The 144,179-nt window shown below is 36.2% G+C and overlaps 9 protein-coding genes and 1 pseudogene across 9 annotated transcripts; 7 read left to right on the top strand and 3 right to left on the bottom strand.

Annotated features, from left to right (window-relative positions):
- Positions 1–10,268: 10,268 nt before the first annotated feature.
- Positions 10,269–11,245, top strand: LOC118703215 (olfactory receptor 4K2). Its single transcript, XM_036410000.1, has one exon. The coding sequence runs from the start codon at positions 10,292–10,294 to the stop codon at positions 11,243–11,245; it is 954 nt and encodes a 317-aa protein (XP_036265893.1). The 5' UTR covers positions 10,269–10,291.
- A 16,005-nt stretch (positions 11,246–27,250) lies between these two features.
- On the top strand, positions 27,251–28,386 carry LOC118703151 (olfactory receptor 4K1). Its single transcript, XM_036409883.2, has one exon. The coding sequence runs from the start codon at positions 27,303–27,305 to the stop codon at positions 28,233–28,235; it is 933 nt and encodes a 310-aa protein (XP_036265776.1). The 5' UTR covers positions 27,251–27,302; the 3' UTR covers positions 28,236–28,386.
- An 11,890-nt stretch (positions 28,387–40,276) lies between these two features.
- On the top strand, positions 40,277–41,230 carry LOC118730257 (olfactory receptor 4Q2). The gene has a single exon (XM_036458461.1). It carries the CDS (start codon positions 40,277–40,279, stop codon positions 41,228–41,230), a length of 954 nt encoding a protein of 317 aa, XP_036314354.1.
- A 2,760-nt stretch (positions 41,231–43,990) lies between these two features.
- On the bottom strand, positions 43,991–44,745 carry LOC118703091 (annotated as a pseudogene).
- A 12,583-nt stretch (positions 44,746–57,328) lies between these two features.
- On the top strand, positions 57,329–58,267 carry LOC118703023 (olfactory receptor 4L1). The gene has a single exon (XM_036409662.1). The coding sequence runs from the start codon at positions 57,329–57,331 to the stop codon at positions 58,265–58,267; it is 939 nt and encodes a 312-aa protein (XP_036265555.1).
- A 12,152-nt stretch (positions 58,268–70,419) lies between these two features.
- LOC118702947 (olfactory receptor 4N5) lies at positions 70,420–71,437 on the top strand. Its single transcript, XM_036409554.2, has one exon. The coding sequence runs from the start codon at positions 70,511–70,513 to the stop codon at positions 71,435–71,437; it is 927 nt and encodes a 308-aa protein (XP_036265447.1). The 5' UTR covers positions 70,420–70,510.
- Positions 71,438–78,608: 7,171 nt separating this feature from the next.
- LOC118702886 (olfactory receptor 4K1-like) lies at positions 78,609–79,520 on the top strand. The gene is given in 1 exon segment (XM_036409448.2): positions 78,609–79,520. A coding segment is annotated over 1 exon segment (912 nt).
- A 2,050-nt stretch (positions 79,521–81,570) lies between these two features.
- On the bottom strand, positions 81,571–82,509 carry LOC118702830 (olfactory receptor 4F15-like). The gene has a single exon (XM_036409324.1). The coding sequence runs from the start codon at positions 82,507–82,509 to the stop codon at positions 81,571–81,573; it is 939 nt and encodes a 312-aa protein (XP_036265217.1).
- Positions 82,510–117,530: 35,021 nt separating this feature from the next.
- Positions 117,531–118,490, top strand: LOC118702785 (olfactory receptor 4F6-like). The gene has a single exon (XM_036409189.1). It carries the CDS (start codon positions 117,561–117,563, stop codon positions 118,488–118,490), a length of 930 nt encoding a protein of 309 aa, XP_036265082.1. The 5' UTR covers positions 117,531–117,560.
- A 14,295-nt stretch (positions 118,491–132,785) lies between these two features.
- Positions 132,786–133,841, bottom strand: LOC118702729 (olfactory receptor 4F3/4F16/4F29). Its single transcript, XM_036409060.2, has one exon. The coding sequence runs from the start codon at positions 133,828–133,830 to the stop codon at positions 132,892–132,894; it is 939 nt and encodes a 312-aa protein (XP_036264953.1). The 5' UTR covers positions 133,831–133,841; the 3' UTR covers positions 132,786–132,891.
- Positions 133,842–144,179: the final 10,338 nt, after the last annotated feature.

Below are 144,179 nucleotides of genomic sequence, written 5' to 3'. Positions count from 1 at the left end.
GTGCAAGCTGGACTGAGGGAAACCCCCCCTCCCCTCGTACAAGAATTTTGTGCATTGAATCTAATAAGATATAATGCTTACCCTCAAAGAAATTATACGATATTACACCAAATAAGAAGAAAGCTAATAAAATGCAGTATCAAAATTAACATGATATAAGTTTGTAATAATAAGAAGACTTGGAAAACACATATCCAAATGTGCCTGCAGAAGTCAAAGAAATATTCTTAAAGTGCTGATCTGAGTCTGATACTGGAAAGGCCAAGTTGGGGGGAAATATGCCAGAGGACAGGAACAGCAGAGAATGATAAAAATACTAGTGAACTCAGGATTTTCATGTTGTTTTCTATTTCTAGAGAACAAGATGCAAAATCAGTAGTAGTGGAAAGAGAGACTGTGTTGAAAGTGGCCAGAGGGTTAGATGCTACAATAGATATTTATTGCAGAAGTAATGGGGAAGCACTGAGAAGCTGAGGGCAGACTGTAAGCAACAGGCCAACTTTTACCCAGTTCCTGTTGTGAGAACTTTTTATAGCCTTCTCAGAAAAAAACATTTGATAAAATCCAACACCCATTTATGATAAACAAAACAAAACAAAACAAAAACTCGTCTTTGATGGAAGTTTTTTCTTGTTTATTTTTTCTATGGTGGATAAAATATGATAAACATATAGCTGCACTTTATATCAGAGCTACAGAAGAAAGTTATCCCAATTCTTATCTCTTTCCAATCTCTCCTATATAACCTTTAATTTGCTTACTTGACCAGCATACTGAAGCTTAGAGAGCTGACTTGCTACTATTAGCCCAGCAATTTCTGGGAATAGGAGTCCTTTTTGCATTTTCTCTTCTTTTTCCATCATCTTGCACATTGAAGCTGTTTCCAGAATCCCTGCTCCTTCAGAACCCTAAAATTACCTTATTGGTTTATTGATGCTTGTTCCCCTGATGGCATGTGGATTAATTTTTATTGGAGGATGACATGGAAGTTGGTGGAAGCCTTTACATTAAGGTGACTGAGAATACCTGGGGTGGGAGGAGCAGCAGGAAGGATTACAGAAGAGACCGAGACATCCTGGGTTAGGCAAATTCCACTTAACACTTGTCTCTCCAAGCACAAAGTATTCTGATTTGATACTGGGTTTGACATTGCTCATTACACTGTTGATGAAGATCATATATGTATTTTTCTCAAGTATTTATTTCTAAAATCTTATATTGTGACATGCTTCATTTCTCCAGATTTCAGAAAAAGAATACCAATGTGACTGGGGAATATACAACAACATATTACAATGTGTAGTAGCTAGGACACGAATATCAGGATTCTGCTTACTTCCTCAGCCTCCTTTTCTCCCCTTGGAACACTGATTTTCCTTTCCCAACAATGTGCTGGGCTTGATTCTGTTGGGGCCTTTGCACATGCTATTTTATCTGCTTAAATTCTGTCAGCAATACTGTGGGAAGTGAAAGTGTAGAATTTTTGTATGCAATGAAGTGACGTTGTTATCAGCTCAAAATTGAATGTTATAATAATAAGTGTTTTGTTTTGTTTTTTTTCAGGACTCATGGAGACTACAACCAAAAAAATCTAAAGCAGATACAAGAAACGATAAAGAGAAGAGGATCAAGGCATGACACTGCAAATAATCCTCAATCAAAAAGAAAGTTAGCAAATGAAGAAGAGAAGAACACAATAACTACAGACAGTTTCAGTTAGGCTAATGACTCTTGGAGGTGAAGGCACAGTATCACAAAATTATGTTCAGCATCCTGAAATTGTTTTCTAAGCTTATCTTTTTTTAAATTAATTTATTTTATTGATTATGGCCTCACATAATTGTTCTTATCCCCCCATTCCCATCCCATACCTCTCCCTACATATGCCCCCACCCCTGTTGTCCAAGGCCACTGGCTAGACCCATATGCATGCAAACAAGTCCTTTGGTTGATTTCTTCCCCTTATCCTCCCCCCCCCCCCCCCTTTCCCTCTGAGGTTTGAAAGTCTGATCGCTGCTTCTCTTTCTCTGGGTCTGTTTTTGATCCTCAGTTTATGTTGTTCATTATTTCCTCTCGATTGTGAGATCATGTGATCCAAGAAATACCCTTGTAAGAACCTAAACTGCGACAAGCCATAATGGTTATGCTGAGAGGCAAATGAATCAGTCTCTAGTGAGTTCCTTTCTGAGTCAACAGTTCTTTTAAATCCCAATTTCAATGTCAAATAGCTCCTTATGTGTACATGTCAGCCATGATATTTCAGATCTGGTTGGTGGGAAAATGGTGGTAATGTAGGTCCGCTAATCTCTGGTTTGGTCCTGGGCATCCTTCAGCCACAAGCAGCTGCTGTCTGCTGGTATGCTGAGGCGTCGTCAGGATCTTCCATCTCTGAATTGTGTCTCTTCTGTCTTCATGGCTGGAGTGCTTCTGTCTATTCCCCTCTGTTACAGGATTCTAGATGGTCTCAGAGTTGTTTTCTGAAAATATACAAACATAGTCTCGACCAACAGTTAATAAAGGGATATTTTCTTTAAATTTGATTTGGGATTCTTTTTCATTTTTTCCCCCCAAATAATTTTCCCCTGGCTTGTTTTGACACCAGGTGTGTATTTTCATGGGTATCTTGCTATTAGCGTTTCGAATGAAGGTTAATTTTCTAAAGTACAAATTTTTTATATGTAAATTATTCTCAGGATATTTTTCCTTACATGATATTCTTCCACTGTCACCCCCTTTTTATTTTAAATAATAGGAGACTTTTGGAAATTTTATAATGTAGTCTTGATAGCTTTTACACTTTAAATTATTTACGCTACACTATGACTGCTTTAGGTTGTGCAATTTTACCATTGGACACTCTGCCAATAAGAATTTTTGTTAACACTTTAGGAACAGCTTTTTGTACAGTACAGTTTTTCTAGAATATTCATTTATTTCCATTAGCCACATTAATTTCCTCTGAGAAATTGGCTACTATTCATCTGTCAAACTCAACACTCTAGCAACAATCTTATTTACCATGTGTGTATTAGTGGAATTGATTATTTCTCTTCTTGAGAAGGGCCTGAGCAGTCCTACTACTAGGCTGGACTTGGATATTAAAAACCCACTTGCCCACACCATGGGTATAAGACCTCTCAAATAAGTCTTGTTTCAGTGAGAGGGCAGCTGCTGTCAGCCAAGTCTCTGTCTGTTACCTGGGTCCCACTTTGAGCTGTGCATGGGAAGCGAAGCAGCCATGGGGGTAGGAGACTTCCCTCAGAATGGGAGAAGGTTCAGGCACCTGCCATGTTGCAGGGGGTGGTGGTAAGGGTCTGTGTCCCACCTCTGTTGACCCCCAAGTTCTCTCCTGATGGCCCCTCTGTGACTGTGCCTGTCTTAGGTTGTTCCTTCCCTGAGGAATCTTACCCATCTCTGGCTAACCAGCCATCCTCCAGGGCCAAGCAGGGTGATGTGAGGTTTAATTCTGTCTCCTTGGTAGCCTATGCCCCCATGGGCTCCACACCCAGCACCTGCCTCGGGATCCCCTCACCTGCTGGCGAGGCCTGGGTGTTGATCTCATATTTTTGGGAACCCATGTTTCTTCTCCAGAGAGGGCCCAACTCCCCGCACTGGGTGGGCGAGAGATCCATGGTACCAGCCACCATGGTGTTTCAGCCTCGGCATGAATTGAAAGGTCATTCAATAGTTGTGGGCCAGGTAAAGAGGTTCATTTTTGGCCAGAAGGGCAAGATGGGCCAATATAGAATGCTCGGTGCCTTCCCAGGGGGCCCTCTGCATAGTGGGAGGGATGAAGTCCTTTCATGTGGTTTTAAATTGCTGCCAGACATTCAAAGGATTGGTTTGTATGTTTGTTTGGGTAAGCTTATCTTCAACAGTCAACTGTTGGGACTCAGTGTTAGACTTCTTTTCTATGGCAATCTAGCTATAATAATAAAAATGTAATATGCAAATTGACTGAACAACCAAATAGCAGACTGACCATCCGGATGACCTTCTGGAAGATCATGCTATGACACCCACTGGCACCAGGCCAGTCAAAGCAAGTATGATGTGATTGGTCAGGGTTCACTGCAGAGGGAGGCTCAGGCCACCAATTGGCAGGCTACAATGAATGGGCAGGGCCTCCCTCTGCAGGGGTGATTCATTGAGGAGCCCCAGCTAGGTGGGCAGGGTCTGCTTCTTTGAGGTGATTGATTACAAGGCTCTGGAACACCACCACCCCCTGCAAGTGCATTAATTTTGTGCACCAGGCCTCTACTTGAAAAATAAAAGAGAATATGCAGATGACTAAAGCCAAAAGAGATTATGAGGCAGAAAGGGAAAGGAACCTATCAATAGTATAGTCCTTTACTAAAATTTTCTTAGATTAGTGTTTATTCCAACTAGATTTTATCTTTGGGATTAATTTTCCACATTGCATTTCTTCTTTTTAAAAATAATTTTAATTAAATTCATTGGGGTGACACTGGTTAATAAGATTATATAGGTTTCTAGTACATATTTCTGTGATATTTGGTCTATATATCGCTATGTGTGCCCACCGCCCAAAGCCAAATAATCTTCCATCATGCATTCCTAATGCATGAAACCTTATTTTAGAGCACATGCTAATTTTTATTATGTTCATTAGATTCCATTTGTAAGTGAGATCTTGTGACATTTTATCTTTCGTTGACTGGCTTATTTCACTTAGCATAATACTCGCCAGGTCCCACCATGCTGTTGAAAGGGTAAGAAATCCTTCTTTTTTATAGCTACATAGTATTCAATGGTGTAAATATACCACAGCTTTTTTATCCACTTATCTACTGATGGACCCTTGGACTGTCCCCAGACCTTAGCTATTGTAAATAATGCTGCTATGAACAAAGGGTTGCATATATTATTTCTGATTGGTGTTTTAGGCTTCTTAGGATACATTCCTTGAAGTGGGATCTCTGGGTCAAATGGTAGTCCCTTTTTTATTTTTTTGAGTAAATTAAAATAATAGTGGCTGTACCACTCTGCATTCCCACCAGCAATGTACTCGCATTCCCTTTTCTCTACATCCTCACCAGCACTTTTTGTTTGTTGATTTGTTGATGGTAGCCGTTCTGGCATGTATGAAGTGACATGCCATTGTATTTTTAATTTGCATCTCTCTGATGATTAGTAAACTGAGAAATTTTCATATGTCTATTGGCCATCTGTATGTCCTCTTTTGAGAAGTTCCTATTCTGGACCTGTGCCCATTTTTTAATTGGGTTGTCTTCCATTTTTTGAGCTGTTTGAGTTATTTATATATCTTGGCATTTAACCCCTTATCAGGCTTATAATTGGAAACTATGTTCTCCCATACAGAGGGTTTCCATTTCATTTTCAGGATGGTTTCTTTTATTGTGCAGAAGCTTTTTAATTTGATGTTGTTCCAGTTGTTTATTTTTTTTTCTTTGTTTTTCTTGCCCTGGGAGATGTATTGGTGAAAATTTTGCTATGTGAGATGCCTAATATTTTCCTATGTTTTCTTATAGGATTTTTATGGGTTTGCAACTTATGTTGAAGACTTTTATCCATTTTGAGTTTATTCTTGTGTATGGTGTAAGTTGGTGATCTAGTTTTATTATTTTTTTCATGTTCCTGTCCAATTATCCCAACACCATTTATTGAATAAACTGTCTTGATTCCATTATATGTTCTTGCCTCCTTGTCAAATATCAATTGATCATAATGATATGGGTGATTTCTGGAGTTTCTATTCTGTTCCTTGATTGATTTACCTGTTCTTGAGCCAGTATCAGGCTATTTTGATTACAGTGGTTTGTAGTATAGTTTGATACCCAGTATTGTGATCCTATCAACTTAGTTTTTCTTTCTCAAGACTGCTATGGCTATTCAAGGTCTTTTTTGGTTCCATATAAATATTTGGAATATATATATAGATCTGTGAAATATGATGTTGGTATTTTAATAGGAATTGTTTTGAATCTATAGATTGCTTTGGGCAATATGGACATCTTAATTATGTTAATTCTTCTAATCAATAAACATGGTATATGCTTCCACTTGTTTATATCTTCCTCTACTTCTTTTTTCAATGTCCTGTACTTTTCCAAGTATAGGTCTTTTATCTCCTTGGTTAAGTTTATTCCAAGGAATCTTATTTTGTTGTTACTATTGCAATGGTTAATGGGATTGCTTTTCTGGATTCTCTTTCTGATAGTCCTTTATTGGTATATAAAAATGCCATTGATTTCTGGTTGTTAAGTTTGTATCCTACTACTTTGATGAATGTATTTATTAAATCTAGTAGTTTTTTTTGGTGGAGTCTTACCAGGACTGACCAGCAGACCCTGAGTGACAGATGAATAGATTACTCTGACACATGTTTCTGTGAAGGAGAGGCTAAGGGGCTAGTTGGCATTAGGCACCAAAAATAGCCTCAATTGCCTGCCCCATTAGCCTTTTATTGTAACAACAGCTTGAACTAGAATTAACCTCTAGATACAATCAGCAGGGTAAGTATCCTTGAGAAAGCACATGCTTCTACAAGGTCAAGTCTTAAAGATTAAACATAGAGATTCTAGCAAAACACCTGGGAGCTCGGACTTGTTTGGAAAAGTCATGGCAGGGGTTGCTTCTTCCTGCAAGGTTCCCCTAGAGGCCCCTGGCCTTTTGGAGAATCCTCCTTACAGACTTTTCAACCAAGTCCTATGCTTCTCTACAGAGTCTTTAGGGTTTTTTTATGTATAATATCATGTCATCTGCAAATGATGACATTTTTAATTCCTCCTTTCCAATTTAGATGCCTTTGATTTTTGCTTCCTGACGGATCACTGTGGCTAGGACTTCCAGTACTATGTTGAGTAAGAGTGGTGAAAGCAGACATCCCTGTCTTGATCCTGTTCTTTTAGTTTTTGCCCATTGAGTATGATGTTGGCTATACGTTTGTCATATATGGCCTTAATTGTGTTGAGGTATGATCCCTCTATTCCTGCTTTGCTGAGAGTTTTTATAAAAAATTGATGGTGGCTTTTGTCAAATGCTTTTTCTTGCATCTGTTGATATGATCGTGTGTTTTTTATCCTTTATTTTGTTAATGTGATGTATCACATTTACTGATTTGCATATATTGTACCAAACTGCATCCCTGGAATAAATCCCACAAATACCATTTAGTCATTTGGTAATATTTGTTGAGGATCTTGGCATCTATGTTCATCAGGGATATTGGCTTATTATTATCTTTATTTGTAGGTGTTCTTCTTTGAATGTTTCGTAAAACTCACCAGTGAAGCCATCCAGCTCAGGACTTTTGTTTGTTGGCAGTTTTTTTTGTTTTGTTTGTGTGTTTTTTTGTTTGTTGTTGTTGTTGTTATTGTTTGTGTGTGTGTGTGTGTGTGTGTGTGTGTGTGTGTGTTTTAAGTGAATGCTTTGATTTTATCAGTTACTATAGGCCTATTCAGGTTTTCTGATTCTTCCTGATTCAGTTTTAGAAGTTTGCATTTTTTGGAATTTGTCCATTTCATCCAGGTTATTCAGCTAGTTAGCATATAGTTGTTCATAGTATTTTCTTATAATCCCTTGAATTTCTATGGTGTCAATTGTTATTTTGCCTCTTTAATATTGTGTTTTATTTATATGGGTTCTCTCTCTTTGTTTCTTGATGAGTCTGGCTCAAGGTTTATCAATCTTGTTTATCTTTTCAAAGAACCAGCTCTTAGTTTCATTGATTTTTTGTATGGTTTTTTGGTGGTTTTTTTCTTTAAGTCTCTATGTTATTTATTTCCTCTCTAATATTTATATTTTTCTTCCTTCTATTTACTCTGGGCTTTCCTTATTGTTCTCTTTCTAATTCCTTAATTGTAGGATTAGATTCTTGTATAACTTTTTTCTTGAGACAGGCTTGTTTATGAACTTCCCTTTCAGGACTGCTTTTGCTGTGTCCTACAGATTTTGGGTTGTGGTATGTTCATTTTTATTTTTTCCTAGGAAGTTTTTTTTTATTTCTTCCTTGATCTCATTGGTAATCCATTTATTGCTTAATAACATGCTACTTAGCTTCCATGTGTTTGAATGCTTTTGAATTTTTTAATTGTAGTTGATTTCTAGTTTCATCCCATTGTGATCTGAGAAGATGTTTGATATGATTTAAATTTTCTTGAATTTGTTAAGCCTTATTTTATATTCTAACATATGGTCTATCTTTGAGAATGATCCATGTGCACTTGAGATGAATAAATATTCTACCACTTTTAGATGAAATGTTCTGTATATATCAATTAGATGCAACTGATCTGGTGTGTCATTTAAGATCATTGTTTCCTTGTTGATTTTTTTTGTCTGAGAGATATATTCAGTGATGTCAGTGGGATGTTAAACTTTCTGAAATTTTAATTTTATTAATTACATTCACATTACTAATACCTAAAGAGTTGAAGTGATCTCCTTATATCTTTATAAAAATAATATAGTGTCTTAACTTTTCTCTTCTCCCAACCATCTGTATCCTTACAAAATACTGATTTTACATCATCATAACCCTGCCTACAATCTTACAATGGGTCTTTGGTAGCCTTCACATCAAGTTATATTTTAGAGTGGCATTATTTTTCTTCTAACCTTCTAACGAATAACTTACTCATGCAAAGAACCCCGCTGTTTTATTATATATGTATTTCCCCCTGCCAATCAAAACTTTAGTTTTGTAGGTCAAGTTCATAACATTTGTCTTGCAAAAAAACACTTTTTTGATTAAGCATATTACACATTTTTCTTTATCTAAAATCCAGTTCACTCATTATCTCTGACAATTGTTCAAACATTTGATTGATGTCACAGTGTGTGTTTTTCACCAATTGTTTTATTTATAGGTATTCAGTGTCTTCTAAAAAACTATAAATTCCTTGAAGCAGAAGTGAATGTTTCTGGATTTTATTCTCCACTGCCTTTAGAACAAGGTTAGATAACCCAGATAAAACTTGTTTAATACTTCATAATGCTTCTTAAATTATGGTTTTCCAAATCTGTTCCCTGAATCTCTCACGTCCAGGTGAAAACAATCATTGTAAATTCCCATAAGACTCTTGATATATCTTTCTGTTGTGAAATAAATAATACCATCTTAGTTGTTTAATAAATCCCATTGCAGGACTATTTATTGGTCAATTCCCAAGTCTCTGGCACATCCATTTTATCTACAGCTGCTAAACAACAAATGATTCATCTAGGTCATTTATTTATATTTAAAATAGTCTCCTATTAGTGGTCTGTCAGAGTCTGGTTAACACTCTGAATAATTTGAAACGCTGATTCTGCTATAGATCTGGTAAGCAAAGATGTTTCACCAATGGTTTCTATTAAAATTTTTTATGTGCCTTCCCTTTTTACTTCCATTTCCTAACCCTCATCCCATGGAGCTAAGATCAATATATAGCTTGCATGTGTTGGTATATATGAAAGAAGAATTCAAATAGGTATGAGACTAAAGAGCTTATTCCTATAAAACTTATGCTATATTTTATAGGAGACAAGGTAAAATTTTAAGCCATAGAATTATAAATATTTGTAAGAGGAACAGATTTCTATTTTAACAAAAACTGAGAATAAAAAACATTAAATGCCATCCCCTGGGCTATATGGTTGGTTACATTGTAGTATAGTTGACAATAACAGTCTTCTGCTGGATAAATGTCAGCAAAACTATTTTTTTCTGTATTTCTGTTCTGTTTCAGCCAGGCAACTTCTGTATATATATTAACAATTTTTCTCTGGAAATTTATGAGTTCTTGGAACTATTTGAAGTCTTTCTGTAACGTTGCTTAATAGCCTACATAATTTGTATGTGAAATAATTTTTATATGTTCTTTTAATAAGGATATTGTTATGGATAAAATCTAAATAATTAAATGTGTGGGTTTAACACTTCATCAGCCCAGAGTAAGGGCTCACTTAATGTTAAGCTATTATCTTCAGGATTGTATAATCAAATGGATGAGCAAATATGTAGATAAGTAGATCAGTTCAAGATGATAATATCTCAATTTGATTGCCCATTAGTACCAGAAAAGAACGTGTTATTTTCAGCACCTATGACTTAAATGGTATCTCACTATGATCCCTGATACCCTATAATTATCTTTCAAATCAATATACCAAATGAGGTTGGAAATAATATTAAATATAAGTTTTCATAGAGGAAACAAAGCTATGAAAGTGATTTCTTGGAAATATGTATTTTGCTGCAATAGACTCATACTTTCTCTTGACTCCCCCCCCCCTCAATACAGGCTTCCACCTATCATTCAGGACAATGGATGTGGCTAATAAATCTACTGTTTCCGAATTTGTTTTGCTGGGACTCTCTGATTCCTGGGAACTACAGATGTTTTTCTTCGTGGTGTTTTCATTGTTTTATGTGGCATCAATGGTGGGTAATAGCCTCATAGTCATCACAGTTATAGCTGACTCTCATCTACACTCTCCTATGTACATCCTGCTTACCAACCTTTCCATCATTGATATGTCTCTTGCTTCCTTCGCCACCCCTAAGATGATTATAGACTATCTTACTGGACACAAAACCATCTCTTTTGATGGCTGCATCACTCAGATTTTTTTTCTGCACCTTTTTACTGGTACAGAGATCATTTTACTTATGGCTATGTCCTTTGATAGATATATTGCAATATGTAAGCCTCTCCGCTATGCTTCAATCCTAAGTCCCCAGGTATGTGTTGCCCTCGTGGTGGCTTCCTGGGTTGTGGGAGTCATGCATTCAATGAGTCAGGTCATATTTGCTCTCACTTTACCATTCTGTGGTCCCAATGATGTAGACAGCTTTTTCTGTGACCTTCCTGTGGTGTTCCAGTTGTCTTGTGTGGATACTTATGTCCTAGGCCTCTTTATGATCTCAACAAGTGGCATCATTGCCTTGTCCTGCTTCATTCTTTTATTTAATTCTTATGTTATTGTCCTGGTTACTATCAAGAATCATTCTTCAAAAGGGCCGTCTAAGGCTCTTTCTACCTGCACAGCTCATTTCATTGTTGTCTTCATGTTCTTTGGGCCATGCATCTTCATCTATATGTGGCCACTAAGCAGTTTTTTAGCAGATAAGATCTTATCTGTGTTTTATACCATCTTTACTCCCATTCTGAATCCAATAACATATACATTAAGAAACCAAGAAGTGAAGGCAGCCATGAGAAAATTGAAAAATAGACTTCTAAATTCCAACAAGGCAGCTCCTTTGCATTCTTTTTAGTTAACTTCTAGTTTGGTTATCTTTTAGTTTTAGCATCCAAGGCATTAAGTGCCACAGTTTTTGTATACACAGCACATATTGTGCTCTTACTTCTTATTAAACTATAATTGCCAAAATTTGTGAAAGTACAAGGTAAGTTCATATTTAAATATGAATGTTTAAAATACATTTTAAATTTTAGAAAAGCAATTTCTTCTAGAAGCAAAGAATATTTATAAAAATGCTAAGAGTGCTCTGGCCAAAGTGACCCAGTTAATTGGAGCATCATCCATACCCCAAAAAGTTCAATTCCCGGTGGCCATATACCTAGGTTTCACATTCTGTCCCTGGTTGTCTAAGTAACCAAATTTTATAAGAGGAAACCAATCAATGTTTCTCTCACACATCAATGTTCCTCTCTTTCTCTCTCTCTTTCTCTCCCTCTCTCTCTCCCTCTCTCTCTTATCTCTATCTTTCATCTCCCTTCCTTTCTCTAAAATCAATAAACACATCCTTATGTGAGGAATAAAAAATGCCAAGAGTGACTTTTTCAATTAGGAAATTCAAGATTAATACCTTGTTCACTGATAAAAGGAAAGAAAATGAAAAGAGGAAGTATAGATTAAAAGAAAACTAGGAGATAACATTTACATAACACTAACAACTGAGTTACTCAGAGAATTGAGTAAAATTAGTAAAATTTCTATAATTATAAGCCTTAGAAACTCAATACTGCCATAGGAGTAGCCTATGACAAATTGTGATTACCTGCATATATCTCTGAGTGTTACTACTTAACATTTAAATCATTTTGTGATCTCTTCTATCAAAGAAAGTCCTTGCTATATTTCATTAGAAATGTTGATGAGTTCCAAAGGAAATGCCATAAGTAGAGGAATCTGCACCCTCCCCTTTAGTTAGCAAAGAAATAAGCACAGCCACAGCTTCTTCTAATAATGCAGAATGCGTAAAGAGCCTGGAGAATTCAACAAATCAGAAAACATTATGAAATGAGTTTCAAAGCAGTACAATTTGCTTCATATGAAAACGATGGTTGCTTAATGTGTGGGAAGTTAAAGCTAAAATTAAATGAAGATGTACCATTTATGATAATAAGTAAAATTATGGGGAGCCTATACTTTCATTTAAAAGTATTATATTGCTTTACACTTTGGTTAAACCACATTTTCCTTTTAATATTTGGATGCAAAAATAAGAATTTTGTGTTTAGTAATACACCGTTATTGTAGTAAGCATGTTTCTATATACAATCAGGGTGTGTGTGTTTTTTTTTTGTTATTTTTGTTATTTTTGTTGTTTGTCTGTTATCATTTTAAATGCTAGGTTGAAGATTAGTACAAAGGTATTATTACCACCTTCTGTTCAGTACTAGAATTGCAAGCATTGAAGGTCAAATAATTCTGGATGACTTGTTTCACAGATTATCTTATTTGAATGATGGAAATCATTAAAGGATCAACTGTTTTTTAAATTTTGGTGAGTTATATTTATAAAATATGAGGTCCAGTATATTATCCAGCTCATCCACAAGAATGAGGATCTGTTGCAATCACAGTATTTGATAAATATCTAATTATTATTCTTTTCTGGCATTATTGAGTAAAAAGAGAAAATCAAGAAGTATATATGCACTAATTATCACTGATGAGAAAGAAGTTAAAAAAGAAATTCCTAACTTTTCATTTTAAACTATATGAGAAAAAATGTGTTTTTTCTTAATCAGTGTTTTTCTTTTCTTTATTAATGTGTTAAGCAAACAAGGGAACAACTTTATGGTTTAAAAGTTTTGACACTATGTTTCAAAATTAGTCATGTTTGACTGAACAGACTGTCATACCTCAGAGAGAAGTCAGGGGAGGGAGGTAAGGGATCAACCAAAGGAGTTGTATGCATGCATATTAGCATAACCAATGGACTTGGACACTGGGACAGTGGGGGCTTGTCCTGGAGGGTGGATGTGGCGAGGGGGGGGGGCATCAATCAGGGGGAAAGGAGACATATGTAATACTTTAAACAGTAAAAAATAAACTAATCATGTTGAAATTGTTGGGTAAAATGTCTACAGTATTAATTTGAGAATGAAATGTGTTTATATCTTCAAAATAAAAGTATAATTTTTTTAGAAATAGTGATGAGCCAATTTAGGTTGTGTGTGTGGACTTTATCTCAGTTTTAGTTACATGTGCAAAAGTGCTCAAGATCATGGAACTCATTTATGTAGAAATGTTTTCTTGGTGTGTTAAAAATGCCCCCAGTAATTATTTCATAAAATTTATTTGAAAAGGAAATATATTCTTTAATAAATTAAGGTGTATAGCTTTTTGTTCTTTTTTTCCAATATAAATCTGGAGTCTTTTTAAAGGGATATCATCAGTCTTCAGTGCTTGTGTGAAGATTTATAAAAGTGAAGGACATGTTTGCCAAAACCCTCAAAGGTGTGACTGTAAAGAAGACAATTCTGTGAAATAAGTCAGCAATGAGACTGAGTAGTTAGATTCATAGAGAGACGCTGTAGCTCAGAATGAAAAGGACCATGGCCAGTCTTTGGAGCATTTCCATTTATAAAGCAAACTACCTACCAACTTCGCCAATGGAGAGTCAACACACAAGACAGCACCACATCTATATTTATAAAAGCCTAAGCAAGGTTACAACTGAACTTATCAGAACAATAGGAACAACTGAAACAACCAGCTGGCCAATTGCTATGATGTGTACTAACCACCAGGAGGCAGACACTTAATGCAGGAGCTACCCCTGGGTGGTCAGTGTGCTCCCACAGCCAACCTCTCATGGCCAGCCAACCTACTTTGGTCCTTTCCCCATCCGGTAAACCTCCTGCAGTCCCTCTGCCTTATTTCTCTCCCTTCTGGCAGGCCCAGCACCTTTGGGAGTAGGCAAGATGGCCCTGATAACCAGCCAGGCCTAGGGACGCTACCCATGCACGAATTTCATGTACCAGTCCTTGCCTAAGTGACTATTACAACCAGTCAACCAAATGACTGGTCAACCAGTAGCTATGATGCGCACTGACCACCAGGGGGGCAGATGCTCAATATAGGAGCTGAACCCTGGTGGTCAGTGCACTCCCACAGCCAACCTCCTTTGGCCAGCCAACCTCCTGCAGTCCCTCCCTCCAGCAGGCCAGCCCCAATCAGGACTGGGTGAGATGGCCCCAATTCTGGCCAGGCCGAGGCACCCCATCTATGCATGAGCTTGTACATTGGGCCTCTATTTTTAAATAAACTTACCTAATCAGGAGCTATAGATTGATTATTTTATCACCAAGTCATCTCAACATGTTGTTGATCCTCTTATTAAGGATAAATGCAGTGACATGGCCATTGGCTACTTAAACTGCAGTCAAGATGGTGTTCTTTGCCATCAGGGCATCTAAAGGTAGAATAATGTTTTGCAAAACATGATGAACATACCAGGTAGAGGAAAGCTTTAAATGGTCTAAATTCCCAATAACACTATTGAAGGAGTATTGAGATACTAGGAATTTACAAAAAGACTATGTTAATAAGCAACTTCAGCTTTTAACAATAAAGGTGAACTTTTAAAATATCAGGTATAGATAAAAACAGATAAAATATAATTGTAATTTTGTGGTGGAATTATGTAAATAGAATGGAAATAAAAGCTACAAGTGATGTATACTTCCAAAAGTGTTTAAGGAAAAAAAATGCTGTTTCATACTTTCTTCTTTGCATTAGTTTCCCCCAGGATCATGGAATGGGCCCTCACAACCTTTCATTCATTCTTTTTACTCCTTTTCTTTTCTTAAAGAAGTTCCCTCATAATTTATAAGTTTTAGGCTTTGCAGAACCTCAACCCACCCGGAGTGTAGTAAAATCTTAGGTCCATGTATCTTTTTACCAGTACTACAGATTGTTAGTGGTGTGACCTTGGCAAGAGACTTAATGTCTCATAATCTGTAAAGGAAGATAATAATGATACTTATACCACAGAAAATCATATAAAGGACATAATGTTTAATAAATATCAATTGTTTTAATAGCATTCTGACCAACTCTGGACATCTTTGTTTAAGGGGTTTGATATTTACCTGAGCTAACAATTGGCATGTTTAATTTGAAAGGTAAATTTTTATTTTATAAATTTTAATTATTTTATCTGTATATATTTGCATAAAATTAAGCTGTATCAGGATTAATTTGGAAAATTAAAAGTAACTTCCACTAGAACACTACACTGGGTCATTTATTAATTCAAGCTTATAGAAACTTGTTTTTCCCACTGCTTATTATATTTATGAATGAAGAGAAATTTCAAATTGTCCTTTAATCAGTATATGTTTACCATGAGCAATTATTAAATTGATTTAATGAATTATTGATTTTGGAATGGATTTTCAATATAATTTTGGGCAGAATAAGAATGATGATGCTTGATCTTCCACATTATTGAAGCAAAGACAAAGGCATAGATAAGGTTATATTGTAGTTAGTGAGGTAGATAAATAAAATTTTGTATGATTGAACTGTCTTATGTGAATTATTTTTGTATATTGATAACAGCCTGAAATAATGTGATTAATGGAATCTGTTGTCAAACAAATAAGTTCTTGGTAGACGGTATCATTTGAAAATATTCAGGCTTTTTATAGAAGTTTTTTCAAATGTGAAAACTTACCAATGAAACCTTTCTTTTCAAATGAGCTTTTAGAAAAACAACAGTTAAAGCAAGGTTGACAAGAGAGCTGGAGTAACCCTCTTCTCTTCCCATTTATTTTCTTACTACAGGATGTCCCCCCTCAAAAAAAATGTATATACTACTGAAAGCTGATAGCTCAATTGATGTTTATTTCTTTTCAGATTTAACCCATTTAAATGAATAATTCTTTAAACTATACATTTTTGGAGAACACCCTATATTCTTGAAAATAGTCAGAAACATTTCACTTAGTTAGAAAGATCAAAATTGGAGTATCAGAAAAGTATTCTGGCAGAGAATAATGAGGATGGACCTATGTGAGTGGACATGAAGTGCATGAATACTTATATCTTACATCAGTGACCAATGGAGACCAAAAGCATGTCCTCCTTTTTACCAATGTTGGTCTCATAATTGCTATTTCTGCTACTAAACACTTGATCAGTAGAAGGAACTGATGCTGAGGACTTGATATGGTGCCATTCTCCAGAAAGACCGGATCCATTCAGTGCCAAGTCAATTACATCACACCCCTTCTTCCATGCAGTGGGTAGTGATGTATCCTTATTAAAAATGACTTCTCCAGAGATGGGTTTTCCTTCCATGCCTGCAGTCCCTATGCCAGGACATTACCCAGGGCTTACAGAGTGTTTGAATAACGGATATATAAAATTCCATGAAGATTGCTTCTGGATTGAGAGACAAAAGTATTTACAGTGAATAAGGTATTTATGGTGAAGAAATGTGACAACAGAAACACTATTATGGGATCTACATTTCTGGGAAGTTTCCAGCCACAAAGAACTATGGAATAGCCTATTAAAAATTTAGATAAGGCTCTAGGATTGGGATTACACCCAACTTGGTTAAAATGAAGAAGTCCAAGATGTAAAATATGCACTGAAGGAACCAACAATTCACTTGTAATGATGTGTTACCAGTAGCTGAAGTAGTCACGTTCAGGAAAAAAGGAATAGAAGATTGGCCCCTCGCTCCTTGGTTTCCACTGACATCACTTGTGGTTCTGGGCTTCCTGCCCCAGCCATCCCAGGCCATATTACCGTTTTGCATTTACTCTAGGGGTATGCAGAGCTTCTTGATTCTGTAACTTTCAGCCAGGACCTTTTCACTATTGCTTTAGCTTTGCTCTCTCTTCTTTTGTGATTTCAATTATATTAGTCTTGCCCCTGGTATTCCATATGTATCTCTAATGCATGTAAAGTATTAGTTATTTTGCCAATTTAACTAACAATAAAAGCGTGTTTATAAATTTCCCTTTTGTTTATTTTGCATTTACTTAAATAATAATAAATTGCTTTATTAATTGATGATTTTTTTCAATTAAATATATGGTGGTTTTCTCTGCTTTAAATGTATTCTACAATATGTGAAATGTATGCTTCTAATTAGACTCTCATCGGCAATAAATAAAAAGTATGTGAAATGTATGCTTCTAATTAGACTCTCATCGGCAATAAATAAAAAGTATGCTTCCCCTAAATCCACCCTAATTATTTAGAAATGTATTTATTTGTTTTTTGTTTTTTCAATTATGTTTGACATACAATGTTATATTAGTACAACATAATGATTACATATTTATATAACTTAGAACGTGATCACTCCAATAAGTCTAGTACGTACCTGACACCAGACAGAGTTATTATATTATAGACGATATTAGCTATGCACATTTTACATCTCCAGGACTATTTTATAACTGCCAATTTGTACTTCTTAATCCCTTCAACTTTTTCACCCAGTTCCCCAACCTCCCTTCAGTCTGCAAACCATCAATTTGTTCTTCTGTTTATTTTCATTTTTAGATTCCACGTATAAGCGAAATCATATGGTATTTGTCTTTCTCTGTCTGACAAATATTTCACTTAGCATAGTCCATCCAGGTTGTCACAAATGGCAATATTTCAGTTATTTTTTATGGCCAAATAATATTTCGTTGTATTATGTACCACTTCTTTATTTATCTATCGATAGATTGTTTCCATATCTTATCTATTATAAATTATGCTGCAATGAGCATAAGTATGCATATAACTTTGTGTTTTTTCTTTAAAAAAATCTTTATTGTTGAAAATATTACATACGTCCCCTTTTTGTTCCCATTGCCCCCTTATAGCCTCTCCCCACGCCAAACCCCAGATTTCCACCATCACATTGTCTGTGTCCATGGGTTACGTATATATGCATACAAGGTCTTTGGTTGATCTTTTCCCACCATCCACCTAACCTGGCCTTTCCTCTGAGATGCAACAGTCTGTTCCAAACTTCTATGTCTCTGGATCTATTTTGTTCAACAGTTTATTTTGTTCATTAGATTCCACATATGAGTGAGATCATGTGATACTTATCTTTCTCTGCTGGTTTATTTCACTTAGCATAATCTCTCCAGATCCTTCCAGACTGTCTCAAAGAGTAGAGATCCTTCTTTTTTTTCCCATCACCTTTATTATTTTATTTTATTATTTTATTTTATAAATCTTTATTGTTAAAAGTATTACATGTATCCCCTCACCCCCTAATTGTATTTTGAATTTCTTTAGATAAATATCCAGAAATGGAATTGCTTGGTCATACAGTAGTTCTATATTTACTTTTCTGATAAACCTCCCTTCTGTTTTATCAGTTTACAATTCCACCCATAGCAAATGAAAGTTCACTTTTTTCCACATCCTTGCCAACAGTTATTTCTTGATTTATTGATAACAGACATTCTTAAAGATATGAGATGATATCTCATTGTTGTTTTAATTTGCATTTCCCTATAGAATAGTTATATTGAGCATCTTTTCATATGCCTACTGGCCATCTCTATGCCCTCTTTGGAGAAATATCTATTCTGGTCCTCTGCCCATCTTCTTTAAAAATCAGATTGTGTGTGTGTGTGTGTGTGTGTGTGTGTGTGTGTGTGTGTTTTATTTTATATATTTTTAGTGTTGAGCTGTACAAATTTCTTATATATTTGTATGTTAATCTCTTATCAAATATATGATTGGTGAACATGTTCTCCCATTCAGTGAGTTGTCTCTTATTTTGTTGATGGTTCCTTTTGCTGGGAAAAAACTTTTTAGTTAAATATAGTCCCATTTGTTTATTTTTTTCTTTTGTTTCCCTTGCCCAAGAAGACATATTAAAAATATATATATTACTAAGAATGATTTGAAGAATTAACATCCTGTTTTCTTCTAGGAGTTTTATGGTTTTTAGTCTTACATTGAAGACTTTAATTCATTTAGTTAATTCTTGTGGGGTACTTTAATTTTTTTTCATATATCTGCCCAGTTTTTCCAACACCATTAATTGAAGACTGTCTTTATCCTGTTGTATATTGTTGCCTCCTTTGTCATAGATTAATCAACTGTATAGGTATGTGTTTATTTTTTAGCTTCTTTTGTTCTGTTGATCTGCTTTTATGCCAGTACCATGCTGCTTGTAGTATAGTTTGCTATCAGGTAGCATGATACTTTCAACTTTGCTCTTCTTTCTCAAGATTTCTTTGGCTATTTGAGGTCTTTTATGATTACATATAAGTTTTAGGATTATTTGTTCCAGTTCTGCAAAAGGTGACATTGGTGTTTTGATAGGGAATACATTGAATTTGTAGTTTGCTTAGAGTAGTATGGACATTTTAACAATGTTAATTCTTCCTATCATACTCAGTGGATTAAGTGGACCGAAGAGAGGGAGAGAGTGTGAGTGAGTGAGTAAAATGAGAGAGTGGGAGTGAGTGAAGGAATGTGTATATTTGGGGTGTGTGTGTGTGTGTGTGTGTGTGTGTGTGAATTAGGGACAGTTAGATTCTGCAGGATTCTCAAAAGTTTGCAGACATGGCTCTACTAGATGGGGAGCCCTTGCTACCACTGCAAGCACTCCCATGGTGACTGACTCTGGCACGGAAACTATACCACCTTGAAGAAGAGGCTGTGACTAGGAGCCCAGCCTCAACACCATCCTGACTGGCCTCAGACAGCATACCATACACTATAGCCATTTTGGCCAAAGACATACTACCTCATCTGAACACCCACAGACACCAGAAAACCAACCTTCCTAGCCACAGGCTCCTATGAGACCCAGAGTGTACTTCCCTCCTGCCGGCATCTGGGCTCTCAGAGTGCATGACCCTCCAGCCAAGCTCACTACTTCAGACACAGGTCCCATGTGACTTAGCGCCTGGATCCTTCAGTGAGAGCAAAAGTGGGGAGATAAAGAAACAATCCCAAAAGGGGAAAGAAAAAAAAGAAAGAAAGAAAGAAAAAGAAAAAGAAAGGAGGAATCACCAGAATAGGGACTAAATGAAATGGAGGGATGCAGTAAGTCAGAAAAATAATTCAGAGTAAGGGTCTGGTCAAGGGCATGTACATTGGTTGTGGGCACATCCCCGGTAGGGGGTGTGCAAGAGGCAGCTGGTCGATGTTTCTCTCTCATTGACGTTTCTACAATAGCTCTATCTCTCTCCCTTCCTCTCTGTAAAAAAATCAATAAAATATATTTTTAAAAAAGAAGAAGAAGAAGCCATAGGCAGCAAAATAGCAGACATATGTCATAGCAGTGTCTTTAGCAATACAGCTCCTTGGGCAATGGAAACTAAGGAGAAAATAAACAAATGGGACTACATTAAAATAAAAAGCTTCTGCACAGCAAAAGAAACCATCAATAAAACAACAAGAAAGCCCACTGTGTGATAGAAAATATTTGTCAATGTTATATATCTGATAAGGGTCTAATCTCTCCAAAATTTATAGGAAATGCATACATATTAACAAAAGAAAGACAAACAATCCAATAAAAAAAATGGACAAAAGACCTAAATAGACACTTTTTGAAAATGGACATAGAGAAGGCCAAGAGACATGAAAACATGCTCAAAATCACTAATCATCTGAGAGATGCAAATCAAAACAGCAATGAGGTGCAAGCTAACACCTGTCAGAATGGCCATCAACAAACAACAAGTGCTGGTGAGGATGTGGAGAAAAAGGACCCCCATGCAGTGCTGGTGGGTTGCAGACTGTGCAGCCACTGTGGAAAATAGTATGGAGTTTCCTTAAGAAATTAAAAATAAATGCCAATTTGACCCAGTAATCCCACTTATAGGAATATATCCCAAGAAATCAGAAACCGATCAGAAAAGATATAACACACCTAAGTTCAAAGCAGCACAATATACAATAGCTAAGACTTGGAAACAGCCTAAATACCCACCAGCAGATGAGTGGATTAAAAACTGTTGTACTTCTACACAATGGAATGCTATGCACAAAAGAAGGAACATTTATCATTTGCAACAGCATGAATGGAACTGGAGAGCATTATGTTAAGCGAAGTAACAGAGAAAGGTAAATGTCACATGATCTCACTCATATGTGGGATATAATGATTAACATAATTTGATGAACAAGAACAGATCCAGAGACAAATGGCATGGGAGGGGGTTTATAGAGCAACCAAAGGACTTGTATGCATACATATTAGCATAACCAGTGACACAGACACTGGGGCAGGGGAGCTTGCCCAGAGTAGGAATGGCTGGGGACGGGGGAAGGTCAAGCAGGAAAAAAGGAGACATACGCAAAACTTTAGATAATAAATTAAAACATATATATTCAAGTGTAAAATAAAATAAATACCTTAAAGTTTGAAGCAAACAACAACACAAAATGATGGTACATCTACACAATGGAATACTATGCTGCTGTAACAAAGAAAGAACTCTTACCATTCACAACAGAATGGATGGACCTGAAGAGCATTACGTTAAGTGAAATAAGTCAGTCAGACAAAGATAAATATCACATGATCTAACTCATTTGTGGAATATAATAAACAACATACACTGATGAATAAAAATAGACCCAGAGACAGAGAAGCATTGAACAGACCATCAGACCTCCAAGGGAAAGCAGCAAGGAGGTGAGATATCAACCAAAGGACTTGTATTCATGCATATATGCATAACCAATGGACACAGACACTAGGGCGGGAGGTGTGAGGTCATTTGCTAGGGGGTGGGAGTGCAGGGGAGAGGTCAATGGGGGGAAAGGAGACTTTAAACAATAAAGAATTAAAGAAAAGACAAAGACTGGCAATGAAAAATAAATAAACTGATGAACAAAATAGATCCAGAAACATGTAAGCATGGAACAGAATAACTAATTTCAGAGGGGAGGAAGGTGGGGAGGGTGGATGGATAGGAGGGGAATGACTAACCCAGGAACTTATATTCATATACTAATAGTATAAATAACCCATGGACACAGACAATACAGTGGCGAAGGCCTGTGAGAGGCTGATGCAGGGTGTAGGGAGTCAGTGGGGAAAAAACAAACAAGCAAGGGGACGTTTATAATACTTTCAACAATAAAAATAAAAATTTAAAAATATGCAATATCATTAATTCAGTTTAAGTCCCTTTTATACAATTCTTTACTCTTTCCTTTTTAAATAAATAAAAATATATTTTTATCACACTGTGCACTCCTCTGGATATTTAAAAACTTTTATTTAATAAATATGTCCATATTTCTTAGACTTATAAAAAATGTGCACAATATAATTTTGCCAATCTTCCATTTTTCCTTTGATATTATGTTTTAAATCTTACACACATATTCATATATAAAATTAATAATTTTAAACATGGAATGTATTCCATCAGTAAAATATTTTTCACTTTTAAAATTATAAATAAAATTTTTTTCAATATCTATCTCTTTCAAGCATATGCCATTGTTCTATGAATATTTATTATACTAGGAGATATACAAATATATAAGTGGTAGAGAATTTTATTTTCAATTTTCTTCTGTAAAGTTGACCATTTGAAAATTACATCTACATTACAGCCTTTGGAGATATAGAAAAAGTATTATATAAAATACAGTAGAAAAAACTGTTGACATATTTGAGGGGGAAATAGGAGATTTATCATGGAGAAAAAGTGAGAGCACCTTTAAAAATTTGAGGAATCATTACGTTAAAATGAGAATAAATTTATTCTATTAAACCACAGATGGCAGAACGTGTTGAGCACTCTAACTAGATTCATCAGATTTGTGAAGTAGTGGGTTCCTTATGATTGGCAGTAACCATCCTAAGGCTTTGATCATTTTGTAAGACCGTGGAATTATTTTAGTGACAAGAATATAGGTGCCAAAAAATTATTTCACTGACTGGGAAACTATGAAAATCAAATAATCTGTTGTTCTCATATGTACCAACAAATTGGTAAAACACACATACACACACACACACACACACACACACACACACACACACAACTTTTTTCCTGTCTATTTCTGGAAAAACTATTTTTAAAAATATAATTACTCTCACTGCAGTGAGACCTCAGATCTCTAAAGGGTGACTTCTCACTTCTCCAATAAAATCATTTTCTTGGAATGAGGATGGAAGACTTTATATTGCCTTCCCTTAGGACACTGTAATTTGATGGTAAGGGACAGCAGGACCAGAGTCCTCACTACCGCAGGGAAGAACCTGAAGGGCTTTTTTTCTGCACAGCTTAGTGCAGTGACCACGTTAAAATGCATCAAGAGTATACTTGGTATGAAATATTCTTGGTATGAAAACTCATAGCAGAAAGTGGGAAGCTTAGAAACAAATGAAGGAGACCAAATTTGGAGAAAATAAGGAAGAACTGAAAGACAGAGAAATTACTAAAAGTAACATAAATGTAAGTATTATATATGCATATGATGATATTGTTTGAACTAGATATGATGGGCAAATTGCCTCCTAGATGCAAAATCAGAAACCAGAAGATAGCAAAGGAGAAAGTATTCTTGTCTCAGTCAAATTGGAAACTCCATCTGGAAGAAGAGAATCTCTGTTCTCCGCTTCTCTGTCTGTGTGACTGTCCCACTGATTGGCTTAGGGCAGCCCTGATAGGATCAGTATCTGACAAAGACAGGGAAGTACACTATAGGATAGTCTCTTCCTTCTCTGCCCCTTTTATGCTTTCTAGTCAGGGAATACTTAGCCATCTGTTAAGCAAAGATTTGTTGACTATCAAAATTTGCCAGGAATGAAGAAGGGGCAGCTATACAAGGTAGTGCCATGGTCAACAAGGATATTCTTTATTGCCTTTTACTGTTATGCTTATTATAAGTCAAAGTTCTAAAAACAAAAGTATGCTTATTTATGGTTTTAGAGTTTTATTAACATGCTTAATAGAATATTAATATAATATCACTTTCTAAGTATTAAAGTTGGTTTTATACCAGGAGTAGGGAAATTCTCTTATGCTTTTTTTTTTTACAATTTAAAAACTTTTCTATATTGAGGTACACTAACAATAAAAATATAAAAAGTTAATGATTCATTAATGAAGAAGCTTCTGCATGCTCTGTGTATAGTCCAAGGAATTCTGAGTGACTTTAAAAAAAATACATATATTTCTGTAACATAACTGCCTCCTGTACTTTAAAGAATTTTTTTTTTAATCCTCACCTGAGGACATGCTTAGAGAGGAAGGGAGAAAAAGACAGGAGAGAGAGAGAGAGAGAGAGAGAGAGAGAGAGAGAGAGAGAGAGAGAGAGAGAGAGAGAGAGAGAGAAAGAGAGAGAGAGAGAGAGAGAGAGAGAGAGAGAGAGAGAGAGAGAGAGAGAGAGAGAGAGAGAGAATATGAATCAAACACAAATCCCCAGGATATGCCCTGACTGGGAAACAGGCAATCTTTCGATGCACAGGATGATTCTCAACCAACTGAGCAACTCCAGCAGCCAGGCACTGCCTCTGCACTTAGAAGTTTAGATGTAAAAATAGCTTTGAGGATAATTTAGTTCTATCTTCCAAGGACAACCATACAGCTAGTAAGTGGCCAATGCTATTTATCTTTACTAATGTATACTTACCTTAATTATGAAGAAAAAAACGAGATGTAGCATTAAATCTAGTCTGTTCTACTTGGATTAAGAAATCATAGACAATTAACATGGAGAATATATTCTACTTGTTTCCTATATTTTGAAAAATGAAGACTGATAAACCTTATCATTTATTAGATATAAAGGCCTGGTGCATGAAATTCATGCACTTGAGGGGTCCCTCAGCCCAGCCTGTGCCCTCTCGCAGTCTGGGAGCCCTTAGGCGATGTCTGACTGATGGCTTAGGCCCACCCACCAAGGCAAACATCTTTAGCACTGCCAAGGAGGCAGGAGAGGCTCCCACCATGGCCACTGGGCTCACCAGTTGTAAGCCTGGCTCAGAGCTTCTGGCTGAGTGGTGCTCCCCCTGTGGGAGTGACTAACCACCAAAGGTCAGCTCCTGCACTGAGCATCTGCCCCCCTGGAGGTCAGTGTACATCATAGCTTCTGGTCATTCCACTGTTTAGATTTGCATATTAGCCTTTTATTAGATAGGATGGTGGAAATAGAGTTAGTAGGAAATTTGAATATTTTCAGAAAATAGTTTTTCAAAGATAAGATGATCTATTAAAAATGTATAATACCACTAACTTTATCTAACATGCTGTTAACCATTAGTTTTCTTCTCCTTCTTTTCCTCTCCTTTTCTCTTACCCTCACTGCTTCCCCTCCCTCTCTCTCTGCTCCTCTCTTCAATATTATCCTATTCTATAATACATTACCTTAGTATTGGTAGGCTTTACACATGGATTAAATGCTATTAAAAGGTCCTCAGAGAGTCAAACTTTATTTTTTTAAAAAATATATTTTATTGGTTTTACACAGAGAGTAATTGAGAGGGACAGAGACCTAGAAACATCGATGAGAGAGAATCATCGATCAGCTGCCTCTTGCACACCCCCCACCGGGGATGTGCCCGCAACCAAGGCACATGCCCTTGACCAGAATCGAACCCGGGACCTTTCAGTCCGCAGGCCGACGCTCTATCCACTGAGCCAAACCGGTCCCGGCAAACTTTATATTTTTTAAAATTAAAAAATGTAGCTCTGTAGGGTCTTCCGTAGTCTTAAAAACGGGAATCTCTTTCTTCTCCAGTGTTTGGTTGCCTTTTTCTCTTCGCTGTCCATGAATCCACGATCAGACAAACCAACATTAGCCCAAATCTTCTACATGGAGATGAGAAGCTCATGCTGGGCAATTTTGCTGAGGTCACTTTATACCTTATTGAAGTATTTATATTCTTGAGTAACATAAGCTTCTGCATTCATTTTAAAACCAAGTATCAAAATTTAAGTGCCGAGAGGAAAGCTCTTAGAGGGTAGGATTTAGTGCTTCAACAACCAAGTTAAAATAACAAAAAAAAAACTTGAAAATAGTTTAAACATTTAACTGTTTAAATTACGAATACCTGTACACTTTTGGCTTTTAAATTTTAAATATGTATTATGTTAGTTATATCCAAATAACCTGGACCTAACAAACTATTGAAAAATACAGGGTGCATAACTTTAATCAGTATAAGGACAAGTAAATGATTATCATACACTGTTGGGTATGCAGGGCTAAAGCCAAAAGTGTTTTCTGAAACATTGGAGGTTAGAGTTCTTTTCTGGGAAGAAGTGGCCACCTGGTGTCCAATGTGTTAAGCAAAGTGTCAAAAAAACCATTCAAGAGGTAATTTACACACTACTTAACTTTTATGAAAACGCATCATGTAAAGGCTGTTCTGAAAGGTGTTGCAAATTTTTATAAATCTAGGTGCGTCCGGCTTGTTTAGAAAGAGACACCACTGCCCTTTCTTCCTAAGCAAATTGTTTCTATTAAGTTCTTAGAACTATCAAGCACTTTATGATTCATAATTTCAAGAACACTAATCCATTTAGCCTTGCATTCAAACCTAATTGCATCCACAAAGATCTACCATTCCCAGCTTCACTGTGATTGCTCCTCAGCATAACCTCTTCTCTAGACAGGCCACTCAACTATCATTCCCTGAGTATATCTTTCACAGTGTTACCTTTGCATCTTTGTTCTCCTTATTCCCCCACCAGAAATAGCCTTTTCTTCAGTTTTGGCTAGCAAATTCCATACTTTTAAAAAGTTTTAACTTAAAATAATACCTACTCCATGATGCCTCACTTTACCAATTTGGCATAATTTCTTTCATCTTGATATTTATGGTATTAACATATCACTTATATTTGCTAATTTCCAATTTTATATATTTTTAATGTGTGCAGCTTATGTTCCTAGTTTTGATAGGATTCATATCTAATCCTCTTTTTTCACACTATCCCTCTTTTCAAAGCAGATGGATGTTAAATATTAGTAATTTTTTTATATTACTTCTTTAAATTAAATTGACTTTTAATTGAAAACTGGCTGTTTCTTTTGTATTTATCTCAGGTATAGTCCTAATCATTGTGTGATATTTCCCTGATGTTTTTTAAATTAGGTAACTGTACATTGGCGATATGGCTCACATAAATGAATCAGTGGTGTCTGAGTTTGTGCTTCTGGGACTCTCTAATTCTTGGGATCTTCAGCTTTTCCTTTTCGCAGTCTTTTCTATGGTGTATGTGGCATCTGTGCTGGGCAACCTCCTGATTATTGTTATCATTTCCTCTGACTCCCATTTGAATTCTTCGATGTACTTCCTGCTCAGTAACCTTTCTTTCATTGATATCTGCCAATCTAACTTTGCAACCCCCAAGATGCTCGTGGACTTTTTTGTTGAGAACAAGACTATCTCCTTTGAGGGTTGCATGGCCCAGATATTTCTCCTTCATAGTTTTGTTGGGAGTGAGATGATGTTGCTTGTCGCTATGGCATCTGACAGATTTATAGCCATCTGTAAGCCCCTACGCTATAGCACAATTATGAATCGGAGACTGTGTATAATCTTTGTGTCTATTTCCTGGGCTGTGGGTATTCTTCATTCTGTGAGCCACTTGGCTTTTACAGTGGGTCTGCCGTTCTGTGGCCCAAATGAGGTAGACAGCTTCTTTTGTGACCTTCCCCTAGTGATAGAGCTGGCTTGCATGGATACTTATGAGATGGAAATTATGACGCTAACTAACAGTGGCCTGATATCATTGGGCTGTTTCCTGGCTTTAATGATTTCCTACGCCATCATTTTGATCACTGTCTGGCGCCGGTCCTCCGGTGGGTCATCCAAGGCACTTTCTACGCTAACAGCTCACATCATAGTGGTGATTCTTTTCTTCGGGCCTTGCATCTATTTCTATATATGGCCTTTTAGCAGACTTTCTGTGGATAAGTTCCTTTCTGTGTTCTACACTGTTTGTACGCCCATGTTGAACCCCATCATCTACTCTCTGAGGAATGAAGATGTTAAATCTGCCATCCGAAGGTTGAGAAATCGTCATTTGAACTGGAAAAACTAGAGATCACCCTGAAGGCATGTAATCCTGAATGAGAATGAAGAGCCTCCACTGGATCACAGCATCATGCCAATTACTTTTGCTAATGTCATGGGTTATTGAGATATAGAATTGGATTTTTGTCCTAAATGCAATGAAACCGCATAAAATCAGTTCTTGGTTTAATAGTATTTAAAGAGAATTTAAACCAATTTTTTTTTTTACAATTCTAAAGTACAAATTCTCTTAAAATATTTAATAATTCCTTTAGATATTTTATAAAAAATTTAGTCTAACCTACATAAAATGTTACTTATATTACTAAATTTGTGATTATTTTCAATTGCAGTGATTTTTGTACCTTGCAATCATAATGTTTAAGCAAATTGAGTTTCTGATATATTCATTCAATTTATTCACAACATTTTAAAATATATTAACATAGTAGAAGAAATATTATATTTTACAACATGGACTTTACCTCATTGACATACATTTACTAGCTCATCTTTTCCTTTGTATTGCATATTTGGTTATTTCTAATTTGGTTGTTAAACATTTGGTTATATATACTTTTCCCTACTACTACTCTGTTCCAATAAAAGATTTGTTTTCTAGATTTATATTCATCTGTACTCATTTTATAAAACTTTTTCTAGATATTTGTTGCTATCAGCAGTATATATATATTTAAAGTCTACTTATTTTATTTTTTTAAATATATTTTTTATTGATTTTATACAGAGAGGAAGGGAGAGAGATAGAGTTAGAAACATGGATGAGAGAGAGTCATCGATCAGCTGCCTCTTGCACACCCCCCACCGGGGATATACCCCCAACCAAGGTACATGCCCTTGACCGGAATCGAACCCGGGACCCTTCAGTCCCCAAGCTGACGCTCTATCCATTGAGCCAAACCGGTCCTGGCTAAAGTCTACATATTTTAAAGTAGAATAATTTGTTATAATAAATTTGGTTATCCATAGAAAATTGTAAATATCTTTCAAATTGATTGCAAATATGGCATATGTTGAATAATTAAATTCAGAGAAAATGTTAATTTTATATGTTTCTAAAACATACAAATGCACAAAGTGACAAAAGATTATTTGCAACTGAAGACCAAATCTGAAATCTATTTTTCACATTTCTTGGAAAACAGAAAGAAAAATTCATGTGCCTTTAATAATAAGGATTTTAAAATCTACTAATAATTGTTTTATTTGCTGGTCAAAAGTTTTATTACATATGTACTTCTTTCTGGATTTACATTATGAAAAAGGCCTTGTAACAGAAAGGCTAAATGTATTCTAACAATGAAAAAGAATTGCTCAACAGAAAATGGAAAGCCAAGTTCAGTACTCTCTATTCAGTTTTTAAGTATACTGTAAGACATACGTTAGTGGCTATGCGCATAGGTATTAATCTGCATACCAAGTCTTAGTGCAAGCTGGGTTTTAGATATAGACATACAGTCTGTTTGAACCATGATACCATTTAGTTTTCTTAGAACCTTGTCTTTTGATAAACTTCATTAGTATAATGTCAAACATGATAATGACCTTTTAAATTTGAATAACTTTTATATATTTTTATGCAGTGCCAAAAACATTTTAATTGTACAATAAAAAGTAAAGCAACCATGGTATTGTTGTTAGTATTTTTATTCCCTTTTAACTCTGTCTTGCTGGTAAAAATAGAGAGGTTGTAGTGCCCTTGCGAAATTGAGTCATTTCACTGCTCTGATCATCAAAATTCCATAATGAAGGAAAGGAGGAGTAGGAATAAGGGGGCAATGAAAGGAAGAGAGAGGAAAAGAACAGAAGAAATAGAAGGGAAATTAGAATTTATGAGGGGCTGTTTAATTTGGTCCAATTATTTGTCATGCCAGAGATATTCTTCAATTTTATAATTCTTAATTTACCATTGTTCTATTTGGGTTTTTACTGATCAGACATAGCCATAACCTATCACATTCAATTTGGCAAAAATCCAAAAATTATAAAGTAAAAAAAGTTCATATGTCTAACTACATAATTTTATTTTTGTGTGTTATGCATTTTTATTTTTAAATTAAATTTATTGGGGTGAGAGTGGTTGATAAAATTATGTAAGTATCAAGTGTACAATTCTGTAACATATCATATCTACATTGCATTGTGTGTTTACCACCCAAATCTAATCTTCCATCACTATATAATTTTCCACAGAGGTTTCTGTTTTGTTTTGTTATAAAGCCTATCACAAATAAAGTCAAAAGGAAAAATAGGTGAAAAGCAGTATTGTTCTTAGGACTAATATCTTTAATTTGTCAAGAGCTCTGACAAACAATAAGAAAATGACCAAAAAAAATCCAATAGAAAAATTAGCAAAGTATATGAAAAGGTAGTTTATTATTAATGTAATGTAAGTTACTCATCAATATATGAATAAAACTAACATATAAGAGAATGTAGGTATAAATGCATGAGATTCCCTTGTTCAGTTGTATGATTGAAAAAGATCTAAAAGTTTGATAGTTTACTGTGCTGATAAAGCTTTGATAAAACAGGAAACCTCAAACATTGTTATCAAAACTCTAAAATGATACAATATATGAAGGAAATTTTTCAATATCATCAACATTTTAAAAATATGAATTGGTTGTTATACTTACAGTACTTTATCTTACAGATATTCCCATGCATATATAAAATAAAATATGTGCGTGATATTTATTGAAAGTTTTGCTTTTAGGAACAAACTATGGAAAAACATAAATATACAAAACCTAAAGGTTTATTAATGTATACACCTGAACTATATTATTGGTACATCCATTTAATAGAATGCTGTGCAGCTATTAAAAATAATTAGGGATCATGTAAGGCTTTTATCAATTTACAAACAAAAAATGTGCTCCTGATTAAGGGAGGGCTAGAGAACACTTTATCAAGGAATTTTGGTTAGAAAGGGTTATTAGAGATCATTTAAGCCAGCCTCCTCATTCACTGAGGAAATTCAAGACCAGAAAATATAAATGCTCTGTCTAAACATTTCTGTGAACTAGTGACACAGGCAAGATTTACATACCTGGACCTTTCCTTCTAGCAAGTTGCAAAGTTATGGAATTATGGACCTGTGTCTGGGTTTCAGTTTTAGTGGGTGTTTCATGAATATGGAGACTTTAATGGGACTATTCGAGTTGAGGAGGTATTATAATTATTAAAATCAATAATTTTTTCTAACTATATTTAAACATTTCTGGAGAACAATTTTATTGTAATTTAATAATGGGTTACTCTAGATATGCATGCTTTGATATTTATGTAATATTATTTAAATATTTTTTTCTCTTTATAACATAATAAATTGTGTTTTGATTTTGTAGTCCAAGAAAATATACTCTCATAAGCTAATAGCTCTGGTCCAGGTGATGGTGTTTTCTTAAGTACTCTTGGGCAAAGAATAAATCATGATTGATCTTATTCCACTTAGTATGTATTCAATCACATCCTCTATATTAGGGGTGTCGAACTCAATCAGAGAAGGGGCCAAAATCTAAAATCCAGCCTAAATCGCGGGCGGAATGGTTTACTGAACAGTCATAAACTGTCATTGTGATGGAAACGCAGCGGAGTGCAGTGATGACAGCGCAGTGCGGGCCACATTGCAAGGCCTGGCGGGACGGATTTGGCCCTCAGGCCTTGTGTTTGACACATGTGCTCTATATTAAGCAAAACAATGCTTTTCTTCTGATTTCGAATTATCCTAAACTAATAATAGCCACTTTTTGAATATCTAATAAGTACCAATGACTTTCAGTTTTACATTTGACATTGGTCATAGTGGCATTGTATGGTGGGTACATAACTTATAGCCATTTTATAGATGATGAAACTGAGAGGCTTAGTGTAAGTCAATATTTTAATGCCCTTTCCTATTCATTACAACATCACAAGTGAAAACAGTCTCAGCAGCTGAGAACTTGTTCTGAGATTGACAAAATTAACAACCAGAAATGCATAAGCAAGAAAGAGTCTCTGAAAACTAAAATAAATATAAAGGTTAACAACTAAATCTCATATTCCATTGTCCAGAGTGTTAGGTATGGCTGGAATTTCCAGGTAAAAATACTATAAAAGAAAGAACTACAAAGATATATAGCAACAGGAAGTTATAGGGGGCTCCTTTGAAGTATTTGACTACATATTAATCAGTGCATATGTGTGAGGCAGTTATCTGAAACCAGGGAAAGAACCAGCAGGAAAGAGGGCCAAACAATCCTCTCACAGGCAAGGGAACGTTTATGTTTCCTCTCTCCAGAGTGGAGTTTTAGAAATGTTTGGGTTTTGTAGTGTTCAAAGAACTGCCATAGACTAAAAGCTAAGCTGGATCTTCACAAACAAAGCTAAGACAGAAGCCCGGAACACTTCAAATGGATCCCAAGTAACTTCACTGTTAATCCAATAACATTTACAGGAATGAGTAGAGAAGGGAAAAAGGAACTAACATTGCAACGTTCACCATGCATTCACAATAAAAAATTACAACATGCAAAGCAGCAAAAAGGTATGACCTATAAGCAGAAGATAATACAACCCAAAAAAGGAGACTGGGAAATAACATATGTAATAAAATTATCAAGCAAGTCTCTTGAAATAGCTAATAAATATGCTTCTTATGCTCAAGAAGGTAGGCAAAGATGGATGTTAGGTAAAAGATGAAAAAATACTTAAAGCTCTAAATAAAATTTCTAGAGAAAAAAATGGCAATGTCTGAAGGCAAAATTCACAGAAGAGATTAGCATAGATTGGATCCTGTATGTAATTTGTGTTTCCTTCTTTCTGGATGATTATAACATGTTCTTATTTTGCTGATATTCAGAAACTGGGTTATGATGTGCCTTGGTGTATTTCTTCTTTTTTAAAAAAAAATTGTATTGATATCAGAGAAGGGAGAGAAAGAGATTGAAACACCAGTGATGAGAAAGAATCATTGATCAGGTGCCTTCTGCACATCTCACAATGGGGATGGAGCCCACAACCTGGGCAATCGAACCATGACCTCCTGGTTCATAAATTGACTCTCAAACACTGAACCATGCCATCTGTATGGTGTGTTTCTCTTTAAATTCCTTGGATTGGGTTAGTTGAACTTCTGAATATATAATTTTTTTAATACTTGGAAAATTATAGCGTATTTAGCAGTATTGCTTAATAAAGTTTCATTTCCTCCAAGTTGATTTATGAGTCAATGAAATCCAATTAATATATTCAAGAAAATTGGCATGCTAATTATCCAACTTACACAGAAATGCAAAAAGATAATGGACTCTTGAAGGAAGACATACTACCATATATTGAGACTTTTAATGTTAATGTTGTATTAAAACTAGTATTTAGACCACATGTGTCAAACACAAGGCCCGCGGGCCAAATCCGTCCAGCCAGGCCTTGCAATGTGGCCCGCACCGCGCTGTCATCACTGCACTCCGCTGCGTTTCCATCACAATGACAGTTTATGACTGTTCAGTAAACCATTCGGCCCGCGATTTAGGCTGGATTTTAGATTTTGGCCCCTTCTCTGATTGAGTTCGACACCCCTAATTTAGACTGTACACTGATTGCCAGATTATTATGACCAACTGACATTTGTAGGCATATTAGCCATAAACTGCTATCTTCAGTTACCAAGATAAAACGTCTCCAATTCACATAGGAACCCAAGGATTGGGCAGTTGAACATTGGAAAAAAGTCATGTGGTCCAATGAATCACATTTCCAGTTGCATATTGCAGATGGCAAAGTGAGAACTCCATGGAAACAACATGAAAGCATGCACCCCACATGCATGAGTATAATCCTTAAAGCTGGTGGGGGCAGTGTTATTGTTTAGGGCATGTTTTCCTGGCATGATTTGGGCCCTTTAATTCATGTGGAACAATGTCTGAATAGCACAACATACCTAAGTATCATTGCTGATCAAGTTCATCATATCATATTGATGGCATATCCCAATGGAGATGGCTTCTTCCAACAAGACAATGTGCCATGTATTGTGCAGGAGTGGTTTCGAGAATATGAAGGAGACTTTACTTTGTTTAGGTGGCCCTCACAATCCCCAGATCAGGCAGCTGGTTCCACAACCATCAAATCTCACAGAACTGGATAATACTATTTATCAGGCATGGTGTCAGATTCCTCGCATCACCTTTCAACATTTTGTGGAGTCAATGCCAAGAAGAATCGCCACAGTATTGAAGGCAAAAGTTGGCCCAACAAAGTATTGATGGGGTGGTCATAATAATCTGGTCACTCAGTGTATATTAACATTTAGTGGGATTGGTAAAAGAAAATAGAAACATGCTAATGGAACATAATTGAGAATCCTGGAACAAAATGCATATATACAGTCATCTGGTTTATAAAAAGAGATGATAATCAGAGCAGGGGTAAAATGAGGGTGCTTGGTCAAGTGTATATTTACATTTTTTTAAAACTTGATTTTAACCTCACAGTTAACAAATATTAAGTCAGATTCTTATGTTTATACTAGAAGCTTGGTGCATGACATTCATGCATTTGGAGGGTGGGGAGATCCCTCAGCCTGGCCTGCGCCCTCTCACAGTCTGGGAGCCCACGAGGGATGTCTGACTGTCTTGGAGGTGAGAAAGGCTCCTGTCACTGCCGCTGCACTCGCCAGCCATGAGTCCAGCTTCTGGCTGAGTGGCATGCCCCCCAGTGGGAGCACAGTGGCCACTAAGGGGGCAGATCCTGCATTGAGCGCCTTCCCCCTGGTGGTCAGTGTGCATCAAAGTGACTGGTCATTCTACTGTTCGGCTGATTTGCAAATTAGCCTTTTATTATATAGAATTTTGTATCAATTGAAAAAATAAATATTTTAAACCATGGTGTAGGAGGATGTTTTTATGTTGCATACAGAACATGAAATCCTAGGCAAGGATTTTTAAAATAGGACGCAAATTACTTTTTAAAAAATTACTTTAAAATGACAAACTAGACTTTATTCAAATATATCATCAATAGTCACTAAAAGACATTAAGAGAGCAAAATACAAATCATAATTTGGAAAAAGGTATGTACTATGCATATTATCAACTATATCTAGAATATTTTTATAAACTGATTACAAGTTAATTTTTAAAAAGCAGACTAATAAAAAAAAATGGGTAAAAACTTGATTGGATACTTAACAGAATAAATGGAAGGAATCTAGACCTTGGGTAATAGGATTGGTTTTAGATAAGAGAGAATGAGTATACTCAGTACATGCCATATACTAAAAGTCCATATAAAGAAGAAAATTCAAATGCCCTGTTTTCTGCACTATTTCTTTTCCATTGTATAGGCTCATAATGGTTAAATATCTTCATTAAACAACTATACAAGAAAGAATCTAAGTTGGGGGAGAGTCTACTTTTGCTCACTTTTATGCAAATCTAGCATAAAAAATTTTAATTGAAAAAAGTGAAGTCCTATTTTGCCACCAGATTCTGGTATATGGACTGATTTAAATTGTTTTGTCTTAAAAGAAGGCATGAGGAGTAGGACATCTCTAAATCTTCATATTTCAAATATGTGGTCTTAGTTTAGGAGTTTTGGATGAATTCTGACTATTAAAATTAACATATTTTATTACAGAAAAATTTGTATGAGACATTTTGTACCTATGTGCTTCAAAAAAGCCACAATAAAATAGGTTGGAGAAATGAAACAAGAAAATGTCAACTGAAATGGGAAGCTAATATTAACAGGTAGCTTATATTTCTGCTATTACAACCTATATTTTCCAGTTTTAAATAAATAATTTATTTGTTTATGTCATTTAAGGAATAATTATGATAATCTGGAATAAAATAATAGACAATTTTACCTAATAGATTTTGCTGCATGTCAAGCCACCTCAAATTGTATTGTTTTAAAGCAACGCTGATTTTATATTTCTTCTCTGGCCTGGGCCAGCATACCGTCTCTCTGCTGACCTGCTTGATGAGCCTGGAAATTGGAAGATCAGTTATTTCACCCACATACCTGGTTGTTGGCAGATAGGCAATAGGAATTAGCTATCAGACTAGGCATCTCAGTTCTTTCCACATGGCCTGTCATCTGTCATCAGTTTGAATGATCTACATGTCCACCAATAGAGTATTTATCTCATTATAGCATACCCATTTTTAAAGATAATATGTATCGATTAAAAAATAATTAGAGCTGTGTGCAGTTCACGGAAGTGTGCCTACTAAGCTCTCTCCCTGTTTGTCTCTTCTGTCTTCTCTCTTTCTCTATTCTCTCTCTTTTTCCCCCTCTCTTCTCCCTTTCTTCCCACTCCCTCCTTGCTTCCCTATTCCCCCCCCCCCCCCCCCCCCCCCCCCCCCCCCCCCCGCCGCCAGTGGTATGGAGGTGGCAGTGGAAGAAAGGGGAGATTTTCATTCTTACTTTACATATTCCTATAATTTAAGAAAATAAAACAGTATAAGATCTAAAGTTGAAAATTCTGCCAAAACCGGTTTGGCTCAGTGGATAGAGCATCTGCCTGTGGACTGAAAGGTCCCAGGTTCAGTTCTGGTCAAGGGTATGTACCTTGGTTGCAGGCACATCCCCAGTGGGGGGTGTGCAAGAGGCAGCTGATCGATGATTCTCCCTCATCGATGTTTCTAACTCTCTATCCCTCTCTCTTCCTTTCTGCAAAAAATCAATAAAATATTTAAAAATAAATAAATAAATAATAAAGTTGAAAATTCTGATCAGAGAAGGCACTTGATATGGAGAAAGTGACACAAACAAAGGTGTTGGCAAGACAACTACAGCCAAACTTTCCTTAATGTTTCATTATCTTTCCCATCAACTTCAGTCCTGGGAACACTGGACTCTCAATGTAACCTAGCTGACATTATTGCAACTATCACATCTTTTATCTTTTTTCTGTAAATTGCCTCTTACCTTGATATTCCACAATCACACCAACACGTATGTATTTTTATGTTGTGTAATTTCTGTCAAAAGGTTGTAACTAACATTTTAAAATAATTCCCTTTGTGATTTGATTCTGAGTACCTGAGTTTCTAAATCCCTAAACATCAAACTTGCCTAATGATGGCCAGTGTATCCATGGGGTTCCAACTAATTTATTTATCTTCTGGGTTCTGTTATGTCTAGGATGGTTTCATAGTATTAGAGTGCCAGTATTCTGTGTTTGCAGGACTTAAGAACCTACACTCTACAGATAGAAGGTATGTAATTTGACTTAAAATTTATTCTACTGAAAGCCTTTCTTCATGCTCCTGTCATCTGTACTCACTTTCAGGACTAGCATTAAGTGTCATTGTGGTATTTTTCAGTGCAATATTATATTAATTATATAAATCAAAAAATGCATTTAGCATGATTTTTAAAATATCTGACTAGTGCCCTCCCTGGTCTGGTTCAGTGGATAGAGCATCAGCCTGCAGACTGAAGGGTTCCAGGTTTGATTCTGGTTAAGGGCACATGCCTGGGTTGTGGGCTTGATCCCCAATGTGAGGCATGCAGGAGGCAGCTTATCAATGATTCTCTCTCATCATTGATGTTTTCTAACTCTCTCTCCTTCTCCCTCTCTGAAATCAATAAAAATACATGGGGAAAATATATATATATTATATATATATTGACATATATATATAAAATATATATATATATGACTAGCTAAAGTTAACAGTATTTACCTTTAATATTGGGAGAATAATTATTTTTTTCATGTTTTCCATGTTTCCAAATTTCAGCAATAAACAGTCATTATTTTTGTAATCAGAAAAAAATTAAAATATGAAAAAAAATAAATAAATAAACAAATAAATAGTAAAATATATCTTGCAAAACAAGTCCATTGTTAAAACTTGCTTCTGATAAATCTGGGTTCGATGTTACCTAGACAGCAACTATTATCTAGATGTTATCTAGACAGCAACTATTATATTTGATGTTATCTAGACAGCAATTATTATTCTCAAAAAAATTACATGGATTATAATTAAGGGTAATTTTTACCTGAAACTTAGTAACTATAGGTAAATAATAACTACATTGAAGAAAGAGAACAAATTTTAAATATTCATTTTTCATGTAAAAATAAAATAGAAAGTCATAAGATAAGTGGGTATGCATAACCATGGAAATTCACAAAAAGTTTATATATTTATCATAAGTATAATTGAGTTTATTGCAGAAAATTAAAAACTATCAACAAGTAAAGATGTCCCAAATGTCAAAGTCAAAATTTATAAATATGTTATTGTCTTTAATTTTAAATTACTATATCTTAATACTTCAAATTTGCTTTGTATGTGTTAGAACTGTAAATTTGAGTCAATAGCAGCTCTCATGAGTCTTCAAAGGATTATCACCCATTTCATTTAATGCAATAATTTCTTTTAGCCATTGTTCATGTTAAGTGAGGCTTTTATTTTAAAAAATGAACCAACAAATATTTTTTACTTCAGAGAAATAATTTACTTTTACCTAATTTGATAGGATAGTCAAAAGAGTCACCTAAATGCATGAGTAATTATTTTATGATTCTATTTAGATCATTAAAAGCATAACCTATGCCCATATGTCCACAGCAGACTTAAAAAGAGAAATATATTGTAGTCCATAATAATCTGGACAGAAATGTGTTATAGATGATAATAAGCTGGACAGGCATTCAGGAAAGTTAGGTAAGGGTCAATGAATTAGCAATAAGCCCAAAGTGGAATGTAATCCTTCTTCCAGCCATTTGCACAGGGCAGAAACCTATAAGAGTTATCTTAATAGAAAAGAGTGCAGGGTAATTATTGTAGCCTGAACATCTACATAGTGTGATTTCTTATCCCAAATACAACCTCTACAGAGCTTATGCCTATTTAGTTGAATTTTAAATTCTACCTTCAAGTTTTATTTTTTTCCCTAGGTTTTTGGGTTAGGGTTGTAGGAAGAGATTAACCAAAGAATTTTTATGCATATCCCATAGACACAGACAATGATGTGGTGAAGGCCTAGGGTGTGTTAGGGGCTGAGCAGAGAGAGGTAAAGTGGGGAATATCTATAATATTTAAATTATGCCAATGTTGCCACGTGAGACTTGCAGTTACAATTTATGTTCTTTTGGAAGAGGTAGCATTTTATTTTCATAATTTGTTGGTTCATTTTTTAAAATAAAAGCCTCACTTAAAATTTTAATAATCTTAATCCTATATAATAAAAGATTAATATGCAAATTGACCAAAGGGCAGAATGACTGGTCACTATGATGCATTCTAACCATCAGGGGGCAGATGCTCAAAGCAGAAACTGCCCCCTGATGGTCAATGAGCTCCCACAGGGGAGTGTCAGTCAACCAGAAACCAGGCTCACAGACTGAGAGGGTGCAGGCTGGGCTGAAGGATCACCCCCAACTCCTCACCAACACCTCCCCCCGCCCCCCCGCCAAGTGCACAAATTCCATGCACTAGACTTCTAGTATATATTAATACATATGTACATATGTATGTATTACTATCTTTGCAAAATGTAACATATATTTAGAGACAATGTAAAAAAAGAGAAGTAAAATAGCAAATTATGGAAGAGAGATTCATCAAGCTGAAAGTAAATGCCTGGGACCAGGCAACTTCATGCTCTAAAATAGGGGTGTCGAACTCAAACAGAGAAGGGGCCAAAATCTAAAATCCAGTCTAAATCGCAGGCCGAATGGTTTACTGAACAGTCATAAACTGTCATTGTGATGGAAACGCAGCGGAGTGCAGTGATGACAGCGCAGTGCGGGCCACATTGCAAGGCCTGGCTGGACGGATTTGGCCCGCGGGCCTTGTGTTTGACACATGTGCTCTAAAATAATCTTGTCTGTCTCAAAGTTGGAGCTGGTTGGAGAATATATTTTTATATTAGCTAAGGAGAGAAGAATTTCTTCAAGCTAATCAAAATATTCTAGGGAAAACTGTCTCTTGAAAATGAAAAGTTTCTTGTATTTTGTGTAAAACATCTCATCCGTTTTTATTACTGATGTCCCTTGTTTAATTTCTTGCATCTAGGTGGGGCCAGGTCAAATGGATGAAAATCAAACAGAAGTGGTGAGAGAATTTGCCCTGGCAGGCTTCTCACAGAAACCATCTACTGAGGCAGGGCTATTTGTACTATTTCTCTTCTTCTATGTGTCCACATGGATAGGCAATGTCCTCATCATGGTCACAGTGGCCTCTGATAATAATTTAAATTCATCACCCATGTATTTTCTTCTTGGCAACCTCTCTTTCCTAGACCTTTGCTATTCAACAGTAACTACTCCTAAGCTTCTGGCTGACTTTCTTGACAATATAAAGCTCATTCCCTATGACCAATGCATTGCACAACTCTTTTTCCTGCATTTTGTAGGGGCAGCTGAGATGTTCCTGCTCACAGTCATGGCCTATGATCGCTATGTTGCAATTTGTCGCCCCCTGCACTATACCACAATCATGAGTAGAAGATTATGCTGTGTGTTGGTAGCTGCCTGCTGGATGGGAGGGTTTGTACACGCTACTGTCCAGACAATTCTTACTATCCATCTGCCCTTTTGTGGGCCAAACAAGGTAGACAACTTCTTTTGTGATGTTCCCCCTGTCATCAAACTTGCCTGTGCAGACACGTTTGTCATTGAATTACTAATGGTATCTAACAGTGGGTTGATCTCTACCAGCTCGTTTGTGGTGCTGATTTCTTCCTACACCATTATCCTTGTCAAGATTCGCTCCAAGGAGGGAAGGCAAAAGGCACTCTCCACCTGTGCCTCCCACCTCATGGTGGTAACACTCTTTTTTGGACCCTGTATTTTCATTTATGCTCGTCCCTTCTCCATCTTTTCTGCGGACAAAGTGGTGTCTGTGCTCTACAATGTTATTACCCCTATGCTGAATCCCCTCATCTACACACTTCGGAACAAAGAAGTCAAGTCAGCCATGTGGAAGCTGTGGGGTAGGAGTGGACTTTCTTGGAAAAATAAAGGACCTAAGAATTTGAAGTGAGTTCTGAAAGAGAAAAAAATCTGTATTTAATAGTACAAGGAATTATTAAAATAATTCATTTTGTATTAATGAGTTAGGAGAGATAGACTAGTTGTTCAGTTTTCTTTCATAATTCTTCTATTTATGGCTTTACAATTACATTAAACTCAGGAAAACTCCTTTTATGTTAAATTTTCCTATCTCCTGTTTCCTTTTCTTCCCCAAAGAAAATCTGTTTCTTGTTTTTATTAGGGTGTGTTCTTTCATTCTATCCATTTGATCTTTCATTTGATCCATTTATTTGATCAAATTTTATTCTATTCTTTTTTTCTATTCAGTTTGCTATTACACAGTAGTACAAACTATCCTTTCCAAATTCTCACTACTTTTTCTTTGCCTTGCCACAGTTTTTTCTTCTTGATTTTTAACCTTTTAAAAACTAGTTATCTGAATAAAACTAGATGAATTGAATAAGGAATTTATATACTTTTTTTTATTCCCACAAAATATTTAAAGGGTATCAGTTAAATGAATTAGGGTGAATCAAATTTATATGACTGCTGAACAATAAACTAATGGGACATATTAGTTAGTTTCGTCACTTCTCCATACTGCTAACAGCCATCTAGCAATATAATTGACAGATCAATTGCCTAATATTGATAGAATGGGTTCCAATACCCATCTGTGAGTTACAAGCCAATTGAATCTAGACAAATTACTGAGATAATTGGAACCATAATTTCCTTATCTATAGTATTCACTGAATGATGCCTACTCCTTGGTGCTCTTTTGGAGACTACAAATTACAATAGATATGAATATATCTAGTTTGTTGCCTAGCTCATAACAGAGCTTTACAATTATTTATTTATTTAAGTTTTTTTTAATGACAGAATATACAGATGGTGATATTCAATACTGGTTGATTTGCTTTAGTGAAACAACAGCATGGTCTATAAATAATTTGTGAAGGATGTCAGAAAGTGTTTAAAAATGAGCGATGATATTTCCCCTATATGAATTATTGAACATAGTTTATATTCTGTCACCATTATCATAAAAAAAAAATTCCTCATTGACATTGATTGTCCTCAGAGTTATAGTAGGACTAATTCATAAGCTTGTGTACTGCTTACTAAGATTTTATAATCAAGGATAATAAAATTAGCTGAAACCGGTTGGGCTCAATGGATAGAGCATCGGCTTGGGGACTGAAAGGTCCCAGGTTCAATTCCGGTCAAGGGCATGTACCTTGGTTGCGGGCATATCCCCAGTAGGGGGTGTGCAAGAGGCAGCTGATCAATGACTCTCTCTCTCATCAATGTTTCTAACTCTCTATCTCTCTCCCTTCCTCTCTGTACAAAATCAATAAAAAATATATATTAAAAAAAGGATAATAAATTAACAGTCAAGTTTATGACAAAGTAGACACAAATAAAATATGAATGCAAAATACAAATGTACTATAACTTATTTTCATTGCTTTAGCTTTTTATAGTCAGTGGATTATAGAAGCAATTTTAGCAACTAATTTAGGTGATGAAGTCAGAAGCCAATAATGTTATGTAAATTCATTGAAAACTGCAATTTTGTCTTTAATATCTTTACATTTCCAACACTTTTTTAAATGTCTAAAATAAAATAAATATATATTGAACAAATGAAGGAGGTTTTTATATATTCTCTGATCAATGTGATAATGATTAGGAAAGAGATATTTCGCAGATGTTTTCTTTTTTCCTGCTTGGAAAGGTAACTTGTAAATTTTTCATTGAGACTTAGAAAATATTTTGAGAGATATTACAGAAACAAGAGCAGATCAAAACACTTATATACCACACTGTTGTTAGTGAGTCAGATAAATATATCAATATAAAAGAGATAATTGAAATTTTTAATTCATAATAAGGCAACTATTACTCATGTGACTTCATCTATATTGACGTGACTACAGAATCAGAGAAGTCTATATTTGAATTCTCTCAATCAGTACTTTATTAACAATACTACCAACTCATAAGGCATTGAGGATCAAATTTCAGCAGAATTAAGGCAATAAATCATAAATACATAACCCATTTGGTTTTTCACTATAAATTAATATTGATGTTGAACATTTCCCACTAATCAATGATATATGATAAAAGTAATACTTAGGAATTTTGTAAAAATTATGCAACATTTTGGAGTAAAGGAAGAAGACAAAAGCCTGTAATATAAAACCATTATTCTTAGGAAATGTAAGATATATAGAAACATATATAACTATAAACTCTATGGGTTAAGTGAAATATGTGTTGAAATAGAAATGGAAATAAATACTCTCTAGAAATTCTGAAGAAAACATACATATTAAAAAAAAACATTACTTCTATATAGGTATTTAAAAATACTCAGAAATTGTTAATCAGACTAGCAATTTTAAATTGCTTTTTTTCTTATCCTTTTCAAAGGCTACTTTCATTTCTTTTCTTTTATTCCATGGTCGTCTTTAAAACCACAAATGTTCTTCATATAAAAACATTAGTACAGATAACTACACTTTCTATATAGAAAATGATTATATATACCTTCCCCCCAAAAAAAGAAAATTTTCCATTATATGGTTTTAATGAAGCTGCTTGAAATTCCAAACCACACATTTGGACTAATTTCTAAAACATACCATTCCACACTGCATCTTTTGGTTCAAAGTATAGATTATAGTCATCAGTACATGTTTCTGCATTCTTACACATTTGATAATACACATTATACAATAGATGGGGGAGTTATCACTTAATGTTCCATTGGTTCTTTGGCCTTTTCTCCAGGTTCGCCAGCTGGTTGAACAAGCTGTGCCTTTCTCTATAGCTTTTCTTAAAGACTTTCCAGGAATGGAGACATATTATCATCCTCATAAATTACAAACTCCAAATCTTTATTAACAATTCCAATGAAAACGTTCTTTGTAGTTAGGTCCTATTCTGCAGGAAATGTCTCTCTAAGTATGCAGACCATTCAAATTGCACTCCATAAACTCAAGCACATGTCTCTCCAAGTAAGTAGAGCTGATTGAGAATGGGCTCCAATGGACATAGTTCTGCAGTCAAAATAGTTAGCTGATGGACAGGTTTAGAAAGTACGAGGGCCCATATAATCATAACCATCAATAATTAGTTCAACACCATATCGTTTTCAGCCATATCTTTGTGTTGATATCTGGGACTTGCTTCACAAGATACAAAATGAGACACAGGTCTGTCAAATACAAAACTGGAATCCAAACATTCCTGGCACATAAAATTACATAACAGTCTATCATCAGCAGTAAGTTCTGCAATTGAGATACCAATATGGCTGTCACATTGGAGAAATTTTTGGAGCTGCAAACTCTGACTGAGCTCTCTTCAATGAAACCAATACTGCATGGATTTTTTATTTCAGACCAACTGTGGCTGAAACTTGTTTGACAGCTTTCATTGCACAGTCAATTTTATGAATCCTGTCCTGAGAGCTCCAGTGACATTATTGTCATACTAGTTGGGAAACATGGTTCTGACCCAACACGGGCCTGGCTGTTGCCTCCTATGAAGCTGCGAATCAAGGAGTACTGGCTACTTTCAACAGCAAATCATTTCAACAGAAAATCAAACTCTATGAGAAAAGAGAGGCAGTTTTATAATAAGAATACAAAGACACAAAGTTAAGAAATTTATCCAAGACAGTATTATTTATGACAACACAGCAAATGACTGATACATTTAAATCTTGAATCCAATATTTAGTGCATCTGTTCAAATAAAATATGAAATCTCAGATTTTAAAAATGCTCACGTCCTTTGGAAAGTGTATGGGTATTCTGGGTGCTGAACATGAGTGCCTGTGAGATGACAGAATCTGAAATATAGTAGGTCCTTGACAAACATTTGTTAATTGAATAAATAAGTGTATAAATAGTATTAGTTATATTTTTGAGGATAAAATGGCTGTGTCCAAAGTATATAAAGTAAATAATCATTTTACATTAATAAAATCTAAATTGCCCTAAAGCAGATGTTTATTTCCTTTTGAGCTCTTTATTTCCTTTTGAGTTTAGACTATATCCAAACTCTATAAAATCAAAACATAATATTATCACAGTAGTAAGCAAGTGAACTCTTGATTAACATATCTTGATCATGCAGAGTTCTATGTTAATTTAGTGTTTAAGCCTATTTGTGGAATTGCAGTCATAAAGGAAATCAGAAGTACCAAGGAGTGTGTTTTTCCCAATTGAAGACATTGCCCAAATAACTGATGTTTCATAATCAATGTTGAGGAACAATGCTTTCATTCCTTGACCATTAATTTAGTCAGTATAAAATATAACTTGATTCTGATTCTCTTTTCCGAATCCAAATGTTTTTTCAGGACATTTTTAAAAACTCAGCAAATTATTTCAATCTGTGGTATTCAAATACATTTCCTAATAAGATGATTCCCAAAGGGAGAAATCAAATCAGTAAAATATAGTGTTTGTTTAAAATCTACTGTGGGTGAAAATAAAAATAAAAAGTCTACTGTGAGTGAAAATAATTAATTTTATAATCTAATGCATAATAAATATTAACATTATAACTTCAGTTTACACCATAAAATATTTAGCCATAAAATATTTTCCCATATTAAAATTAACTTGTATAATTTATTATCTTTGTCATGTATTCATTTTTTAAATAAAATGATTAATCATAATGCATTCAAAAGAAAAAATATACTTCTTAAGTCAATGGGATCCTGAAATAGTGTTGTATTTGTCTGTTTTCTTCTCCTCTCAGGCTTTTAAAAGTAGGACAAAAATTCACAGGGGAGAGACAAAATGGCAGCTGAACAGCTGGACCTGTTCTGAGCCTAGTCCCAGAGCAGATAGAAGGAGGGCCTGTGTGTTGCTCGGGGAGTGTTAGTTGGCAAGCTAAGGGGTAGCAGAACTTTAAAAGAAGGTAAAGGTCTGCTGGACAGGATTTCCTGACCAAGTGGCCCACACTACAGCGGAGACCTCTCCCGGAGCTATGGGCTCAGAGGGAAAACTACTCCATTTTACAAAGAAAAGAGGATCTTATCTGAGGCCTGAAAAACCCACAACAGTGAAGACCATCGAACAGCTGTGATGCCCCAATTGGCACAAACACGTGGATTCAAGGGAGTTCTTCAATCACCCACAGAAAGGTCAGAGTTTGGCGGGGATAACGTGAGGGATCTGGGTGGTGGCAGCTGCAGTGGATGCATGGCCAGAGTGGCTCCAAAAGAGGCAGCGGCTACAGAGAGAATCGTGCGCTGCAAGACCCAGTACTGGGTTTGGCGTGATCTTCCCCCAAATCGGGACTTTTTTAAAATGCCAAGGGATGCGTGACAAATTGTTAAGAGTCGGGACTGTCCCACCAAAAGTGGAACATCTGGACACCTTGGCACAGACCCCCTTGCTTCTGAGTACTAGGGAAGGACTGCCCAGTTTGGCATATCCTGGGAGACTGCAGTGGGAAATTGCCTTCCTGGAAACGGGATCAGAGCTAGAAGAAACAATCTGGGAACTGAGTCAATCTGGGAGCCAGCACCCAGGCAGCTTTCCTCTAAAAAACATAGAGTCATAGAGAAAGACATCTAGAGCAGCCAAAAAGATGGGAAGTCAATCCAGAAACACTGCCACCTAGGGGCTGAATTACAAACTGACTTTTTTAAAATTACTTTTAATTAATAAAAAATAAATGGACACAAATAACTAAGAAATAGCCTACTTAAAATTAAGGACTAGCTTACAAAACTGAGGTGCAGTGGAATGCAGGGAGCTTCATTACTGTCTGGACCAAGAAACAGGCATGCCAAATAGAATAACAGAGGAAGTGAATGACCACTACTGCACATTTTTATGCTAGTTTTTCTATTTTTTTATTATATTTTCATTTTTTACATCTTTTATTTTATTTTCACTTTTTACATCTTTTACTTAAGAAAAAAAAATTTTCTTTTTTCCTCACTTGATTTTACCTTTTCAATTATTACATTTTTTAGTTTCAATCATCATTATTACTACTGCTATTTTGCACTTTTTGTTTCCTTTTTCTTTTTTTTGCTTTTTTTAATTGCCATTTTATTTTTTCTTTATTTTATATTGGGATTAGTCTTCTTCATTCTATTTTCAACCCTATTATATCAATAGCATCGTTCAATCCTATCTCAACTCAACCTTTACACTATCACTCTCTTACTAACCTTTCCCCTTTTCGTCTCCGTTTATCTTAACCCTTTCCTACTTTAGTTTCTCCCTATTCTTTCTGTATACCCCCTGCTAAAATTCTCACCCTACTTATATACCTAATTTCCAACCCCCTGCTCCAAGTGAATAAATACCACTCTCTTTGTTATATTAACTATTAAAAAAACAAAAACTGTTTTTATCTCTGTCCTTTTGTTGCTTGTGTGAATGTTGATTATATAGAATTTTTATGCTTTTTAGTGAGATTGATATGCTTATTCTTTTGTTGTTATTGTTGCTTAGTAATTTTCTAATTGCTTTGTTTTTATTTGTTTTTTACTTCTGTTTATCCTAGCCTTGCTTGATATTAGTGGGTGTTGTAGTTTGTATTAATCTCCAAGTATTGTTGCTGGCATTTGCTGGGATTGTGGTTGTTCTATTGGAATTTTCTCCAGATATATATATATAGTTTGTTCCCCTTTTCTCTCATAGTCTGCTTCTCTCTCTCTCTCTCTCTCTCTCTCTCTCTCTCTCTCTCTCTCTCTCTCTCTCTTCCCCTTTTCCCCTTTTTCCCAATTTCATTTCAAAAATACTTTTTTCTTCTTTTTTTTTCTTTTTTCTATCTCCTTATTTATCCCTCTTTTTTTTTTTTTTTTCTTCTATTCTTTCTCTCATATCCCCTAATTTGCCTTTCTCTAGTGGTCACCTTTATTAAAGGTTATTAAAATCACAAAAACATTCCTGTTCAGTACCTTTTGTGTTGTACCTGATAGTGTTGTATTTTGTGCCTTTAAATCAACACAGGAGAAAGAGAACTACATAACCAGACATCCTGAAAAGAGAGACCATGGGGAGACAAAGAAATAGCCCGCACATGAAAGAAAAGCAGGCATCACCAGTAAAAAGAAGAAAACGACTTAGAGGCAAGCAACCTACCAGAGCAAGAATTCAGAGTAATGATCATAAGATGGCTAAAAAGAAAGGAAGACAAATTTGACAATATGAGTAAGAACCAAGAGGAAATGAAGATAAACCAAGAACAAATGAAAAATGACATCGCTACTATGAAGAACTCAATAGAAAGCATCAAGAGTAGGCTAGAAGAAGCAGAGGACTGCATCAGTGAGCTAGAAGACAAGATGGGGAAAAAGTACCCAATTAGAGCAGCTTCTAGAAAAAAAAAAATTAAAAAGCAGGAGGAGAGCCTGTGGGAGCTTTGGAACAATACAAAACAAAACAATATTAGAATAATAGGGGTTCCAGAAGGAAAGAAAACTGAGGTAGACATGGAAAAATATTTCAAGAAATAATGACAGAAAACTTTCCTGAGATAGAGAAGAAAAAAAAAACACACAAATCCAAGATGCTCGCAGAGTCCCAAGCAAAATGAATGTCAAAAGACCAATGCCGAGACACATTTAATTAAATCGGCAAACACCAATGACAAAGTAAGAATCTTAAAGTCAGCAAGAGAGAAACAGAAAGTTACATATAAAGGAACCCCCATCAGACTAGCAAATGATTTCTGAACAGAAACTCATCAGACCAGAAAGGAATAGGATGAAATATACAAAGTCATGCAAAGGAAGGGTCTGAATCCAAGAATACTGTACCCAGCAAGGTTATCAATCAAAATTGAAGGTGAAATAAGGAGCTTCACAGACAAAAAGGACTAAGGGAATTTATCACCACCAAATCAGCAATGCAAGAAATGCTAAAGGGTCTGCTGTAAAAATAAAGAAATAGGAAGTGAAGAAGAAACACAGGGTTATAGAATAAAAATGGCATCAAATAAGTACCTATCAATAATAACTTTAAATGTAAATGGATTAAATGTTCCAATCAAAAGACATAGGGTAATGGATTGGATAAGAAAACAAGACCCATATATCTGCTATCTATTGATACAAGAAAACCATTTTAGAAAAAATACACATGCAGACTAAGGGTGAAGGAATGGAAAAAGGTTTTCCAGGTGAATGGAAATGGAAAAAAAAAAAGCTGGGGTAGAAATATTTATATCTGACAAATTAGATGGCAAAGTGAAGGACATAACAACAGATAATAAAGGCCACTTCATAATACTAAAGGGAGCAATCCAACAAGAAGAATAATCCTAATAAACATATATGCACCCAATACAGGAGCACCCAAATACATTAAAAAAAAAAAAAACTGCTGGAGGACATTAAGGGAAAGATTAATAGCAATACAATCATAGTAGGAGATGTTAATACCCCACTGTCACCTTTGGACAAATCATCTAAAAAAAAAAATCAGCAAAGAAATATCAATCCTAAATGATGTACTAGACCAGATGGAATTAATCAACATCTTCAGAACATTTAACCCAAAGCCACAGAATATACATTCTTCTCAAGTGCACATGGGTCATTTTCAAAGATAGACCACATGTTGGGATTCAAAAAGATAGAAATCATATCAAGCATCTTCTCAGATCATAGTGGCATAAAATTAGAAATCAACTACAATAAAAATAATCCAAAGAAATCAAACACATGGAGAATAAATAGCATGCTATTGAACAAGGACTGGGTTACCAGAGAAATCAAGGAAGAAATTTAAAACATCCTAGAAACAAATGACAATGAAAACACAACGATCCAAAATCTATGGGACAGAGCAAAATCTCTTTTGAGAGGTAAGTTCATATCTCTACAAGCCTATTGCAAAAAAAACAAGAAAAAATGGTAACAAATTATATCACTCTACAACTCAAAGAGTTAGAAAAAGAGCAACAAGAAAAGTCCAGTGTAAGCAGAAGGAAGGAAATAACAAAAATCAGAGCAGAGATAAATTACATAGAGACCAAAGAAATAATACATAAGATCAACAAAACCAAGAGCTGGTTCTTTTGAAAGGAACCTCTAGCCAGGCTAACCAAGAAACAAAGAGAGAGGACCCAAATAAACAAAATCAGAAATGAAAGAGTGAAATAACAGACCCCACTGAAATACAAAGGATTGTTACAAAATGCTACAAACAACTCAATTCCAACAAACTGGACAACCTGGAGGAAATGGACATATTCCTAGAAAAATACAAACTTCCAAAACTCTATCAAGAAGAATCTAAAAACCTCAATAGACCAGTGACTTGGGAAGAAATTGAAACAGTCATCAAAAAGCTTCCACCAAACAAAAACCCAGGCTTTTAGCTTCACAGGAGAGTTTTACCAAAGATTCGAGGAAGAACTAAAACCTATCTTCCTCAGACTATTCCAAAAAATTCAAGAGGAAGGAACACTTCCAAACTCCTTCTATGAAGCCAGCATCACCCTAATACCAAAACCAGATAAAGACAACACAATGAAAGAGAATTATAGGCCAATATTCCTCATGAACATAGATGCCAAAATCCTCAACAAAATTCTAGCAGATTGGCTCCAACAGTACATCACAAAGATCATACACCATGACCAAGTAGGATTTATTCCGGGAATGCAAGGATGGTACAATATTCGCAAATCAGTAAATGTGATACATTACATAAACAAATTGAAAGATAAAAATCATATAGTCATATCATTTGATCAGAAAAAGGATTTGATAAAATCTAACACCCTTTTCTGATAAAAGCTCTCAACACGGTGGGAGTACAAAGATCATACCTCAACATAATAAAGGCTATATATGATAAACCCACAGCCAACATTATACTCAATGAGCAAAACTAAAACCATTCCCTCTAAGAACAGGAACCAGACAGGGATGCCCACTCTCACCACTCCTGTTTGACATAGTACTGGAAGTACTAGCCATTGCAATTAGATAAGAAGAGGAAATAAAAGGCATCCAAATTGGAAAAGAAGAATCAAAGTTATCCTTATTTGCATATGACATGATATTGTACATAAAAAAAACAAAGACTCCATCAAAAAATTAATTGACTTAATAAATGAATTTGGCAAAATTAACTCCAAGAAATCTATGGCATTTCTATACACCAATAGTGAACTTACAGATACTGAGACTAAAAAAGCAACTCCATTTACCATCTCACCAAAAAACTAAGATACCTAGGAATAAACTTAACTAAGGAAGTAAAAGACCTATATGCAGAAAACTACATTACACTGAATAAAAGAGATAGAGGAAGATGTAAACAGATGGAAGAACATACCATGTTCATGGATTGGTAGAATCAACAATATCAAAAAGTCCATACTTTCTTAAGCAATTTATAAGTTCAATGCACTCCCCATTAAAATGCCAACTGCATTCTTCACAGATCTAGAAAGAACTCTCCAAAAATTCATCTGGAACAAACAAAACAAAACAAAACAAAAAACAAACAAAAAAACAAACAAACAAACAAAAAAAAAACCAGATAGCCACAGCAATCCTGAGAAAGAAGAATAAAATGGGAGGGATCTCAATACCAGATTTCAAACTGTATTACAAAGCCACTGTTCTAAAACAGCCGGGTACTGACACAAGAACAGACATATAGATCAATGGAATAGAATAGAGAATCCAGATATCGACCCAAAACTCTATACTCAATTAATATTTGGCAAAGAAGGTATGAACATACAATGGAGTCAAGACAGTCTCTTCAATAAACGGTGTTGGGAAAATTGGACAGACACTTGCAAAAAAATGAAACTAGATCACCAACTTACACCATACACAAAAATAAACTCAAAAAGAATACAAGTTTTAAGCAAAGATGAAAACCATAAAAATACTAGAGGCATCCACAGGTAGCAAAATCTCTGACATATGCCAAAAATTTTTTACTGATACTGCCCCTAGAGCAATGGAAGTTAAAGAGAAAATAAACAAATGGGACTACATCAAAATAAAAAGCTTTTTTACAGCAAAAGAAACCATCAACAAAACAACAAGAAAGCCCAATGTATGGGAGAACATATTTGCAAATGTTATCACTGATAAAGGTTTAATCTTCAACATCTACAGACAGCTTATACAACTAAATAAAAGGAAGATAAATGAGCCAATTAAAAAATGTGCAATGGACCTAAATGGAATCTTCTCAACAGAAGACAGAAGGAAGGCCAAGAGGCACATGAAAACATGCTCAAAGGCACTAATCATGCAAATCAAAACAACAATGCTGTATCAACAATGCAGTAACATCAACAAATCAACAAACGACAAGTGTTGGCAAGGTTGCAGAGAAAAAGGAACCCTTGTGCACTGCTGGTGGGAATGCAGACTGGTACAACCACTGTGGAGAACAGTATGGAGCTTCCTCAAAAAACTGAAAATGAGACTCCCATTTGACCCCATAATCCCACTCCTAGGAATATATCCCAAGAAACAAGAAGCACCAATCAGAAAGGAAATATGCACCCCTATGTTCATAGCAGCACAATTTACAATAGCTACGATTTGGAAACAGCCTAGGTGCCCATCTGCAGATGATTGGCTCAAAAAACTATGGTACATCTACACAATGGAATACTATGCTGCCATAAAAAGAAAGAATTCTTATCATTTGCAGCAACCTGGATGGAATTGGAGAACATCATGCTTAGTGAAATAAGCCAGTCAATGAAAGAGAAACACCACATGACCTCAATCATTTATGGATAATAAAGAACATTGTAAACTGATGAACAAAAAGATAGATATAGAGACAGTAAAGCAACAGTCAAATTACAGTGGGGAGGCTAGGGAGATATGGGGGAGATAAGAGATCAACCGAAGGACTTGTATGCATGGACTAAAAACTCTGGGGGTGGGGGAGAAGGCATGTATGGGGGGGGGGCAATGGAAAGATATGTACACATATAATACCTTAATAAATAAAAATAAAAATAAACACATAAACATACACACACACAAAAATCACAGGGCATTATTTACTCTTATGTTAGCTACCCTGTGCCAAATGTGTCATGTCTTACTGCCTATAAACTGATAGCTCTTCTTGTCTTGAACTATAATTAGGAAATGAAAATTTAACTTTTATATCATTTTTATTTTTATTTTTTATTTCAGAGAGGAAGGGAGAGGGAGAGAGAGATAGAAACATCAGTGATGAGAGAGAATCATTGATTGGCTATCTCCTGAATGCCCCACACTGGTGATTGAGCCTACAACCTGAGCATATGCCCTGACCAGGAATCGAACTGGGATCTTCTGGTTCATAGGTCCAGGCTTAATGACTGAGCCACGCTGGCGGGGCACTTGTGTATCATTTTTTAGACAAATAAGCTAATGAGAAAAATCTTGTTTTAGAAAAGGAAAGACAGTTGCAGAGTTCATTCCAAAGTGTATGTGTGGGGTTTAGTATATATGTATGTGTATATAAAGGATGGCCCAAAAAATGTATACACACTTTAATAGCTGATAGTTCAATTGATGTTTTTTCTTTTCATATTTAACCCATTAGGATTAATAATTATTCAAAGAGTGTATATGTGTTATTTTTTTAGCTCAATAATTATTTACCTGTAATATAATAATACAAATTATAAGAATATACTGTTAGAATACAAACTTTGAGCAGAATTATATTAAAGAAATATCTCTTGAATGAGTAAGAATATATAGTTTTATATAAAGCTGAAATTCAGTGAAAAGTCATACATCTGTTCCATACATCCTATTTTTAATGTTTGTTTATTTTATTATTGTTTTTTATTGTTGATAATCCCTCCCCCTTTGCCCACTCCCAATCAACATCCCCCTGCCTTCACCACACTGTTGTCTGTGTTCATGGGCTATGTATATAAGTTCTTTGGGTAATCTCTTCACCTTCTTTCGTCCAGTCCCTCCCAAACCCTCCCCTCTGATATAAGTTTATTTTGTTCATTAGATTCCACATATAAGTGAGATCATAAGGTATTTATCTTTCTCAGTCTGGCTTGTTTCACTTAGCAAAATAATCTCCAGGTCCATCCATGCTGTCAAAAGAGTAATAATTCCTTGATTTTTACAGCTCCATAATATTCCGTTAAATATATCACAGCCTTTGTTAAAATTCTTTATTGTTTATAGTATTACATATGTCTCCTTTTTCCCCCCTGACCAAGAGTTTATACTTGTACCATCTGCCTAATGCTCACCACATCCCTTTGGAGTAGTCCTGTCTCTAAGACTTGTGAGGGTTTCCTTAATTATGTGGATCTTGAATTTTTACTTACTAAATAAGGTGTGGAGAATAAATATTACTAATTTCATTCCTAGCTCTAATATTATTATCCAAAGTGAATCACAAATTGAGTAAAAATAATTATAATAAAATATGCAATTAATTATTCAAGAGAAAGAAATTTTTCTTCCCTAATAGAATTTTTTTCTAAACTGTGTGATGATTTCTTTCCTTCTATTTATATTGCCTTTGTATACTCATAATGTAAGAATAGGCATATGAGGTGTAGAACTAAAGAAATATTTTTAGAAAGTTTGCTTGAGAAAAGCAGAAGAGTGATAAGAGAAATGAATGCTGGGAAGGCCATCCCATAAATGAATGCCAGCTTTCCCTCCTAAGTAAAAGGACATAATAAAATATTTCTTAATTTATGCTTAATTGTATTAATTTTGTTGTTAATCCTCACCCGAGGATATTTTTTACATTAATATCTTCTTGATACCAGTCATTGTATTAATTGTTGTTTTTAATCCTCACCCGGAGATATTTTTTACATTTATTTTTAAGAGTGGAAAAGAGGAAGAGAGGGAGAGAGGAGAAGAGAAAGAGAGAGAGAAAGAGAAACATTGATGTGAGAGACAAATCAATTGGTTGCCTCCCCCTTTATCTTCCTATTGGGGCCAGCACCACACCTGCAACCCAGGTAGGTGCCCTTGACCAGGAATTGAACCCTTGACCTTTCGGTGCTTGGACCCACGCTCCAGCCACTGAGCCAAATTTTTCTGTTGTATCTTGGAGCATAAAATTCCATGTAGCAAAGGTATTCATTCCCAATTTATAACTGGCATATTCATTCCATCTAATAAATATCAACACTTGTCATTCTACAAAGTGCATCTAATTATTGCAATCACTGTCACAAGAGTCTCACAGCAAAATTTCTGCTCACGTACATGATAATAATGTAGCACAACCCTTCACAAAAGGCATGGTGTGGTGGCGGTCCTCTCTGTGCTCCTCCAGACCCAGTCTCTCAGCATCCACTCCGTGTACTCCTGAAGGTTGTCCTACTGGAACTACATCCATCACCTTCATCTTTATTTACCCTAATTTATAGGCACCATCTATTTCTTAAAGTATATAAGTAAGGAAAGTAATTGAAGGAATTAAGTTTGGATAATGGTGATAGGATAGTTTTGACAAGAGCCTGAGCAGAAATGAAAATAAGGTGAGAATTACAGGTCATTGGAGAAAAGAGAACAGACACTTCCTATGCATCTTCATACCTTAATTCAATCCCTTTTCTAAATGCACCATTCTTTCTTTTCACTGCTTTTAATTATTTTCTTCCTATAAATTCTCACACATTCTCTTAAGCTTGTCCTTTTTGTTTATTGACCATGAGAATTGTTTTTACTTTTAAAATGTTTTGAAGATAATAACTTAGAGCCATATCTGAAGTGTCACTTAGAATTGATCTCCATTATTTTAAAATTTGTACAAGTTACATATACCCTGTAATAAATTTAATAGTTTCTTGTATGATTTATTGCAATTTTTGTTTGATAATTATGTCTCTCTAGATTGTGAACTCTCTAGAGTCTACTATAGAGCATCAATTTATTCTGTATAAGAAAAAAATAATGCAGTTAATTACAACATACAGGGATTCCAATGTACTTATTGAATCATATCTTCTATGGAATTCAGATGGAACATATGAATTCAATAAATATTTACTAATATAATAACTTAACCATAAATACTTACTTCTTTAATTTGGGAGGCAATATGGGATATTAGTATGAGGGCAGGTTCGGCTATTAGACTGTCTGGGCTTGATACCAGCTTTGAGCCTTAGCAGGAGTAAGTCATTTAATACTTCTATGCCATAGTTTCCTAATATGTAAAAATTATGATAATAATCATATGTGGGATTGTTATGAGACTCAAATGTGTTAATGGATGTGAAAGAGAACAGATCTTAGCACACAATAATTACCTAATGTTAGTGATCAATTTTGACCACTCTAGATCTCATGAACAATGTCTAAAAAGTTGAGTAAAGACAATTTAGCATGATATATTACAACCTGGCAAAATCTATATGTTAGGATTGAATTATTTCATTATTTCTAAAATAATGCATATGTACACTTACACAAAATACACATACTCCTTACTGAAAACAAGTGCAAAAATATTTGCGGTTGAGCCCATGTTTCTCAGTATAGTACAAAACAGAAACCAAAAAGCAAAATTATTTTTAATGAATTCAAATACTTGTTTACATGTATAAATTCATTTCTAAAATTCTGTGTGTACACTTGTTTATTTTATAATGATAGAATAACCTCTGCAAATTACCTCAGAGATATAGGACAATACAATTTCCTCATCTCCAAATCCTAATTCCAAATATTGAGGTAACATAATCTCAAAGGGTGACACATAAAGAAGATTATAATAAGAAGACAAAATAAACATTAATCTCGTTATTATCTAATTTTTGACATAAACATATTAGTGACAAAGTTATGATTAATTGATGAATATTTTTTGATAAAGTAGAAAATAAGATTTCACTTCTTCAAATGCTCTTTAATTACTAACTATAAGAATATTGTTACTAAGTGATGTGACTCATAAACTAATCTCAAATTATAAATAGTGATATGCTGATATATTTCAGATGCTCTCATATTACCAACTATTATTCATTAAATAGAAATAGAAAAACATTGGTGCTAATTGTGGCTTAATTTTTTTTTTATTCTTTTTGTAGAAAAGAACTTCTGGGACTTTACTGATTTTAGTAAATGGATCTCAAAAATGAATCTGTAGTGACTGAGTTTATTTTACTAGGATTTTCTGGACGATGGGAACTTCAGATTTTCTTCTTTGTGACATTCTCCTTGGTCTATAGTGCTGTTGCATTGGGAAACATCCTCATTATAGTCACAGTGACACTGAGCACCACCCTTCATTCTCCCATGTACTTCCTCCTTGGGAACCTCTCTTTTTTGGACATGTGTCTCTCCACTGTCACCACACCCAAGATGATCACAGACTTGCTCGCTGAACACAAGACCATCTCCAAATGGGGTTGCATGACCCACATGTTTTTTATGCACTTCTTTGGGGGTGCTGAGATGACGCTTTTGATAGTCATGGCCTTTGACAGATACGTAGCCATATGTAAACCTCTGCACTACAGGACAATCATGAGCCGTCGCCTGCTGAATGGGTTTGTGATCCTTTCATGGATAATTGGGTTTATACACACCATGAGCCAGATGGTACTAGTAGTGAATTTGCCTTTCTGTGGCCCCAATGTGGTAGACAATATATTCTGTGATCTGCCCCTTGTGATTAAGCTTGCTTGTATGAAAACTTATACCCTGGAACTGTTTGTCATCGCTGACAGTGGACTGCTCTCACTTATCTGTTTCATCCTCCTGCTTATCTCCTACGCTGCCATCCTGGGCACTGTGTGGCAGAGACCATCTGGAGGGCTCTCTAAGGCTCTGTCCACATTGTCTGCACATGTCATTGTAGTCACTCTGTTCTTTGGACCTTGTATCTTTATCTATGCCTGGCCATTCAGTAGTTTTGCAGGCAATAAAATTCTTCCTGTATTTTACACTGTTATCATACCCTTCCTGAATCCGATCATTTATACCCTGAGAAATCAGAAAATGCAAGTGGCCATGAGAAAATTACCGTTCCTACTTATTAGCTCTATGCAGAACTTCTAAATTTAAGCACAATAAAATTAACACTACCCTCAAATACTATGCTAACAGAACTTGAATAGATTATACATAACACATGGTTTTACTCTTCTTATGTTAAAATCATAACCAGTACAGAAAAAAATAATAAAATATTTTAATGATCATAAAGAAGTTATAGCACATAATAGTTAGCAGCCTGCAGTTAAACAGACATAAAATCAGTGAGTACTTTCACATAGTCATTCAATATATTATATATTTACAGTACTAATAAAGAAAAAAAATATGACTAATTTAAGCTTTAGTCCTCTTATTTGAAAAGATAATATGTCATACTTTCAAGGGAAATAGATTCATGTTACAATACTATCTATAATAATAAAAACATAATATGCAAATTGACTGAACGATGGAATGGATGACCACACTATGACATGCACTGGCACCAGGCCAGCCAAGGCAGATGTGATGCTATTGGTTGGGGGCCCATTATTACCCCGCAGAGGGAAACCCTCTGTGGGGCAATTAATGAAGGCTTCATGATTGTTCGCCCCAAAGAGAGAGGCCGAGGCCACCCTCTACACAGCGATCAATCATAGAGTTTAAGTGGGTGCAGTCTCCCTCTGCGGGTTGATCATAGAGTCTGTGATCAATCGTCCCACAGAGAGAGACTCAGGTCATCTGGCTGTCAGTGATGCAGTAATGCAGTAATGTGCGGGGTCTCCCTCTGCGGGGCGGTCAATCTGGGGCCTTGTGATCAATTGCCCCACAGAACATGGCCTAGGCTACTGGCCAGCAACACTCTGGGAGGTATGCAGGGCTGGCCAGAGATTGCCCTGCAGAGGGAGGCCCAGGCCAGCAAAGCGATGGCACCCCATGCCCATCGCCTGCAGAGAGAGGTGACCAGTAGCAGGGGAGAGAGGGTGCAGAGAGAGGTGACCAGTAGCAGGGGAGAGAGGGTGCAGAGCCGAACAAATGGCAAGCAGTGGCAGTGTTGGGGGCAGGGCCAGCTGCCAGCAGCCTTGGGAAGAAAAGCCCCAATATGCCCTCACTGCTGGCCAGGCCTAGGGACCCTACTTGAGGAGTCCCAGGTTGCAAGAGGGTGAGGCCGGGCTGAGGGACACTCCCTCACTCCCTCACTCCATGCATGAATTTTGTGCATCAGACCTCTAGTATATAATAAAAGCCCAGCAACCAAATGGCAGAATGACCAGTCATGAGGATGTGCACTGACCATCAGGGGACAGATGCTCAATGCATTGGGAGCAGCTACTCAAAGGGTAGGTCCACAGTGGCTTGACTAACTGGGTTGAGAGGCTGTTCCTGCAGCAGGCCCCACCACTGCACAAATCCCATGCACTGGGCCTCTAGTTTCATTATAAACGAAGATGAATGATAAGCAAAAAGAATCCCAGAGGTTCCATTTACCTAAAAATATTCTAATTATATTAATTGAGAACTTAGTTTGCGTATCATGCTCTAATGTGGAATGGTGGTAGAAAAGATTTCTTTTTTTTTTTTTTTAATATATCTTTACTGTTAACAGCGTTACAGATTTCCCTTTTTCCTCCCCAATGACCCACTTCCTCCCCACCCCTGCCCCTTTCTAGGCCTTCAACCCACTACTGCCTGTGTCCATGGGTTAATCATATAAGGATATAAGGATATAAGTTATTAGGTTCACCTCTTCCCTCTCCCACCGCATTCCCTCTGAGGATCTATTTTGTTTGTCAGTTTATTATGTTCATTAGATTCCACATATAAGTGAGATCATATAATAGTTGTCTTTCTCTGACTGGCTCGTTTCACTTGGTGTAATACTCTCCCAGTCCCTCCGAACTGACTTAAAGGGTAACAGATTCTTTTTTTCTTTTTTTTTAACAGTTGTATAGTATTCCATGGTGTAAATGTACCACAGTGTTTTTATCCACTCATCTACTGGTGGGCAATTGGACTATTTCCAGATCTTATTTATTGTAAATTGTAGTGCTATGAACATAGGGGTGCATACATTCTTTCTGATTGGTGTTTTGGGTTTCTCAGGATATATTCCTGGAAGTAGGATCACTAGGTCAAATGGCAGTTGCATTTTAAATTTTTTAAGGAAACTCTACATTTATTTGCATAGTGGCTGCATCAATCTGTATTCCCACCAAGAGTATACTAGGATTCCTTTTTTTCCACATCTTGCCAGCACTTATCATTTGTTGATTTATTGATGGTAGTCATTCAAGCTGGTGTGAGGTGGTACCTCATTGTTGTTTTCATTTGCATCTCTCTGATGATTAGTGACTTTAGGCATTTTTTCGTGTCTCCTGGCCATTTGTATGCCTTTTTTGGAGAAGTGTCTATTTAGGTCTCCAGCCTATTTAATATTGGGTTATTTGCCTTCCTGTGGTTGAGTTGTATGAGTACTTTATATATTTTGATTATTAACCCCTTATCAGATGTATCATTTAAAAATATGTTCTCCCATACAGTGGTTTTCCTTTTCATTTTGATGCTGACTTATGTTTCTGAACAGAAGCTTTTTATTTATATAGTCACATTTGTTTCTTTTTTCCTTTGTTTATTTGCCTTCTACATCATATCAGTGAAAATTTTGCTACATGATATGTCTGATATTTTACTGCCTACGTTTTCTTCAAGGATTTTTGTGGTTTCACAGCTTACATTTAAATATTTTATCCATTGTGAGTTTATTCTTGTGTATGGTGTAAGTCGGTCTAGTTTCATTTTTTGCATGCAAACATCACTTATTGAAGACATTACCTTTACTCCATTGTATGTTCTTGCTTCCTTTATCAAATATTAATTAACTATAGTGGGTTGGGTTGATTTCTGCATTCTCTGTTCTGTTCCATTGATCTATATGCCTCTTCTTATGCAGTACCAAGTTAAAGTTTATTCTTTTATATGATGATTTGCTTCATTCTTCAACACTAAGGTGACTTTTGTTTTAAGAACTCAAAGGCTGGTTTTGAGTTATGATTGAATTAACTTATTTATTATTAAATTGAGTTATTATTGAACTGACTTCTCCTCACCTACAAATGGGAGAAAAAATAAATTCTCTACAGGTTTAAAAATCCATCTAATTAAACAAAGAGAAAGAAAAAAAAAGGAAAAAAATAATTGAAAACATATAAATAATAAAATGTTGGGCTCCACTTTTGTCTTTTTACCTAATATCATATCTCCATATATAAGCAAAATAGACTCCTATTTATTTTGTCACCCTAATATTTCACATAAATAGGATTAAAGTCCACTGTCTAATAGAATTATCAAATACCAGTGTATATAACTAAAGAGAAATTGGTCTTAAATTTTTTTGCCTAGCTGGGTGTGGCTCAGCAGTTGATCATCAATCCAGGAACCAAGCGGCTACCGGTTTGATTTTCAGTCTGGGTTGCAGGCTCAATCCTCAGTAGTGGGCATGCAGGAGACAGCCAATCAATAATTCTTTCTCATCATTAATGTTTCTATCTCTCTCTTCCTCTCCTTTCCTCTCTGAAATCAATAAAAATATATTTTAAAAATGTTTTAAACTTGCACTAACCAAGAACAACATAATTTTAGAGTAATGAAGTATTACTAATTTCAAAATAACATGGATTTAGGAACTTAAAAGAATGAGAAGGAAACATTTGGAATGATAGAAAGCAATAAGCCAGCCTGAATCAAGGAGGACATGACTGGAGTAGAAGTGTTGATAATAATTTATTATTGATTGAGTAATAAGCAACCATATAAAGTGTTAAGAAATTCTGTAAGCAAAAATGGAACTCCTATTTGACCTAGTGATCCCACTTCTAGGAATATATCCCAAGAAACAGATCTATGCACCCCTATGTTCATAGCAGCACAATTTACAATAGCTAAGATTTAGAAACAGCCTAAGTGCCTATCAGCAGATGAGTGGATTAAAAGACTGTGGTACATCTACACAATGGAATACTATGCTGCAGTAAAAAAAGGAATTCTTTCCATTTGCAATAGCATGGATGGGACTGGAGAGCATTATGCTAAGTGAAATAAGCCAATCAGAGAAAGATAAATACCACATGATATCACTCATTTATGGAATATAATGAACAACTTAAACTGATGAACAGGGACAGATCCAGAGACAGAGGAGCATTGATCAGACTGCCAAATAGGGAAAATAGGGAAGGGTGGGGGAAAGGAGGAGAGATCAACCAAAGGACTTGTATGCATGAATATAAGCCTAACCAATGGACATGAACACCAGGGAGTGAGAGCATGAGTGAGGGGGGGAGGGGGCTGGGGGATTATTGGAGGGATGAGGACATATATGTAATACCTTAATCAATAAAGAAATTTAAAAAAATTCTTTAAACATTAACATGGAAAATTTCCCAAGATATGTGGAAAGTTATAAATAAGGTACAAGATATTGTGTATGATATTGTTTTAAAAAATCTTAACTTCCATGGCTTAAAGTCTTTTTATTTTTTTAACTTTATTTTTATTAGTGACACTATTACAGTTGTCCCTATTTCACCCTCCTTTGTCCACCTCCACCCTACCTCAACACCCTGGTCATCAGCACATTGCTGTCTATATCTAGGATATATGGATGGACAACAGACATTATGAAAAAACTAGAAACCCAGTGCATGAAATTTGTGCAGTGGGGGGATGTCCCTCAATCCAACCTGCACCCTCTCCAATCTGGGACATCCCTCTCACAATCCAGGACTGCTGGCTCTCAACTGCTTGCCTGCCTACCAGCCTGATCAATGCCTAACTGCTCCCCTGCTGCCCAATTGCCCCATAATGCCCTCCCCTGCCAGCCTGGTCACCCCTAACTGTTCTCCCATGAAGGCCTGGTTGCCCCTAACTGTCCTTCCCTGAAGGCCTGTTCCCTCCCAACTGCCCTCCCCTGCAGGCCTGGTCACCCTCAACTGCCCTCCCCTGCTGACCATTTTGTGGCAGCCATCTTGTGTCCACATGGGAGCAGCCATCTTTGACCACATGGAGGAGGCCATCTTGTATGTTGGAGTGATGATCAATTTGCATATTACCTCTTTATTATATAGGATGCTCAATATCACTAATCCTCAGAGAGATGCAAATTAAAACCACAATGAGATATTTCCTCACACCTGCCAGAATGGCTACCATCAATAAATCAACAAACAATTGATAGCAAAACATTTTTTAAAAGAAAGGGTTTATTGGGCCATAAAGGACCAGATAATGTCTAAACCACAAGCAGCATCAGTATGTAAAAAAGGCAATGTGTCCATTATCTAAGAGTTGAGGAGCACTTAAAAATTTTTATTTATTGATTGATTTTTAGAGAGGGAGGAAGAGAGAGAGATCAATTTGTTGTTCCACTTATTTATGAATTCATTTTTTGTATGTTCCCTACTGAAAAAATCACACCAAATTAATTTTTCTCTTACTTGAGAGAGCACAGCCATAGAGAATGTATAAGAAAGCATAATGCTCTCTTACTTAGGAAGACTTATTACTGAAAAGTTTTTTGAATACAACATATTATTTTACTACCTAGCTCTTTTGCACCAAAACTGCAGCAGCATATTTACCACTAAGTAATCTCAGTACTTTAACTTATTAAACATCAATGCTTTCTTACCACTTATATGAATTATTTAATAAGATCACTGTTACTGATAAAACATCAAAATCAAGATTCTAATGAGATCCAATGGGACCTTAGCTAGCCTATGTTTTGAATATTTAGTCCTTAAAATTTTCTAATTTTAGTTTACATTTGAATAATTACCATTGAAAAGAATCTACAGGCAGATTCTGTAAACCCCAAGGAATATTCCCAGTTGCATCACAAATTAGTAAATTAGTAAATTTCACAATTTATTATTGTTCACCATGAGAATATATATTTAAGGAAGAATTCTGGAATACTCAGTTGATCTTTTCATCATAAGAAAGAGGAGGATAACTATATGTTTGAGAGTAGTATATGTTGGACTCCTGGCAAGGTGAAATTTTTGGTCATTCTTTGAAATTTTTTTTAACTGAGAGGAAGAAGAAATAGAACAAAATTCAAACTCTTTGTCTGGGACATCTGCCTTAAAATGCATGAGGATAGGATAATGCTGCAGAAACAGAGAAAGGGTAAGATCTAAATTCATACATATAGCACTTCCTACTCTGTTTCTCAAATACACTGCCTGTTATGTCTTCCTGATGCTTAGTATTATTTTAAAGGGGCCTAAATATTTAATTGCACTATTATAAAAAATGAAAATGGCAATAACTTTGGAAGATTCACCATTTGTATTTAAATTTGAGTATCACACAAATGACTGATTTCCCCCATGATAAATCAGAGATAACGTGGAGGAGAAAATCCGAATTCACAAGTCAGAAGGAGTAGGCTGAGTTCCAGAGACAACCTTCACTAACTTTACAAGTTGGCAAACCCCTTTGTCCCCTACTCAACTATCATGAGTTTCCTGCATATGGTTCTATTATACACCAATGTAAGGCTCAGATTTAGGGATCTTAAAACGAGACAATTCACAAACCTTAGCTGAATTAGATAAGAAAACTTTACATGGACCCTTCCTTGAACCTCCACGAGTTCCTACCTTGAAATGTCCCATTTAAGCAGTCACCATTTCCTCTGTGATTAACTGCAGGGTAGTGACAAAAGATATAGTGACATATTGTCTACTTCGCATTTTTTTCTAGAATTTATTTAATCACTGAATGTTTTCTTTAGTTCATTTTAAGTAGATGTGAATTGACTACTAATCACCTAATTTCATCTTTATATTAATGCTGTGAAGTAAAAAGAATGAATATATTATTACTCCTTTATAGATTTAAACATCAGGTTTCAAAGGACTAAATGACATTTAAGTTTATAGCTTCTAAATTGTAGAATAATTCCCAAACCAATGCTCTTCCTACAATATTCATGATACTGTCTAAAACCTTTAAGTATGAAAGAACTTTAAATGTTTCCATCATCTAATTTATCTATCCCATTTGTTTGATAAGTAATTATCTGGGTAAAGATTTGTGCAACTGAGTGAGATTTTATATAATCTTCATCTCTAGTATCAATTAAATATTTTTTATTTTTTAAATATATTTTATTGATTTTTTTACAGAGAGGAAGGGAAAGAGATAGAGAGCTAGAAACATCGATGAGAGAGAAACATCGACCAGCTGAATCTTGCACATCCCCCACAGGGGATTTGCCCGCAACCAAGGTACATGCCCTTGACCGAAATCGAACCCGGGACCTTTCAGTCTGCAGACCGACGCTCTACCACTGAGCCAAACCGGTTTCAGCGAATTAAATATTTTTTATGTCCTTCAGCCTGATCCACATTTTTAAAAACTTGTAAGGTAATAGTATATTTTAACAACTTAACTCAGCCTACCCCTTCTGACTTGTGAATTCTGAATTCTTCCTCCATTTTATCTCTGAGTTATCATGGCAGAAAATCAGTCATGTATGTGATACCCAAATTTAAATACAAATGGTGAATCTCCCAAGTTATTGCCATTTTCATTTTTTATAATAGTGCAATTAAATATTTTAGTGCTATTAAGTATTATTCCTATATTTTGACAACTTAAATATAAAAATAAATACAGTATCAGAAAAGACACTATCATTTTCATGCTTTTATTCACTGTATTCCTGTTGGCGGGAATAATATTAAGGAGGCTCATTTTAAAGCACAAAAATAAGTCACTTTGTTTTTATCAGAATGAGTTAGATACCATATGTGAGAAAATCAGAAGTAACTAATGCATTGTTGAGAATGAGCAAATTTCAAGGGTGGTAATATTCAGGAGGAAAGGCTTAACACTGAAGAGCAGGTTAAGAATTTCAATCTGCAGAAAAATCCATTGGAATGGACCATTTAGGAAGGACCTACGATACAGAGTCCACCATGGAATGATAAAACAACCGATTGCCTCAGAATTAATGGAAAGACAGGCATTGAATATAATGAAGTAGAATACATGTAGAGAACAAAGTGAAAAAGATTTAAGATGGAAAAAATGTGGGTGAATGAGAGCAGGAAGAAAGGGATAAGGAGGAGAGCGATAAGGAAGGAAAAGCCAGGGATAAAATAAGTGACAGTGCCAAAACCGATTTGTCTCAGTGGATAGAGCATCGTTCTGCAGACTAGAAGGTCCCAGGTTTGATTCCGGTCAAGGGCATGTACCTTGGTTGTGGGCACATCCCCAGTAGAGGATGTGCAAGAGGCAGCTGATCAATGATTCTCTCTCATTGATGTTTCTAACTCTCTATCCCTCTCTCTTCTTCTCTGTGAAAAATCAATAAAATATATTTTTTAAAGTGACAGAAATTGCAAGAAAAAAATTAAAGAATAAAATAAAAAATAAAAGAAACCACAGCACATATAAAAGGAGTGATTTAAAAAACTGAGTGTGCTGTTGTGGGGGCGTGGAGGCATTGGACAAAAAAAGAAAAAAAGAGAAAGAACTCCTGGACATGGACAACAGTGTCATGCTTGCAGGGAGCAGGGGGTGGGTGGCGATGGAAAAAGGTTTGGGGGTGGGGGGTGTAAATGGTGATGGATAAAAATAAAGAGAAAAAATAAAAAATTAAATTAAAAAAGAAAAAACTGAGTGTCTGAAGGTAAAATTAGCAAGAAGATAATAGAATAATAAAATAAAAAGAAGCAAAAGAAAATGAATGAGGAAACATGAAAGGATGAGATGCTAGCATGGTGATCAGGTCTCCAAACACCTGCTCCAGGAGTTGGTCTGATAGCAGCCAGAATCCTGGCCAGCTCCGTGCAGCCTGCAGGGGCTGGGTGTCTGCACTCTGCCATAGGGGAGGGACATCGGCACCCTTTCTACCTGTGTATCTTTGGTGCCAAATGTGTGTTTGTATCAGTTGAAATAATAAAAAAGGTTAGAGATGAAACATCCAAGTTTCTATCTTTAGCTACACTAATAATACTGCTTTGCCTTATTTGACTAGAACAAAAAATGTGTCTGTATAAGTTCCATTGCTTTTGTTTCCTCCCCAGGAATTCATTTTGTACAGAGTAATGTCCATCTGAGACAAATCTGTCCTCAACGACGGTGGTGAGCACAATTCGAGAATCACCAGAACAGAATGTGCATAAATGAGAATGGGAGGAGGGAAGATGTCTGTGGTAAGCAATTTTGCCTATTAATAATAGACAGGACATAGACATGGGTGATAGAACATAAAAACAAAGGAGGATTGGAAGAGACTGTAACTCTCAGAGTGTCGCCTGTGTCTGGAATTGTCAACCCAAAGAAGCATGAAATAACTGAAAACCAGGAAAACATCACACTTCAGAAAAGGTAATGGGAACTATTGACTTACTTTCTTGAGACAGGCTTCTGTTTGCAGATTGAGGAATGAATGTGGAAGCCAAAAGTTATCTGGGTGGGTAAAAGACAGGAGGAAGCTCCTAAGCTAATGTGAAGAACTATTTTCTATTCCAATTTGCTTCAACTCACTATGTGTGTGCTTACATGTGTGAATATGTGCCCATGTGTTATAAAATCCCATTCCATAACATTTGGCTGCTAATTACAAAGGTTACTAATCATACAGAACAAATGTTCTGATGTTTAGGTGTGCCTAGAACAACAGTGTATTGCTTAAATTTCCCATGAGTTCTCCATTCATTGACTTTTTAAGCCTGACTTTTCTTTATTCTTTTCTTCTTTCCTCTCTTCCTAGGTTCTCTTTCTAAGGCTGATAACAATTATTTCTGTCAAATTTAAATGGAGAATTATTCCCTCTACGGTCTTTCCCCCAACTCAATAGGTTTTTTGTTTCTTCTTCCCACCCCAAGAAAAACTATTTTAAATATAATAATGTTACATGCAATAAACATTAATGTTTCAAGAAAAATATTTTAAATATAATATTACCAAAACTGTACTAACATAGTATATCACAAAAATTTTAGAAAATATTAAAAATCTGCAAGTAACAGGGTTACTTTTATTATATTCTACTTTAAAAAGATTTATTGAGACATGATCATCATATCATAAATTCCATCATTTAAAAATTACAACTCAATGGTTTTAATGTTTTTTTAGAGTTAAGTATTAACTTATATAATTTTAGAAAATCTTCATCACCTAAAAAGAAACTTTATACTCATTAGCAGTCCTTCCCACAGCCTACTCTTAGCCCTAGGCAAACACTCCTCTATTTTTTTGTCTCTACAGATTTGCCTTGTCCAAACATTTTGCATAAAATGAATTATACAATATGCAGTTCTTTGTGACTGACTTCATTCATATAGCATAATATTTAGATGTTTGTCCATGTTGTAGCATGTATCAGTACTTCACTCCTTTTTATTGCTAAATTGTAATACACTGTATCTATTACACATTAGAAATACAAGTATTGCATGTATTTAAAAATCAGGGAAATATTGTTGTATGTCACATTATATTATTTTACTATAATTAGCAATTTTTCACTCTTAAAATTATTTCTACAGTCAAACATGCCTATATATCATAATACTACATATGCATATCCTACATAATAAAAGGATAATATGCAAATTGACCAAATGGCGAAATGATTGGTCACTATGACAGGGACTGACCACCAAGGGGCAGACACTCAATGCAGAAGCTACCCCCTGGTAATTAATGCACTCACTGATCAGCCAGAATGGTGGCGGTGGTAGGAGCCTCTCCCTCCTCCGTGGCAGCACTAAGGATGTCTGACTGATGGCTTAGGCCCACTCCAGAACTGCAAGAGGGTGCAGGCCAGACTGAGGCACTCACCCAAGTGCACAAATATTGTGCACTGAGCCTCTAGTTTATTTATAAAATGTTTCTACAGTTGTAGTAATATAAAAAGTATAAAACAATCACAAATATAAAACATTGCAAATGCATAATTTATAATAATACAGAGAGAAAATCTACTATTTTTATGTACCTTAGTTAATTATCTTGTGTATCTCCTGGGGTGAACATAAGCAACCCCTTTAGAGGCCACTATATAGACTAAGCCTCACATCTGAATGTCTTCAACATGAATAGAGTTCTTATTTAAACTAGATTATTCCCCCAAAATGGGAAATATTTATTTACACAAGTAATATCATGGTTAATTATTTAAGTGCCTAAATAAAATAATACCAGTTGAAGGGAAATTAACAATTTCCTAATCAATTTAAACTAAGGAAAACATGCCTTTTTTTCTACAATTTTCTAATAAGAATTAAGAAGAACACTCATTGCAAATTGAAAAATCTTAACTGCAATTACTTTATTTTTCTCATCTGCCAAGTGAGTATATTAGACTCTATGTGCTATATAACCAATTCCAGCTCTGGTGTGCTTTGATTTTATTAGAGATAGCAAAAATATTTTACATGTTATAATAAATTTTATGTTATCTAAAAATATTTGTGGGGAGAATCATTTGGCTATCGTTATGAGATCTGAGGAAGAAGTGGGTGATGGATATACTGTATAGTGAGCAAAAGAGACCTAGAATATAACAGAAGTAATCCTGTTATTTGCAGATTTGCAGATTAGTGTTAAGATTTAAGAACAGGGTGGAACAGATGCAGGACTGGGACTCTACCAGGGTGGTTACCTTTAAGTTTGGTAAAATGTACATATCTTATTGTACAATGAGATCTCAGTGACGAGGTTGGATTAAAGGTGCACAAGGGCACCAAAGAAGCACGATGTAATGAGAACTATTAAGGCACAAATTCAGAAGGAAAAAAATGCATATAGCTGCCAGCTGGGAACTAGGCCTTCTACAGAAACTGAAAGAAAGAAGCACCTGCAAAAGCACTTTTCTCTGTTGGTATGAACACAGAGGACCCAAATCCAGCAACTAACCAAAACTTTGGTGACATAACCACTAGCAGCAACAACAACAAAATCTGATCATTTTAATAATGGCTAAGTTTTGCTTTAATCGGGAAATTGTTAATATACCTCAAGCAAAGTAGCCCAGAGTCCTAAAGGGGCACAATTATATAGATACACTTAAATGGGAACAGTGTGGTCATAAGAACAGTGTCTAGAGGAATTGGGAAGATGAAGGGTAGAAAGATTAACTCAAAGTATATGAGAGTTATGAGGCATAAGTTGTTTTCAGCCAGGGAATGTTGGATGTGGCAAATATTGTTTTTTATTTGGAGAAGAGCTATGGCATGGATGAAAAGAAGGTTATAACAATCTTTTTTGCTTTGCTATCCTGTAGATTGAGGAGTCATGGAGAGCGCAAACAGCACAGTGGTGACAGAATTCATCCTCCTTGGTCTGACCCAGTCTCAAAACATTCAGCTACTGGTCTTTGTGCTAGTTTTAATTTTCTACGTCATCATCCTCCCTGGAAATTTCCTCATTATTCTCACCATCAGATCAGACCCTGGCCTCACAGCCCCCCTCTACTTCTTTCTGGGCAACTTGGCGTTCCTTGATGCATCCTACTCCTTCATTGTGGCTCCCAGGATGCTGGTGGACTTCCTCTCTGAGAAGAAGGTAATCTCCTACAGGGGCTGCATCACTCAGCTCTTTTTCTTGCACTTCCTTGGAGCAGGAGAGATGTTTCTCCTTGTTGTGATGGCCTTTGACCGCTACATAGCCATCTGCCGTCCTTTACACTATTCAACTGTCATGAACCCCAGAGCCTGCTATGCCTTGCTGTTGGCTCTGTGGCTAGGAGGCTTCACTCATTCCATTGTACAAGTGGCCCTTATCCTCCGCTTGCCCTTCTGTGGCCCAAACCAGCTGGATAACTTCTTCTGTGATGTGCCGCAGGTCATCAAGCTGGCCTGCACAGATACCTTTGTGGTGGAGCTCCTGATGGTCTCCAACAGTGGCCTGCTCACCCTCCTGTGCTTCCTGGGGCTTCTGGCCTCCTATGCAGTCATCCTGTGCCATGTCAAGGGGCACTCCTCTGAAGGGAAGAACAAGGCTTTCTCCACATGCACCACACACATTATCATCGTGTTTCTCATGTTTGGACCTGCCATCTTCATCTACACTCGCCCCTTCAGAGCCTTCCCAGCTGACAAAGTGGTTTCGCTCTTCCACACAGTGATCTTCCCTTTGATGAATCCTGTGATTTACACCCTACGCAATCAGGAAGTGAAAGCTTCCATGAGGAGGTTACTCTGTGGGCACATGGTTTTCTGAATGGAATAAAGGAATGAAAAAAAGCAAGAAAAGAGAAAGTCTACTTTGAATTAGTTAACTAATGTATTCATTATGCTCTGAATCAGTCAACCATTTCGCAGATATTGTGTTTTTTAAGCACTTCCAATTTTCAGGCTCTATTATAGTTGTATGAATAAGACAGGTAAGATTCCCAGTCTCCTATGGTTACATTCAAGTACCTAATATTATGGTGTTTTCAAGAAAACACCATAATATTAAAATGAGATAGTGCCCTGAAACAAATCAAAAGTAATGCTATGATAGAGATTGACAGGAAAATTATAGTTACTTTACTTTTGGTTGTTAAACAAGGTCTTGAGTGGTATTTAACTGATACCCAGGTGACTTGAAAGAAACAACCATGCAATTACTTGGAGACAGAAATATCTGGGCAGAGATGATAACTATACAAGCGCACAAAGATCTTATGAGCTTTGAAGACCATAAAGAGATATAGAGTAGCTGTCGAGCAGTTAATGAATGCAAAAGTGGCAGGAATTGAAATTGGAGAAGTTGGTATGGGCAAAATCTTGTATTTTAGGTGATGGTAAGAATTTCAATTTATTCAAATTTCAGAGAAACCATTAAAAGACACTAAGCAAAAATAACTACCTAATGTTTCCTATTTGACATAGGCAACAACCTGAAGATTCTGAATAAAGGACTACATGCAGCCAAATATCATTAAGTAGAAAGTATCGTGCTGCTAAGTATTTTTTATGGACCCTTAAAGTTCTAGCTACTTTTTCCTAATTTAGTGGAGAGAGGAAAAGAAGGCTGTTATATTCCATGGGACACTGTTATGAAACTATTTAATTTTCTATTTTAAAGCTTTGGAGAGTTTTGTGGTTATTTTGAATAGTTATTTTTTTTAATATTAGAGAGGAATTTGAATTTATTTGAAAATCTTTTTACCCTGAATGCAATGATGATAGGGATTTGGTGTGACAGTTATTAGTTGGTTACAGATAACTAAATCACCCTGGTTATTTTTAAAGTGGGAATAATATAAGGCGGTAGGCATTTTCAAAATCATGAAAATACCTATAAGAGTAGCCTTTGATGTGGCAACCAGTAGCAAACCTCAAGACATTACCAACAAACTGGTATACACATGGAGTTACTGTTCACATAGCAAGTTTTGGAGCTAAGAAACACATAAGTCCTTTTTTTTTCCTGCTGGTTCCAGAATCACAGCACCTGAAAACACTCCAGAGCTGCTTTAGTGTCACTATATATCCCCATAAAAATGGAAGCCTTGTATTATGTTATCTTTATGCCCACACCCATTATTCCTAAATTTAAATCTCACATAAGTGAATCAGAACTCCTGAGAATACATCAGGGTTCAATTTTAATTCTAGAGGTCTGTAGATGAACCAGAGTTAGACTGAGTCTTACGAACTCTTGTTTGGATTAAGCAGAGTGTCTCAACCTTGGCATTATGGACATTTGGGGCCATATAGTTCTTTGTTGTGAGAAGTTTTCCTGTGCTCTATAGAATGCTTAGCAGCAATCCTGACTTCCACTTCCTAGCTGTCAGTAGAAGCTCCTCAGCTGTAACACCAAAAGTATCCCTTCATTTTGCAGTCCTCTAGAGCAGTGTTTCCCAACCTTCCCTCATGATGAGAACCACCTGGTGGAGTTGTTAAAACACAGATTCCCGGATCCCAACTAAGAAGTGCTAAACTAGAATTTTTGGGAACATATAGGTAAAATTGTATACTTAACGAGTGCTCTAAGACAGATTTTATATACAGAGCACTAAGTTAGGTATGCAATTTTACCTATATGTTCTCAAAAATTCTAGTTTAGCACTTCTTAGTTGAGATCCGGGAATCTGTGTTTTAACAACTCCACCAGGTGGTTCTCATTATGAGGGAAGGTTGGGAAATACTGCTCTAGAGGGCAAACTTGCCCCCCGCTGAGACACACTGGATTAAAAGAATTAGCCTTCACTATATAGATCTAGTGGTGAGAGGAATGATCTTTTGGAGAAGCCTATATGCCTTTAAAATGTTAATGAAATGTCCATAAATTAATAATAATCACTAGAAATAGCAAGATAAAAATGTTATCAAAAAAATTAGAGAAAAAAGAGAAATAACTAAAATATAAGCACACATTATACTATGAAAGCAAATAAAAATAACATTATAATTACAATAATCAGTATGTTCCAAATAATAATTAAAAAATGTAATAAATAGGTTTAAAAAAACAAGTTGAACTAAGAGTTGGAATCCATAGAAAGAATTCAATGAAAATTCTAAAGTGGAAAAAATCTAAAATCTAAATTTATTAGATGAGTTTAAAATTAGATTAAACACAGGAAGAAACTAAAGAATGAACTGGAACTGAAGTCAATAGAAAATAATAAAATTGAAATTCAAGAATGGAAAATACAGAAAAAGATATTAGAGATATGTTAGATAGAATGAAAATGTCTTATAGATGTACAATTGAAGTCCAAATAGTCTAGGGAAAAGAGTGAATGGGAGAAATGCAATATTTGAAAATATAATTACAAAGAACATTTACAAATTGATAAAAGACATAAATCCATTGGTTGATACCTTCCACCCTTCAACCTCCCATGCCTTCCCTCTGAGGTTTGACAGTCTGTTCTATGTTTCTATGTCTCTGGGTCTATTTTTGTTTATCAGTTTATGCCGGACATTAGATTCCACATATGATATCATGTGATATTTAGATTTCTCTGACTGGCTTATATGCATAATCCAAGAACACAGACAGTGGGTGGTGAAGGCTTCAGGTGAGAGTGGGGTGGGAGAGGGGAATGGAGGGAAAAAGGAACATATTTAATACTTTCAACAATAAAGATTTATTTTTTTAAAAAGTCATAAATCCACATATACAAATACTCTATGTACCACAAGCAGAACAAAGAACAATAAAAGACACAAACACATCAATGTAAGAAAGATAAAGGAAAATCTTAGAATCATCTGGGGTGGGGAAATGCATGTTTATTTGAAAAGAACAATGGTAAGACTAACAGCTTTTTTTTAATATATATATTTTATTGATTTTTTACAGAGAGGAAGGGAGAGAGAGTTAGAAACATAGATGAGAGACAAACATCAACCAGCTGCCTCCTGCACAACCCCTACTAGGGATGTGCCCGCAACCAAGGTACATGCCCTTGACCAGAATTGAATCTGGGACCCTTCAGTTGGCAGGCCAATGTTCTATACACTGAGCCAAACCACTTAGGGTGACTAACAGCTTTTTTATAATAGAAACATGAAAGCCAAAGGATAATGGAGTGACATATTTAATATGCTGAAAGAGAACAATCTAAAAATCGATATAAGTGGCACAATTTATTATTGCTAAGATTTGGAAACAGCCTAAGTGCCCATCAACAGATGAATGGATTAAAAAACTGTGGTACATCTACACAATGGAATACTACGCTGTGGAAAGAAAGAAAGAAAGAAAGAAAGAAAGAAAGAAAGAAAGAAAGAAAGAAAGAAAGAAAGAAAGAAAGAAAGAAAGAAAGAAAGAAAGAAAGAAAGAAAGAAAGAAAGAAAGAAAGAAAGAGAGGAAGGAAGGAAAGGAAGGAAGGAAGGAGGAAGGAAGGAAGGAAGGAAGGAAGGAAGGAAGGAAGGAAGAAAGGAAGAAAGAAAGAAAGAAAGGAAGGAAGGAAGAAAGAAAGAAAGAAAGAAAGAAGAGGAGAGCATTATGCTAAATTAAATAAGCCAGTCAGAGAAGATAAATATCACATGATCTCACTCATTTATGAAATATAATGAACAACATAAACTGATGAACAGGGATAGGACCAGAGACAGAGAAGCATTGATCAGACCATCAAACCTCAGAGGGAAGGTAGGGGAGGGTGGGGGTAAGGAGGAGAGATCAACCAAAGGACTTGTATGCATGCATATAAGCCTAACCAATGGACAAATGGACACAGACACCAGGGGAGTGACATGAGTGGGGGCGTTGGGAGGTTAAAGGGGGGATGAGGACACATATGTAATACCTTAATCAATAAAGAAATTTGAAAAGAAAAAATGAAAGTCTATATGAGATTAAAACATTGTCTTTAAATAAAGGTAAAATAAAAACATTTCAGAAAAAACAAAAATGAGTGAATCTGTGGCCTAAGAAGTTTCACTAAATAAATATTAATTGCTGTTCTTCAGATAATAGAAAATAATTCTGTAGAAAATCACTAATTTCAAAGAAAGAATAAAAAATAAGAGAAAATAGATTTTTAAATACTATGTTGATACAGTGTATATGTAAATAAGCATACAGTGAATACTGACTGTACATAAAATATAGCATGATGTCTTGTGGGGCTTGTCATATATATAATTACATATATGATAATTGTAAAAAATAAAATATCATTTACATATAATAGTTTTATTATTGTTATGGCTGGATTAAAATTTACTTTTTAGTGAGATACTTTATATTTATTTATATTTTCCTACTCTTTTTGCTTCCTTTTGGTGTAATTGAAAAGGCAAGTGGATGAACTCTCCCCCAGAGCCTCAAGAAAGAAATGCAATTCGGCCAACCCTGTGAGTTTAGCCCAGTGAGATTTGCATCAGACTTCTCAACTAAAAAAAAATGTAAGATAGTTAATACTTGCTAGTTTACATTATTCAGTATAAGATAATTTTCTACAGAAAGAACAGTAAATTAATACACCACTGTTCAGATAAATATTAGTAACCTATTAGCATAGTTTTCTATTTCTATTTCTTACTTTTAATCTATATGAGTTTTTCTTTTTAATGGTGGCTTCTTTCCTGCAACATATATTTTATCTAATACAACAATCTCTGTTTAGTTAGGTTATTAGGTTATTTGCATATATTATGATTACATTTTGATTAAAATTTCTATTTTATTTGTGTTCCATCTGTCAGTTTTTTTTAATTTTGTCATTTTTATATACTGGAGTGTTATTTTATATTATTATTTATTTATATTTGTTCTTTATTTAAACTTTCTCATATTAATAATATTGGATTTTTAGCTAATTCTTTTTTGTGTGATTTTTAGTGGTTGTTTTAGAGCTAAAAATGCATATTTTACATTTGTAACTTATCCCAGTCTAATTTTTATATTATATTTTTTCAGGTATTATATAAGAAAGTTACTACAGTAAGCTTCCATTTACCTCCCCTGAGCTCTTTGTGTTGTTTTATATGAAATGTCTACTATTATCTACTGTGATAATACATTCATTAATATATTGTTATTTTTGTTTTATATAGTTATTTATCTTTTAAAGAGATTTATATAATAAAAACAAGAGGCCAGGTGCACAAAAATTTGTGTATTGGGGGTTGGGGGACCCCTCAACTTGGACTGCCCCCTCTCACAGTCTGGGAGCCCTCAGGAGAAGTCTTACTGGCGGCTTAGGCCGGTTCATGGCTGTCTGAGCCCACAGATGCCTGAGCCCTAGGCCTCGCAGCAGCTGTGGCTTTGTCCAGAGATATCTGCTCTAATTAGCATACTACCCTTTTATTAGTATAGATTGTTTTTAATTCTCTTTATGCTTCATTTTTTAGACAGCAGACTTCCTACCTCTTTATGCTTCATTTTGTAGACAGCAGACTTCCCACCTCTTTATGCTTCATTTTGTAGACAGCAGACTTCCCAACTTTGATAGAAGGCTAGGAACACCAGTCATCAAGAACTTAGTCATGGCTGTTAGAGATAATTGATCTATTATGGCAAAGACTGAGATCCAAAATTTTGAAAAAGAAGAAGGAATAGGAGGAGGTGAAAAGAGGAGAAGAAAAATTGGGAGGAGAGAGAGAAAATTTTAAAAGAAAAATATATAGATCTTCTTTACAGCATAATAAGATTGTTAGATTTTTTTAAGTAATTTAAATAGCAAAAATAACTCCTATAGAGACAAACTTAAATTCTAACTTGTGATAAGAACTCTAATTAATTTGTAATTTACTCTGCCAAAGATTGTTTGGGAGAACATATATTTCAAAGATCATGATAAGGTATATGATACTGAATGAAAGTAGCTTCCTATGGACATGTTGGAAATAGGAGAATTTACCTAACTCTAAAATGGTAGCTAGAGCCTCAGAACCCAAGGACCCTCTCCTGGGTAACACAAAAAAATCTTTATCTCAAGTACAGTGACTCGGTCTCTCTCCCAGTGTTCACCACAGCTTTTGGATAATTTTAGACATTGCAGAGATGTCCAGATTTTAGTTTCTCAGAAGCTACAATATGTTGTTTCAAATTAAAAAAATTTTAAAAACCTTAACACCAGATTCTGTATTCTGTAGTCCTTGATAATGTCTAGCAAAATAAGGCTTTCAAACATAATTGAGAGTTTGATATTCAAGATAAGATTCAACTTCAGGATTCAGCTGTGGTGGAGGTGTACTTTAGGCTTTGAGTAATTTCTTGCAGGTTACAAAAGCTTTGAATTTTTTGAACAAAGAATATTTCTCCCAGATGCTTATGATTTATCCTTTCTTTATGCCTATAGCATTCATTCTTTCACCTTCTCCTTGATTTATCTGCTCTTCTACTTACTACAAAGTTTATATGTATGAACACATGACCTAATACAAGATCTAAACAATTGATAATAACATACAACTGCTGTGTGTTCATCCTCATGTTGACCCTCAGCTTTCCCACATTTGAGACTACTTACATTTTAGAATCTTCTCTTTTTGTGCATAGTTTTATCATTTATACAGTTCCTGCAAAGTACACTGTTATTTTTCAATTGCTTTTTACCTTAAAATTATGCTGAATGGATCTGCTTTGGATTTTCCCCCTTTATTATTATATCTTACTAAGATATAACTATATCAGTACATATAATTATATTTTATTTGTCACAATAATATTGCATTGTCCTGCCTATGGGTACTATTATAAATTTATCCTTATATACATATGCAAGAGTTTATCTTGAGTATTTAAAAGGAATGAAAGGGCGAGGTTGTAGAATGTGTGAATGTTGAAGTATACAAGATAAGGCCCAAAGTGATTATATCAGTATACCCTCCCTATTAATAATATATAAAAGATCATCTTCTCCTGATTCACATACTGTTTACTCAAAAAATGAATTTCATGTTTTTTCTTCAGATGAATTTAAAACAAACTGGACTAAATGGAAGAAGTTAACCAGTCTGTGGTGTCCGAGTTTATTATCCTTGGGCTATGTAACTCATGGGAGCTCCAGGCCTTCCTCCTAGTGATATTTTCTTCACTTTATTTGATCACCATTTTAGGCAACATCTTCATTGTGCTCCTAATTATCACCAACCTTCATCTCCACTCCCCCATGTAGTTCCTGTTAGCCAATCTTTCATTCATTGATTTCTGCCTTTCCTCAGTCACCACCCCTAAAATGACCACAGACTTTCTCAAGAAAAACAAGACCATCTCCTTTGTAGGCTGCATGTGTCAGATTTTCTTTGTACATTTCTTTGGAGGAGGTGAGATGGTGCTGCTTGTGTCAATGGCCTACGACCGTTATGTGGCCATCTGTAAGCCACTTCATTACTCCAGCATCATGAACAGGCGCATGTGCATCCTGTTAGTGATGACGTCATGGACCGTTGGCTTTGTGCATTCAGTAAGCCAACTAGCTATGATTATAAAGCTCCCCTTCTGCGGACCCAGGGAATTGGATAGCTTTTTTTGTGATATTCCATTGGTAATAAAGCTAGCCTGCATGGATACCTATGTTCTAGAAATGTTGATAAATGCTGACAGTGGGGTGCTGGCAACCATCTGCTTCATACAGTTGCTGATATCTTACTCTTATATTCTGTTTACTGCCTGCCTTCACTCTAAGGATGGAGCATCCAAGGCTCTCTCCATCTGTACTGCCCATATCACAGTGGTGGTGCTGTTCTTTGGGCCTTGCATCTTCATCTATCTGTGGCCTCTCAGCATCACCAGGATGGACAAGTTTCTTGCTGTATTTTATACGGTCATTACACCTCTCCTAAATCCAGCTATTTACACTCTAAGAAACAAAGAAATTAAAAATGCCATAAAGAGACTACGATGTTAGCATGTGGATTTCTGCAATATTTCGGGGTCTTTTGTTATCAGAATGTCCACTGTAAGCTCCCTACATTAGCCACTCCTGTCCTGTAATGTGGGACTGGGAAAGATTACCCAATTCATACATGGAAATCAGATTTATTTCCAGATGTAAGTTTTACATAATTCTCTTATAGTTCACAATCATTTATTGGTCATTGAATGCAAAATAATTTGGGAAATTTGGCCAGTATAACTATGATTTTGGTTGTGCCCAATTGAAGTTGATAACATTATTACTGTTGGTGTTGCTACTTCAACACCCACCACAAATCTTGAAATTCTTTATTATGCTAAGCATTTTCTTGAGCAAGGAATTTCACAGAGATCTCTAATTTCTTTTAATATGTCAGTGCATTGAATATTGCTATCTTTATTTTTAATGGATAAATTTGTTTCTCAATTAGTTAACATTCTAACTACCTATCTATCTGAAAAGATGGTATAAAGGTAATCATTATTCATTTTGTATCACACTCAGAAAAAAATTGAATTATAACTATAATCTGAAGGGAATGCTATTCCCTCAACTTCATGTTTTAGCAATTTGTGAAAAGTATGTAATTGTCTGGGGAAGATATACATTAAATAGAATGATTGGTATACTAACAACCTTTGAGTATTTTGCTACTTCTCTATTTATAAATGGATGAAAGGGCTTAATATCTATATCAACAAAATCAGAGAGAGGGGAATGTTATAAAAGTTAGAATAAACTATTTGTTTAAGTCATTGTAGTGTTCAGGTGGCCTGTAAGCAACTAGATTATGTGCAATATTCATGAATTGCTCATTATTACATATAACAAAACTTTTAAGAATTCTTCCTATACATGTTCACATCCCCTCATTTGAAATTCATGGAACCAGATGTATTTCAAATTTCATATTGCTTTTTAGAGATAACATGGTCCTGCTAACTTAGAGTCTAAGCATAGACCCTTAAAAAACAATCACTATTTCTGCACATGCGTGTGCATACACACACACACACACACACACACACACACACACACACACCACGGTGTCCCCAAAAATGTATAAACACTTTAACAGCTGACAGCTCAATTCTGAGAAACAGAAATTACTTTAATGAATACTTTCTTTCCAATTATTCAATGTGTGTGTATATCTTTCTTGCAGACACTCTATATTTATCTGCTCTGATTTTTAAATTTTTCTAATTTCTGTACATCAGTTGAGATAATTCCTATTAACTTGTCTGAATCTATTGACCCATTCTTCTGCTGTGTCCAATCTTTTTTTTTAAGCTTACTTAAATTCATAATTTCATATGTTTCCTTTTCAGTTATAAAATATTGTTTGGTCCTTTCTTAAAACCTCTCACACACATTTTTTATGTTTCAGAAAAATATATAAATTTGATTATTCATATTCTGGGTTTGAGTCAGAGGACAGTTACACGTTTCATAGTTTCCTCAAAAGTTTGAATATATTAGCTCTAAGTTAATTCACTTGAATCCAGGAAGTCTGATGTCTCAAGTCATACTTTCAGCAGATTCTAAGTCTGTCATTTATGCTTTTTTTAAAAAAATATATATATATTTTATTGATTTTACACAGAGAGGAATTGAGAGGGATAGAGAGTTAGAAACGTCAATGAGAGAGAAACATCGACCAGCTGCCTCTTGCACACCCCCTACTGGGGATGTGCCCGCAACCAAGGTACATGCCCTTGCTCAGAATCGAACCCGGGACCTTTCAGTCCGCAGGCCAACGCTCTATCCACTGAGCCAAACCGGTCTCGGCCATCTATGCTTTTTCATTAACTTCCCATAAATATTTTCTGGGACTTTAATTTAGTTGCCAAACAAGTTGTTTAAAAAACAGATGTTGTGATGATTGAATGTAACCCCATCATAAATTATCTATTCTAAATATTATAGCATGGTGCCTTTGGAAAAAAAATAGCCCCAAATTTTAGATAGTTATTTAAGCATTTGTATTACTTGACGTTGCTTGAAAATTTACAAAGTAGTTTATGCTCATGTGAGTTATTTAGGAGATCTTCCTCAAACTCAGGAGTTGACTAATTAGTCTCCTCATTGCCATCTTCATATCCTTGTTCCTCAATGTGTAGATAATGGGATTCAGAATGGGTGTAATCAGAAAGTCCAAAATGGGAAGAAACTTATTCACTGCCACTGTGGGCAATGGCCATATGTAAACAAAGATGCATGATCCAAAGAACAAAACCACCACAGTGAAGTGAGCGGAGAGAGTAGAAAGGGCCTTGGACACACCACCTAATGAGTGTTTCCATACAGTGACCAGGATGAAGATGTAGGAGATAATCAACAAGATTAAGGTAGCCAAGGAAATAAACCCAGTGTTGCCAGTAACGATGGATTCCATTCTGTAGGTGTCTGTGCAAGCAAGTTTGATAAACCAAGGAAGGTCACAGTAAAAGCTATCTATCTCATTAGGCCCACACAAAGGCAAATGAACAACAAACGCTATCTGGACCCCTGAGTGAATGAGGCCTATAACCCAAGCACCAGAAAGAGTCAAAATGCACATCTGTGGGCTCATGACAGTCAGGTAGTGGAGGGGCTTACATATGGCCACATATCTGTCAAAGGCCATGGCAATGAGCAGCACCATCTCAGATCCCCCCAGAATGTGAAGGACAAACATCTGGATGACACATCCCTGGAAGGATATGGTGTCGTGCCCAGAGTACAAATCAGATATCATCTTAGGAACTGCTAAAGTTGAAAGACAGAAATCAATCACTGAGAGGTTGGCTAAAAGGAAGTACATGGGAGAATGTAAATGATAGTCCAAAGTCACTGTAAGCACAACAAGGAGGTTTCCTAGGACGATTGTTACATAAGACACCGTAGAGAAGGCCAGGAGGAAATGCTGCATTGGTCTATAGGTAGAAAGTCCCAGGAAGACAAATTGAGACACTTCAGAATAATTTGCTTTATTCATTGACCCTGTGTTACCTGAAAAACAAATAAAAATAATTATAAAAGAATGCACCAGAAATATCGAAAGAAGCAGTTGTTATTGGGTTTTAAATTCTGATATTAAAGAGAAATCTTGCTGAGACCGGTTTGGCTCAGTGGTAGAGCGTCGGTCTGCGAACTGAAAGGTCCCAGGTTCGATTCCGGTTAAGGGCATGTACGTTGGTTGCGGGCACATCCCCAGTAGGGGGTGTGCAAGAGGCAGCTGGTCAATGTTTCTCTCTCATTGACATTTCTAGCTCTCATCTCTCTCCCTTCCTCTCTGTAAAGAGACAATAAAATTTTTTTTTTTTAAAAAAGAGAGAGAAATCTTCACTATTCATCACAAAAATCCTTTGAAAAGTCTTACGATAGTTTATTAATTTAACATGTATTCACTGAGCAACTATCAGGAAGGCCTCCTAGGTACTTGCATTGTGCCACATTATGGAATAAAATAAACACCCTATCTTTCTGTAGTTTGTAGTCTAGTTGTGAAGCTAGACATTAAATAACTAATTGTATAGCTAGATGATATTAATAACTTCAAGTAATGCAAATGCTTAAATAATTACATAAAATTTGGGGGGGGGTTGAAAGGCACCACTTTATAATATTTAGAATAGATAATTTATTATGAGGTTACATTCAATTATCACAGTATCTCTTTTGTAATGTCTAGCAACTGAATTAAAGTCCCCAAACTTATTTGGTACTAACTTAAAGGTAGTAACTTATTTGAAACACACACACACACACACACACAAAAGGCTATGCAAACTATAAGTTAAATAAGTGAAGAATGATAGAAAGAGTGATCTATCCAGGGGAAAGGCCATGGGAAATATTATGAAACATGAAGAAACAGATCAATTTGGAATAAATAAAAGACCTATAAGGGTCTGATCAAATTGGAATCAAATAGGGTGTGTAAACAATTTGGTTTATATCTTGGAAGTGATAGAAAGCAATTAAGGCAGAATAATGAAATAATCATATTAGTGCTTTAAAAAGTTTAGAGTAACTGTAAAATGAAGAATGTAATAGAGAGATCAAAGGAAAGGGTGAAAGACCAATTAGAAGACTGTCAAAGGATCACATTAAATCAGTACAGAAAGGATAAACTTGTCAATAAATGGTGTTGGCACAACTTATCAAACTTGGAAAAAATAGGTTGAATAGTAACTTGGAAAAAATAGGCTGAATAGCTACAATAGTAACTAAAGTAAATTTTAATGGATCTTACATAATAAAAGCTTGCAAAAAATAGGTTGAATAGGTACAATAGCAACTAAAGTAAATTTTAATGGATCCTACATAATAAAAGGCTAATATGCAAATTCACTAATATGAACAGTGGAGCGAAAGGTTGCTATGACATGCACTGAACACCAGAGGGCAGACGCTCAATGAAGGAGTTGCCCCCTGGTGATCAGTGCACTCCCAAGGAGGAGCACTGCTCAGCTAGAGGCTGGGCTCAGGGCTGGTGAGCGCAGCACTAAGGATGTCAGTCAGACATCCACCAAGGGCTCCCAGACTGCAAGGGGGTGCAGGCCAGGTTGAGGCCCCCACCCCTCCCACTCCTGAGTGCATGAATTTCATGCATCAGGCCTCTAGTATTTAAATAAAAATAAAATAAAAAGGAAATATGAACTTATTTTTAGATACTCCTTTGTATGAGAAGACTCTTTCTAAGCATATCCTAACATGTGCAAATCATGTATAAAAACACAGTTCCAGATTCAAAATTTAAATCTTCTGCCGAAACCAGTTTGGCTCAGTGGTAGAGCGTCGGTCTGCAGACTGAAAGGTCCCAGGTTCGATTCCGGTCAAGGGCATGTACCTTGGTTGCGGGCACATCCCTGGTAGGGGGTGTGCAAGAGGCAGCTGGTCGATGTTTCTCTTTCATCGAAGTTTCTAGCTCTCTATCTCTCTCCTTTCCTCTCTGTAAAAAATCAATAAAAATATATTTTAAAAAAATTTAAATCTTCTATATTAATTTTTAAAAGAAAAAATTAAAGGTGGGAAAATTGTTGTTAAATATAATGATAAGCCAAATTTAAAATGAACAAACACAAAGACTTGGATCAAATAAGAAATCTAAATAGTCAACGTCTAAAGAACAGAGTCACTATTAAAGAAATGTAAATAAAACAATATAGAATTACTATATGGAGTTAAAAATTAATAATATGAGTGAGGCTGTGAGGAAAGAGACTCTCTAATACTATAGGATTCAGAGTACACATATCATACCACTTCTCTAGAACACAGTTTGAAAATATATATCAATATTTAAAACTTCCCTTATGACTAGAGTCCTATTAAATAAGTTTTTCTTAAGGTATACCAATAATGAGCTAAAATATTCAGCTATTAGGACAAATGTTATATAATTATTTATAAAAAGGAAAAATTTGAATAATACCTAAATTAAATTAATGAAGAACTGTTACAATAATACATTCAACTGGGGAATATACATAACCTTAAATGTAGAAACTAGAGGCCTATTGCACAAAAATTCATGCAATAGGCCTTCCTCCCCCGGGCTGATGCAACCAGTTTTCCTCCAGCACCCAGGATCCAGGCCTTCACTCTGGCCACAGCAGAGAAGCCAAACCTCTTCAGTCTTCAGCATATGCAAATTAACCTGCCCTCTTTGTTGGGTTAATTTGCATACTCATTGCTGATTAGCTGGTGGGCATCGTGGAGGCACAGTCAATTTGCATATTTCTCTTTTATTATTGTAGATCCTTATGTATAATTAGTGAGAGTGAGAATTAGTAAGGCTTATTAGAATTTAAAACGTTTAAATCTATGCAATAACACTAAACAAAGGGCTCCTAACACTAAAAAAGGGTTAAATTCATGGAGGAAATATTATAAGTCAAAGGAAATTCCACATTTTAATTACATGGTGTTGATATATATTTTCACATGTTCAGCATTCTATTTTTCTATAACAATAGCAAATAGTTATAAATAACCAAATTATAAATGAATTCAGAATTTTAAATCAAATTATATGTAGCTATATCATCAGCTATTATGTAGCTATTAAAAATAATAATAGTTCTACATAACAGAGACCTAACTGTGAAAAATATCACTTTAGTATAATTCTGTGGGTATACTCATGAAAACATCTTAAAAGCCTAACTTTTGCCTGGCCGGTGTGGTTCAGTGGTTGAGTGTCAACCTATGAACCAGAAGGCCACAATTAGATTCCAGGTCAGGGCATATGCCCAGGTTGCAGGCTTGATCCCCAATAGGGTTGTGCAGGAGGCACCCGATCAATGATTCTTTCTCATAATTTTTGTTTCTATCTCTCTCTCCTTCTGCCTTCCTCTCTGAAATCAATTTTAAAAATTAAAATGCTCAACTTTTAAGAATTATTAACATAGTAAAATGTGATTGATTATACATGATTTGAACTTCTTCCTAAAATCTTTATTTCTGCATTTAAGATGTCTTTTACAAATAATCAACACTTGTTAATAAAGATTATGGATCTTTTAAAATACAAATGTGAAAATTTGAGATGTTACAGCATGTTAAATGAAGGCAGCACAAATAGTAAAGTGAAATGAAATTTTACTAGTAAATGATTAACTCTTCTCATCAAAAATCAAAAAACTATTAGTATAGCAGTTCTCTATACTGCTATATAGAGGTCCCTCTTGAATTATAACCTCTATATCTTTAACACCATCTTTTCCTAGAGGGGTGGGTGTGTGTGTGTGTGTGTGTGTGTGTGTAGAGAGACTATGAGAAAAAGAGGAAAGGGGAGAGAAGTGACAGAATAAAAACAGGGGAAAATAAAAATAAGCAATTCAGAGAGTAAAGGAAAAAGAAGGCCGTCTCCATGAGAGTTGCAGTCCTACTTAAACTCCTTCGATGAGTTTACTTCGTCCCAAAGTTTAGACTCCTTCAAAGAGGTTATTATCCTCTGTCTATTCCTAACCTCACATTTAGATTTTTACTACTCCCACAAAATATCCTTCAATTTTCTTAAACTGCTTGGATAAACCTGTTTTTGTTAAATGTTAGCTTGTTTGTGTGCCTGCAAACTGAACCGAATGCTTTTAGTTCTGCTGTTTCTCACCTCTAAATACAATTCACGCGTCACTTCCTCAAGTAGAGCTTCCTCTTTCTTCCAACTGCCATTTACTTTATTCCTTTATTTTCTCATGTTAAGGTTTACAAGCATAATAATTATGATGCTACTTTATAATTGATATTTGACCATCCTGTATGTCACTCCTAACATATCTTTGAGTTCTCTAAGGATAGATAGTATCTCACTAACAAATTCTGGTCCATAGTAAGTGCCCACCCTCTCGGGGGCTCACCTTTAGCCCTCAGCCCAGCAGGCTCAGCCCTCAGCCCACCAGTCTCTCCAAATACCCCATTGTGGCTGGACCAACCCAGGACCAGGGCGCCTGGGTCTCTCCTCTTTCCCAGCTGCTGGGGAGGAAAGATGGGGGCTTCCCCCTCATCACACCTGAGGCTGTTCCTACATCCCCTTGAGTATCCCAGAATACTCACTGTAAGTAAAATATGGTACACTGGGTAGTTCAGAGATCATAATAATCTGGCCACTCAGTGTATATTAGAGGCCCGGTGCATGAATTCGTGCTTAGGTGGGGTCCGGCCAGCCTGGCCAGGTGGAGAGGACATGGAAGTTTGGCCGGCCTGCCTGCTAGTCAAACTCCTGGTTGAGGGGGCAATTTTTATATTAGCCTTTTATTATATAGGATAAACACTGAGTGGCCAGATTACTATGCATTCAGAGATCATAATAATCTAACCACTCAGTGTAAGTATGTAATCTAATGAACAAAATAAACTAACAAATAAAAATAGGAACAGGCTCATAGATACAGAGAACAGATGCACAGCTGTCAAGGGGAGGGAGTTGGGGGACGGGGTTAAAAAGGTGAAGGGATTAAGCAAACACACATGCACACACAGACACAGATAAAGGTATGGTGATTGCCAGAGGGAAGGAAGAGGCTTCATCTAGTGCCATTTTCCACAGAATAACATGCATAAGCAAGTTAGAAAAGATAGCCCTAACAAGTGTAAAGTCCCGTTGGAACCCATGTGCTAAGGAGGCTGATGATCTCAGGGTTATTGTCTAAATTTATGTCACTGTGAGGATGGGATATACAGGAAGTGGAGCTGGTTCCTAATAGTCTCTCCAGATACCCCACTGTCTAGGCAAGTTCTGCTTTATTGGCTAAATATATTTCTAAATATTTATGTCTTAATTATTTCTTAGGAAACACACTACATTATGTTTTAAATTCCTCCATAATTTTAACTCCTTTTGTCCATTCATCTCTGAAACATATCAGTTCACGGAACTTCCCAGACTTCACTACACTCCTCACTGTAGCTCGCAGCTACTTTACTTTATTCTAATGAATCTTTCAATTCTCATTATATGAATCAGGAGATAGAAATGGCAATAACAGCAGAAGCTCTTTGACTGTTGTTGGCAACACACAAGCAATACCATGGTGATATTCCTCAGTCACTATCAACATACTAAGTACTTTCCTTCATCTTTTAAACTATATCTGGAACTGTGGATTTATTTTTCATGTCCTTCTGTTAATAAATACAATTATCTCAGTGCATACTTATCTTGTAAGTCATTTATACTGATGCTTATTTCTACATGTGAGAATTGTCTCTCTCCAATAAAAAAATAGTCAAGTAAATAGGAATGATCACTATTTTACCATATTCATTACTTCTTTTCTACTAATCTTAATCAGTTCAAAGTGATCAAATGTTTATACACAACCTTTTCTATTCCATTCCTTAGATGAGCCTTCCCTTTGTTATTAGGCCTTTATCTTTTTAATACAGGATAGAAATAATTGAAATAAATATGATACTTTTCAACTTTGCACTACCCCCAAATTTTTTTAATTAACTTTGGCATGCTTATATTAGTTGATATTTATGGCATCTAACCAAATAAAGCAGTCTCCTGGAAAATTATTTTTTAAAGTCAGTTTACATATTATTTTAAATTCCCTCCTCCAAATACTTTGAAGTATTGTCAATTATATTATTAGGGATTTTTATCTGATGACTTTATTTTAACATCACTAAACTCTATGACCTACCTAATAATACCCAAATATTTTTCATGCTCTTAAAGTAATATTATAAGTATTAATAAGTGTTTATCAACATGTCTAATGTCTGTCCAATGGGGAAAAAAATCAAAGTATGAAAAATCTATAGTAAATATGCATATTGAATTTAGGGTTTGGGCCAGAGGAAACAAACCCTAAAAGTTTCTATTTGTTTCTCTCATTAATTCTATGAGAACAGGGGGGAATGAAGCACAATATTACAATGATCACAGTGTGATCTTGGCAGAGGAAGAACTGCTCTCATTTCTGTCTTCTCTACATTCCCCTACTGATTCTATTCTCACTAGTGTTGACTGTGTCCAACAAGATTCTGAGACCGACCTTCTACAAACCAATTCCTCTATGAAAGCATAGATACTTCTCTAATAATTTTGAATCCACTAATTTGTGAACTTTAAATTACTTTCTCTACACCTGATTGTCGAAACTTCTAAGGTACTGAAGTATGATTAACTCATCTAAAAAGTATATTTCTATCAAAAGAAATTCATGCCATAACATATTTAATTACCTTAGGAGTATTCACTAAACCCAAAATGATAAAATATTATTCCACTTCACTTCTTCCCCACTTCTATAGTGCTCCTCGAAAAAACATGAGTGCCAGTATACCTCAACAGTCACACGTGGATTTTCCTATAGTTTTAAGAACAATATAATAGCATGTATGAAGTAAAAAAAAAAATCATATTTCTATAAAATACACTTCAATAGACATAAGCAACCAATAAAATTAACCCGAAAGCATGGAAAACAGAAGGGGGGGAAACAGCTCTCGTCTTTACCAGTTTTTAAAAACCATCTAGGCACAGTCCAAAACAGTGCACCTAATAATCAGCTGTCTCATCCTTCTTGGAATATGTTATAATCCAGACACAAAATCTTCCCATAAATTGGGGCATAAACTGGATATATAGAACCACCCATGTAGCCTGAAGCAAGTTTTGTTTCTCTCCTAGTAAACATTAGCATGTAGGAGTTATTTAATGTTTGTTGAATCTAAAAAGTGAGATAAAATCCTTATAATTCTGGAATTTCAGCACACTGCCAACTTTAGTTTATCTTATTCACTTACCTGACCACAAAAAGAAGAAGAAAGATATCAGAAAGCAATATTTTTTGATATGCCTGTATGATTTCTTAGATCTTTCCATTTTGTTGCCCTGTGCTTACTTCGGGGACATAACTAGAGTAAGAGCTACTTCATCAACTCTCAATGATCACCTGATTCTTTGATGACCTAACAGTTCTCAATCCATTCATCTTGGGAATTTAGCCTTGGAATCCCCATGGCCTGAAGAAAGATGGAACATTAAAAGTTTGATTCTAACTTAAATTAAAGAAAAACAACATAATATTTGTGCAACCTAGCAGACTTGAGGAATCCTTTAAAGAAGAATCAATATTTCCTGGTATTAGAATGTCTACAAGTTACATTTAAAACATATCATTGAACAGAGAATAGTTATTAACTATTGAATAAGTATGGTTTAGAATTCTGTTGTGAAGCATATTCACAATGAAAAGGCTTAAGTGAGAAAGTTCACTTGAATTTTCATTTCTTTAAATATATTTTATTGATTTCAGAGAGGAAGGGAGAAAGAGAGAGAGATAGAAATATCAATGATGAGAGAGAATTATTAATTGACTGCCTTCTGCACGTCTCCTACTGGGGATCAAGCCTGTAACCTGGGCATGTGCCTTGACCAGATTCAAACCCGGAACACTTTGGTCCCAGGCTGACACTCTACCCACTAAGCCAAACCAGCCAGGATGAATTTCCATTTTAATGAAGCTAAGTCTCAGGTAAAATAAGTAACTTGACTAGTGCCACAATGCTTATTGCAGAGTGAAGATTCAAATCCAGATCTGTCTGATTTTCAAGACATCTAATTAACTGTACTGTACTATACTGTCTCCCTTCCCTGTCATTGTTATAGCACATGAACAGGGGTTCACAGGTTTATGTAGTTCTTAAATTTCATAATCAATATGACAACTATTTCATGTCACATAGTAAGGCAATGAGGAAAAAAGAGCAGTTTTTTAAATTAATAAGTTAAAAATGATAACTTACAACTCAGCCTATGTGGTTCAGTGGTTGAGTGTCAATCTATGAACCAAGAGGTCATGGTTCAAATCTATGTCAGGGCACATGCCTGGGTTACAGGCTCAATCCCCAATCAATCAATTACTTTCTGTCATCTTTAGTGTTTCTATCTCTCCCTCTCTCTCTGAAATCAATAAAATCATATTTTTTTTAAAATGGTAACTAGAGAAACCAAGATGGCAGCATAAGTAACCGACTAACTGCAGCCTCACACAACAATTTCAAAAACTACAACTAAAATATAAAGTGGACATTATCCAGAACTACAGGAGAGTGGACTGACCAGAAATTCTACAATGAGAAGGAAAGAGAAAACCAGAAGGAAAATCAGAGGAGCTGTAAAAGTCTAAGGTACGAAGACACTTTGCATGCGCGGAGAGGATGGAGCTAGAGAGGAGGTGTGGCTGAGTGCCTGGCTGGCGTTCCCTAGTTGGAAAGAGATAAAAGCTCCGGACTGTGCTGAACCCCAGTTCCAACACCACTGAACCCCAGTTCTGAGCAAGACCCTTGAGCCCCAGGCTCATACAGAGGGAATCTGGGCTGTAAGGCAGAAGCTCAAGGGAGCAGCGAAAGGCAGAGCCCCAGAGTCGCGCAAATTTTGCACAGAGGACAGACTGTTGATTGACCTGCTGGATTGCCCTAGACTCTAGAGGAAGGAGACATAAGCTCCAGACTGCTCTTAACCCCACTTCCAACTGCACTGAACCTAGTTGCGGGCTCTTTGGGGGAGAGACTAGACTGTCTGGTAGCAGGTGAAACTCGAGGGCACCTTTCTCTCAGAAGTGCTTGCAGCAAGTACCAAAGGACACTGAGGAACACTGAGACTCAGGAACCGCATAGGGCGGGACTAACCGGAAGCCAAGGCTGTAGGCTCCACCCTGAAACTCTGCCCCATCCAAGCTGAGCACAGAGGCTCTTGCAGTTTTCCAAGTCTAGTCGAATAAGGCTGTCTCTTGGCATAGATACAGCTGATCCTCCCACCCTACCAACTCAGGGAAGCAGCGAAAATGCCGAGACAAGGAAACAGATCACAAACGAAAGAATGGAGGACAAAAAGTGACTGGATATAGAGTTCAAAACCATACTTATAAGGTTTTTCAAAAATCTCCTAGAAAAGGCCAATAAAATAAACAAGACCTATGAAGATATGAAAAGGGATCAACTAGAAATAATAAAGGATCAACTAGAAATAAAGAATATATTCTCTGAAAAAAAAGTATTATACGGAGTCCTAAAAACAGAATGGAAAATTGCAAGAATCAAGTCAAAGATTTGGAACACAAAGAGCCAGAGGGCACTCCTCTGCAGAAGCAAGAAGACAAGAGAATCCAGAAAGTTGAAGATAGTGTAAGAAATCTCTGGGACAACTTCAAGTGAACCAACATCAGAATTATGGGCATCCCAGAAGATGACAGAGAGCAAGATACCAAAAACATGCCGAAACTGGTTTGGCTCAGTGGTAGAGCGTCAGTCTGTGGACTGAAAGGTCCCACGTTCGATTCTGGTCAAGAGCATGTTTATTGGTTGTGGGCACATCCCCAGTAGAGGGTGTGCAAGAGGCAGCTGGTCGATGTTTCTCTCTCATCGACATTTCTAGCTCTCTATCCCTCTCTCCTCCTCTCTGTAAAAAATCAATAAAAATTTTTTTTTAAAAAAAGATACCAAAAACATATTGAAAAAAATAGTGACAGAAAACTTCCCCCACCTGGTGAAGGAAATAGACTTACAAGTCCAGGAAGCGCACAGAACCCCAAACAAAAGGAATCCAAAGAGGACCACACCAAGACACATCATAATTAAAATTCCAAGAGCAAAAGACAAAGAGAGAATATTAAAAGCAGCAAGAGAAAAGCAGGTAGTTACCTATAAATGAGCACCCATACGATTGTCAGCTGATTTCTCAACAGAAACCATGCAGGCCAGACGGGAATGGCAAGAAATATTCAAGGTGATAAACAACAAGAACCTACAGCCAAAATTACTCTACCCAGCAAAGCTATCACTCAGAATCGAAGGCTAGATAAAGAGCTTCACAAATAAAAAAAAGTTAAAGGAGTTCATCACCACCAAACCAGAATTATATGAATTGCTGAAGGGGGTTGTTTAGGAAGAGGAAGAAGATAAATATAAAAATTATGAACAACAAATATGTCACTATCAACAAGTGAATCTAAAAACCAAGGGAATTAAAAAACCTGATGAACAATATTAACAGTTGAATATAATAGAATCAGAGGTACGAAAGGGGAGTGGACTGATGATTCTTGGGGAAAAGAGGAGTGGGGGGTGTGGGAGAGACTGAACATAAACTGTGCACCTATGGATGAGCACAATGGGGGGTGGGGAAAGGGCAGAGGGTGGGGTCAGAACCTGATGAAGGGGGAAAAATGAGGAACTTTTGTAATAATATGAACAATAAAGATTTATTTTTAAAAATAAAGTAAAAAATAAAATAAAATATGGTAACTGCCCTAGCTTATTTGCCTCAGTGGATAGAGCATTGGCCTACAGACTGAAGGGTCCCAGGTTCAATTCTATTCAAGGGCACTTGCCAGGGTTGCAGGCTCCAACACAATTAGGAGGTGTGCAAGAGGCAGTCAATCAATGTTTCTCTCTCATCATTGATGTTTCTATCTCTCTCTCCCTCTCTCTTCCTCTCTGAATTCAATAAAAATATATTTTTTAAATAACTTACAGCACATGATTTACTTAATATTGATAATAGGAAAGAGACAAGAACTCACATTACCCTAAGATTCTGCCCTAATCCCAGACATATTATACTAAATGCCTGGAATGCTGTTCAAGAAAGAAATCTAAACCACTAAATTAAATCTCACCAACTTAATGATGGGCATTCAAATCTATAATAAGAATTCCTTTTAAACACTTATGGTAATTACAACTAAAATAAATATGCAAATGTAAGTGCTGTTATTGAGGTTGCTATTAATCATTAGCTGTTTACTAAATGTTATACAAAGTTCTTCATGAAGATTTATCTGAGAAATGTTGTAAGTTAATTGTTTAAAAATTGAACAGGCCTAGAGAAGGTACAATGCTAAGTGTGACTTTATTATTTTTATTTTTTATTTGTTTTTACTGTTGCAAGTATTACAGTTGTCTCTTTTTCTCCCTCATAGACTCCACTCCTCCCTGCTCTAACCCCGTCCTCAGGCCTTCACCACACTATTGTCTATGTTCATGGGTTATGCATATAAGTTCTTTAGTCAATCTCTTCCTACCCACAGTTCCCTCTGAGATTCATCAGTCTTTGCATGCTTCTGTGTACACTTACAAATGAAATACTATGCATCTATGAAAAAGAAGGATCTATTACCCTTTTGAGACAACATGGAGGGACCCGGAAATTATTATGCTAAGTGAAAGAAGCCAGTCAGAGAAAGATAAATATCACATGATCTCATTTATGTGTGGAATCTAATGAACAAAGTGTGACTTTTTAAAAAATACTTATCCAAATCAAATGACCAAATAAGTAATTAATAATAGAAAATAGTCCCTCAAAAATTATGGAAATCTATATAAAAATATAATTAATAAAATTGTGATGGATAAAGGAACAAAATGTACATACATCAGCTTTCAAGAAATTATTGTTTTGGTTGGGAATTGAGCTATCTGTCACTGGAAGAATTAAAACAAAAATGAATAATCAATATGATAGAATCACTATAGGATTAAATTAGATAATTTTTAGTCTTTTCATACAGAAGAGTTTATGAGTCTTTAATATAACTTCCCCCTTTGAAGTTTAATTTGTAATACATGTTAAGTGGTAAAACCAGTAGTTGAAAAGTAAAATAGTTTACCCATTATCTATTACTGTTGAGCTACAAAATACATTTCAACAATCACTGATTTAAATATTACTTTAATAAAATTATACACTTGAAATCTATATAATTTTATAACCAATGTTGAATTAAATGAATTGACACAGTCTTATAATCCAACCACTTACTAAACAAAGGAGAAGTGAAAAACCTAGTCAATAAACCAATCATTTAATTTATTAATATGCCTCTCTCTCCCAGTTTGTTGTATGATCTCAGCTATCTTATGGATACAAAAAAAAAAAAAAGTCATTGATTTTTCAGTGCCCATCATTTTTCTTATTGTAAAAATGTATGTTACAATTTACATGCTCTTTGCCTGTCAGAAGTCTCCTTTAGTGTGCTTTGTTGTAATTACAAAGTAATTCATTCCTTTTATAAGATCATTACATTCTTTATAAGTTTATAGTTCCTACATAATTTCGAACTGGCTAATTCTGATTGTTGTTCAACCTTGAATGAGTCTATTATTCCTGAGCCAGACAGTGATAGAAATACTGGGCAAGGAAGACCTGGGAAAGCAGGAAGGTAAGAAAATCATGAATGTATAGCTGTATGGGTTTTCAAAAATTAAAATGGGCAACCAATACCCAAGAAAATAAACATAACATTACTAGCTACCCAGAAAAACTTTATTGCATCATAAAAGTGTTTATTGTTTTTCAAGTTTCAGAAAATTCATATACTTCCTCAAACTCTCCTATAAACTAGCATCCTTTCCCAGAATACATCTCTCACTGGTCTTGCACTTAATAGCTATAGGCTTTAGCCGAAACCAGTTTGGCTCAATGGATAGAGCTTCGGCTTGGGCACTGAAAGGTCCTGGGTTCGATTCTGGTCAAGGGCATGTACCTTGGTTGCGGGCAATCCCCAGTACGGGGTGTGCAAGAGGCAGCTAATTGATGACTCTCTCTCATTGATGTTTCTAACTCTCTACCTCTCTCCCTTCCTTTCTGTACAAAATCAATAAAAAATATTTTTTTTAAATAGCTGTAGGCTTTTAAAGTCACTTACCCTCTTTTTGCCTATTTTTTTTTTTACTGTAAATGGATCTAAGTGATATGATGATTATATGTTACTAGAGGCCCATTGCATGAAGAAATTAGTGCAATAGGCCTTCCTTCCCTTGGCTTCCAGCACTGGTTTTCCTCTAGCACCCAGGACCCAGGCTTTCCCTGGGGCCAGAGTCTGCCTTCTTCATCTTTGCTGCAGACTCGAGTCCACAGTCACTGTGACACTCCATTCCTGTAGATCCCTTCGTGCCTCCATCCTCCTCATAGCATGCATCCTGCCCTGTCTGACCTCTCATGCCTGGAGCAGCTGGGTGGCCGCCATCTTTGGCCTTCTAATTTGCATACTCATTCTGATTGGCTGTGGACATAGCAGAGGTACAATCAATTTACATGTTTGTCTATTATTACGTAAGACTGTGCCTCAAAAGTGCACTGCAGCACCCAAACAAGTGAATAAGCATTGAATCTTTATGTTCTCAGACTGAGATGGTTATGAACTTGAGATTCAGAGAACAGAATTGTTAATAGAACAAATAAATTTATTTAATCGTTCTATCAGAATGAGTATGCAAATTAGAAGGCCAAAGATGGCGGCCACCCAGCTGCTCCAGGCATGAGAGGTCAAATATTTAAATAAATTTATTTAAATGTTTTTCAAATCTAAAAATTAACAAGATAAGCAAAAGTTCTGGGAGGAGAAAATGAGATAATTAAAGATGAAGGAGACTAACAGGGAAAGTAAAGGTTAAGAGAAAAGAAAGAAATGAGCATTTAATAATAGTCTTTCACATTTAATTCATTTAAAATTTAAACTGAAAACAAACAAAACAAAGAAAGATAAAGAAAAAACTCTAACAAAAAAAACACTTATCACTATTGATAGGAACAGCAATGGGAGGATGCACTCACTATAAGAATGATAGTTGCTACCTCCAAGAATAAAAGAGCTTGCAAGAGAACACATAAAGGAGGCCTTTAATATTTGTTCCAAATATATATAATTAATTGTTTGAAATCTTATTAATTAGACTTTATTAATATATTTTTTAATAAAGCAGTGAATTTTAAAATATCTCATTCAGCAATGAAGACAGGAGACAAGCAAAGAGAGGATGCCAATAGAGGCTGTGCTAATCGGTATCCTACCACTGTGCACAGCTGGGGTGCCCTCTAAGAAAATGTATAGTCTATGAACTATAGTTGTAGAAAGACAACTTGAAAGACAAGAAAGCCACATATTTTTGTATTGGTGTAGCTCTGGGGCATTAAGTTCATGCAAGATTCAGGCTACTGAACATAATGAGTTGAGCACTTTTGATGTCCAAAGAAGTCCTCAGGTGAAAGTCTCTGGAGCTCAGTATTATCAAAAGGTCAGTTCTTCCAAATTGAGCTATTGATTCAACTCAATCCCAACAAGGTATTTTAAGGATATTGACAAAATGGTTCTTTTGTTTATACTGAGAGGCAAAAGAATCAGAATAGACAAAACAATATTGAAAGAAAAGAGCAAACTTGGAGGATTGGTATTACGTGGCTTCAAGACTTACTATAAAGCTATCAATATAATAATCCGGACAGTTTATTATTGGGAAAATATTAAAAATAGGCAAATAGTTCAATGGAGCAGAATAGAGGGCCTTGAGAGAGACCCAAAAAAATGTGGTCAACTGATTTTACAAGGTAGCAAGACAATACAATGAAGCAAAAATAATCTTTCAACAAATGATATTGGAACAACTGGGCATCCATATGCAAGTGAATCTAGATATAGATCTTAGACTCTTCATAAAAGTTAACTCAAAATGAATCATAGACCTAAATGTAAAGTGAAAAGCTGCAAAGCTCCTAGAAGATAACATAGGAAAAAACTTAGATGATCTTGGTATGGTGATGTCTTTTAGATATTATACCAAAAATGTGATCTAAGAAATAAATAATTGATAAGCTGGACTTTATTAAAATTAAAAAGTCTGCTCTGCCAAACATCAAGATAATAAGAAAACAAGCCACAAACTAGGAGAAAATATTTGCAAAAGACCAATCAGAAAAATGTCTCTTATTCAAAATATACAAAGAAATCTTAAAACTCAACAATATGAAAATAAGCAGTTGATTTTAAAAGGGCTAAACAGACAATAGTATGTTGGTTACCATAGGGGAAAGGCCACGGAGTGATAATGAAGCCATTGTAAATGCAAAAAGGCAAGTCAAATAAGGGGGTCAAATATATGGTGATGGAAGAACACTTAACTACGGGTGGTAGGCACACAATGCAATAAACAGATGAATTATCATAGAATTGTACACTTGAAACCCATGTAATTTTATTAACCAATGTCAAACCAATACATATAATGAAGAAGAACACAAGACCCAGATCCAGTTTAAATCTTGGATATAATCCTCACAAATAACTTTTGTAAATCCTTAAAATGCTATACCTTAAAACCACATCCTGAATCCTGGATCAGAGACAGATTTTAGCCTTGATTCTGTCTTTTTTCCAATTGATGGGTAAATAAAACTCTTTCTTTTCTCAAAGAAAAAAAAGCACACACAAAAACCTAAATAAATACTTCTCTGAAATGGACATACAGATGGTCAAGAGACATATGAAAATATGCTCAAAGTCACTGATCATCAGAGAGATGCAAATTAAAATGACAATGAATCATCTCATACCCAAAAGACCTTAACAGACTTCTCACCATAAAAGATGTCAGATAGAAAATAAGTATGTGAAAAGATGGTCTACATCATATGTGAGCAGGGAAATGCAAATTAAAACAATAATGAGAAACCACTACACACCAATTAGAATGGCCAAACTCTGGAACACAGACAACACCAAATGCTGACAGAGATGTTGAGCAACAGGAACTTTCCTTAAGTAATTCTTTATTGTTGAAAGTATTACAAATGTATCCTTTTTTCCACCATTTACTCCCTCCAGCCCGCTCCCATACCCTATCCCATGCCTTCCTCACCAAATTGTCTGTGTCCATGAGTTAGATGCACAAGGTCTGTGGTTGATTACCTCCCACCCACCTACCCTCTCCCACCTTCCTTCTGAGATTCCATACTAGGTTCCATGCTTCCAGGTCTCTGGATCCACTCCATTTATCAATTTATATTGTTCATAGGATTCCACATATGAATGAGATCGTGTGATACTTGCCTTTCTCTGGCTGACTTATTTCACATAGCATGATACTCTTCGGGTCCCTCCATACTGTCTCAGAGGGTAAGAAATCCTTCTTTTTATCCATTGCATAGTACTCCATGGTATAAATATACCCGTTTTTCTATTCACCCATCTACTGATGGGCACTGGGCTGTTTCAAGATCTTAGCTAATGTAAATTGTGCTGCTATGAACATAGGAGTGCATACATTTTTTCTGATTGATGTTTTTGGTATCTTAGAATATATTCCTAAAAGTGGGATAAGTGGGTCAAATGGCAGTTCCATATTTAATTTTTCTTTTAGCAGTAATGTATGGATAATTTATTCGGTATTGCAAAGCCCTCCAAATAGTGATTATAGTAACTATAAAATATTAACTATAATATTTTGTACAGAAGCATATGAGAGTTTCTCTTTCTTCAGATTTTCATTACACTTGGGATTGTCAGACTTTTAATGGTTGCCAATATACTGGGTGTGAAATGGTATCTTGATTTATTTTGCATTACCCTGAATACAGTTGAGGTTCAATATGTTTAATGGCTCTTTAGGTTTCCTCTTTGTTGAATTGCTTCTTCATTTCCATTACGTAGTTATATTTCTTTTTTTTTCTTTTTTTTTTACATATTTTATTTAAAAAAATTTTGCCCCCCTCCCTCCCTCCAACACATACCCTCCCTCCCCAGAGTTTTGTGTCCATTGGTTGTACTTATATGCATGTATACAAGTCCTTCGGTTGATCTATTATCTCGTCCAGATCTTCCTCCCCTCCCCACTGTTATTTGACAGTCTGCCTGTTGCTTTACTTTCTCTATATCTGTCTCTTGGTTCATCAGTTTATAATGATCTTTATCATCCACCAATGAGTGAGGTCATGTGGTGCTTCTCCTTCATTGATTGGCTTATTTCCCTCAGCATGATGTTCTCCAATTCCATCCAGGTTGCTGCAAATGATGAGAATTCCTTCTTTTTTATGGCAGCATAGTATTCCATTGTGTAGATGTACCATGATTTTTGGATCCAATCATCTGCTGACGGGCACCTAGGCTGTTTCCAAATTCTGGCTATTGTAGATTGTGCTGCTATGAACATAGGGGTGCAAATATCCTTTCTGATTGGTGTTTCTAGTTCCTAGGGATATATTCCTAGAAGTGGGATTACTGGGTCAAATGGGAGTTCCATTTTCAGTTTTTTGAGGAAATTCCACACTGTTCTCCACAGTGGTTGTAACAGTCTGCATTCCCACCAGCAGTGCATGAGGGTTCCTTTTTCTCCGCAACCTCGCCAACACTTGTCCTTTGTTGATTTGTTGATGTTGGCCATTCTGACAAGTGTGAGATGGTACCACATTGTTGTTTTGATTTGCACCTCTCGGACAATTAGTGACTTTGAGCATGTTTTCATGTGCCTTTTGGCCTTCCTTCTGTCTTCTTTTGAAAATATTCTATTTAGGTCAATTGCCCATTTTTTAATTGGATCATTCATCTTCCTTTTATTTATTTGTATAAGCTGTCTGTAAATGTTGGAGATTGAACCTTTATCAGTGGTATTATTTGCAAATATGTTCTCCCATACCGTGGGCTTTCTTGTTGTTTTGTTGATGGTTTCTTTTGCTGTAAAAAAGCAAATTTTTATTTTGATGAAGTCCCATTTGTTTATTTTCTCTTTAGCTTCCATTGCCCTAGGGGCAGTATCGGTGAAGAAGTTCTTTTGGCATACGTCTGAGATTTTGCTGCCTGTGGATGCTTCTAGTATTTTTATGGTTTCCCGTCTGATGTTTAAGTCCTGTATCCATTTTGAGTTTATTTTTGTGAATGGTGTAAGTTGGTGATCTAGTTTCATTCTTTTGCATGTGTCTGTCCAATTTTCCCAACACCATTTATTGAAGAAACTGTCTTGACTCCATTGTATATTCGTGCCTGCTTTGTCGAATATTAATTGAGCATAGTGATTTGGGTTGATATCTGGGTTCTCGATTCTATTCCATTGATCTATCGATATATGTCAGTTCTTGTGCCAGTAACAGGCTGTTTTGAGAACAGTGGCTTTGTAATATAGTTTGAAGTCTGGTATTGAGATCCCTCCTACTTTACTCTTCTTTCTCAGGATTGCTGTGGCTATTCGGGGTCTTTTATTGTTCCAAATGAACTTTTCGAGAGTTCTTTCTAGGTCAGTGAAATATGCCCTTGGTATTTTAATGGGGAGTGCATTGAACCCATAGATTGCTTTAGGAAGGATGGACATTTTGATGATGTTGATTCTACCAATCCATGAACATGGTATGTTCTTCCATCTCCTTACATCTTCCTCTATCTCTTTTTTCAGTGTCGTGTAGTTTTCCGCAAATAGATCCTTTACTTCCTTTGTTAAATTTATTCCTAGGTATCTTAATTTTTTTGGTGCGATGGTAAATGGAATTGGTTTTTTAGCCTCTGTTTCTGTAGTTTCACTGTTGGTGTATAGAAATGCCTTGGATTTCTTGGCATTAATTTTGTATCCTGCTACGTTGCCAAATTCATTGATTAAGTCAATTAGTTTTTTAATGGAGTCTTTTAGGTTTTTTATGTACAATATCATGTCATCTGCAAATAAGGATAACTTTACTTCTTTTCCAAATTGAATGCCTTTTATTTCCTCCTCTTGTCTAATTGCAATGGCTAGTACTTCCAGTACTATGTCAAACAGAAGTGGCGAGAGTGGGCATCCCTGCCTTGTTCCTGTTCTTAGAGGGAATGGTTTTAGTTTTAGCCCATTGAGTATAATGTTGGCTGTGGCTTTATCGTATATAGCTTTTATTATGTTGAGGTATGATCCTTGTACTCCCACCTTGTTAAGAGTTTTTATCAGGAAAGGGTGTTGGATTTTATCAAATGCTTTTTCTGCATCAATTGATATGACTATATGATTTTTATCTTTCAATTTGTTAATGTGATGTATCACGATTATTGATTTGCGGATATTGTACCATCCTTGCATTCCTGGAATAAATCCTATTTGGTCATGGTGTATGATCTTTGTGATGTTCCTCTGGAGTCGATTTGCTAGAATTTTGTTGAGGATTTTGGCATCTATATTCATGAGGAATATTGGCCTGTAATTCTCTTTCATTGAGTTGTCTTTATCTGGTTTTGGTATTAGGGTGATGCTGGCTTCATAGAAGGAGTTTGGAAGTGTTCCTTCCTCTTGGATTTTTTGGAATAGTCTGAGGAGGATAGGTTTTAGTTCTTCCTTGAATGTTTGGTAAAACTCTCCTGTGAAGCCATCTGGCCCTGGGCTTTTGTTTGCTGGAAGCTTTTTTATGACTGTTTCAATTTCTTCCCAAGTCACTGCTCTATTGAGATTTTTAGATTCTTCCTGATTCAGTTTTGGCAGTTTGTATTTTTCTAGGAATATGTCCATTTCCTCCAGGTTGTTCAGTTTGTTGGAATAGAGTTGTTTGTAGTATTTTGTAACAATGCATTGTATTTCGGTGGGGACTGTTGTTATTTCACCTCTTTAATTTCTGATTTTGTTTATTTGGGTCCTCTCTCTTTGTTTCTTGGTTAGCCTGGCTAGAGGTCCATCTATCTTGTTTATCCTTTCAAAGAACCAGCTCTTGATTTTCTTGATCTTATGTATTGTTTCTTTGGTCTCTATGTCATTTATCTGTGCTCTTATTTTTGTTATTTCCTTCCTTCTGCTTACACTGGGCTTTTCTTATTGCTCTTTTTCTAACTCTTTGAGTTGTAGAGTTAGATCATCTGTTACCATTTTTTCTAGTTTTTTGCAATAGGCTTGTAAGGATATGAACTTCCCTCTCAAAACTGCTTTTGCTGTGTCCCATAGATTTTGGATTGTTGTGTTTTCATTGTCATTTGTTGCCAGGATATTTTTAATTTCTTCCTTGATGTCTCTGGTAACCCAGTCCTTGTTTAATAGCATGCTGTTTAGTCTCCATGTGTTTGATTTCTTTGGATTATTTTTATTGTAATTAATTTCCAGTTTTATGCCATTATGATCTGAGAAGATGCTTGATATGATTTCTATCTTCTTGAATTTGAAAAGACTTTGCCTATGTCCCAAAATGTGGTCTATCTTTGAGAATGTCCCATGTGCACTTGAGAAGAATATATATTCTGTGGCTTTGGGGTAGAATGTTCTGAAGATGTCAATTAATTCCACCTGGTCTAGTGAGTCGTTTAGGATTGATATTTCTTTGCTGATTTTTTGTTTAGATGATTTGTCGAAGGGTGACAGAGGGGTATTAAAATCTCCTACTATGATTGTATTGCTATTAATCTCTCCATTAATGTCCTCCAGCAGTTTTTTTTTATGTATTTTGGTGCTCCTGTATTGGGTGCATGTATATTTACCAGGGTTATTTCTTCTTGTTGGATTGTTCCCTTTAGTATTATGAAGTGGCCTTCATTATCTCTTGTTATGTCTTTCACTCGGAGATCTAATTTGTCAGATATAAGTATTGCTACCCCAGCTTTTTTTTCATTTCCATTTGCCTGGAAAACTTTTTTCCATTTCTTCACCCTCAGTCTGTGTGCATCTTTTTTTCTGAGGTGGGTTTCTTGTAGACAACAGATGTATGGGTCTTTTTTTCTTATCCAGTCTGACACCCTATGTCTTTTGATTGGAGCATTTAATCCATTTACATTTAAGGTTATTATTGATAGGTACTCATTTAACGCCATTTTTATTCTATACCTGTGTTCCTTCCTCACTTCCTATTTCTTTATTTTTACAGTAGACCCTTTAGCATTTCTTGCATTGCTGGTTTGGTGGAGATAAATTCCTTTAGTCTTTTTTTGTCTGTGAAGCTCCTGATTTCCACTTCAATTTTGATTGATAGCCTTGCTGGGTACAGTATTCTTGGATTCAGACCCTTCCTTTGCATGACTTTGTATATTTCATCCCATCCCCTTCTGGCCTGATATGTTTCTGTTGAGAAATCAGTTGCTAGTCTGATGGGGGTTCCTTTATATGTAACTTTCTGTCTCTCTCTGGCTGATTTTAAGATTCTTACTTTGTTGTTGTTGTTTGCCACTTTAATTATAATGTGCCTTGGCATCTGTCTTCTGGGATTCATTTTGCTTGGGACTCTGCGAGCATCTTGGATTCGTGTGGGTTTTTTCTTCTCTATCTCAGGAAAGTTTTCTGTCATTATTTCTTGAAATACTTTTTCCATGTCTACCTCAGTTTCCTTTCCTTCTGGAACCCCTATTATTCAAATATTATTTTGTTTTGTATTGTCCCAAAGCTCCCGTAGGCTCTCCTCCTGCTTTTTAATCTTTTTTTCTAGAAGCTGCTCTAATTGGGTATTTTTTTCCATCTTGTCTTCTAGCTCACTGATGCGGTCCTCCTCTTCATCTAGTCTACTCTTGATGCTTTCTATTGAGTTCTTCATGGTAGCAATGTCATTTTTCATTTCTTCTTGGTTCTTCTTCAATTCCTCATGGCTCTTCTTCACTTCCTCATGGTTCTTCCTCATTTCTTCTTGGTTATTGTCAAATTTCTCTTCAATTCTTTTTAGCCAACCTATGATCATTATTCTGAACTCTTGCTCTGGTAGGCTGCTTGCCTCTGACTCGTTTACTTCCTTTTCTGGTGATGCCTGCTTTTCTTTCATGTGTGGGGTATTCTTTTGTCTTCCCATGGTATCTCTTTTCAGGATGTCTGGTTATGTGGTGTTCCTTCTCTTGCGTTAATTTAAAGGTGCAAAATACAACACTACCAGGTACAACACAAGAGGCACTTAACAGGAATGTATTTACAGTATTAATAACCTCTAATAAAGGTGACCACTAGAGAAAGGCAAATTAGGGGATAGGAGAGAAGGAAGAAAAGTAAAAATAAAGTAAGAAAAAATTTAAAATAATAATAATAATAATAATAATAATAATAATAAATAAATAAATAAAAAAAGATGGATAAAGAGATAGTCAAAGAAGAAAAAAAGTAATGACAAAATAAAGGTGGAAAACAGGGGAAAAAAGAAAAGAGAGAGAGAGAGAGAGAGAGAGAGAGAGAGAGAGAGAGAGAGAAAAGAAGCAAACTAAAAGAGAGATGGGAAACAAACTATGTATATGTGGAGAAAATTGCCATAGAACAACCACTGAGCCCAGCCAATGCGAGTAACAATACTTGGAGGTTAATACAAACTACAATATCTACTATTATTAAGTAAGGCTATGATATACAGAAGTAAAAGAAACAAACAAAAACAGAGGATTTTTTTTGTTTAAAAAATACAAAGCAACAATAACAACACAGGAATAAGCATAACAATTTCACTAAAAAGCATAAAAATTCACAATAATCAACCTTTACACAAACCATGAGAAAAGGATAGAAAGTAGAACAGTTGTTTGTTTGTTTTTAACTAGTTAATATATTGCAGAGATTGATATTTATACACTTGGATCAGGGGTTGGAACTTAGGTCTATAAGTATAGTGATAGCTTTAGCAGGGGGTATACAGAAAGAATAGAGGAAAAACTAAGGCCGGAAAGGGATAGGATAAACTGGAGACTAAAAGGTTAAAGTTTAGTAAGAGAGTGATGTGTAAAGGTCGAGTTGAGATAAGGTTGAATGATGCTATAGTAGAGATTAAAATAGAATGAAGGTTACTCCCAATGTAAAATAAAGAAGAAATAAAATGGTACTGGAGAGGAAAAGAGAAAAAAAACACAAAAACTGAAAAATAGCAGTAGTAATAGTGATGATAGAGATTGAAAAATTTAATAATTGAAAAGGTAAAATCAAGTAAGGGAAAAAGAAAAAAATTCGTTTCTTAAGTAAAATATGTAAAAAATGAAAATTAAATAAAAGATGTAAAAAATGAAAGTAAAATAAAGAATAGTAAAATTAGCATAAAAATGTCCAATAGTGGTCATTCACTTCCTCTGTTGTTGTATTTGGCACACCTGATTCTCAGACCAGAGAATCTTATAGTTCCCAGCATTCCACGGCACCTCAGTTTTGTAAGGTAGTCCTTAATTTTAGGTAGGCTATATCTTAGTTATTTGTGTCCATTTATTTTTGATTAATTAAAAGAAAAAGAAAAAGAAAGAAAGGAGAAAAAAAAAGGCAGTTTGTAATTCAGCCCTTAGGTGTCAGTGTTACCAGTTTGACCTCCCAGTCTTTTGGTTGCTCTGGCCTTCTTTCTCTATGGCTCTAGCTGGCAGAGTGCCAGCTGGCTCCCAGACTATCTCTTCTGGCTCCTATCCCTTGTTTCCAGGAAGGCAATTTCCCCCTGTGATTTCCTGGATATGCCCAACTGGGCAGTCCTTCCCTAGTATTCAGACACAAGGGGGTGAAGGGGATCAGGCATCGAGGTGTCCAGGTGTTCCCCATATTTAATTTTTGAAGAAACTCCACACTGTTTTCCATTATGACTGCACTAGTCTGCATTCCCAACAGCAGTGTACTAGAATTCCCTTTTCTCCACATCCTTGCCAGCACTTGTCATTTGTTGATTTCTTGATAGTAGCCATTCTGATGGGTATGAGATGATTAATTGTAATTTTAATTTGCATCTCTCTGATGATCAGTGACTTTGAGCATATTTTCATATGTCTCTTGGCCATCAGTATGTCCATTTCAGAGAAGTATCTATTTAGGTTTTTTTGCCCATTTTTTAATTGGATTGTTTGTCTTCCTTTTGTTAAGTTATATGAGTTTTTATATATTTTGGATATTAACCCTTTATCAGATGTATCATTGCCAAACGTGTTCTCTCATACAGTAGGCTCCCTTTTCATTTTGTTGATGTTCAGAAGCTTTTTGTTTTGGTATAATCTCATTTTTTTTATTTTCTCCTTAGTTTCTTTTGCCCTAGGAGATATATCTGTAAACATATTCCTATGATTTTGCTGCCTATGGTTTCTTCTAGGATTTTTATGGTTTCCTGGTTTATATTTAAGTCTTTTACCCATTTTGAATTTTTTTTTTAATTTCTTAATTGATTATGGTATTACATATGTGTCCTTATTCTCCATTACTCCCCCCAAACTCCACATACATTCCATTATGCCCTGTTGTCTGTGTTCTAGATCTTTGAAATATGCTATTAGTATTTTAATAAGAATTGCATTGAATTTGTGGATTTCCTTGGGTAGTATGGACATTTAATGATGTTGATTCTTTTAATCCATGAACACAGTATATTCTTCCACTTGTTTATATATTCTTCTATCTCTTTTTTCAACATCCTGCAGTTTTCCAAGTACAGGTCTTTTGCCTCCTTAATTAAGTTTATTCTTAAGTATATTATTTTTTTGTTGTTTCAATGTTAAGTGTGATTGTTTAATTTCTCTTTCTAAGAATTCATTATTGGTGTATAAAAAAAGCTATAAATTTTGGGGTGTTGGTTTTGTATCCTGCTACATTTCCAAATTTATTTATTAAATTTAGTAGTGTTTGAAGGAATCTTTAGGGTTTTCTATGTACAATATCATGTTATCTGTGAATTATCAGAGTTTTACTTCCTCCTTTCCAATTAGGATGCCTTTATTTCTTTTTCTTGTCTGATCACTATGGCTAGGACTTTCAGTACTATTCTATATAATAAAAGACTAATATGCAAATTGACCAAACAGCGAAACAACCAGTTGCTATGATGTGCATTGACCACCAGGGGAGAAACTGTCAATGCAGGAGCTGCCCCAGCCCACAGGCCTCAATCGCCCAATGGTGAATGGGAAACCAGGGGTGGGTGGCAGCGAAAGGCATGGCTGGTGAGTGAGTGGGAACCGCCAACGTCTAGATTCCTTCCCCTGGCTGGTAGGCTCCAATTACCTTATGGCAAATGGGAAACCACAGGTGGGTGGCGGTGGACGCCTTCTGCGCCACACACAGAAGGCAACCAGCATTGGGGGATGGGGCCACTGAACAGGGAACGGGAGGGAGGGGGAGGGAGAAAGAATGGCCAACCTCTTGGTCCCTCCCCCAGCCAGCAAGTTCTAATCACCGCATAGTGAATGGAGAACTGGGAGTGGGTGGCGGTGGGGACAGGGCCAGCTGCCAGCAGTCAGGGAAGATGGCCCTAATTGCAGGCCAGGCCTAGGCACCATAGCTATGCATGAATTTTATGCACCAGGCCTCTAGTATTGAATAAGTAAGGTGAAATTAAACATCCTGTCTTTTTCCTATTATTAGGGAAAATTAGTTTAGTTTTTTCCCATTGAGTATGATGTTGGCTGTAGGTTTGTCATACATGGCCTTTATCATGTTGAGATATGCTCCCTCTATTCCCAGTTTGCTGAGAGTTTTTATCAAAAATGGGTGTTGAGGGGAGGATCCAAGATGGCTGCACAGGTAAACACCTAACTGCAGCCGCACACAACAATTTCAATAAAATACAACTAAAATATAAAATGGACATTACCCAGAACATCAGGAAAGTCGACTGACTGGAAATTCTACAACAAGAAGCAAGGAGAAAACCAGAAGGAAGCGCGGAGGAGCTGGAAAAGCCTGAGGTACGGAGACACGCAGCACGCGCTGAGAGGACGGAGCTGGAGAGGAGGGGGAGGCTGAGTGCCTGGCTGGCGGTCCCTAGCAGGAAGGAGATAAAAGCTCTGGACTGTGCTGAGCCCAGTTCCTACTGCTCTAAACCCCAGTTCTAGGCCAGACCCCGGGGAACCAGGCTCATCCAGAGGGAGCTTGGCTGTAAGGCGGAACCCCGGGGGAGCGGCGAAAGGCAGAGCCCCCGGAGGTGCACTCATTGTGTGCAGAGAAGGGAGGGTTGGCTGTGCCACAGGATTGCCCTGGCAGGAAGGAGACAGGGGCTCCAGACTGCTCTGAATGCCACCTCCAATCCCACTTCCAACTGAACTAAACCCCAGTTTTAAGCCCATTGGGGGAGAGACTAGACTGTTTGGTAGCAGGCAAAACTCGAGGGCACCTCACTCTCAGAAGTGCTTATAGTGAGTACTGATGGACCCTGAGAATACTGAGACTCAGGAGCCACATAAGATGTGGCTGACAGAAGCCAAGGCTGTAGGCTCCACCCTGAAACTCCACCCCATCAGGGAAGCTGCAAAAATGCCAAGAAAACAAAATAAATCACAAACGAAAGAAATGGAGGACAAAAAGCGACTGGATATGGAGTTCAAAACCACACTTATAACGTTGTTCAAGAATCTCCTAAAAAAGGCCAATAAAATAAACAAGACCTATGAGGATATGATAAGGGATCAACTAGAAATAATAAGGGATCAACAAAAAATAAAGAATACATTGTCTGAAATAAAAAATATTATACGGAGTCCTAAAAACAGAATGGAAGATCGCAAGAATCAAGTCAAAGATTTGGAACATAAAGAGCTAGAAGACACTCCTCCGCAGAAGCAAGAAGGCAAGAGAATCCAGAAAGTTGAAGATAATATAAGAAACCTCTGGGACAACTTTAAGTGAACCAACATCAGAATTATGGGGTTCCCAGAAGATGAGAGAGAGCAAGATAGCAAAAACATATTGGAAGAAAAAGTGACAGAAAGCTTCCCCCACCTGGTGAAAGAAATAGACTTACAGTGGTGCCTCGCATAAAGAACGCCTCGCACAGCGAACGCTGCACACAACGAACTTCATTTCATGATTCTTACAACGAACTTCGTTTCACACAACGAAGTCGCCCGAGCTTCCACGATCGCTGCCGATGTATTGCATCCTTCCACGCAGGCACTGCAGGCAGTCGTTAGTCACTGCGCTTAACTTAAGCACTTATCGCTGCAATCGTTCTTCATTACGAATTAAATCACGCACGTATCACGGCAGTCGTCCTTTTAAGTTAAACTCAATATTTTTTTTATATCATGATGTATCTAAATAAAAATAATAACAAAAAATTTATCTTTTTTATGTCATCTTAGCATATTTTATGCTACAGAAAGAATTATTTTTTTTAACATGTACAGTGGTGCCTCACACAACGAACTTAATTCGTTCCAGGAGCAAGTTTGTTATGCGAAAAGTTCGTTATGTGAAACGCGTTTTCCCATAACAATACATGTTATTGTTATGGGAAAACTCGTTTTAATTCGTAATGAAGAACGATTGCCGCGATACGTGCTTAAGTTAAGCGCAGTGACTAACGACTGCCTGCAGTGCCTGCGCGGAAGGATGCAATACAGTCCAGGAAGCGCACAGAACTCCAAACAAAAGGAATCCAAAGAGGACCACACCAAGACACATCATAATTAAAATTCCAAGAGCAAAAGACAAAGAGAGAATATTAAAAGCAGCAAGAGAAAAGCAGGTAGTTACCTATAAAGGAGCACCTATACGATTGTCAGCTGATTTCTCAACAGAAACCATGCAGGCCAGATGGGAATGGCAAGAAATATTCAAGGAGATGAATAGTAAGAACCTACAGCCAAAAATAATCTACCCAGCAAAGCTATCACTCAGAATCGAAGGCCAGATAAAGATCTTCATTAATAAAGAAAAGCTAAAGGAGTTCATCACCACCAAACCAGAATTATATGAATTGCTGAAGGGGGTTCTTTTGGAAGAGAAAGTAAATAAAGATAAAAACTATGAACAACAAATATGTAACTATCAACAAGTGAATCTAAAAACCAAAAAAAATTTTTTTTAATCTGATGAACAATATTAACTGTTGAATATAATAGAATCAGGTATGGAAGGGGAGTGAACTGACTATTCTCGAGGAAAAGGGGAGATGAGGATGTGGGAAGAGACTGAACATAAATTGTGCACCTATGGATGAGGACAATGATGGGTGGGGAAAGGGCAGAGGGTGGGGTGGGAACCTAGTGGAGGGAAGCAATGGAGGGGGACGGGGGGAGAGGAACATCTGTAATAATATGAACAATAAAGACTTTTTTAAAAAAAAAAATTTTAAATGGGTGTTTAATTTTATCAAATGCTTTTTCTGTGTCTATTGATATGATCATGTGATTTTTGTCTTTCAATTTGTTTATGTGATGTATCACGTTTATTGATTTGCAAATATTGTGCCAGCCTGATCAACAGGAACTTTCATACATGCTGATGGAAGTGTTAAATGGTATAGCCACTTTGAAAGACAGTTTGGCAATTTGATACAAAATTAACCATACTCTTATCATTCGATACAGCGATCACTACCAGTAATGTGAAGGAATCAAAAATGTTTGTGGGACTATCCCCTTTGCATAAAGACTCTTTCTTGTTCCTGAATAAAATATTGATACATAAGGCTACTTTCTCCAATTCCACAAATCAGGGCACATGCAATAATTATGGATGATGTCTCTCTTCCCCAGCTCAATAAGTCTACATTTACTATAGTGGGCCCTAAATGGAATGCATTTCCCATGCCCCCAGCACAACATTTGACCCAATATGCAGGAGATAAGCTTATATATTCCTTATTTCTTTACCTAATATCACCAACTGTCTCTCCTGATATTTTTGTCTCATGGGAAAATTAATGACTCAGACCTGGTTCCCAAGAGAAATCAATAAAATGTTGGTTATTAGGGACCTCAGAGGCATCAATGGGTCACTACCATTTACTTCTACTAATGAACTACATTCCCAGTGGGAAGAAATATATATTTTTCTTGGAGGTGTTTTCACTACAAAAGACAAAATAAAATTTTATTTCATCCAAATGCTGATGCACATCATAGAACAGAACAGGTAGGTCAGAAAATTGCTCCTAAAGTTGAATGATACCAAATCAACCTCTTTTCTATTTCCCCTCCATTTTCTGTTTTTCTTTTCCACTGGTCTACTTTCCTTCTGTCTCCAGTTGTTCCAACCCTTTGGGCACTATATTCTTACTATTTTGATTACCAGATTTTATTACGCCAGAAGAAAGATATGTTTCTAAAATGACTGAAATTTTTTTATGTCCCACTTTGGTAAGTTGGTATATCAAGTTAGTATATCTCACACCACTTTTTTCAACATCTTTTTTTTTTTAAATATATTTTATTGATTTTTTACAAAGAGGAAGGGAGAGAGATAGAGAGCTAGAAACGTCGATGAGAGAGAAACATCGACCAGCTGCCTCTTGCACACCCCCTACTGGGGATGTGCCCGCAACCAAGGTACATGCCCTTGACCGGAATTGAACCTGGGACCTTTCAGTCTGCAGACCGACGCTCTACCACTGATCCAAACTGGCTTCAGCTCAACATCTTATATACTTTACATTTCCCACTGTGAGGACCAAATATTTTATGTCTTGCTATTTTGTTCCCTCCAATACTACTAACAGATTGTACCAGGGAAGTTATTTTCTGTCCTTACATTGGGAATGCTGGAGTCAGTCATTCCCTCTGCTTGTCACTTGGTTAAAGTATTTGATAACATTAGCCAATGACTGGATCAAAATTTAAAAGAGAATGGCAAGAATAAACATGGCATAATGTAACTGCTGTCCATCAGTCTGAAAAGTAGATTTTTAAAAATGAGTGAATATGGCACATCAATGAACAAAAAAATGGTAAAATGAGTTTGAACAGTTTTGCTTCTTTGTGTTTTTAATCTTGTGATGGTTATAATTGCTCTTGGCTATTGCTATTTAAAAAGGAATAAAATTGCTACCAACAACTTTTAAATAAAGAATACTATCTGTGATTACTACAAATAAGTAGAAAGGTTGAAAAATGAGGGGGAATTTTCAGTCACTAAAGTAAGAAGATCTAAATTCTGATTTTCTGCATTACCTACTTGACAAGGGTCAATAAAGCCAAAAATCTAGCATGGATAGCAACTAGCTTTTAGGGGACTCTGTCTCTGAAGAATTCCTAATTCTTTAATATTTTCTAAAAAAGCAAAAGAACTAATTTTTTAATGGATGTAAATTCACTCTTTCCTCGTGCTCTGAACATGAACTCATTATTTTAAATTAACTAACTTAATGATAGAACGAAATCTTTTTATTAAATTTCTTTATTGATTAAGTTATTACATGTGTGTCCTTATCCTCCCATTACCCCCCAAACCCCCCACTCATGCCAACTCTTGATAAGTTTTGAACAAAAGATGTGATTTTCCATAAAGATGATAATCATGACAACTCTAGTGGTATGAAGAGTTATGAGTAAATCTGATTTCAGCTTTTCTTTGTAGACAGATTTTTTCTATCTATTTTAGCAAAATGTAATGGAAATTTAAGAAGTATAAAATTTGGTTGACAAGATAAATGGGTAACATATTTTCCCATTAATTTCAGTGTATGACTTCCCTATTGCAAATAATTAGAGTGGATACACCAGGATTATATAAAATGCCATCCAGTTACCAATCATTTATATTACTTAACTCAAAACTCACTCACATATATTCATGCTAAATAAGGAAGCAAGTATAGTGTTCATTTAAATTTGACTTAAAACACCCGTAATTAGTATACCCATAATTATCATCCATTGACTAAGAAATGGAGGTTTAACCAGAGCTAGAAAAAGTATAAAACTATACACCATGACCAAGTGGGATTTATCACAGGGATGCAAGGATGGTACAACATCTGCAAATCAATAAATGTGATACACCCCACAAACAAACCAATAGATTAAAACCCGTATAATCATATCAATTGATGCATAAAAAGCATTTGACAAAATCCAACACCCTTTCTTAATAAAAATTCTCAGCAAGATTGAAATATAAGGATCATACCTCAACATAATAAAAGCCTTATATGACAAACCCACAGTCAACATCATACTCAATGGTCAAAAACTAAAACCATTTCCCTTAAGAACAGGAACAAGACAGGGATGCCTACTCTCATCACTCCTCTTCAACATAGTACTGGAAGTACTAGCCATTGCAATCAGACAAGAAGAATAAATAAAAGGCACCCAAATTGGAAAAGAAGAAATAAAATTCTCATTATTTCCAGATGATATGATATTGTATATAGGAAACCCCAAAGACCCCATCAAAAAAACTACTAGACTTATTAAATGAATGTGGCAATGTAGCAGGATACAAAATTAACATCCAGAAGTCTATGGCTTTTCTATACACCAATTATTAACTCACAGAAAGAGAAATTTTCCTCATCTCTATTTTTTGAATCCATAAAATTACATTTAAAAAAAAGCATTTGGTCCATCTATGCTTGCAGTATTCTTTTGCCCAACAGATTAAAGGAAGCAGAGAGCTGGCACAGTGGAAATGGCCCTGGTGCCCTATGAGGAGACCCTGGGAATGGGGTTGCAGAAATTCCACAAGCCTCTTGCCACCTTCTTCTTTGCAAACCACACCATCCAGATCCACCAGGACTGGAGTCAACTGTGTCCCAGGTGTGGTTTGGGACACAGTAAGCAAATCTTCAGGGGCCTCTGAAAACATCTGCAGTTGATTATAAGACTGGTCTTTATTTAAAAAGAAATAAAAGAATAGCTTCATTGAGATATAGTTTATATACTATACATGTCAACTAACCTGTACAATGAACTGGGTTTTTTAAAGTAAATTCTGAGTGGTACAACCATCACTATGGATCTTTTTCTCTTTTTTGTATCCAAAAAAATAAAATACTGAGGAATAAATTTAACCAAGGATGTAAAAGACCTGTCCTCAGAAAAGTATAAAGCACAGAAGAAATTGAAGAAGATACAAATAAGTAGAACCATATATCATGTTCACAGATAGAATTAACATCATTAAAATGTCCCTACTACCCAAAATAACCTATAGATTCAACACAGTTTCCATCAAGATGCCAATGGCATATTTCTCAGAACTAGAACTAATATTCCAAAAATTTATACAAAAGCACAAAGACTCAGAACAGCCATAGCAATCTAGAGAAAGAAGAACAAACCAGGAGGAATCACAATATTTAATATCAAACTATACCACAAGGTTATAAAAATCAACACAGCATGGTACTGGCATAAAAACAGACATATAAATGGAGAGCCAAGAAATAAACCCATGCCTTTATAGTCAATTAATATTTGACAAAGGAAGCAAAAATATACAATGGGCTAAAGATAGCCTATTCAATAAATAGTGTTGGAAAAATTAAACAGATACATGTCAAAAAATGAAACTAGACCACATTCTTACACCATACGCAAGAATAATTCAAAATGTATTAAAGAGTTAAATGTTAGACTCTAAATTATTAAAGTTCTAGAAGAAAACATAGGCAATAAAATCTTTGGCATTTCTTATAGTAATATTATTTCTGATATGCTTCCTCAGGCAAGTAAAACAAAAGAAAAAATAAACAAATAAAATTAATTCAAACTAAAAAGTTTTTGTACAGCAAAAGAAACCATGAAAAAAATAAAAATATATCCACTGAATAGGATAATATATTTGCCAATACATTTGATAAGGGCTTAATATCTAAAATTTATAAGGAACATATACAATTTAATAACAAAAACACACAAGTAATCTGGTTAAGAAATAGTCAAAGGACCTGAATTGACACTTCTCCAAAGAGCATAGGTGGCCTATCGACCATAATGCTCAATGTCACTATTCATTAGAGAGATGCAAATTAAAACTATAATGAGTTACCACCTCACACCTTTCCAAATGGCTAGCATCAATAAATAAACAAACATCAAGTGTTGGCAAAGATGTGGAGAGAAGGGGCCCCTCATGCATTGTTGGTGGGAATGCAGACCGGTGCAGTCACTGTGGAAAGAAGTATAGAGTTACCTCAAAAAATTAAATATGAGCCGAAACCGTTTGGCTCAGTGGTAGAGCGTCAGTCTGCGGACTGAGAGGTCCTAGGTTCGATTCCAGTCAAGGTTGCAGGCACATCCCCGGTGGGGAGGGTTCAGGAAGCGGCTGGTCGATGTTTCTCTCTCATCGACGTTTCTGGCTCTCTGTCCCTCTCTCCTCCTCTCTGTAAAAAAATCAATAAAATATATTTTTTTAAAGAATATTTAAAAAATTAAATATGAAGTTGTTTTATGACCTGGAAATCACACTTCTGGGAATTTATCCAAAGAACCCCGAAACACTAATCAGAAAGAACATATGCACACCTATGTTCATTGCAGTGTTATTTACAATTGGCAAGATTTGGAAGCAGTAGATGAGTGGATAAAGAAGCTGTAGTAAATTTACACAATAGAATACTATTCGGCCATAAAAAAAAAACACATGAAAATCTTACATTTTGCAACAGCATGGATGGACCTGAAGAGTATTATTCTTAGTTAAATAAGCCAGTTGGAGAAAGACAAGTATTATATGATTTTATTTGCATGTGGAATTTAAAATAATCTAAAAAACAAAATAGAAACAGACTCTTGGATACAGAGAACAGGCTAGAGCTGTCAGAGGATGCTTGGTGGAAACAGTGAAGGAATTAAACAAAAATAAATAAATTCATAAACATAGATAGCAGTATGCTAATTACCAGAGGGAAAGAAGGTAGGGAGAGCTAAAGAGGTTAAAGGGTGATGGAAGGAGATTTGACGCGGCCTGGAAAACACACAATACAATATAAAGATGATATATTATAGAATTATATACCTGAATCCTATATATTTTTATTAACCAATGTCACCCAAATAAATTCAATATAATAAAATAAATAAAATTTTTAAAATGCATCATATGAATATTTTTTTATTAATGTCATGGGTAGATTTGAAATGGTGCTGCTCTTAGCAATGACATGTGATGACCCTCAAAAGCCTCAAAATGTGTTTTCTTTCTAATGGCTTCCTGGACAGTGGGGATAATTTGTTCTGCATCTCAGGTTTCTTTTTGCCATAACCTTGCTTTTTTGTGGTCATAATAAAGTAAATAGATAATTTTACTGCGATTTTCCTCAAGACATAAAACTTGCTGTGCTGACACTTAGAAGCTAGATTTTGTAATCCTTGCTAACCATGGGTTTATATTCATGGCTGCCTCTTTTCCTTAACTATATCCTTCATCTTCATTTTGTCTGGAAATGTTATCAAAATCATTTGTCCAAAGCATCTCGGGGACTTATCCAAAGCATTTCTCACATTGTCAGCTCACATCTCTGTAATAATTTTATTTTTATGTAGTGCATGTTTTTCTATGTGTAGCCTTTCCTTGCAGCATCACTGGATAAGTGTTTATTATTGACTTTGCTATCATCTCTGACTTGAATACTGCTATTTATACCAGTACATTAAGAAACAAAGACATGAGTGTGGCTCTTTCCCAGAGCCCAGGGTGAATGAACAAGATTTTGTGAGCTGGCCCTTTAAGAGAGTGCCTGTGTCTCTAGATAACTCTCATCTCTCCCTGGCAGACAGAATCCCCACTGATTTTCACAGTCAGGTATATGGGCATCTCTTTCAGGCTCTGGTGCTCTGGGCTGAGGACCCCATACTTGTCAGGAGGAACCTCCGCAGTTGAGATATTCCTCCAGAAACTCAGTGTCTGCCCGTGGGAGCCTTGGGAGCATGGCCAGCCATTCCATGTCTCTTCCCTTCCTTCCAATCTTGATGTGGCTTCTTCTATAAATTCTTGGTTATAAAACGTCTCTTCAGCTAGTATTTAGTTGGTTATTCAGATTGATTGCTCTTCATTTATCATTCCAGTTTGGTCCTGGTTAGAGGTGAGTATAACATCGACCTGCTCCACTGCCATATTGGATCCCCTTACTAATCGTTTTAAATTATCAACATTTAACAATATTTTTTTTTCAGTACCTACAAGATGATTCCTTTTTTCCTTTTCTCTCAGGTCACTTCAGAGTTTTCCCTTCTTTCTGAGTCAATGGACCAAGTAAACGGCTCTGTGGTAACAGAATTTGTATTACTGGGGCTTGCACAGTCTTTGGGAATGCAGTCTTTTCTTCTTCTTTTCTTTGCCTTATTCTATGTGGGAATTATCCTGGGAAACCTCTTCATTGTGTTCACAGTGATTTTTGATTCTCACTTACACTCCCCCATGTATATTCTGCTGGCTAACCTATCACTCATTGACCTGGGCCTTTCATCTACCACAGTTCCTAGGATGATATCTGATCTTTTCAGTGATTGCAAAATCATTTCCTTCCACAGTTGCATGGCACAAATGTTCTTTATTCATGTCATGGGAGGAGTGGAGATGGTACTGCTCATAGCTATGGCATATGACAGGTACACTGCAATCTGTAAACCTCTCCACTATCTAACTATTATGAGTCCCCAGATGTGTGTACTATTAATAGTGGCTGCTTGGGCCATTGGAATGATTCATGCAGTGTTTCAGTTTGTTTTTGTCATAAATTTACCTTTCTGTGGCCCTAATAATGTGGGGAGCTTTTATTGTGATTTTCCTAGGGTAATTAAACTTGCATGCATGGACACTTACAGACTAGAATTTGTGGTCATTGCCAACAGTGGCTTCATATCTATGGGAACCTTCTTTTTCTTAATTATATCATACATCTTTATTCTGGTCACGGTCAGAAAACATTCTTCAAAGGATTTGTCTAAAGCATTCTTCACTTTGTCAGCTCACATCACTGTAGTGGTTTTGTTTTTCATTCCATGCATGTTTCTCTATGTGTGGCCTTTCCCAACCAAGTCATTGGATACATTTTTTTCCATTGTGGACTTCGTTGTCACCCCTGTCTTAAATCCTGCTATCTACACTTTAAGGAACAGAGATATGCAAGTGGCAATGAGAAGGCTGAGTGGACAAGTTGTAAGTTCTAGGTAGATGATGTGACACAATTCATTAATGAGGGTACAATATGAATATAATGAACCAAAAGGACCCTCATGATTACCGTAAGCACTATGGAATGTGTACAATTTCATTACTGCCTTTGAAAAACAGAATTCCATTTTAAAAAAAAGTATTAAATCAAAGAATTTCATTCTTAGATAGAGATGCAATTTTTTTTAGTTATAAAACATAGTGTTATGGCCTATCCAATGTGGCTCAGAAGTTGAACAGTGGCCTATGAACCAGAAGGTCATGGTTCAATTTCTGGTCAGGGCATATGCCTACAAAGGGCATGCAGGAGGCAACCAATCAATGATTCTCATCATGGATGTTTCTCTCTCTCTGTCTCCTTCTCCCTTCCTCTCTGAAATCAATAAAAATGTATCTTTAAAAATAATATTATGCATTTCATTCTAACCTACAAAACTAAATTGTAGTTATCATCAATGACTATATTTAATTTTCAATGTGTATATAAATATCGGGGTCTAGTAATATTATATATACATGTACATACATATGACTTCCCTTTTTCACTATATTCATAGTGATAAAAAGTATCACTGGAAAGCAGTTAATATTTCTTAAAGAAATTATGTGAATCCAATGGATAAAATATGAATTTATATAAATTAGCAGACATTAAAGTCCAGGTATAAATAATTATCATCCTAATTGTACTTTAAGTTAATAAGAAAAAGTATGTTACAACTCTTAAAAATTTTTTTCATTCTTTGATTGTCAATGTGTTTGGATAATGTGGTTTTACAATAGACTCTATACTTTGTATTATGCAAAATTTGCCTGTGTTCCATTTTTCCCATCAGCAAATTACTTTTGCAGTCCTCCTTACTGCATCTCCTGGTTCATTCTTTTAAGTATCTGCAATTCTAAACATATCTGAAGGAACTTATGCAGTGTTTCCCAAAGTGTGGTACGTGTACCCCTAGGGGTACGGGAAGATTTTGGTGGGGGTATGCATTGCACCGGAGTTTGGTGGGGATATGCACTGCACCATGCTTAACTGCACCTAATTCTACATTCTCATGAGTATGAGGGGTACTCGGTGTTACAAAAATTATAGAAGGGGTACACATATTTCAAAAGTTTGAAGGATTCCTAGAGGAAGGTACTCCACTGAGATCTCAGCTTATTTACTAGTAATGTGCCTGTTCTTAAGCTAGGTGCTTAGGACAAAGAAGGCTACTCACATTTTTTTCAGATAAAGCCTGGAAAGTCTAGTGCTCAATGAGCACAGTTGAGAGATCGCTTGGATGACTGGTTAAAGGAACATTAATTGTGACAATTTGGTTCAGTTTTAACTTGTGCATGGTAATTAAAGATGACCAATAAATGATTGATGATACAAACTGAGTATTTATTATTGATCAAGGTATTTCTCCTATATTTTCTCCAAAATTGATCATCACTATAGCTTATAGGTGAAAAACTATTCCCTCTTTATAACATCTAAAGCATTATTATTCTTTGTCTTGTTAAGCCATCTATATGTTAATTTTATGTTTATCTTAGTTAATTGTTTTTGCAATGGTTCTTTAAAAAAATTCACCTTTCGATTCAGTGAAACAGCAAAAATATCTAAATGAACCAAGAAATTGTGACAATAGCCCTTAATTCAGGAAGATTATTTTGAGAATCCTCTTTTTAAATTATAAGAATTAGTCTCAGTGCTCAAATTTCTTCAATTGATTTACTATTTTCTACTCCCACCCAAAATTCTGAACATTATTACATACAGTCTACTAAATATATTTTTAATTGACCATATTTCCTTTAATTTTGCTCATAGTTTTTTTGTTGTGGTTTTTATTATAAAATGTACTAGAGTGACAGTGGTTCTTTTGATTGGATAAATTTAATTCTTTAACATTGGGTAGATTAGGAATTATGGGTAGATCAGAATTATGGGGGTGCCAGAAGAGAGAGAGCAAGATATTGAAAACCTATTTGATGAAATAATGACAGAAACTTGCCCCACCTGGTGAAATAAATAGACATACAAGTCCAGGAAGCACACTGAACCCCAAACAAAAGGAATCTAAAGAGGATCACACCAAGACACATCATAATTAAAATTCCAAGAGCAAAAGACAAAGAGAGAATATTAAAAGCAGCAAGAGAAAAAATAGTTACCTACAAGGGAGTACTCATACATCCCCTGCAGGCCTGGTCTCCCCTCCCCCCAAATGCTCTCCCCTGGTGGCCTAGCCTCCCCCTAACTTTTCTCCCCTGAAGACCTTGTCATCTCCCAACTGCCCTGCCTTGCATACCTGGTCCTCCCCAACTGCCCTCTCCTGCAGGCCTGGGTCCCCCCAACTGCCCTCCACTGCTGGCCTGGATCTCTCCCAACTGCCCTCCCTTGCTGGCCTGTTCTCTCCCAACTGCCCTCCTCTGCTGGCCTGGTCACCCCCAACTGCCCTCCTCTACTGAACTGGTCACCCCTAATTTCCCACAACTGCCCTCCCCTGCAGGCTATCTTATGGTGACCATCCTGTGTCCAAATGGGGGCAGCCACCTTTGACCACATGAGGTGGCCATCTTGTGTCTTGGTATGACAATCAAATTGCATATTATTCTTTTATTAGAATAGGATATCATCCATTCTAAATAAAATTCTAAATAAAATATTAGTGAATTAGACTCCATTTCTCATACCATGCATAAGAATAAATTGCATTAGGTCTGAAATCCAAATGTGAAACAAAGATACACAGTAGAAATAAGAGTTGATGTCCCAAAATCTCTGAGGACAAGGGAAAACTTTCTGTGACATAAACCAAGAAGTGAATTTTTTTTAAAGAAGTGATGAATTAAAACAATAACGAGCAATAACAAACCTTTTGCAACCCAAAATGGTCTTTTAAAAAATAGATGCAAATTCAAGACAGATTGGAAGCAAATATTTATAATATATGTCACAGATTAGGCTAATGTCATTAATACATAAATAACTCTCACAATAGAAAGAAGAACACCAAACATCTGGTAAATGTAAAATGCACAGGGGTTGATGTTGGGGCAAATTGCAGAATAAGCAGATCCAAGAATTCATTACTCCATAGAAACATTGACAAGTCAGGCAAAAGCTAACAGAATCAATCAACTTTGTCAAAACTAGAGAGAATAGCTAAAACCAGTTTGGCACAGTGAATAGAGCGTCGGCTTGCAGACTGAAGGGTCCCAGGTTCGATTCCAGTCAAGGGCATGTACCTTGGCTGCGGGCACATCCCCTGTGGGGGTATGCAGGAGGCAGCTGATCGATGTTTCTCTTTCATTGATGTTTCTAACTCTCTGTCCCTCTCCCTTCCTCTCTGTAAAAAATCAATAAAATATATTTTTTTTTTTAAACTAGGGAAAATAGTCAAAAGCTTATAGCAACCAAGTGATTAATGAATAAAAATAAAAGCAACTTAAAATGGTAGGATAACTTTGTAGCTTTTTTTTTCTTGCCATTTTCCTAGACCCCTCCCCATGTCAGCATCAGTCTCTAAGATAGTGGCTCTCAGAGAACTGTGTTTGTTTGTTATAACCTGTCTCAGGGCCACCTGAAAAACTTTGTTTCACCTAAATCAAACACAGTGAAGGTGGAAAACAGGAAGGAATTCTTCAAAAACACTGTCAGCAAATGAAAGCATTCTTACAGTTTTTCAAAATGTTAAAAATAGAGTTTGCATATGACCCAGCAATTTCATTCCTAGGTATATACAATACCTACAGGGATTGAAGACAAGTAGGCAAAAATTATATAGACATGTTCATAGCAGCATTATTCAAAATAGTCAAAATATCCAAACATCTATCAACAAATGAATGGGTAAACAACATGTGGTATATTTATATAATGGACTATTACTCAACCATAAAAAGAAATAACATGCTATACATGCTATAATGTGGATGAACTTCAGAAATATGCTGAAAGAAGCCAGATACAAAAGAGTACCCATTGTATGATTCCACTTATATGAAATATCCAGATTAGGTAAATCTATAAAGACAAAAGTCAAATTGGTAGTTTTCAGGGCCTGACAGGGAAGCAGAATGGGGAGTAGCTGCTTAATAGTAAGTGGTTTACTTTTGGGGTAATGAAAATGTTTTGGAACTAGAGAAAGGGTGGTTGTGCAACATTGTGAATGTACTGAATGCCACTAAATTATTCACTTTAAAATGATAAATTTTACATTATGTACATTTAACCTCATTTTTTAAAGGACAAAAAATATAAACACTCTGAAACAGATTTTAAAAATCTCTTAACCATATAAAATGTTAAATGTCATCAATAATAAAATGACAAGCTAAAACCACAATAAGATACCATTTCTCACACATCAGATTGGAAAAACACTAAAATTCTTGTCAAGATTATGGAGAAAGCTAGTGTTCAAGTGGGAATGCAAAATAGTTCAACTCATGCCCTAACTGATTTTGCTCAGTGGATAGAGCATAGTCCCATGTACGGAAGCATCCAAGATTCAATTCCAGTCAAGGCCATATACCTCAATTGAAGGCTCAATCCCTGGGCCTGGTTGGGACATGTGTGAGAGGCCTGGTTGGGACATGTGAGAGAGGCATGGTTGGGACATGTGTGTTTCTCTCACATTGATGTTTCTCTCTGTGTCTATTCCCCCTCCCTTCCACTCTCTCTAAAAGTCAATGGAAAAATCCCCTCAATGGGGATTAACAACAACAACAAAAATAATTCAACTCCTATAGAGGGGAATTTGGCAATATCTATAATATATGTAGATGTTGTATGCATCAATGTATGCATTAATGTATGCATCCATTATTAACTCAATAATTCCACTGTTATGACCTGGAGACACACCACCAAAGATACAAATATACATATAGTATTATTGTGATTGCAAAATATTAGACACTATGTAAGTGTGCAAATATTGGAAATATAATTTTAATACATACAAATACTGCATATGTATTTGACTTGGTATATGCCAAGTCAAATGGAAAAAAATGGCCAACACAAACTATAGTGTCTTGGGATGCACATTTGGAATATAAAGCTGTAAATATATGTAAGGAAGTTTTTACAACAGAATCATGATTTTGAGGAGAAAAGTGGTTGTGATTTGGATAAGTCACAAAGAAGATTTCTGGGATAACACTGTTTACATAGTTCTATTAAGTGACTTGAGTAGTGATCACTTTATAAAATTGATTATACTATAAAATTTTATGTATCATGTTTTATTTTGCAATTTAAAATAATAAATAAAATTAAGCCAAAATATGGTGAACAAGGTACAGCACAAAACCTCCAACCTTGTCATTCTTGTCTAGAAACCTATATTCAACTACCATTAGTAGAAACTAACCCTATCAGTATAGATATATTTTTAAAACTGAAACACAATGAACAAGGGAAATTTGGCTCCTCTGCCTCAGGGAATAAGGTAACTGCATCTTCAGGAAGCCAGAACAACTTAGAAAGTTTCTTTCTGTTGCATAATTCTCCCCTGTGCAAAAAGTTACACAAAATGCTGCCAAAGTAAAGGCAGTTAATTAACAGCACTAATTATCCTTGGGTAGTGACCAAGTGGAATTGCAGAGACTTGGTATTGCCAGCCAGAAATCAGTCCATTATGGGAATTGTCTCTTAGAGTCATTTTGGCTTTCTCGGGTAACTATGGAGAAAAATGGCTAATGGGTCACTTGGGGGCGGGGGGTGATATCTCTTTCTGTAAATTACCATTTCCTTCCCCTGTTACACTTTTTTTTGGCCATAGACAGCCTTGTGTAACAAGGAAAGTAAATAATAACTGAATAAGAATACTGGGGGGGGCGGAGAATCTTATGTCAATTGTAATATTCCAATATCCTTTAGCCTTTGAATAATGCTATCTTCTATAATAAATTAAGGAGGTTCTGGCAGATCAAGCTCATTCTATATATGCCAGATTTACATCTAAGTTTGCAGTCAACCAAACAAAGCAAACTATTATAGTCACTACCAGCCATCTGAACTAACATATGGAACACAAAATCATTGCTTAGTGCCATAATATCATTTAATGTGGCCCAATCCAATACTGCATTCCTTCCATCCAGCTCAATACCCTTGCAATTCATTCCCATACATGTTATAGATTTCTATTTATATAAATATGTAAAAATCTTGCAATTCTTTTTATGTGTACTCCATCTTCTCATGAGTCCTACTTTGTCCCTGACTCATTGTAGATTTCTGGGACTTGAAACTGATTATAGGACTTGGAGCAATGTGAATAGGTGAGGGCAGAAACTGAGGACTAACAGTAGCCCTATGTATGGCAACCAATTTAGGGAAGGTCATTACAGTTTCTTCAGATAAGCGGAGACAAATCTCTTCGGGTACAGACAAAGAAAGAAAGAAAGAAAGAAAGAAAGAAAGAAAGAAAGAAAGAAAGAAAGAAAGAAAGAAAGAAAGAAAGAAAGAAAGAAAGAAAGGAAGGAAGGAAGGAAGGAAGGAAGGAAGGAAGGAAGGAAGGAAGAAGAAAGAAGAAGAAAGAAAAAAGAAAAAGAAGGAAGAAGGAGGAAGGAAGAAGAAGAAGGAAGGAAGGAAGAAGGAAGGACGGAAGGAAGGAAGGAGGAGGAAGGAAGGAAGGAAGGAAGGAGGAGGAGGAGGAAGGAAGGAAGGAAGGAAGGAAGGAAGGAAGGAAGGAAGGAAGGAAGGAAGAAAGGAAGAAAGGAAGAAAGGAAGAAAGGAAGAAAGGAAGATGCCTCCATGAGTAGAAAGGATTGGAAGAATTTAGAGATTCAAGTTTCTTAGTTTTATTGGAATTTGCCATATGCCTCCATTTTTATTTTACTTCTCAATCAATCCCATACCTTTAATTTAAGAGATGGTGTGAGGTTATGAATTCAACTTGCCTTGTAATTTAGCAATACACATATTAGAATTTTCCTTGCAGAAGACATTATGCAGCAGTTACAGATAAGAAAAGTTTCTTTAGGGGAGTCATAGAGGCTTTCTGGCCCCTTGCTTGATCTCAAGATGGGAATTTGCACTGACATGGTCTACATTTGTTATCAGGATAATGCTGTCCTGATAAAATTAGTTTGGGACTGTTGACTTCTCTTCAATTTTTAAAAAGGTGTTTAAGAAGGATTTATATTAATTATTTTCTAAATATATGGTAGAAATGACCAGTAAATCCATTTAGAGCTGGACTTTTTGTAGGAAAGTATTTGATTACTAACCTCCTCATTCATTGTTCCATTCAGATATCACATTTATTCACAATTCAGAATGGGAAGATCATATGTTTCTAAGAATTCGCCCATTTATTCTAGGTTATCCAATTTGTTGGCATATAATTTTCTTATTTTTTTTACTTTAAAGTTTTTTATTTTTTAATTATAGTTGTCATACAATATTATATTAGTTTCAAGTGTATAACCCATTTTTTAGAGATAATATAACTAAATGATCATTCCATCTGATTTCATACATTGTTATTATAATATTGACCATATTCCTTATGCTGTACTTTACATCCCTGTAATTATTCTGTAACTAACAATTTGTACTTCTAGTCCCTTCACATTTTTTAGCCATCCATCACCCACTCTCTCATCTGCCAACCCTCAGCTTGTTTTCTGTCATTACTTGTCTGTTTCTATTCTGCTTGTGTTTATTTTATTTTTTCATTCAATTGTTGACAGATATGTATTTATTGCCATATTATTATTCATATTTTTAACTATTTCTCTTCTTAAAGAAGACTCCTTAACATTCATGTAATACTGATTTGGTGTGATACACTTTTAATTTTTCTTGTCTGGGAATCTTTTTATATGTCCTTCCATTCTAAATTATAGCTCTGATGTAGGGCCTTGCTTTACTCACCTTCAATATTTCTTTCCAATACCTTGTGACCTGCAATGTTTTTGTTTAGACATCAGCTGACAGTCTTATGGAAGTTCCTCATAGGTACTAATTGCTTTCCTTTTAATGCTTTTAAGATTCACTATCTTTAATCTTTGGCATTTTAATTCTTCTATGCCTTGATGTGGACCTCTTTGGGTTCATTTTGTTTGGGATTCTGTGTTTCCTAGCACTTTGTGTCTTTTTTTTTTCCTTCACCAAATTAAGGAAGTTTTCGGTCATTATTTCTTCAAATAGATTCTCAATTCCTTGCTCTCTCTCTTCTCCTTCTGGTACCAATATGATGTACAATAGATATTGTTATGCTTCATGTTGTTTCAAAGACTCTTTAATCAATCCTCATCCTTTTTAGTTCCTTTTTCTTTTCCTGCTCTGATTATGTGTCTTCCAAATTACTGATTCAGTCCTTGACTTCATCCAACCTACTGTTTATTCCTTCCAGTGTAATCTTGATGTCAGATATTATATTCCTTCTTTTTGACTGGTCCTTTTTATGGTTTCTGTGTTCTTTTTCATGCTATTGTAGTTCTCACTAAGTTTCTTTTTTTTAATATATTTTATTGATTTTTTATAGAGAGTAAGAGAGAGGGATAGAGAGTTAGAAACATCGGTGAGAGCCGAAACCGGTTTGGCTCAGTGGATAGAGCATCAGCCTTCAGACTGAACGGTCCCAGGTTCGATTCTAGTCAAGGGCATGTACCTTGATTGTGGGAACATCCCCAGTGGGGGGTGTGCAAGAGGCAGCTGATCGATGATTCTCTCTCATCGATGTTTCTAACCCTCTGTCCTCTCTTCCTCTCTGTAAAAAATCAATAAAATGTATTTTAAAAAAAGAAACATCGGTGAGAGAGAATCATCAATCAGCTGCCTCTTGCACACCCCTCACTGGGGATGTGCCGGAAAACCAAGGTACATGCCCTTGACCAAAATCGAACCTAGGACCCTTCAGTCCACAGGTCGACACTCTATCCACTGAGCCAAATTGGTTCCAGCTTCACTAAGTTTCTTGATCAACTTTACAATCATTACTTTAAACTTTATATTTTATAAATTGCTTGCCTCCATTTTATTTCGTTCCTTTTCTAGAGATTTTCTTTTTTGTTTGTTTGTTTGTTTGTTTGTTTCATTTGGGGCCTATTTGTTTTTGGGGTTTTTTTTTGTCTCCCCATCTTGACTGCATCTTTGTGTTTGTTTCTATATTTTAGATAGACCTGCTATGACTCCTAGTCTCCATTGGGTGGCCTTATATAGTAGGTGTCCTGTGGATTCCATTGGCACAGATCCCTTAATCACCTGAGCTTGGTGCTCCAGGAATTTTTCTTGTGTGGGTTATGTGGGTTATAATTTTTCTTGTTGTATTTGAATCTTTTGTTTTGTTTTGTTTTGTTGTTTTTTGTTGTTCTTTTTAATCCTCATCCAGAGATATTTTTTTATCCCATTGATTTTTAGAGAAAGGGGGAAAGATAGAGAAGAATACCGATGGTAGAGAAACACATCGATTGATTGCCTCCTGCACAGGCCCTGACCAGGGCCCAGGCTGGGGAAGAGGCTGCAACTAAAATGTCCTATCCACTGAGCCAAACTGGCTAGGGCTGTAATTGAGTCTTGATTGCTATTGGTGCATTCGTGTATAAGGTTGACTCTCAGACTGGCTAACTATGAGCCACAAACCCAACAATAGTAAGAGAACTGCTGAGCAGGTGCTGACCACAAAAAGTGGAATTCACCTCAGCAGAGTTTGGTATCTGCCAAGATCTCTGTTTGAATATTCTGCTTGTGAAGCTTATTGCATCCTGTGTGTTGGTACTTGATCTTTTCAGAGGGACTCTGCTGCAAGCCAAGTCAGACACTGTCTGTGCTTAGCCCTGGACAACCCGTTTGGAGCTACAAGCGATCCAGTGTGTGGCTGCCTCTGCCAGGCTTGGGTTCATGTGGGAAAAACCAAGCTGCGCACCAAGTTTGGCTTTTACCAGCACAGACCCATGAAGACAGGTCAGCAAAAGTCCCATGGCACCCTGAGATCTGCATGCACCTGCCTCTGCCTGCCAGCTGCCTGTTAGGTTCAAGTTCCTATAAGAGCCTCTGGTGAAGTTGAGAGAATGGAGCTAGTGAATCTCCCATGATGAGGAGGTGCCAGCCAGGCTTCAGGGAAGGTGGTGGATGTGGCCCCCACCACAGAGCCACATAAGTCAATCTATCCTGAATTTTTACCCCAACCTCAGCAAGGTAGAGTCACTAGGGTTCAGGTATTTGGGGTCTCCAGAGACCAAAGTGTGTGTCTATGAAAAGCCAGGAGAGTAGTTATATCAATCTTTAGTGAGGGGGAAGCACCATTCAGATTCATGGGAAATTGGGGGAATGACCCTTACCCCAAAGCCATACAACTTAGTCACTGACGTCCTCTGAGTTTTCCCAGACCTCTACACACTAGCCAAAGAAGCTGACTCCCAGCAGGGTCTAAGTTTTGTAGGGTGGGGTGACAAAGAGTCCAGAGGGTGGGGCAATTGCTTTGCCCCAGGCTGATGTCACATAAAAGGGAGTGTTTCATCCAAAAAAAGAGGGCATCTGTGGTATGGAAGAATGATTCAGCACAGGGATCCTGGTGGCTGTCCTTTCAGGTCTATAGTCTGCTCTTCCTTTCCTCCATCAAAACCCAGGGTGAGTGTCTGCAAATGAAATTTTGTGCACTTGCTCTTTAAAAGGGTGCGTGTGTCTCTAGCAGATTCTGGTCTCTTTCTAGTACACAGAAACTCCACTGCTTTTCATAACCAGATATTATTGGGCACCTCTTCCTGGCTCTGGTGCTCTGGCTGGGGAGACCAGCTTGTGGTTTAGGCTCCACACTTCTAAGGGGAAACTCCCTCCATTGAGATATCCACCCAGAACCTCAGTAATAACCAGTGGGAGTAGGGCCAGTCTTTTATACATCTTCATCTTTCCTAGCAATCTCAATGTGCCTTCTCCTGTAAATATTTGTTTATAAGATTCTTCTTCAGCTAGTCTTCAGCTGAAGACTATTTGTTGTTCAGGATGATTGTTGTTATTACAGTTTGGTCCTGAAAAAAAGGTAAGTGTAACTTCCACCTATTCTGCCACCATCTTGAAATCCCATGGATATTGATTTTCTTCCCTAGATATGGGAAGTTTTCAGCCATGATTTCTTTAAATGGGGTTTATACTCCTATATCTCTCTCTCTCTCTCTTCCTCTTTCTCTCTCTCTCCCTCTTTCTCTCTCTCTCTTTCTCTCTCTCTCTCTCCTCTTTCTCTTTTTCTTCTCTTCTCTTTCTGGATATATTCTGATACATATATTTTTTTTATTTTTGGTGAGTCATATTCCCTTAGGGTTTTTTCATTCTACTTCATTCTTTATCCGTTTGTTCCTCTGACAGGTATAAATTCAAACGAATTGTCTTCAGGTACATTAATTTTTTCTTATTTTTGACAAATTCTGTTTCGAACCCCCTCTAGTGAACTTCACAATACAATTATTATATTCTTCACCTCCAGTATTTTTGTTTAATTCTTTTTCCTATCATATCTATCTCTTTTGTTGGTATTCTCATGTTTTTTCAAATGTTGCTTTCCTGATTTTATTTAGGTACCTATCATGTTCTCTTATAACTCAATGTGCTTATTAAAGACTAGAGGCCCGGTGCACGAAATTCATGCATGGAGGGTGTCCCTCATCCCAGCCTGCACCCTCTCCAATCTGGGATCCCTCTCACAATCCAAGACTGTTGGCTCTCAACTGCTTGCCTGCCTGCCTTCCTGATTGCCCTTAACCACTTCTGCCTGCCAGCCTGATCACCCCCTAACCACTCCCATGCCAGCCCGATTGATGTCTAACTACTCTGCTGCCAGGCTGTTTGTTCCCAACTTCCCTCCTCTGCCGGCCTGGTCACCCCTAATTGCCCTTGCCTGCAGGGTTGATTACCCCAATCGCCCTCCCTTGCAGGCCTGGTCCCTCTCAACTGCCCTTCCCTTCAGGCCTAGTCCCTACCAACTGCTCTCCCCTGCTGGCCATCTATGGTAGCCATCTTGTGTCCACATGGAGGCAGGATCTTTGACCACATGGGGGCAGCAATCTTGTGTGTTGGAGTGATGGTCAATCTGAATATTACTCTTTTATTAGGTAGGATAGAGGCCTGGTGCATGAATGGGGACCAGCTGGTTTGCCCTGAAGGGTATCCTGGATCAGGGTGGGGGTTCTCTTGGGGTGTGGGGAGGCTTGAGTGAGGGCCAGCCACACCCTTTGGCAACCCAAGCGGAGGCCCTGGTATCTGGAATTTATTTACCTTCTACAATTGAAACTTTGTAGCCTGGAGTGGAGCCAAAGTCCTGCTCGCTCAGTGGCTGCTGCCATTTATATTTGGATTTGTTTACCTTCTATAACTGACACTTTGTAGCCTAGAGTAAGGCCTCTGCTGGCCAGGACTGCAGAATCTTGGCTTCCCCTATAGCCAGGGGCAACCGTAGCCTCTCTCCTGTTCTCTATGGTGGCAGCCATCTTGGTTGGGGTTAATTTGCTTACTTTCTCTGATTGGCTGGTGGGCATGGTTGGTGGTTGTAGCAGAGTGATGGTTAATTTGCGTATTGCTCTTTTATTGTGTAGTATGATTATTTTTAATTATATTTCAGACAATTCACAGATCTCTGTTTCTGTTAGATTGGTTCCTGGAGGTTTGTTTTTCTTCTTGGGTTGTGTCATGGTTCATTCTTTATGTTCCTTGTAGGTTTCTTTTTTTGTCTTTGTATTTAAATAATCACCTTCCTCTTCAAGTACTTATGAACTGGTTTTGACCAGGAGAGACCTTCACCAGTCAACAGTGCTCAATATATAGCAAGGTCCCTCACAATATGTGCTTTAAGGCTGGAACAAGACCCTCTTACTTCTTTCTTGCCTTCCTGGAGAAAAAGCCTTGGTTCTGTGCTTTTTGTCAATCTTGCAGAACACTGCCAACTATAAGAGGATACACATTTCTTTACTTTGTTGCTAGCTGACCAGAAGACAGCTTTTCCAGTTTGTAGCACTCAGTATGAGCAAGAACTTGCCTTCACAGAGGGCACTCTGAATTTCTGAGGATTAGGCCCCTTCTGCTTCCTTCTCTCCTTCCTGGAAATTAACTTCAGTTCTGTGTTTATTTCCAGTCTCACAGAGCAGCATCAGCTGTGAACTGTTGCCCTTCCCTTTCCTATGTTCTTAGCTGTGTTGAGGAACCAGGCTCTGCAAACTGTCAGTGCTAAATATAAGGTGAGATTAAAAACCTGCTCTCTTATAGGCCATAAAACAAGTCTTTATAAACTTTTATAATCCTCACTCAAGGACCTGCTTTGATTTTAGAGAGAGAAACATCAATGTGAGAAAGAACATCAATCAGTTGACTTCTTATAAGGAACCTGATGGCTGCCACAAGATCTACAAGATGGCTAGCAGGGAAGGGCAGTTAGGGGCGAACAGGCCTGCAGGAGAGGGCAGTTGGGGGCAATTAGGCCAAGAGAGGAGAGCAGTTGGATGTGATTGGGCTGGCAGGGGAAGGTAGTTAGGGGCAACCAGGCTGGCAGGGAAGGAAGTTGGGGGCAAGTGGGCCATCAGGGGAGCAGTTAGGCATCAATAAGGCTAGCAGGGGAGTGGTTAGGGGGTGATCAGGCTAGCAGGCAGAAGTGGTTAGGGGCAAACAGGCAGGCAGGTGGGCAAGTGGTTAAGAGCCAGCAGTCCAGGATTGTCCGACTGCCTGTAGGATTAAGCCTAAACCGGCAGTCAGACACCCCCCATAAGATCCCAAATTAGAGAGAGTGCAGCCTTGGCTGAGGGACACCACTCCAGTGCACAAATTTCATGCTCTGGGCCTCTAGTTTAAAGACAGAAAAAAACAAAACAATGTTTTCTCATAAGAATAAGTCAAGCATGTTCACTCTAACCAGTTCTATTCAGCATTGTACCTTTTGATCTAGCAAGTACAATAATGCAACAAAAATGAATAAAATCAACACATTAGAATAAAAGGAGTAAAATGTTTTTATTCACTGACAACATAATCATCTATAAATAAAATCTTAATCTATAAAAAAATAGTAGAAGTAATGTCTTCAGAATTCAATGTCAATCAAAAAGCAAAAATAATCTGTTTTATTTATGTATATTAGTAATAAACATTTATAAATTAAATAAAAATATACTTTTTAAAACAGTATCAAAAATTTAAATACTTAAGTATAAATCTCAAAAAAGATAAGACCAATTCACTGACAACTATATAACATATCTAAAAAATATTTAATGGGACTTTCATAGGTAAATATACTGTTTTTATGGCTCACTCTTCCCTAGGAATAAATACATTCAGCAGTTTAAAATTATATTAAAGTTTGATAACATTTAAATCAATATGTGGTCCCTCAAACTTCCTGAATCTAAAATATCAAACCTAGAAACAAAAGGCTACACTTTGGTTAGTAAAAAGGACATATCATATCACTTAAGAGGTCTTTCTGTAAATCACTAAATTTTTGCATGCTCTCTTCATTGCGTCCTTCATATCTTTATTCCTGAATGTGTAGATGACTGGATTCAGAAAAGGGGTGAGAACTGCATCAAAAATAGCAAGAAACTTGTCCATCTGTGAATTGGGGTGTGGCCATGTATAAACAAACATGGTTGGGCCAAAGAACAAAAGAACCACAGTGATGTGAGCTGACAAAGTGGAGAAGGCCTTGGATGATCCCCCGGAAGAATGTTTCCAAACAGTAAACATGATGAAGACGTAGGAAATAAGCAGTACACAGAAGGAGCCAACACAGATAAACCCACTGTTGACAGTGACCATGAACTGCAATCTGTAGGTATCTGTGCAAGCCAGTCTGAGGAGCCGAGGAAGGTCACAGTAAAAGCTGTCCAATACATTAGGACCACAGAAGGGCAGATGAACAATAAATGCTAGTTGGAACAATGAGTGACTGATACCAAGGGCCCAGGCAGCAGCTGTAAACAAAATGCACACTCGTGGGCTCATTATGGTCAGGTAGTGGAGAGGCTTGCATATGGCCACATATCTGTCAAAGGCCATGGCAATGAGCAGCACCATCTCCACACCACCAATGACATGGATGAAGAAGATCTGAGTGATGCAGCCTCCAAAAGAGATGACTTTATGTTTTCTGAAAAGGTCATAAATCATCTTTGGTGAGGTGGCAGAGCAGGCTCCTAAGTCAATGAAGGAAAGACTGGCCAAAAGGTAGTACATGGGGGAATGTAAATGAGGATCAGTGGCCACAGAAAACACAATTAGGATGTTTCCTGTCATGCTTGCCACATAGAGCACAGAGGAAGACACCAGGAGTAGAAGCTGGATCTCCCATGACTGGGTGAGTCCCAGAAACACAAACTCAGACACCACCGAGTGATTCCCTTCATCCATAGATCCACCCAACTGGGATGTGGCTGAAATTATGAGAACTAAGAAAATGAGGAGGAAATTGTGATTATGGAGATGACAACATGTCAAAGAATTTCAATGTTCTCATTATACATGAGAAGTATACAGTTATCCAGTTCCTCAAATATACAAAACGAAGAATAAAAGTCAACATAATATCACAACATGGGCGCTGCAACATACTTTAAACCTATCTCCAATACTCTCACTGTAATGTTCAGCTCTCAAATTAACAGATTAAACAAGAACAAAAGTTTCATGAATGTTTGTGACATTCATCCCCTGTTTAAATCACTTCTGACATTGACTATTCCTCATTTCCAACATATTCCATTTTGCTTTTATGTATATTTTCATTATCCTCTTCTTTTTCCAGGGTGTTCTCACAATCTGCTGACCGAAAGCAGGGATAAGAGGAAAGCGTGGTTAACTGAAGAGATGTCACCTGGAGTGAAAGGTTCCTGAGACATAAGAATAAGCTAAGTTAGAATAGACTGTAGATTGAAACTAAATGAAGAGGCTGGGGTTTGTGAAACTAGAGAGCCTCTAAATATAGTAGAACAGGACAAGTATGTGGATCTTGATAAAATATAGAACCAGCACTATTTTCCATCATACGTTATCATGTCCACTATGATCCTGGGTGTCTCTAATTTCCACATGATTTTCATAACTACAAAGCCCTAACTGGCCTCAACATTCTGCAAGGCTTTCCTAAGGACCCTATGCCTCCTAATGATGCAAGACTTTCTCTAGGCCTAATACACGTGTATTTGGGATATTTCATCAGAGTTTAGCCAAGGCATATGCCTAGCTTAGCCACTAAAAATACAAAGTAGCACTGCAGCTTTTTTCTGCCCATACAAACATGGGTATTAAAGACCATCACTTGAAATAGATGAGATATGGAATTTTCATTCATCAATGGTACCCTTTGGTGACACCGTTATGTCCACTGGCAACCCCCAACCCTTTAAAATACTGAGTACTGCCTGCCTGGTAACCTGTTCTGGTAATTTGTATTACCTTGCTTACTTTGACTGGAATATATTCTGATATTTTATCTTTAAGAGACTTTGTATTTTATACTTTTGATTTATGATTACAAAAATAAGAGAAATATCCAACACTAATGAGACACATTTTAGGAGGGCAGATTCGCTTTCTTCTTCATCTGAACCATAAAATACAAAATGCAACACTGGAGATTTAGTCCTTTAATATGTATTGTATTTATATGTGATGTGAAGGGTGAGCAGAAAAGTGTTATGTTTCTCCATATTCAGTGCCCACCTCAATCATTCCCTAGAGTAGAAAGTAGTTCCTGAAAACACTTAACATGGGTTAGTCATTTTAGGAGTCGATGAAATACACTAGAAGAGGGGTATTGACATCCTTCATTTTTGCAACTACAACTCCACAAAGGGCCCTAAGACTGATGCCCTCATTCATTCCAGACCATAAAACTCATAGAGGCTGTCACTGTGTCCTGACCCCAATTCTGTGTCACCATCACTGGCATGAATCTCTATATTTCACCTACACATAGCAATTACACTGTCACCTCTGTTGCCAATAGTCTCAAGCACATACTTTCTGTTATCAGAAACCTGGGACCTGGAGTAGTTGGTAGGCAGGGAACAGCCACATGTGCTACTCATCAGGGAAGGGAGAGTCTGCATGGGAGAAGACTGACGGGATGAATGTGCATGGAAACGTGATGGAGACACTGGGGAGAGACCCTGGAAACTCAGTGATTGTTAAAAAATACCCAAGACCTTGGTGAGAAAAATCACATGTCTACATTGTGATGAGAAGAAATTCTCGTGGAATTATATAAATACCATCCTGTCCAGTTGGTCATCATTCAGGTGGAAAATATGAGACCCAACAAAGTAAACTGAACTCCTCAGATTCACACAACTGTCAGAATTGGGCACCAACAGCTAGGTCTCTTGATGCCTATTCCAGAAAGACAAATGCTAGAGAAAATAAGTAAAAAAGAGAAAAATGGGAAACTGATTTTTCCTGGTGAACACACAAACTAACCAGTGACTTTTACACAAAGTGTCCATTATTAATACTAGACTACATAGCAGGCTAACAACAAGTAAATGTAAAATGTGTGCCAATGAAGGATTATTTGACCAATACAATAAATAGTTAATTGTATTTAGGAAAGTGATTATTCGTTAATATTGAAATTTTTGTACTGATTCTTATTTTGCTGCTTCTGTGACTGGTCATTATAACTGTTTAAAAAAAAACTCAAGGTGAGCCCTGGCCCCTGTGGCTTAGTTGGTTGAGTGTTGCCCCATGCACCGAGGATGCCAGTTCATTTCCCCATCAGAGCACATGCCCAGTTGGGGGCTCGATTCACAGTAGAGAGATGCAGGAGGCAGCCAATCAGTGTTTCTATCTCTCTCTCTAAAATCAATAAAGACGTAATTTTAAAAATTTAAGGGGATGTTTTTAAGGAGCCCATTCTTTTGGTCTTTCTAAATTTATTGTGCCCTAAGGTCAACTAAAACTCCAAATACTTCTTGTAGGTTCTATTGAAAAACCTATTTCATACTGATTTGCTTTTTTGTTTGTTTGTTTGTTTTTTTTGTTAATTCCTGTAAGCCAAAGAACCAAGAAAATAGTTGAAAATACATGAATTGCACACAGAACAAATACAATCTAATGTGGTATACAATATACTTAAAGTGAATAGTAAGATGAATATTACTGAGGGTTTTTTGCTGGAGAGGAGCAGTGATAGAAAATAACTTGTGTCAGTAAGAGCAGTTTGGGAAGGCCAGAAGCACAGATACTGATTTGGCCCTTTAAGAATTATAGAAAACTGAATGGGAAAAAAGGAAGAAATACTCAATGTGAGGAAAATACCTTGAATTGTACACTGAGTGACCAGATTGTTATGATCTCTGAACGCATAAGAATCTGGCCACTCAATGTAGACTGACCTCAGAGTTGGGATTTTAAAATAAGGTTTTTCCATGTATAAGAACTGCATTATGGGTAGTTAGAAAGAAGCAGAGGACTTGACTAGCCAGAGGCTGAGGGCCACTATCTCCTGGTCCCTTGACATATCAAGATTTGCAAGCTTTCCCTTATACATAAGTACACTGAGTGGCCAGATTATTATGTGTTCAGATATCATAATAATCTGGCCACTCAGTATATACTAAGAAGTTGCCCATTAATATTAACTATCATTATTCATAGGTATACAGCCCATATTTTATACCCAGATACCTATAGAAAGTCAGTAGATAGTTCTTGATTGAGAGGTTAGATTAATAACCCCAGCCAGCCCTAGCCAGTTTGGCTCAGTGGATAGAGCATTGGCCTGAGGACAGAAGGGTCCTGGGTTCGATACCAGTCAAGGTCACATACCTCGGTTGCAAGCTCCTCCCCAGCCCTAGAACGTGCAGGAGGCAACCAAGCTATGTGTTTCTCTCACACTGATATTTCTCTTTGTCTTTTCCTGTCTCTTCCACTCTCTCTGAAAATCAATGGAAAAATATCCTTGGGTGAGGATTAAAAAAAAAAATAAGTAAATAATCCCAGCCTGTGGTAAGGCCATGCCTTCGGGTCAGTGATCTTTATTATTCTTCATTCTATTCTTTCTCAGTCACATTTTCCAATAGTTTTAAATAGGCATAAGAGAAAATTCCTCATTGAAAACGTTATAGAAGCCATGATTAATAGTCTCCCAGTGATAAGGCACCCAAGGCTTCACAACATATTTCTTGCAGGGAATTAGAAAGCATTTAATCTTTAAACCTAGACCCAACACTCAATTTACTTTTCTAAAGTCTAAGGAATAACCTTATGCGTAGGGAGGAAAATAAAATAGAGAAAAGATAAAGAATGAAGATTGAAAACATGGCAAAAATGGGGAAAGTGATAATTAGGAAAGATATGCATAATATAAAGGAAATGCTCATCCAGAGAAAAGAGCTGAATAAGGTTCAGGTAATATGAAATATGTAGCTTCTGTCTCTAAGAACCCAGGTAAGTTAAAGAGAACATCAATCTCTCACCTTTAATTCGTGATTGCTCCTGTCTTTGACACTAGGTTTATCTAAGGAAGAAGACAAAAGGCAGATGCTTCTATTATATGCCCTCTAAGGCTCACAGAGTTTCTGTGAAAACCACATGACAATGAACAGAACGATTACTCGTTATATTGCACAATGATATACATGTGTAATTTACTGTAAAGATTTTAACTGTTGGTATGATTTGAGGAGTCTAGTATATACCAAGCAGGAGAAGGAGGTACATAGGACAGCAGACAACAGGCATGTGAAATTCTCCCTGGTGTGTGCTTTCTGTGTGTTCTACCATTCCGGAAGGGTTCTCTGTCTGATCAGCTTCTGTTACTGAGGTCATAGTACAGTTATTTCCAAAGGTATGTGGTGCTTCTTCATGGTGGAGTTATCACACAGCTATATGATCACATTCAAAAGTCCAGAAATCATTTCCAAATTTTCATTCCTATCTTCTTTAACCCTAAAAAGACAAACATTCACAGATTGCCTTTCAAACGTTATACCAGAATGGTTAAAGCCTCGACCTTGAGAGAGAGAGAGAGAGAGAGAGAGAGAGAGAGAGAGAGAGAGAGAAACAGGGGTATGAAAATTATCTGTACCAACCGAAGGACTTGTGTACTTGCATATAAGTACAACCAATGGACATAAAACTTTGGGGAGGGAGGGTATGTATGGGAGGGAGGGAGGGGGGCAAAAAAAATCAATAAAATATATTAAAAAAAATAAACCGGAACCTTCAAAAAAAAAAGAAAGAAAGAAAGAAAGAAAATTATCTGTACCTTCTGCCCAATTTTTATCTGAACCTAAAAGTGCTTTAAAGAATAAAGTTTATTAATTAAATTTTTAAAAAGAAAGAAGGAAGAAAACAAGAAAAAGGATGAAATACAGTAATTTTGTGACTTAAGAAAATGAAAATAAATAAAAGAGTATAAATCACATGTGTCAAACACAAGGCCCGAGGGCCAAATCCATCCAGCCAGGCCTTGCAATGTGGCCCGCACTGCGCTGTCATCACTGCACTCCGCTGCATTTCCATCACAATGACAGTTTATGACTGTTCAGTAAACCATTCGGCCCGCGATTTAGGCTGGATTTTAGATTTTGGCCCCTTCTCTGATTGAGTTCGACACCCCTAGTATAAATAGAAGTTGAAGTAGCAATTTATATAAACTTTCCACTTTGTAAATGGGCAGTTTGGGCCTATTATATCATACACATATTATACAAATCAAATTGGTTCATTAATGAATGAATGATATGATAGGGCTGTCAAAGAATTAATTAATGAAAAGTCCTCAGTAGAAGCTGGATGACAAAATTTTCAAAGGACCTACATGACACTCTGTTGTAACCCACACCAGCAATGCTCAATAGCTTGAAATCAGTCAAAAAGAGCTGAAACCATTAGGATGATGAGGGTTGAGAAGTGGAATGGAAGGTGAGGCAGAAGGCTACCAAAAGAATAAAAGTTTCTAGGTATTGGATAGACTCACCACGTGGCCAGGCTGACTATAAACCACAGCCTGAAAGGAGGGCATATGAAGCCAAAAAATAAAAATAAAAAAAGAGGTCAAACAGTTGGGAATTTGGAAAGGAGGACAAGTAGTCATAGCTAAACTGAGTCTTTCCTGAGATTCTTCTACAATTTTATTCTATTCTTTGAGGGCAAAAATGTACAGTTTCCCCTACTCAGCCCCGCAACTGACCGTTCAGTTCTTGTTCATGAGCTGCATTCCTGCTCCATCCTTCTTCTCTGGTGCTAGCAGCAACCTGCTACATAGAAAGTTGACATCACAGTGAGTTAAGAAAGCTTAAGTTTTGTAAGCCTGGAACATAATAACCTTGGTTAGCTTATTTATTCACTATAGATTTTATTTCTGTCCCTCTTACCTACCTGTTTTGCCAGGGAACTAAGAGAATAGCATCAGTTAAGATTCAGAAAGATATAGTTCTTCCAAAATCAACTGGATCCTATGCAGGATCATTACAGGCAAACAAAATGGCTGTATAAAATAGTCAGAGCATCAGCTAATTACAGCCCCAGAGGGGTAATGACCAAGGGATGCTGCAGAGATCTGAGATTGTGCGATCACTTGGCCTGGGGAATCATAGCCCATGGTCCTTTAGGTTTTCCCAGTGTAGCTAAGCATGGATGTTTTTAATGAGAAAAATAAAAGCATTTGGTTTTCTTATGACAAAGTGTTCTTTTAACATTTTTATAACTATTTTTTAAATTTATTGGGGTGACATTGGTTAATAAAATTATATAGGTTTCAAGTGTAAAATTCTATTATATAAGTGGTAGGCACACAATGCAATATATGGAATTATTTTAAATCTTTGCTTTATGATGACTAAAAGTGAATTCCAGAGTACCAATTAGAAATTCTCTCTTAAATTTTTTAATCATTTAATTATTTTTATGATTATCACAATAATATTCAACTTAACCACAGAGTACATTAAAAAGTGTAAAGAATAAAGCCATATAATATTCCATGAAAAAAGTACAGAGAATATATATGGAAATGAGATCTAAATTGACTTCAAAAATAACATTTTTATACATATTCTACTGAATCCTCACCTCACAATGTGAAGCAAGTGTTATTCCCACATAAACTCAGAACTATTTTTCATCCAAAATTATGCAAATATTAAAATGTTGAACTACATATGAATTTAGGAATTTCTCAAATTTGTCTTCTTTAACCTACAGCTACCTTCTTTGTTTTTTAATTGAATTTATTAAGGTGACATTGGTTAATAAAATTACATAGGACTCAGGTATACAATTCTACAATACATCATCTGTATATTATATTATCTGTTTGCCACCCCAAGTTAAGCCTTTTATCTCCCTTTTACTCTCTCCTATCTCTCCCACCCCCTTCCATCTGGCCATCACCTTACTGCTCTCTGTGTCCTTGAAGGTTTTTTTTGTTTGTTTGTTTGTTTTTGTGTGTGTGTGTTTTGTTTTTTGTTTGTTTGTTTGTTTGTTTTTACCTAACTCCTAAACCTTTCCCTCAGTTCCCAACCCTCTCCCCTCTGGCAGGTTTCAGTCATTCTCTGTCTGTATGAGTCTGTCTCCAATTAGTTTATTTTGTGCATTAGATTCCACATATAAGTGGATTTCTAATTGGTACTCTGGAATTCACTTTTAGTCATCATGCCTTTCTCTGATTTAGCATATTTCACTTAGCATAATACTCTCCAGATCCAATCATGTTATCAAAAAAGGTAAATGTACCACTTGAGCTATTTCTAGGTCTTGGCTATTGTAAATAACATTGCTATAAACATAGGAATGTATATATTCTTTCTTATTGGTGCTCAGGTTTCTTAGGATAAATTCCCAGAAGTGGATTCACTGGGTCAAAAGGCAGTTCTAGATTTAAATGTTTTAGAAAACTATCAATACATACTGTTGTTCACAGTGGCTGCACCAATCTGCATTCTATTATACCAACAGTGCACCACGGTTCCCTTTTCTCCACATCCCACCAGTGCTCGTTATTTTTTATTTACTGATGGCAGCCATTCTGGCAGACATGAGGTGATATCTCATTGTGGTATAAATTTCCATTTATCTTATGATTAGTGACATTGAGCATTTTTTTTTCATATGTCTATTGGCATCTGTATGTCCTCTTTGGAGAAGTATCTATACAGGTTCTTTGTACATTTTTTAAATTGGATTGTTTGTCTTTCTGGTGTTGAGTTGCATAAGTCCTTTATATATTTTGAAAATTGACCCTTTATCAGATGTATCATTAGAAAATATGTTCTCCCATAAAGTAGGTTCCCTTTTCATTTTGTTTAAATTAAATCTTATTTGGTTTCATATAAATTTTTGAAATATTTGTTCCAGATAATGAAATATGCCATTTGATAGTGATTGCATTGAATCTATAGATGGCTTTGGGTAATATGGGTATTTTTTTTAATTGACCCATTTAAAAGCAGCAAGAGAATAGCCATAGGTTACTTACAAGGGAGCTCCCATAAGATTATCAGCTGATTTCTCAAAGGAAAATTCACAGGCAAAAGGGATTCACACAAAATATTCAAACTGATGAAAACTAAGAACCTAGAAACCAAGATTACCCAGTAAGGCTATCATTTAAAATTAAAGAAGAGATAAAGAACTTTCCAAACAAAAAAAAAAGCTAAGTAACTCATCATCATCAAACTAGTTTTATAAGAAATGTTAAAGGGATAAGAAGAAAAAAAGGAGAAAGAAAAGGAAAAGGAGAAGGAGAAGGAGAAGGAGAAGGAGAAGGAGAAGGAGGAGAAGGAGGAGGAGGAGGAGGAGGAGGAGGTGGAGAGGAGGAAGAAGAAGAGGAGGAGGAGGAGGAGGAGAGGCGGAGGAGGAGGAGGAGGAGGAGGAGGAGGAGAAGGAGAAGGAGAAGGAGAAGGAGAAGGAGAAGGAGAAGGAGAAGGAGAAGGAGAAGGAGAAGGAGAAGGAGAAGGAGAAGGAGAAGGAGAAGACAAGAAAAGTAAAGAAAAGAAAAGAAAAGCCCAGCCACCATGACTCAGTGGTTGAATGTTGACCTACGAACCAGGAAATCATGGTTCAATTCCCAGTCAGGGCACATGCATGGGTTGCGGGCTTGATCCCCAGTGTGGGACATGCAGGAGACAGCTGATCGATGATTCTCTCTTAACATTGATGTTTACATCTCTCTCTTCCTTCCTCTCTGAAATCAATTAAAATATATATTTTTAAAAGAAAAGAAAAAATAAAATTAAAATAACTACATAACTATCATAAGCATTTCAAATGTAAATTGATTAAATGCTCCAATCAAAAGATATAGTGTAGCTGAAAGGATAACAAAGCAAGACCCATACAAATGCTACCTACAAAAGACCCCCTTCAGAAGGAAAGACACACAGAGACTAAAAGTAAAGGTGTCTTAAAAGATATTCACGCAAATAGAAATGAAAAAAAAAAGCTGAACTAAAAGTACACAATATAGACTTTCAAATAGAGGCGATAAGAGCCAAAGAAAGACATTACATAGTGATAAAGAAATTAATACAAACAAGAAAATATAGCTTTTATAAACATTCATGCACAGAACATATATAAAGCAAATCTTAATGGACATAAAAAGAGAGAATGACTATAATATAATCATAGTAGGAGATTTTAACACCCCACCAACATCAATGATTTTCCAGGCAGAAAATCAACAAGGAAATGGTAACCTTAAATAGCACACTAGATTAGATTGATTTAATTGATATCTTCAGAGTATTTCATCCCTAAGCAACTGAATATACATTCTTTTCAGTGTACATGGAACATTTTCTAGAATAGGTCATATGTTAGGACATAAAGCAAGTCTCAGTAACTTTAAGAAGATTGAAATTATATCAAGCATCTTCTCTGATCATAATAGTATGAAACTAAATATCAATCACAAGAAAAAAACTGAAAAGCATAAAGACATGGAGGCTAAGTAACATATCAATAAATAATGAGTGGGTTAACAATGAGATCAAGGAAGATGTCAACAGATACCTTGAGACAAATTAATTAAAAACACAAAAGCCTAAAATCTATGGCATACAGCAAAAGCAGTCCTAAGAGGCAATACAGTCCTACCTCAAGAAACAAGAAAAATCTATAATAATAAAAGTGTAATATGCTAATTAGGCCAGACGTCCTTCCGGACAAAGCTGGGGCTGTGAGGGAAGCCCGGGTCCCAGGTGCCTGCTGGTGGTTGGAGGGAAGCCTCGGTCCTGGGTGCCAGAGGGAAGCTGGTGCCAGCAACAAGGGAAAGGAAGGCCTGCTCTTGCACAAATTTCATGCATTGGGCCTCTAGTCTCAAATAAATAATCTAACCTTACCCTTAATGGAACTGGAAAAACAACGACACACAAAGCCCAAAGTGAGTAGAAAGAAAATAGTAAAATCAAAGCAGAAGAAAAAAGAATACTCCTAAAAAGCAATACAAAAGATTAATGAAACCAAGAGCTGGTTCTTTGAAATGATAAATAAGATTTATAAGACTTTAAATAAACTCAAGAAAAAAAAATAGAGAAGAACCAAATAAATAACATCAAAAATGAAACAGGGAAAGTAGCAACTGTTACCACAGAAAAACAAAGAGTTGCAAGAAAATACTACAATTATATGCCAGCAAATTAGATAATCTGAAAGAAATGGAGAAATTTCTAGAAACATTCAATCTTCCAGATTAAAACAAGAAATAAAAAGAAATTTAAAAAAAAAACTCCCAACAAACAAAAATCCTGGAA

This window comes from Pipistrellus kuhlii, unplaced genomic scaffold (genome assembly GCF_014108245.1).
Source record: "Pipistrellus kuhlii isolate mPipKuh1 unplaced genomic scaffold, mPipKuh1.p scaffold_m20_p_1, whole genome shotgun sequence".
In the NCBI taxonomy this organism is placed as follows: Eukaryota; Metazoa; Chordata; class Mammalia; order Chiroptera; family Vespertilionidae; genus Pipistrellus; species Pipistrellus kuhlii.
This window is presented reverse-complemented; position numbering and strand designations above follow the sequence as displayed.

Coding starts and splice junctions, on each gene's coding strand:
- LOC118703215 (XM_036410000.1), top strand. CDS start 10,292: ATGGATGTGGCTAATAAATCTACTGTTTCCGAATTTGTTTTGCTGGGA.
- LOC118703151 (XM_036409883.2), top strand. CDS start 27,303: ATGGCTCACATAAATGAATCAGTGGTGTCTGAGTTTGTGCTTCTGGGA.
- LOC118730257 (XM_036458461.1), top strand. CDS start 40,277: ATGGATGAAAATCAAACAGAAGTGGTGAGAGAATTTGCCCTGGCAGGC.
- LOC118703023 (XM_036409662.1), top strand. CDS start 57,329: ATGGATCTCAAAAATGAATCTGTAGTGACTGAGTTTATTTTACTAGGA.
- LOC118702947 (XM_036409554.2), top strand. CDS start 70,511: ATGGAGAGCGCAAACAGCACAGTGGTGACAGAATTCATCCTCCTTGGT.
- LOC118702830 (XM_036409324.1), bottom strand. CDS start 82,509: ATGAATAAAGCAAATTATTCTGAAGTGTCTCAATTTGTCTTCCTGGGA.
- LOC118702785 (XM_036409189.1), top strand. CDS start 117,561: ATGGACCAAGTAAACGGCTCTGTGGTAACAGAATTTGTATTACTGGGG.
- LOC118702729 (XM_036409060.2), bottom strand. CDS start 133,830: ATGGATGAAGGGAATCACTCGGTGGTGTCTGAGTTTGTGTTTCTGGGA.